The sequence below is a fragment of the Dama dama genome, chromosome 31 (assembly GCF_033118175.1).
Source record: "Dama dama isolate Ldn47 chromosome 31, ASM3311817v1, whole genome shotgun sequence".
Classification (NCBI taxonomy): Eukaryota; Metazoa; Chordata; class Mammalia; order Artiodactyla; family Cervidae; genus Dama; species Dama dama.
In genome coordinates, this window is record NC_083711.1 from 13,175,429 (window position 1) to 13,305,353 (window position 129,925).

The 129,925-nt window shown below is 41.9% G+C and overlaps 1 protein-coding gene and 1 non-coding gene across 5 annotated transcripts; one reads left to right on the top strand and one right to left on the bottom strand.

Moving 5' to 3' along the window:
• The first annotated feature begins 15,838 nt into the window (after positions 1-15,838).
• Positions 15,839-15,945, top strand: LOC133050242 (U6 spliceosomal RNA). The gene has a single exon (XR_009691559.1). It is a non-coding gene; the product is annotated as a U6 spliceosomal RNA (small nuclear RNA).
• A 7,529-nt stretch (positions 15,946-23,474) lies between these two features.
• On the bottom strand, positions 23,475-108,666 carry MAP3K7CL (MAP3K7 C-terminal like). 4 transcript variants are annotated; one of them, XM_061134365.1, is made up of 7 exons: positions 108,541-108,665; positions 71,503-74,532; positions 70,907-70,960; positions 69,333-69,441; positions 53,125-53,186; positions 41,257-41,372; positions 23,475-24,542 (listed from the first exon to the last, which is right to left on the bottom strand). In XM_061134365.1, exons 3-7 carry the CDS (start codon positions 70,940-70,942, stop codon positions 24,362-24,364), a joined length of 504 nt encoding a protein of 167 aa, XP_060990348.1. In that variant the 5' UTR covers positions 70,943-70,960; positions 71,503-74,532; positions 108,541-108,665; the 3' UTR covers positions 23,475-24,361. The 4 variants fall into 4 exon arrangements, with proteins under 4 accessions (XP_060990348.1, XP_060990349.1, XP_060990347.1 ...); XM_061134366.1 differs by lacking the exon at positions 108,541-108,665 and having other exon boundaries at positions 71,503-72,252; positions 74,383-74,532; XM_061134364.1 differs by lacking the exons at positions 70,907-70,960; positions 71,503-74,532 and having other exon boundaries at positions 108,541-108,666.
• Between the last annotated feature and the right edge of the window lie 21,259 nt (positions 108,667-129,925).

Genomic DNA, 129,925 nt, shown 5'->3' on the forward strand with positions numbered 1-129,925 from the left:
TCTCATTTTCTCTACCCACTACCCCTGATAACCGCCATTCCCTGATTCCATGAGTTTGATTTTTTTTTAGATTCCACATTTAAGGGAGATAATACAGTATTTCAAGGCCCATCCATGTTGTCACAGATGGCGACATTTCCTGCCTTCTCTGGCTAAAGAATACTATATACAAAGGAAATATATGGTATTTATAGCTTCTTTGTCCACTCATCAGTAGACAAACGCTTGTTTCCTTACCTTGGCTGTTGTGAATAATGCTACAGTGACCATGGGAGTGTAGATATGTCTTCAAGATCCTGATTTCATTTCCTTTGACTATATTATGAGAAGTGGGATAGATGGGTCATAAGACGGATCTATTTTTAGTTTTGAGGAACTGCCATCCTGTTTCCATAGTAACTGCACCAGTTTACACTCCCCCCGGCAGGGCACAGGGGTCCCCTTTTCTCCACATCCTTACTAACATTTTTCTGTCATGTCTTTTGATACCAGCCATTCTAACATGTGTGAAGTGATACCATGGTGGTTTTGAGTTGTATTTCCTTGATGATTCGTGATGTTGAGCATCTTTTCATGTACCTGATGGCCATTTGTTTATCTTCTTTGGAAAAATATCTATTTGATTCCTTTGCCCATTTTTTTTAATCAGAATTTTTCTTTTTTCTTTTTTTTTTTTTTTTGCTATTGAGTTGTACGAGTTTCTTACATATTTTGGATATTGACCCCTTATCAGATATATGGTTTCTGCATATTCTAGCCTATTTCATAGGTTACCTTTTTATTTTGCTGAATATGTCCCTGTTAAACAAACTGTCTTCCCCACAAAAACAATACTGCACGTACTTCAGCCACTTGGCCACAGGATGTGCATAAGTGAGCCAATCCAGGAGTCCTCCTGACAACCTTAGAGGGAAACTACACTCCCACATGGAAATAATCAATTTAGTAAATGTTTAGATCAAATCCATTCTTCTGTTCTTCGACCAAAGTTTCTGTTTTTTTTTTTTTTAATGTCTGTCCTTCCTTCTGTTTATAAGCAAACTGATGTTGCATTTTTAGACAAAACTCCTGATTATGTGTCCTGAAACCTGTAACCTGGGACCTTGGCCAGAGAGAGCAACATGAGGAAGATGGAACAGGGGTTTTCCTGAGGGTGTGTCAATAGTAATGACTCAAGCTACTTCCTCATTCTAACCCTTTCCATCGATAGGGTGGAGAAAGTCCAGTCCGTCCTGGGGGAAGTCATCTTTATTTAGAGGGTGCTCTTCCTATGTGTGCTAGTTACTCAGCTGTGTCCAACTTTTTGTGGGGCTTCTCCAGGCAAGAATACTGGAGTCGGTTGCCATGCCCTCCTCCAGGGGATCCTCCCAACCCAGGGATCGAACCCAGGTCTCCCATGTTGCAGGCAGATTCTATACCATCTGAGCCACCAGGGAAGCCCTTTTTGCTTTCCTTGTACCACAATGCAAAGCAGGGAAATTGAAATGAAGGGCAAGATAGAGTTTAAGACAACGTGAGTGACCTGTAAAATAGAGGTGACATATACTAAAATTAATTCCTCAGTGTATGCAAAAGAGAAAGGCAAATTCAGCATATTTCTTTTTGTGTGTGTAGTCAAGTACTAAGTGACTCTTGAGTCACGCAAAGCCTGTAAAGAGAAAAGAGACAAAGAAAAAAGAAGAGGAAGGAATGCAAAGAAGAAGATAAGTGTGAACATAAATTACCTTTCCAATGTGGGCGGTCCAGATAGTATCTCAGTTCCCCAAACAATGCTTGTTTTGTAATTTCATTGCATTACTCATTCAAATGTTTTCTCTCGGGATGGCTCAAAGTCCGCGGTTCCAGACCTGAAATCTGTCTGTTAAGGTAAAGCACTCACATCCTTTCTAGGATTCTCCACTCATAAAAAGAGGAATAATTGAGGTTTTCATACCTTGAGAGATTTCTCAAAGCACTGCACAGATATTAAACATCAGCTATTATACAGTGCTATCCATTGCTTAAAACTGAGGAGGAAGAAGCCAAGTTGTTGAAGCCAGAGCCAGAAAAGGACTGCTGTTTGGTTTGCTGAGCTGTACTGCCTTTGAAATAAAATAATTCAGATCATTCGATGAAACGTGTTTGCTGAAATTTTTTTCTTCTTTACTAAAAAGAAAGACAGAGTAAGGAAGGCATGAATTGCTATTCCATAAAACAAGTATAATTTTACCTACTGAATGTGGTGTTATAAAAATTAAATTTTAAAAGTTATAGGTAAAACAGCTTAAGAAAATTAGAAATAAAACACAGTGCTGGTACATGTTTCAGTAAGACTTGGCTGTCATAGCTTTACCTTTATTGTTCTTATTCACTGGTTACTATTATAGAGGTGGATCTGTGAGTGGCAGAGGGCCTGCGGGGGCCAGGTAACTGATCCAAATCATGCATCGTGCTTATGCTGAAACTCATGAACCATGTACAGAAACTAGAATGATATTTCAGCTTGCATTTGAAAGTATCACTAGCTGATACCGGATCTTCAGAAGAATACTTATTTTCGCTTTATTATCCGAAACGAATTTCAGAGCCAAATGCTGCGTGAACCTTTGTTGCTGCTGCTTAGTCGCTCCGTCGTGTGTGACTCTTTGTGACCCCATGGACTGTAGCCCTCCAGGCTCCACTGTCCGTGGGGATTCTCCAGGCAACAACACTGGACCAGGTAGCCATGCCCTCTTTCAGGAGAATCTTTCCAACCCAGGGATGGAACCCAGGTCTCCCACATTGCAGGCAGATTCTTTACTGTCTGAGCCACCTGAGAAGTCCTATGTGAATCTTGAATCCCCATTAATTAACTTTATTCACTAGCTATTTCTGAATCTTGAATTATTTATAAATACAAAGATGTCAGATGCACCAAAAGCACTTTTTAAAGAAAAAAATACATGAGAAAAAAAGTGTTAAACATTTTGAAATTTACTAAGTGTCCTGTCCAGCTCATCCATCTGGGTTATCTGTGCCTTTGTTTTCCACTAACTGGGCTATTTCAGATCTTTCTAGATACAGAAGTTAACTTAGAGAAAAGTGATTGCAATGCAAATAATTCCTGTCCCTAAAAATGCAAACTGCACTCCTGTGAGTATTAACCAGTTTTACCAGTTTTGCATCTATTTATAAATTCACTTCACATTTTTTATCCAACTATAAATGTGTACTTCGCTTTTGAACTGGTTGAAGAATCTATTGGTCTCTCGTTAATTCCTGAGTTAAAATATTTGATACATGTTCATTTTATATTTTAGGAAAGTCATAACTTTATCATCATTGAAAATGTATCCTTTAATAAGTATAAACTTCAAATTTATATGACTTCCTGAGGACACATCCAAACAAGTTATCTTCCTTGCAAATTTTCTAGCCAAGGCCAGAGCTGTCTTCTTATTATGGTTTCTGAACAGTTATTATTAGAAGATCTGTCTGTCAAATATGGCTGTGTAAGTTCACGAAGTAGAGAGCAGTGCTCTGGGCATTTTTGAATAGCTTCTTCTACACCCCCCCAAAAAAATTTGCAAAGCTTCTAAGGCAACATACAAAAAGTTTAACCAAAATGAGTTAAGATTTGTTGAAAGGACTTCCTGGAGAGAGGATGTGGAACCCAGATTTAAGTTGAAACAGTAATATTAGCCCATCTCCCAAGAGTATATTCAAGACCAACATTCTGATACTTTAAATGAAAATTTAATTAATGTCTTGAGATAAAAACAAAATTGAAAAGCATTTTGTTTTCAAGTTTTATTACTACAGTTGTATTTTTTTTTAATATAAGAATAAGACTGTTCAGACATTCTCCAGGGAATAGGTTGCTAAAATACCAGATCTTTCTTTTTACTTATTTCAATCCTACATAATTACAGAATTGAATATTTTACAACTATAATATAATTCCAGTTATGTAAGTAAAATTTTATATAATTGAAATAATTTAGTCAATTCAACTATATAACTATTCATGTAGGTTGTAGAATTGTAAAGACATTTAAAACATTTCTATGTGAAAGTATAGTGTTTCTAACAAAATTGGTACCAAACTATAATCATAAAAGTAGCTGAAGATTATAAATAATGACCATTTAATGACTATGACTAATGATACTAGTGGGTGTTTCACAGAAAAAGGGAACAAGTATGAGAATTTAAGTGTGTGTCATCAGTGTGGTGCACTTAATAGAAGATTACAGAAACATAATGAGAGGTTTTTAGAGTGAACTTCCATATCTGTTTTTAAAATTATTAATGCTTTTTTAACTTGTGAGTATTCTTCATACATTTCCTGTTATTAATCTTATTAGGAGGTGAAATAATTCTGTCCATCACTACTCAAGCATCACTTCCCCTGCAAAATGACCCTTGATGTCTACAAGACAGAATTAGATGCTCTCTCCTTTCTGTTCCCACACTGATTATGCCACAAGTGTTCAGTAATTGTTTATATATGAGTCTCTAAGAGTGATAGAGGGCTTCCCTGGTGACTCAGATGGTAAGGAATCTGCCTGAAATGTGGGATGCCTGGGTCTGATTCCTGGATGGGGAACATTTCCTGGAGAAGAGAATGGCTACCCACTCCAGTAACCATGCATGAAGAATTCCATGGATAGATGAGCCTGGTGGGCTACAACTCCCATCAAAGAGTTGGACATGACTGGGTGGTTAACACTCTAAGTGTGATATAATGAAAACAATGTAGATGCTGGATTCAAATCAGATTGAATTCTAAAATAATTAATAGCTAGTTGAATGATCGTGGATAAGCAAATTAACCTTATGAACCCTAGCAATATTTGCATGACAACTTGTTATAGTATTGTATGCACTTATAGAGGTATGCATGTGTGCTCATTCAGCCATGTCCAACTCTTGACCATAGAGACCCTGTGGACTATGGCCCACCAGGCTACTCTGTCCATGGGATTTTCCAGGTAAGAGTACTGAAATGGGTTGCCACTTCCTCCTCCAGGGGATCTTCCTGACCCAGGGATTGAACCCACCCCTCTTACATCTCCTGCATCAGCAGGTGGATTCTTTACCACTGAGCCCGCTGAGAAGCCCATGAACTTATATATACAATAGTATTATAGTATTATTGTCAAGATTAAGGGAAATTACATATGTTGTTACCTGGAACATAGTAAGTGCTCAATAAGATTATAAAAATAAGACTTCTTTGGTGGTCCTGCAGTTAAGACTCTATACTTCCAATGCAGGGGGCATGAGTTCAATCCCTGGTCAGGGGAATTCTGCATGTCTCAGGGTAGGGCCAAAACCAAAATTCCCAGAGATTATAGAAGTATTGTATTTCCACCTCTTTCCAACATCAGGAATAAGCTATTTTTGTCTGTTTCATTATATATTTGCCATATAGCATATTACTATATTTACTATATAATGTTGTTACAAATAAATGTTTTAATAAAAAAATTGGAAAAAACTAACATTACAAATGCCATTAAAGTTGTTAGTATTGTTAGTATTTCCCACGTCATTCTTCTTCTTTTGATAAGTCATTATTAGTGTTCACTTCTTCCTCACTAGAAATGCTGTTTTGACACCAGTGTTTGAAAAAACTGCAAATGGTTGAGCAATTCATGACCCTTGCAAAATGCTACTGGTGTTTCTTCTTCATTTTTTACAAAGAGAGACAAATGCCCAACCCTGCTCATCTAGGTGAGGTTGAAACTTTCACCGAGGCCCCATCCTGTCTCTACACAATCTTTGGCCAAGATGAAGGGGGCGGGAGTGCTCAGAGGAGTGAGACTTTGACTCATGTGGAGTCACCCAACCCTCCTCAACCATCTAGCTGGGTTTCTCACACTCCTCACACTGGTGAAACCAGACTCCAGCCTGTTCTGAACAGCCCCTGTCTTTTCCCCTGAGATGTCTCTGTGGGAACTCATTCCTCCACATTTTGGCTCACATCTTTGGCAATTCAACTCAGTTGGTATCTTTTCTAGAAAATCTTTCCTGGATTATCTCTCTTTCTCAAATATACTCCCTTGCATTCCCCCCATAAAAATATAAAAATAATCCCTTATAGGCTACATTCCTTTCTCATAAAGTGGATAAAATACATGAGGTCCAGTCAAATCTTAATGTTAATCAACAACAACTTTTAATGGTGTTGCTAAGTCCTGTCTGACTCTCTGCAACCCCGTGGACCATAGTCCTCCAGGTTCCTCTGCCCATGAAATTTTTCAGGCAGGAATACTGGAGTGGGTTGCCATCTCTCCCTCCTCCAGGGGATCTTCCCAACCCAGGAATGGAACCCACGTCTCCTGCATTATTGGCAGGTGGATTCTTTCCCACTGAGCCACCAGGGAAGCCCAACAATATAGTATGTCCCAAATGTTTCATGAGACTTATACATATTACTGGTTATCTTGAATTCAAATTTAAATGGGCATTCTCTATATTTATTTAGTAAACTGAGCACCTCTAATCTCCTCTCTTGCTCTGTCGTACCATATTATGTAACTTGTTTTACACCATGAGTCACAGGTGTTATCCAGGCTGCAGGCTCTCAAAGGCCAGGAATGGTGTCCAATTCCTCTGTTTCACCACCACTTCTACCTCACCTTTCTTGATGCTTCACACCAAACAGTGTCTTAAATGCCAGTGAGAGAGCAGGGGTAGAGTCTTCATTCAACCTTTCATTCCTTCCTCCAGCTATCAAAACTCTATTAAATACCCACCAGGTGCCAAGCCCTAAAAAACATTCTGGAGATACAACTTGCAATGAGACACAGCTACTGTCCTCAAGGAGCTCCCAGCTCATTCAGAAAAACGGGCAGTTCAGGATGCTATTTCTATCAGTATGATAAGTTTTAAGAGAGGATAAGATAAGAAGGCAAAGGATGGCACCAAACCCAGTCTCCAGGGATCCAAGGGGACATTTGAGCAGAAATATTGTATCAGTGAGGTGGAGACCTAATCATTAATAAGAGTTCAGCAGGGAATAGCAGAGAGAGAAGGCTCCCCAGGCAGAGACAGCACCATGAACAAAAATTTAAAGTAACAATGAATATGGCAGTAATGTCTAATTAATTAATCAAACCTTCCTCTTAGTTCAAGCCTTCTCTGACTCATGGATGCCACTGTATCTTGAGGCCTCAAACCTCTTGACAGCTTCTCTCAAAGAATTCAATGATGACAGCTCTTCCTTCTCTCTCACCTCATCGCCTCTCTTCTCGTTTCTTTTCTCCTTGTAGTCTAAGCATCTGCGGCTGTTGTATCCACAGGTTGTTCAGCTCTGTGCTCTGTGATGACCTAGACAGGTGGAATGGGGGAGGTGGTAGGGAGGCTCACACGAGAGCAGATATATGTACACACATGGCTGATTCATGATGTTGTACAGCAGAAATCAACACAAAGTAAAGCAATTATATTCCAATTAAAAAATAATTTAAAAAAAAAGAAGGTAGAACCAATCTGTGATGACCTAGAGGGTGGGATGAGACGGGGTGGGAGGGAGGCTCAATAGGGAGGGGATATATGTATACATATAGCTGATTCACGTTGTTGTAAAGTAGAAACCAACACCGCATCAGGAAGCAATTATCCTCCAATTAAAATTAAATTTTAAAAATGTTAATACATTTGAAAAAAAAAGAAAGAAACAACATAGAACCAAAAGTGACCACCTGTCTTGGATTCCTGACCTTCCTTCTGTCAGCCTCACTCTCTGCTCCATCAAAGATCTTCTTATTTTTCCCTCTGCTTACTCCTTCCAATTCTTGTTACCCCCCGGAGACTGATGCCTCTAGCCATCGCTACTTTCTAGTCCTCTTTGGGTGATTCCACTCACTCCTCATTCTCTCCTTCCTACATAACCTAACCATACTCCACACAGTAGTGGCAAGACAACTGTAGGGTTCCAACCTTTAAAAGTGCAATCACAGGGGAAAAGAAAATCACATCCCTGGTAAGAGGGATAAAAAGTAAAGGAGGAAGTTCTCAAGTGAAACCCTTATAAATAAAACTGCTTCTCCACAATTCCTATTTGGACTAACCAACCATTCTTAGTCATTTCCACAGCCCAAGCTTGCAGCACAAAGCAAGCATTCAGTAAACTGTTGATGCAAGAATTTACCTTTTTCTAATTTTCTCATTGACCTTGTTCTAATTAAATCTCCAGTTGTGGCAAGTGGTAGAATTGAATAAATATGATAAACAGTAGCCAGCTCTCTGTACTAAGTGTGAAGCTAGGAATTTGAATATAGAGCTTGTGATGACAGGGTATTTGTGATGGTTAACTTCTTGTGCCAACTTGACTGAGTCACAGGAAGCCCTGATAGTTGGTGAATCATTATTCTGGGTGCATCTGTTGGGGGTGTTTGGGGGTGAGGGTAGTAACATTTAAACTGACAGGGCTTCCCTGGTGGCTCAGTGGTAAAGAATCTGCCTGCCAATGCAGGAGACATGGATTCAATCCCTGATCCAAGAAGCTCTCTTGTGCTGTAGAGTAACTAAGCCCGTGCTCCACAGCTACTGAGCCTGTGCTCTGGAGACCAGGAGCTGCAACTACAGAGCTCATGGGTTATAAGTACTGAAGCACATGCACCCTAGAGCCCATGCTCCACAACAAGAGGAGCCGTGGCAACAAGAAGCCCAAGCAATGAGAAGCCCATGTCCGGCAACCAGAGAGTATTTGCTGCTCACCACAACTAGAGAAAAGCCCACACAGCAACGAAGATCCAGCACAGTCAAAAATAATAAGTAAACAAGTAAAATTACTTTTTTAAAGGGTAATAAGTAAACTCGTAGACTTAGTAAAGCAGATTGCTCTCCCTAAGTTGGTGGGCCATACTCAATCAGCTGAAAGCATGAACAGAACAAAAAGGCTGACTCTCCACCCAAGTAAGAGATTCTTCCTGCCTGAAAGTTATCACATTAGGACAGCAGCTCCTCCTAGGTCTCAAATGTGCTGGCCTTGGACAGTAACAACACCACTGGCTGTCCTGGTTCTCAGACCTTCAGACTCAGACTGGAATATACACTATCAACTCTCCCAGTCTACAGTTTACAGATATACCATGAAGATATTGTAATTTCCTGCCTTCATAATTGCATGAGTATATACACCGTTTCTCTGGAGAGCCCTAACACAGTAGCATAGGAAATAAGACAATCAGAAGCTACTTTGATTATAATACCTGCCTCTAATTTGCCTCATAAATTTTTCATGATCCAGGTATGTTGCATCTCCCCAGGTAATTAACTCACTCTTCATTACATGTGAATGATTTGATTCTTATAGGCCATTTTTCCATATTAAATATCAAGGGCCTTTGAAGAATAGTCTTAGTTTATTTGGTAGGATTCAATCCCCTACAAACAGCACCGTGTATGTTCACTACTTGTGTATCCATGATGATAAAGCTACCTAAGGTTCCACATCGTGTTAGGATCAGAAGATAGGGAAATGTCTGTGAGCTCTGATATTCAGGAATAAATGGGGAAAAAAAGCTAGGTTAAATCCAATTAATGCTTTCTTATCAGGCATGTCCCATAATATTATACAAAAGTAAAGATTTCAGAAGTAAGAGCAGAGGCAAGGATATGGGATGAGGGTATGAAGTGAGAGTTTGGTGGGGACTTCAAGGACTAAAGGACGCTGAAGTGCTGAACATACAATGCTAGTCAGGGCCAGCATCATAGATGTGCCACCTGTTCAGATGCCCAGAAGGGCCCTACACGTTGGTGCTCCATAGTCACCATCTTGAGACTCTTAACAATTTCTGAAACAAGAGCCCCCAAATTTTCATTTTGCACTTGGCCTCGCAAATTATACAACTGGTCCTGATGCTAAACAAATTTTTCTTTCAGTTTGGTAACCAGTTAATTAAAACTACATGTTTATTCAACTTTCCACCTACTGATTATTCTAATGGTCTTATGTTAGGATCCAAGAATAACAGCAAACCAAACTGAGATCCCATCCTCCCATATTCTTCCCACAGATGGAAAGAACAGGAGGCAAGAGATGACCTTGAGCAACAACCACCAGGCGCTACATACAACTGATCCTTGTGCAGAGCTTGAGAAGAGTTGCAAGCTAATTAGCTGTGCTCCTAAGAACTTGAATAACCACTTCTAAAATCAAGGACTAGACCTCTAATAATTGGATGACACTATGGTGTAATGGTGGTTCCTCACCAGTGAAATGGCTTGAAAATTCCCAATCTACAAACAGTAAAATAATTTGGCACCATTGTCAAAACCTTCCTTTGACATCCCTCACTCTTGACAAACTTTACTTGGTGTAAGGAAGAAAAAAACCTGCCTACAATCTGTGAGTGTATTACTTGCTGTAACTAACACTGATTTCCATTTCAAGCATTAAGACAGACAAATATCTTATAAATATTTCCAGGTTTTATAAACACACACATTCATATAAACACCAATGTGCACCAAAGTTTTCCATCTGTAGAAGTATTTGTATCTTGGACTCTGTGGGAGAAGGCGAGGGTGGGATATTTCGAGAGAACAGCATCGAAACATGTATATTATCTATGGTGAAACAGATCACCAGCCCAGGTTGGGTGCATGAGACAAGTGCTCGGGCCTGGTGCACTGGGAAGACCCAGAGGGATCGGGTAGAGAGGGAGGTGGGAGGGGGGATCGGGATGGGGAATACGTGTAACTCCATGGCTGATTCATGTCAATGTATGACAAAACCCACTACAATATTGTAAAGTAATTAGCCTCCAACTAATAAAAATAAATGAAAAAAAATTTTTTAAAAAGAGAAGTATTTGTATCTAACATGTTCTGGATAGAGGTTAAAAGTGAAGGAATCTGTGGAGAAGGAAATGGCAACCCACTGCAGTATTCTTGCCTGGAAAAGCCCATGGACAGAGGAGCCTGGCAGGCTGCAGTGCATGGGGTTACAAGACTGAGCATGCATGCATGGGGGTGGAGGGAGATGGGTTGGTAGCAATAAACTGGTAGAACAACAACAACAAAAAAAAGTGAAGGCATCTGGATATGATTAATATCTTCCTAAAATTCTCATCTGGCAGGACATCTGTCTTCCAATTTGATAAATGGAGAACTTGACCCGCTGATTTGGCAACACTCTTGATCATTTCCGCAAATAAAAAAGACCACGCCAACATCACTGCTTACTCACAATTGCCCTGAACAGTCTGAGTTTGCCTCCTGCAGCAGGGTATCCTACTTTCACCCCACGTGTTTCACCCCATATACTTCTCTCCTTCAGTGGTAAGTTCCAGGCAATAACATCATATTAGTCAAGAGTTTGCAGAAAACAGAGCAATAGAGGCATAGAGAGAGCTTTATTATAAAAAATTGCCTCATGTGATTATGGAGGCTGATAAGTCCCAAGATCTGTCATGTACAAGCTGATGACTCAGGAAAGCTAGGGGTGTAGGTCCTTTCTGAAAGTCAGCAGGCTTGAGACTCAGAAAGAGCCAACATTTCTCTTCTACTCTAAAAGCAGGAAAAACTGATGTCCCAGCTCAGGGCAGGCAGGCAGCAGGACTTTTCATAGAAAGGTCAGACTTTGTGCTCCACGCAGGCCTTCAACTGACTGAGGGGCCCACTCACATTAGGGAGGGCAATCTGCTTTATTCCGTCTTCCTATTTAAATGCAAATCTCATGCAAAAGCACTCTCACAGACTTATCCAGGGTAATGTTTGGCAAAATATCTGGGCACCCTGTGGCCCAGTCAAGTGGACACATAAAATCAGCCATCTCGGGAATGTCACTGGAAGCATCCATGGCAGTTCCCAGGATAATCAGCTCTCTCCTAGACCACACCCCTTCTGTCCCTTTCTCCTCCAGCTGCCACTATCTCAGACTGTGAAGACAAGGGACATCCCTAAATAATGGCAGAAAAAAATTGAGGCTCTAAAGATTTTATTGGGCTTCCCCGGTGGCTCAGCAGGTAAATAATCTATCTGCAATACAGGAAACACAGAAGACCCAGGTTTACCCCTGTTTCAGGAAGATCCTCTGGAGGAGGGAATGGCAACCCAGTCCAGCATTCTTGCCTGGAAAATCCCATGGACAGAGGACCCTGGCAGTCTACCATCCATGGGGTCACAAAGAGTCAGACACAACTTAGAGACTCAACTACAACAACCAAATCTAAACTGCATTTCAGTGGAAATTCATGGTCACTGTGGAACCAAAGGATATTAAGCTGTTATCTGTTCACTGCAATTTCTTAAAAATATTTATTTATTAGGTTGCAGCAGGTTAGTTGGGGCATGCAAACTCTTATCTGTAGCATGTGGGATCTACTTCCTTGACCAAGGATTGAACCCAGGCCCTCTGCATTGGGAGTGCAGAGTTCTAGCCACTGGGCCAACAGGGAAGTCCCTGCTGTGATGGTTTTTAAATAAAGTGAGAAAATACTATTATTGGTGTCACAATGCATGTTAGTATTAAATGCTAGGAGAAATTCTAAAGCTGCAAAAACTCTTTAATTTAGCTCAGTGCTTCTCAAACTTGTATGACTGTGAATCAATGCTTTGGTTTTTTTTTTTTTCCTGGTTCTGTTTCTTATAAATACTTTACATTTCAAACACTGGTGTTGCAAGAGCATGTTTTCAGAAGTTCTATACCACTTTCTACTTTCTTTGCACTGAACATGCTGCAGTGAAGGACAAGTTTGGGGGCAAGCGGCAGGGGACGGCAGATTATGTAGCTACACTTACAATGTCTTCACCACCATACCCCCTAATTAGGATTGCTAGTATTATCCAATAAAAATACAGGATTCCCAATGAAAAATTGAGCTTCAGATGAACTGCAAAAAAGGATTTTCTGTGTGAGTCTGTCCCGGGTAACGCTTGCCTGGAGAAGAGAATGGTTCACCACTCCAGCGTTCTGGCCTGGACAATTCCATTCCAGGGACTGAGAAGCCTGGTGGACTCACTGATGTTTGGGACATACTTACACTAAAAATCTATTTATTGTTTATCTGATTTCTGAAATCCAGCTTAACTGGACATCTTGTATTTTGTCTGGCAACCCTACTCCTAATCTGTCTCTGGGGAGGAGGAGCTTCTGGTCCTCTTGGTTTGTATTTGCAGACATCTAAAGGGGGTTTATGATATGGGCTTCCCTGGTGGCTCAGATGGTTAAGAATCTGCCTACCACGTGGGAGACCTGGGTTCAATCCCTGGGTCGGAAAGATCCCCTGGAGAAGGGAATGGCAACCCACTCCAGTATGCTTGCCTGGAGAATCCAGTATGCTCTGGTATGCTCCCCATGGAATTGTAGCCCACCTGGACAGAGGAGACTGGAGGGCTACAGTCCATGGGGTCACAGAGTCAAACACGACTGAGCAACTAACAATTTCACTTTCATGATATGACAAGGAAAGAACACAGGAGTCAAATCTGAAACCTCTGTCCCCAGGTTTGGAAATAGTCCACCGGTGAAGTTCTCTTCTGGAGGCCCCTTTTGGGTGTTCCTTACAATACCCAGTGAGACTGAGATTTAGGGCAGATGAAGATGCCCTGCCTGAATTTCAACCTCAAATTCAAACCTAGATTTTCAGATAGTCTTGCTTTGGGGGGTTTTGCACCAACAATAACGAGATTCCTTTTCAATTTCTGGGCCAGCAAGCTACAGATCAATGAATGCTACTCAGTAGGCTTAACATAAGCTATTGCTAGCCCTACCACTATTGTTCTTTTAGCACCTTACATATCTGTATTGATAACATTGCAATGGTTGTATAACTGTTTGGGGGTCGGGGGCTGTGTATACAAAGGCCATCAACACTCATCTCTCCTTTATAGAGAAAAGGAAAATTTGCACACAGACCACAATGACCCCATGGTAAGTGTTGGGTTTTTTTTTTTTTCCTGCCTGGGGTCTGAGATCTGTGTTCGCTGTGTTCACCGCGTTCATTTCCAGAAATCATAAAACCCCCAAATTTGGTTGACAGGCCAGATGTTCTAAGAATACTTAGGGCCGGGCACAATAACAAGTTCAATTTTCAAATTGTTTTCAATTAAAAAAAAAAATGAAAACACCCCAACTTACCCATGGTCAATTTCTTGCTCTTTTTCTCAGCTATTTTTAAATAACCAAATCACCATAGTCTCTATGGCACTCTGGAGATTGCAGGGTTTGTGAGTCATATCCTTATTTACTGGAATGATGGGGAAAGTCAGCCACTTCAGCATTTACTCCATTTTTGAGAAGTGAGCAGGCAATTAAGAAGCTGGGGGTGGTGGGGTGGAGAGCTGTTTTCATACATAATTTTACCTCTTCCAACTATTTCTCGATCTTTGGCTTTTCAAGGCTCAAACCTTGAGAGAACAGCCACTGCCCAGACATGTCCAGAGACAGATAAAATAGATCAGTGTAGCAGATGGCAGACGAAATTCTTCCTCGTTTGGCTGTGGAAAAATTTGATTCCTTCTAGAAAAATGAACCTATTCACAGGGCAGGGATACAAACAGAGACATAGAAAATGGACTTATAGAAACAGCAGGGGATGAAGAAAATGAACAAATTGGGAGATAGGGATTAGCATATATACACGACCATGTGTAAAATAGATGGCTTGTGGGAAGCTGCCATATAGCACAGGGAGCTCAGCCCAGTGCTCTGTGATGACCTAGGGGGTGGGATGGGAAGAGGAGCGCGGCGGGAGGAGGAGGGAATATATGTATATGTGGAGCTGTACATATATACCTCTATATGTATAGCTATATGTGTATATATGTAAAGCTATACATATATTCCTCTCAAGGAGGAGGGAATATATATATATATATATTCCAGCAGAAACCAACACAACATTGTGGACCAATTGTTCTCCAATTAAAAAACAAATTTTAAACAATTAATGAAATGAAACGTGATTCCTCCTGTGTTCCCACTGGCTCAGTCCTTCTGCTCAGAATTTCTTGTCTTAAACTTCTTAGTCCAAAAGAATGAGAAGGTTTTAAAAGACAAACTCTTTGGGGAAAACTTTTGTTTTCCAGCTTGTGTGACTCAGGCCATCACCTCACGGGCGTTATCTATGCTTGTAAAAGCTGCTGCTTTTTATCAACCTGCCCCAGAGCAATCTGAGAAACATGCAAATATGAGGACTCTTCAGGAACGTGCTCAAAGTTTCAGGGAGCAAATGGAAGTGGATATGATTTTAACATTAGAACTTCAAACTCACTTGAATATAAAACACTTTTCTTTCAGGGAGTATTTGCTTCTAACCATGGGAAATAATTGGAGAAGGAAATGGCAACCTACTCCAGTATTCTTGCCTGGAGAATACCATGGACAGAGGAGCCTGACGGGCTACAGTCCATGGGATCACAAGAGTTGGACATGACTTAGTGACTAAACCACCACCATAGGAAATAATGTATTCCCAGTAAATTAAAATATAGAATGTAAGAACTGGAAGGATGTTCAAAGAAGCTGAAGGTTAAGGCTGTCAGCTTTGTGGGTGATTTCATCTCTGCCCTGCGGACATTTCACACATGTGTGACTCGATCTACACATCCACTTTTTATCATTATCATCCTTTAAAAATAACATGGGGGGAGGGCGGGATAAACTGGGAGAGGAGCGTTGACTTGTATACACTGCCGTGTATAAAACACACAGCTAGTGGGAGGCTGCAGTGTAGCGCAAGGAGCTCAGCCCAGTGGTCTGTGATGACCCAGGGGGGTGGGATTAGGGGGAAGAGGTCAGAAACGCAACAGGGAGCAGATATCTGTGTATATACGGCTGATTCACTTTGGTGAACAGCAGAAGTTAACATAATATCGTAAAGCAATTATACTTCAGTTAAAAAAATAATAAGTAAAAATAGTGCTCGCTTCGGCAGCACGTATACTAAAATTGGAACGATACAGAGAAGATGAGCATGGCCCCTGCACAAGGATGACACGCAAATTCGTGAAACGCTCCATATTTTTGAATATACAATGGAAAAAAGACAACCTCTTTAACAAGTGGTGCTGGGAAAACTGGTCAACCACTTGTAAAGGAATGAAACTAGAACACTTTCTAACACCATACACAAAAATAAATGGATTAAAGATCTAAATGTAAGACCAGAAACTATAAAACTCCTAGAGGAGAACATAGGCAAAACACTCTCCGACATAAATCACAGCAAGATCCTCTATGACCCACCTCCCAGAATATTGGAAATAAAAGCAAAAATAAACAAATGGGACCTAATGAAACTTAAAAGCTTTTGCACAACAAAGGAAACTATAAGCAAGGTGAAAAGGCAGCCTTCAGAATGGGAGAAAATAATAGCAAATAAAGCAACAGACAAAGGATTAATCTCAAAAATATACAAGCAGCTCCTGCAGCTCAATTCCAGAAAAATAAATGACCCAATCAAAAAATGGGCCAAAGATCTAAACAGACATTTCTCCAAAGAAGACATACAGATGGCTAACAAACACATGAAAAGATGCTCAGCATCACTCATTATCAGAGAAATGCAAATCAAAACCACAATGAGGTACCATTACACACCAGTCAGAATGGCTGCTACCCAAAAGTCTACAAGCAATAAATGCTGGAGAGGGTGTGGAGAAAAGGGAACCCTCTTACACTGTTGGTGGGAATGCAAACTAGTACAGCCGCTATGGAGAACAGTGTGGAGATTCCTTAAAAAACTGGAAATAGAACTGCCATATGACCCAGCAATCCCACTTTTGGGCATACACACTGAGGAAACCAGATCTGAAGGAGACACGTGCACCCCATTGTTCATCACAGCACTGTTTATAATTGCCAGGACATGGAAGCAACCTAGATGCCCATCAGCAGACGAATGGATAAGAAAGCTATGGTACATATACACAATGGAATATTACTCAGCCATTAAAAAGAATTCATTTGAATCAGTTCTAATGAGATGGATGAAACTGGAGCCCATTATACAGAGTGAAGTAAGCCAGAAAAATAAACACCAATACAGTATACTAATGCATATATATGGAATTTAGGAAGATGGTAGTGATAACCCTATATGCAAGACAGAAAAAGAGACACAGATGTATAGAACAGACTTTTGGACTCTATGGGAGAAGGCGAGGGTGGGATGTTTCGAGAGAACAGCATCGAAACATGTATATTATCAAGGGTGAAACAGATCACCAGCCCAGGTTGGATGCATGAGACAAGTGCTCGGGGCTGGTGCACTGGGAAGACCCAGAGGGATGGGACGGGGAGGGAGGTGGGAGGGGGGTTCAGGATGGGGAATACATGTAAATCCATGGCTGATTCATGTCAATGTATGGCAAAAACCACTACAATATTGTAAAGTAATTAGCCTCCAACTAATAAAAATAATTGGGAAAAAATAAAAAATAATAATAATAAGTAAAAATAAAACAGGTGGAAAAAATTGTCTCCAAAGTTGTAATTGCTTAAGATTTCCTAGTGGCTAAGTCGGTGAAGAATCTGCTTGTGATGTGGGAGACCCGTGTTTGATCCCTGGGTTGGAAGATCTCCCCTGGGGAAGGAAATGGCAACCCACTCCAGTATTCTTGCTTGGAGAATTCCATGGACAGAGGATCCTGGTGGGTTACAGTCCATGGGGTCACAAAGAGTCGGACGTGACTAAGCGAATAACATACTCACAACTTATATTCTTTTATCAGGTCTGAGTTTGGCAACTTTGAAATATGGGTGAAAGTGTTGAAATATGAAATAAGCGCACGCTCCCCCCCAAAAAAACAGGTAGATCACAAAAATCTTTGTGAAAAAGCAGGATTTTGAATGTCATTCAATTATATTTGTTAATGGTGACAATGGAAGTAGACCTTCTCCTGTTCTAAGCCAGGCCACCTGATATGATTAAGGGTTTACTAACTCAAGAAGGAGAAAAATGTTCTCTGAAATGACTTCTCAAGTTAAAGGTAACCCTATACAAATAATCCTATCACCTGTTTAGCTAGCTAAATCTGTATAGTATAAATGACTCTTTAAAGTATAGCACTCTAAGCAGCTTAAAATGAATTAACAAAGAAAATTCTTAAAACATGTTTCCCTAGAAGATAGTGTGTTAACATGTTACCCCTGTGATTTAAAGTCTTCATCATTTCCTTCTGTTTTTAGGATTTTAGCCAAAATTCTTAATGTGAACGTCAAGGTCCTGCCTTATTCTGCAACATCATCTCATCCCATATTCTGTATACTTCCTCATGCTCAGCTACACAGGCCTCCATGCAAGTCTTTGAACATGCCAGAGGGCTTTGCACGTGTTTCACTCCATCTGGACTCCTTCCTCTTCCTGCTTTCTTTGCCTCTCCAGCTCTTACTCATCCACCAGATCTTAGCTCAGTAGTCACCACCTTAAGGAAAGCATCCCAGACTCCTATCTCAGTTAGATTCTTTTTCTTACATGAACTCATGTGTACGTGGTTTCTAAGCTGCTTCAGTAACAGCCAACTCTTCTGTGACCCTATGGACCATAGCCTGCCAATCTCCTCTGTCCATGGGATTCTCCAGGCAAGAATACTGGAGTGGGTTGCCATGTCTTCCTCCAGGGGATCTTCCCAACCCAAGGATCAAACCCAGGTCTCATGTCCCATGCTCTGTCAGGCAGGTTCTTTACCACTAGTGCCATCTGAGAAGCCCATATGAACTCATAGACTATATATTTTTTTCTGGTTGGCACTTACCTCATTTATTTGCTACATTTTTTATCTATTGCTGCATCACAAATCACTCCAAAACCCCATTGCTTAAAACAACATTTATCATCTCCAAGATCCTGAGACTCAGAAACAGGAGCAGCTTGGCGGCTGATTCTGGCTCAGAGTCTCTCACGAGGCTGCAGGCAAGAGGTCAGCCAGGCTGCTGCCATTTGCAGGCTCGCCAGGAACTGGAGGACCTGCTTCCGTGTGGCCTGTTTCTTTTCATATGTGCCTCGCCTTGGGCTTCCCGAGTCTCTTCAGAACCGGGCAGCCGGCCTGCCTAGAGCTCCCGCGCACGACAGAGCAGATGAGAAGGAAGCCCTGTGTCTTCATGACCTCTGCGTAGGGGACACATACGGCCACTTCTGCTTTATTCTCTTTGTTAGAAACAAGTCGTTATGTCCACCCCACATTCAGTTCAGTCGCTCAGTCGTGTCCAGTTCTTTGTGACCCCATGGACTACAGCACGCCAGGCCTCCCTGTCCATCACCAACACCCAGAGTTTACTCAAACTCATGTCCACTGAGTTGGTGATGCCATCCAACCATCTCATCCTCTGTCATCCCCTTCTCTTCCTGCCTTCAATCTTTCCCAGTGCCAAGGTCTTTTCTAGTGAGTCAGTTCTTCGTATCAGGTGGCCGAAGTATTGGAGTTTCAGCTTCAGCATCAGTCCTTCCAATGAATATTCAGGACTGATTTCCTTTAGGATGGACTGGTTGGATCTCCTTGCTGTCCACACTCAATGGGAGGACAATTAGGTTCTACCTAGTGATGGAATTTGGGGATAGATTTAAGACTACCCAGGGTAAGTATTTTGGGGGCTTCCTAGGTGGCACTAGAGGTAAAGAACCCACCTGCCAAGGCAGGAGACGCAGATTCAATCCCTGGGTTGGCAACCCACTCCAGCATTCTTTTCTGGAGAATCCCTTGGAATGGATAGAGGAGCCTCTCAGGTGCTACCATCCATGGGGTCACAAAGAGTCAGATGCGACAGAAGCGACGTAGGGCACACGCACGCATGGGTAGGTATTTAAGTAAACGGTTTCCTCTCTAACTAGACTAAGGGTTCCTTGAGTACTGGTCTCACGTTTCTGCAGTTCACTGTGTATCTCTGGCACTTTCCAGAATGCCTGGCAAAGTACAAGAATTCAGTGAAAGAGAGAAGGAAAGGAGGAAAGAAAGGGAGAGAAAAAGAAAGAAGGAAGGAAAAGGGAAGGGAAGGAGTGAAGGAAGGAATGGAGAGAGGGAGGGAAGAAGTCAGTTTTCATTTGAATCCCTGCCCTGGTGAACACTGAACACTGTACGAATCCTGGGGCCTTAGATCTGACTTTGGAGAATGGGGATAATTACAGCTACCTCTCCGGCTGTTCTGAGAAGTAAAATAATACAGCCAATGTGATGAATCTGGATTGTCCGGCATGGAAGGGGCTCATCAAACGTCACTTCTCTTCACCTTCAGCGACACGTGCCATCCATCCCAAGGCACGTGGCTTCTCCTTCTCACTACGTCTGTCCCAACACTACTAATCTGTGCTCCATCCCTGCTGTGGCCACCACACACCCCTTGCTATTGACCTCCTAACAATTCCTTGTGTCTCTAGTTCCACGCAGTCTGTGCCCCGCAACCCTATTCATTATCTTCAAGTCCGGCCCTGATCATTCACTCCTTTTTCGAAGGGTTTATTTTGTCCAAACCCTCCCACAAACAGGGCCCAGTGGATCTTCCCAACTTCATGCCTCACCAGCGCCCTAGATACACCCTCTGGGAAGGCTACCGCTCCGCAAAGGGTGGAAGGCTGGCATTGAGTCGTTCACTTTTGGGTCCTATTGTGGCTACTCTGCCTTGCACTTGGTAAATAAATAGTAAACTTCTGTGGAACTGAATTCCAGATCTCTCTCAGTTCCTTGTTTGTGCCGAGTTAATAATACATCCCAGCTCAGGCGCCAGAGTGACAGAGACACCAACAGTGATGAGTAGAGATTGGACTTTCAGTCACCTGTAACCACATTCTCCTCATGTCTCTACACTAACCAGACGGCTCACAAACAGCAAATTCTTCAGCAATTACAGAGCATAATGTGGGTTACATTTTTCTCACATTCAAGTACCTTCATTTTAATATTAACAGAACCTCTGTGCTCATTTTTAATGCTCTATAAACCTTTCATTACTGCTAATCACAAGAACATTGCAAATATATTTGAAGAGAGAAAATTCTTAAGTGATTCTGTGTTACATAGATGATAAGCAATGTAAATAAGATTGGGGAGGGAATTGTCAAATGAATGAAAAGATGAACATGACAATGAGAAATTTCGCCTTTAGATTTCCCTTGCAATGCTACAGAAGTAGACAGTGCTTGCATATTTTTTCCTGAATTTTATCTGTCTCTATTTACGGCTGTGCTGGGTCTTCGTCGCTGCCCGTGGGCTTTCTTTAGTTGCAGTGAGCAGGGGTACTCTCTGGTTGCGGTGCGTGGGCTTCTCACTGAGGGGGCTTCTCTTACCGCAGAGCACAGGCTCCAGAGTCTGTGGGCTCGGTAGTGGTGGCTCATGGGCTCGAGGACTCACGCAGGCTCGGTAGTTAGGACGCACTGGCCTAGTTGCCCCGTGGCGTGTGGAATCTTCCCGGACCAGGGGTCAGACCTGTGTCCCCTGCACTGGCAGGCGGATTCTTAACCACTGGACCACCAGAGAAATCTTTTTTCCATGTTTTTAAAGAATAAAATCTGCTTAAAACTCACACTCCTATGGTGAATCACTGCGTTGTACACCTGAAACTAATATGACACTGTTAAAAATCAACTATACTTCAATTTAAAAAATCAAAAACACATACACACAAACCTAGAGAGATGCTGGCTTTTGAGTCATGAATAGGTATCTTTTGGGAACACAGTAAAATTTCAGGCTGAGACTGATCTGAAAACCATTTAGGTATGCAGAGATATGAAAACTATTTACTTACTGTCTCCCACATAATAACAAGTGTGTTCAAGTATTTTGACCTTGCAAGATTATTTCCATTCTAGTAGAATGGAGAGATTTTGGAACTTTATTTCCCTGCTCCCCCCTCCCCCCTGCCATTTTCTATAAGGTTCCATGACTGCTTGAATTCCATAAATATGTGTAACCTTCTTCAGGTGGGCAGTGAACAAAAACTAATCCTTGTATATAAAGATCAGTAACTTACCATTGATCCATTCCATTAACCTTAGAAACATATAAATTTAGTGAACAAATCCTCCTCTGTATGAGTATTTATGTCTTGAGGTTACTGCAAAAAGAAGATTCTAACAGGATAATAGGGACTTTCATCTTTGGTTAAATGTTTGTTTTTTTGTTGTTGTTTCGTTTTGCTTTTTCTATCTTTGGCATTTTATTTTTGTTGTTATTTTAATTGGGGCATAGCTCCCTTACAATGTGGGTTGCTGCTGCACAACGAAGCAGATCAGCCATATGTATACACACATCCCCTCCTTCTTGGACCTCCCTCCCACCCTCCCCCCATCTCACCCATTTAGGTCATCACAGAGCCCCAAGCTGAGCACTCTGCACTCTACAAAGCAGTTTAAGGGTGAATAGGCTCACATAACATTTCAAATTGAGATCCATCAAAAAGCTTCATCTTACAAATGAGAAGACTGAGGGTGAGGATGCTAAGACCTTATGAAAACACACCACATGACAAGAAACCCATGGCCCTGCATCACATTTCCCCTTGCATTGTGCCCGACTGTCCAGTGATTACTCTGAGGTACATCAACCTCGGGGCCACTGGCACATTGAAAGTCTAAGTCAAAGTCAAAGTCGCTCAGCCAAGTCTGACTCTTTGTGATCCCTTGGACGATATAGCCCACGGAATTCTCCAAGCCAGAATGGGTGGGTAGCCTTTCCCTTCTCCAGGGGATTTTCCCAACCCAGAGATTGAACCCAGGTCTCCCACATTGCGGGTGGATTCTTTACCAGCTGAGCCACAAGGGAAGCCCAAGAATACTGGAGTGGGTAGCCTTTCCCTTCTCCAGTGGATCTTCCCAACCCAGGGATTGAACCAGGGTCTCCTGCATTGCAGGTGGATTCTTTACCAACTGAGCTATAAGGGAAGCTCAAGTGAAAGTCGCTCAGTCATGTCTGACTCTTTGTGACCTCATGAACTATATGGTCCATGGAATTCTCCAGGCCAGAATACTGGAGTGGGTAGCCTTTCCCTTCTCCAGGGGATCTTCCCAACCCAGGGACTGAACCCAGGTCTCCCTCACTGCAGGTGGATTCTTTACCGCTTGAGCCATAAAGGAAGCCTGGGCCAAACAATTCTTCATTGTTGTGATGTTGTCCTGTGCATGGCGGGATGTCCAGCAGCATCCCTGGCCTCTCCTCTCTAAATGCAAGTAGCACCCCCATCCTAGGCAAGACAACAACTAGAATTTTCTGAATGTCCCTTGAGGGCATCAACCCCAGTTAATAACAACTGGTCTACCCCAGGCCATCTTAGGGCTTTAATCAACTATTCTGCTTTATGTTTTCTGGGCAAATACTTTAAGACATTAATGCATCATTCCAGGAATAGAGCTCTAAATTATTTATTTGAGAAACCACAATCTTACCAAGAAAAGAGACTTCGCTGCTTTTTTGGCACTTCCAAATACAACTAAGAGCAAATTCTGACTAGGGTTAGCTTATGCCAACTTTTAGCATAAATTAAGGTTAAGAAAGAAACAAAATACAGACTGGAGAGTTTTGATCCATGTTTAATGAAAAAGAAATTACAAGAATAGAAATGGACATAAAACAAAGAGATCAATTTGGGGAAATATTGTGATAGATAGAACAGGGGAAAATCATTTTAATCCTGAATTTACTCATGTATTCTTCTTAGTTATCACTGACCCAAAACAGAGGGGTAGTTAGAATTTTATTGATGTTTACATGAGAACTCACCAAAGTAATGTCCAAACAATACCTTTCCATTTCCCCCAGAACACACACAAGCAAAGGCAGAAATGTTTACCAGGAGGTAATGTGGCGTGAAGAAAATGCACCTTTATCAGTTTTTTATTACAACAGCAAGTTAGCACTACAAATGTGGGCTGACACAGACATACCTGCTGCTAATATTTTCATAAGAAAGCTTTTATGATATGCAACCATGCATTCTTAGTGCAATCAATCATGGAGGGATTAAACCTAACTGGTGAACATAAATATATGCAGTGAAGTATCTGACAGTTCACATTGGAGCACAGTTGAAATGTTAAAGACATGAAATTTAAAAATACACCAATGTAAAACCGCAGTGGGCGTCTTACTAGGCTATTTCATGGCCGAATTCTGCTTGTGATTCTTAGTAGAAACAGTCAATGTTCTCTGTCATTTTCTACCCGGATATATACAGTATGATCATATCTTGCTAAATAAGGAAAAAAATGTTTTGAAACGAATTCTGATCTCTAAAAACATTCGGTAAAGGTTTGCTCTCATTATCTTATTTAAAAGAAAATAGCCCTTCTGTCCAACTAGATTGGCAAGCATGCAACTCATTAGTGTAGACCTTGGCCGTGTGTGTAATAAGGAGAAGCGACAGATTTTACTAGCTACCCCTTGAAAACAAAAAATATCTTGGTCAGTGCTCAGCAGTCACCAACCTCTTATGCTCACATTGAATCATGTCAGGTTAGGACGAGCCCTGTCTCTTCTGATACTGTATTCTGAGTTTCTCCAGTTGTTCTACACACTGGGACTGTGCCAGCTTCAGCGTCCGATTCTCCTCCGTCAGGGCCTCGAATTCCCGAGCCAGCTGAGCGGCATCCAGCTTCTCCTTCTCTGCCTGATCCAGCTTGGCAATGAGCTCCTTTCTGAAGATGCACGGGGCAGGTGAGGCAGAAGCACAAAACGTAATGAAACAAATTAAATTACACAGCAACAGCATACTGGAAGCCAAATATGTCATTCCGCTCTGCTAAATCGGACCCATTTCTGCTTCTCCAATGACTTACTTTCATTTTTCCAGCTTCACAAATGTTAGCTCCCTTTATTTTATTCTAGCACCTCTATTAGGTATATCCAAAATACTTAAAATACGCTTCCATAAAGCTCAATAAGTCCATCAACAGTCAGAAAGGTGATCCTTTAAAGAGTTCAACAAACTGTAAATGTTACCACTATTTTGGAGAGAAAAAAGCAGCAAATTTTGTTTACAACTTAAGATGCTATTGTCTTAAAGGTAGGGGGACTATAGTTTGTCCCTTATCAATTAATAAGTTTTGTCCTCCAAGTTCAGATATTACTTCTCTTGTTTTCTGAGTTTAACAAACCTTGACTAAGTTTCTTTGAACTAAGAAATTCCAGTTGCTTCCTGCAGGTTTTATTTTCCATGTCTTTCTCTAGTCCTTATGTATATCTTGTCACTCTAACTACAAAATGATGTGCCTACATTTGGTAGGAGTTTGACTCGAGAATTCAGGAAGCTGGCTAAGGTTATTGGAGGCAGCCTGTAGTGATAATGCCTTAAACAAAATCAGTTTTCAATAAATATTTGCAAGTAGTTCATTGATATAAGTACACATAATAAAGAGCTAAAGATTTGGAGTCCATCTTTAGATTTAATAAATTGGGGGTGGGGGACACACGACCCCATGGACTGTAGCCTGCCAGGCTCTTCCCTCCATGAGATTTCCTAGGTAAGAATCCTGGAGTGGGTTGCCATTTCCTATTGCAGGGGATCTTCCCAATCCAGAGACTGAGCCCGCATCTCTTGCATCTCTGGCATTGGCAGGCAGATTCTTTACCACTAGAACCACCTGTGAAGCCATTAATAAACATGACAACCCAAAACAGGTCCACTCCACTTACATGTGTCAGTTAATCCTAAACTAGATTTAACTGAATTCTCCTTTACCTCCACATAAGGGTATGTTGTATTTCTTCCTCCTCTGTAGGAAAAAGTGCAGAGACCTGGAAGACCACTTGAACCAGATCAAACTTGACATTTCTAGTAATGAGGCCAGCAGATGTTGCACGAATCACAAGAGACCCCACATCTTTTCTTTGGTGTGTGCCTGCTCTGCTAAGTCACAAAGGCTGACTCTCTGTGACTCTGTGGACTGCAGCCCTGCAGGCTCCTCTGTCCATGGGATTCTCCAAACAAGAATCCTGGAGTGGGTTATCACGGTCCTCCAGGGGATCTTCCCCACACAGGGACTGAACCCATGTCTCATGTTTCCCACGTTAGCAAGCAGATTCTTTACTACCACTAGTGCCACCTGGGTATTCCTTCTAAAACATGCAAATACCAGACAACCTCAAACTGAGGGAAATGCTAAAAAGAATAGCTAGCCTGTACTCTTCAAAATGTTAAAAACAATTGTTTCACATTTTAAAACACTAAAGAGAAATGACAACAAAATCAATATGCAATTCTGGACTGGAAAAAAAAAAAAAAAAAGCTGTGAAGGACATTATTGGGAAAGTGATGTAATTTCTTGTTGGCTGTTGTTTAGTTGCTAAGTCATGTCCAACTTTTTGTGAACCAAGGACTGTATCCCACCAGACTTCTCTGTCCATGGGATTTCCCAGGCAAGAATTCTAGAGTGGGTAGCCATTTCCTTCTCCAGGGGATCTTACAGATCCAAGAATCAAACCCATGTCTCCTGCATTTGTATATGGGTTCTTTACAGCTAAGCCACTAGGGGATGCAGTTTAAATACAGGCTATGAATTAGATAACAGTATGTGTCAATGCTAAATTTCTTAATTTTAATTATTGTACTGAGGTCAAGTGACAGAAAGTCCTTGTCCTCAGAAAACATCACTGAAGTATTTAAGACAATGGAGCTTGATAGAGATATAGACACTGAAATTGACATACACATATATATCTGTATATATGCATGTGATATAGAGAGATACATATTCTGCCTCTCTCAGAGAGAAAGAACCCCACTAGTGTGCAGCTTTTGGGAGAGGGAGAATAAACCACAACTGGGGAAATTTTTAATAATTAGTGAATGCAATAAAGGAAATATGAGGGTTCTTCATACCATTTTTGCCACTTTTCCATAAATTTGAAACTATCAAAATAAACAGTTGCCTTAGAAAAAGGGCCAAAAGCAAATAAGAATTGAAGTTCTAGTATTTTCTTCATGCATTCAATGGACTACCTTGTATACCCAATTTGGTGACCACTGAGTAGTGATCATGTATGGATGTGAGAGCTGGACTGTGAAGAAAGCTGAGTGCAGAAGAATCGATGCTTTTGAACTGTGGTATTGGAGAAGACTACTGAGAGTCCCTTGGACTGCAAGGAGATCCAACCAGTCCATCCTAAAGGAGATCAGTCCTGGGTGTTCATTGGAAGGACTGATGCTGAAGCTGAAACTCCAATACTTTGGCCACCTTATGCGAAGAGCTGACTCACTGGAAAAGACCCTGATGCTGGGAGGGATGGGGGCAGGAGGAGAAGGGGACGACAGAGGATGAGATGGCTGGATGACATCACCGACTCGATGGGCATGAGTCTGAGTAAACTCTGGGAGTTGGTGATGGACAGGAAGGCCTGGCGTGCTGCGATTCATGGGGTCGCAAAGAGTCAGACATGACTGAGTGACTAAACTGAACTAAACTGAACTGACTGAGCAAAATCAGCCATTGGAAAGAAACAGCCCAACAGGGACAAAGGGAAGATAACCTGGAACACTGATATGCATATACACAAAGTTCCTTTGGGCTCTAATTGATCTTTGAATCTTCCATGGTGTTTAGAATACAAAAGCTCCCAAAGACAAATTAGAAGTTTGGGATTAACATAAACACACTACCATATACAAAATAGATAAATAACAAGGACCTACTGTGTAGCATGGGGAACTATACTCAAATCTGAAAAGAATCTGAAAAAGAATTTATATGTTTATATATACATAACTGAGTAATTTTTCTGTACACCTGAAACTAAGATAACATTGCAAATTAACTATGCTTAAATGGTTTAAAATGGTTTTTAAAACTGGTTTGAAAAAAGAATATAGGGAATTCCCCAGCAATCCAATGATTAGGACTTCACATTTCTACTGCAGGAGGCATGGGCTTGATCCCTGATCAGGTTCAGTGTGACCAAAAGGGGGGGGGGGGGAATATAAAGTCTGCAAAAAATACTTGTTGATTAAATATAATTGGAGAGTAAGGTACCTCAGGGTCAACACATGTTTTAAAGATAAAGAAATAGAAACTCAAAGTACTAAATCTAATTGGGAAAAGTCACACACCTATTAAGAAATAGCTGTGAATCAAACCTATCCTTCTGATTCACAGTTTAAGGTTCTCGCCTCTAAACTTAGCTTAAGCAATAAACGTTAATCATTAAATGTTATTTAATTATGGGCTTACGGGCTTCGCATTGACTCAACAGCAAAGAATCCACCTGCAATGCAGGAGATGTGGGTCTGATCCCCGAATTGGGAAGATACCCTGAAGGAGGGCATGGCAACCCACTCCAGTATTTCTGCCTGGAGAATCCCATGAACAGAGGAGCTTGGCAGGCTACAGTCCATAGGGTCACAAGGAGTCAGACACAACTGAAGTGACAGCATACACACACAGTTTCTTATGTAACTATCTTAAAGAAATTGATCATAAAACTTATGTAAGTAAAAAGAGACATGCCTCCAAATCCCTCACCCATCAGATCATCTATTCCTGTTCTTTTCATCTCTTCAAATTAACTGTGTCACACAAACAGTAGCTACTTTCCAGTTTCCATGTCTGATCTTGTTTAAAACTCGTGAGGACATCCATTACCAGTTTTAACTGGCAGGGAAAATAAATCACAAAATCACAGATTTTACAAGTAAAAGGAATGGTCATGATAGTCTAATCCAATCTTCTTGCATCGGAGAAAGTCAATAATAATTTATTCCTTACTGGAATCAAGAAGACTCAATTGATAGGTTTCTAAATTAGTTTCATGTATTTGATAAGCAATTCTACATCTATTTAATGAATACTGTCAAAATGTTTATTGCCTCCTGTCCAAGACCCATTTATAAAGACAAATTGATGCTCATCCATTGTGCTATGCTGTGCTTAGTCGCTCAGTCATGTCTGACTCTTTGCAACCCCGTGGACTGTAGCCCGCCAGGTTCCTCTGTCCATGGGGATTCTGCCGGCAAGAATACTGGAGTGGTTGCCATGCCTTCCGCCAGGGGATCTTCTCAACCCAGGGATTGAACCCAGGTTTCCCGTTTATATAGACAAATTGATATTCATCCATTAGCAATTCATAATTAAATCCTGGCACATCAAGCTACAAACACAATCTTATAAATAGATGATCTGAAGAACAAGTCAATACATATGACTGACTAGAGTATTCATCCATTAGCAATTCATAATTAAATCCCGGCACATCAAGCTACAAACACAATCTTATAAATAGATGATCTGAAGAACAAGTCAATACATATGACTGACTAGATAGGGTCTTGCTTTGATTTCTTATTTATCATTTCTATCATTCCCTTCAAAAGAGTTTTGATAAAGGTGCAGAAGAACATCATTACAGGAATCTTATTTCTGATGTCAAGAACCTATAACAGTTTTCCACATGATGTTCCTCAACAGTGAAAAGGTCATAACCTTGGCTGCACCAGAGATGATCTGTTGTCCCCATCCTAAGCTTCATGCCTGGCAAAGGTTTTATTTGCTAAAACAAATAGGAAAAGGGGAAATCCTAGTGAGTTGGTAGAAAGAACTTGAAGACTTTCTGCAAAGTAATTCCAAAATGAAGGATATTCTTTATGTTGTAGGAGGTTAGAAATAGATTCATCATTAGGACAAATATTTCTCTGTTTCTATGAAGACCACTACTAAGGCTCTTTGAACTTTCAAAGCTGACTAAAGATTTTTATTTGGAAAAGAAAAATCCTAGGCAGGTTAGCCCCTAGGAGCCAAAGTATTATAAATAATAAAGTAATAAAATGCTATCTCCATCACGGGGAGACGTTTAGTTTAAATAAAGATTTAGACTGCAGTTAGTGATTCTCGAAAGATCTGTGCTCTGTTGTTGTTTAGTCTGTAAGTCCGGTTGGACTCTTTTCAATCCCATGGACTGTAGCACACCAGGCGCCTCCGTCCATGGGATTCTCCAAGCAAGAATACTGGAGTGGGTTGCCATTTCCTTCTCCAAGGGGGTCTTCCTGACCCAGGGATTGATCCCACATCTCCTGCAGCTCCTGCATTTGCAGGAGGATTCTTTAAAGGCCCAAATCATTATGACTGGGGCACCAATGGAAAGTGTAACCTCGTAGTCTGATGAAATCTGGTAGAGTGGGATCTCACATAAATCTCAGTCCTAAAATGAAAGAATCCCCTTGACCACACCTCCGCCTCTTGGAGCAAAGTGAAGACTCAAGACACTTCTTTGGCCCTTCCACTCATTCATTCAACACATATTTGTTGAAATCCTGTTGCAAACCAAGCCCTACCCTCCATTCTTTTTTTTTTTGTCCTCCATTCTTGATTGCCTAGTTAGTCTCAGGAAGTGTATCTCCCCCATTAGAAAATGAACTCAATAAAAAAAAAAAAAGAAAAGAAAATGAACTCAAATCCTATAACTTACACAAAAACCATCTTATCTATACTAGACATCTTAGGAAAGAGGGTCGAATTTCGCTCCCTCATTACTACATACCCTGCAAACACTTGTGGAGAAATATCTTCATTCACTGTTTCTTTATAACCCTGAAAACCCACTTTCTGAGGGCTATGTAAATATTTCAGAAAAATATGCTGGGAATGAAAAAAAGCGAGGTTTGGTTTTCAGTGTTTGCTAATCGTGGTACTGTGGAAAGAAAACTCTTCCCTGAAGTGAAGCAAGTAAAACACGTAAAATTGAAAACCTCCACCCTCTGGCCCTTCCCTGCCGCTCACCCTCTTTGTCCCCAGTCTGTGAGCGTCTCCCCAGAACACTGGTTAAAAACCTCTGAGCTCCAAAATGTAACACAGGACTATCCCAAAGAAATAAATGTTTCTGGTGAAATAGAAAAACCTTTTGCTGCTGGAAATTTCAAAGCAAATTAAATACCATAACTAAAATCAAATCAAAATAGGGCTGTTTCTAAACTGACTTTACAAACTGCTTATGCTCCATTTTCCTCCATCCTGATATATTCCCCTCAGCAAGATATTGCTCCCTCAAGCATCATTTTAAATACTTTAAAAAGACATGAAGGGACTTCCTTTGAGATCCAGCAGTTAAGACACTGTACTTCCAATGCAAGGGATGTAGGTTTGATCCCTGGTTGGGGAACTGAGATCCCACATGCCATGCAGAGCAGCAAAAAAAAAGACAAGAAGCACAGATCAGATGTTAATTGTGTTAATTAATTCCCCCTGTAAAAACCCTTTTCTAATGTTTTGCCATTAAAATTATATATCCTTTTTTTAATCTCAATAATAAAAAGACAGCTCAATATAAAAATGGGCAAAGGATCCAAATGGACATTTCTCCAAGACGTCATAGAAATGTCACAAAGCACATGAAAAGATGTTCAACATTTTTAGCTATCAGGGAAGTGTAAATCAAAAACCACAAAGAAAAATCATTTTATAGCCACTAGCATGACTATAATCAAAAAGACATAATAAGTGTTGGCAAAGATGTGGAGAAATTGGATCATTCATACATTTCTAATGGGAATATAAAATGGTGTGGCCATTTCAGAAACAGTCTGGCAGCCCCTCGGAAGGTTATGGGGTTTCCCTTGTGGCTCAGCTGGTAAAGAATCCTCCTGAAGTGCAGGAGACCTAGGTTCGATCCCTGGGTTGGGAAGATCCCCTGGAGAAGGGAAAGGCTACCTACTCCAGTATTCTGGCCTGGAGAATTCCACGGACTGTATCGTCCAAGGGGCCGCAAAGAGGAGGACTCAACTAAGTGACTTTCACTTCAGAAGGTTACACATGGGGCTACCACAGGACCCAGCAATCCTACTCCTAGTAAAAGTGAACCGAAAAGATACATCCCCTCAAACACTTCTACATTAATGTTTGCAGCAGCATTATTCATAATAGCCAGAAGTGCAAAGAATCCAAAGGTCCATCAACTGACAAATGGATAAACGAACGTGGTATAACCATGCAGTGGAACATTATTTGACAATAAAAAGAAATGAAGCACAGTTGTATCTCATTTGATTGCACTTTGCTTTATTGTGCTTCACAGATACTCTTTGTTTTTGTTTTTTTTTTAACATTTGCTCATTTTGTGTCTCTGTATTACATTTTGGAAATTCTCAAAATATTTCAAGCTTTTTCATTATTACTGTATTTGTAAAGGTAACCTGTGATCCATGATCTTTGATGTTATTATGTAAAAAGAGCACGATTTTCTGAAGTTCGCATTTATTAGCAATAAAGTGTTTTTATATTAAGATATGTACTTTTGGGGGCTTCCCTGGTGGCTCAGCAGTAAAGAATCCACCAGCAGTGGAGAAGCTGCAAGAGATGCGGGTTCAGTGTCTGGATCAGGACGATCTCCTGGAGGAGGGAACAGCAACCCACTCCAGGATTCCTGCCTGGAGAGTCCCACGGACAAAGGAAACTGGCAGGCTATAGTCCATAGGGTCGCAAAGAGTCAGACATGACTGAAGCAACTTAGCATTCACGCATATACATTTTTAGACATAACACTGCTACACATTCAGTAGATTACATGCTATACTTAACAGATTAATAGTATAAACATGAAAGTGAAGCGAAAGGGAAAGTTGCTCAGTTGTGTCCAACTCTTTGAGATCCCATGGACTATACAGTGCATGGAATTCTCCAGGCCAGAATACTGGAGTAGGTAGCCTTTCCCTTCCCCAGGGGATCTTCCCACCCCAGGGATCGAACCCAGGTCTCCCACATTGCAGGCAGTTTCTTTCATAATCACTGGGAAACCAAAGAATTTGTGTGACTCTGTGGTGCAATATTCACTTTATTGCCATGGTCTAAAACCAAACTTGCAATACCTCCAAGGTCTCCCTGCCCTGACACATGCCACAACACAGATGGACTTCAAAAATATTACACTGAGAGAAGCCAGTCACAAAAGACCACATACCGCATGACTCCATTTCTCTGAAATATCCAGAAGAGGCAAACACACAGAGACAGAAGGTAGATGAGTGGTTGCCCGTGGCTGGCAGGAGGAAGGGGAATGCAGACTGACTATCTGGTGCATCAGGGTTGTTCTGAGGTGATAAAAATGTTCTAAAATTGTGATGATGGTCACACAACTCTGAGTCTACCAAAAATTCCTGAATCGTTTCTTTTGTTACATAACATTTTTCAACCCAACTTTTCTAAGAGTTTACCTCTTTTTCTGATATTCTAAGTCGATCTTCCCACCACCACCACCCTAGCCACACCCCATAGCATGTGGGATCTTAGTTCCCCGCCCAGGGATCTAACCCTCACCATCCCCTCCCCACATTGAGTGGAAGCTCAGAGTCTTAACCACTGAACCTCCAGGGAAGCCCCTCTAAGCCAAACTTTTAAACACTACAGCACCTAACACAAGTTTTCATACATAGAGCAACAAGTGGTTTCTCCTCTGAATGAGATAAAACACAAAGCAAACTTTACTAATTACAAATTTAATGGTAGAACTAATTATAGTTTAAATATACCTTTTCTTTTTTTTTTTTTTTGCTGTGTCGCATGACTTGCAGGATCTTAATTTCTCAACAGGGATTGAACCCAGGCCCCCTGAAGTGGAAGGGCAGAGTCCTAACCACTGGACTAAAAAGGAATTCCCAGAAACAGTTTTAAGACATGTAAACAATTCAGTGATAAATTTCAAATGTCATAAAATATCTGTGGGAGATTTGGGCTGACATATATACCTTACTATATGTAAAAATAGATAACTAATAAGGATCTACTGTATACACAGTATACTACTACACAGACTTCTCAATAAGTCTGTAATGACCTATACAGGAAAGAATCTAAAAAAGAGTGAATATATATATGTGTGTGTGTGTGTGTGTGTGTATAAATATATATATGAATATGCTCAAAATTCTCCAAGCCAGGCTTCAGCAATACATGAACCGAGAACTTCCAGATGTTCAAGCTGGTTTTAGAAAAGGCAGAGGAACCAAAGATCAAATTGCCAATATCTACTGGATCATCAAAAAAGCAAGAGAGTTCCAGAAAAACATCTATTTCTGCTTTATTGACTATGCCAAAGCCTTCAACTGTGTGGATCACAATAAACTGTGGAAAATTCTAAAAGAGATGGGAATACCAGACCACCTGACCTGCCTCTTGAGAAGTCTGTATGCAGGTCAGGAAGCAACAGTTAGAACTGGACATGGAACAACAGACTGGTTCCAAATAGGAAAAGGAGTATGTCAAGGCTGTATATTGTCACCCTGCTTATTTAACTATATGCAGAGTACATCATGAGAAACGCAGGGCTGGAAGAAGCACAAACTGGAATCAAGATTGCTGGGAGAAATATCAATGACCTCAGATATGCAGGTGACACCACCCTTATGGCAGAGAATGAAGAGGAACTAAAAAGCCTCTTGGTGAAAGTGAAAGAGGAGAGTGAAAAAGTTGGCTTAAAGCTCCACATTCAGAAAACTAAGATCATGGCATCTGGTCCCATCACTTCATGGCAAATAGATGGGGAAACAGTGGAAACAGTGTCAGACTTTATTTTTTGGGCTCCAAAATCACTGCAGATGGTGATTGCAGCCATGAAATTAAACGACGCTTACTCCTTGGAAGGAAAGTTGTGACCAACCTAGATAGCATATTAGCAAGCAGAGACATTACTTTGCCAACAAAGGTCCGTCTGGTCAAGGCTATGGTTTTTCCAGTGGTCATGTATGGATGTGAGAGTTGGACTGTGAAGAAAGCTGAGTGCCAAAGAATTGATGCTTTTGAACTGTGGTGTTGAGGAAGACTCTTGAGAGTCCCTTGGACTGCAAGGAGATCGAACCAGTCCATCCTGAAGGAGATCAGTCCTGGGTGTTCATTGGAAGGACTGATGCTGAAGCTGAAACTCCAGTACTTTGGCCACCTCATGGGAAGAGTTGACTCATTGGAAAAGACCCTGATGCTGGGAGGGATTGGGGCAGGAGGAGAAGGGGACGACAGAGGATGAGATGGCTGGATGGCATCACCGATTCGATGGGCATGAGTTTGAGTAAACTCCGGGAGTTGGTGATGGACAGGGAGGCCTGGCGTGCTGCAATTCATGGGGTCACAAAGAGTCGGACATGACTGAGCGACTGAACTGAATTGATACATATATGTATATCTATTGTAACTCAACTGTACCACAGTAAAAAGACTTTTTTTTAATGCTAAAATAGATAAAAATGAAATCCTAAAAAAAAAAAAATAAAATCCTAAAAAATGTTCAATTAACCCACAGGATGGCAAGGAAAAAAACAAAGGAAATGGCAAGAAAAAAAAAAAAAAACAGAGGAAACAAAAAGAAAACAATAACAAAATAACCAACTCAAGTTTACAGCCCAAGAAAAAAAAATAAAATATCTCTTTTCTGTGAGTTTCCATTACATACACAAAATTTATATGTGTTCTATAAATATGTTCATAATATTTATTGAAAAAAGTATGTATAGCTTTTATGTTACTATATTTGTACTTATATAAATATATTTATTCACATACAAAAGGGTTAGGAAAAAAACAGGCAAAAATGATAGGAGTTTTGCAAAGATGTCAGAATTATTGGTAAATTTTTAAAGCTTTCAGTAAGATTGTCATTTTTTTTTCAACTGAGAAGAGAAAATTTTCCAATGAAAGTAAGAAGAAGCTGTTTGTATATCACTGGTCAATAAACCAGAAACTATTCTTTAAATTAAGTTCACCGTATTGTGAGTTTGTAATCTTAGAAAATGTTTGATTCTCTTTATCCATCCAACAGACAAGTTTTAAAATAATAAACACTCAATTCTTCTCTCCCCTCTGTGAAGTCTCTCAAACTAGATCCAGGGAGACCCCCTCTGGAGATGAGAGTGAAGTTCAGTTTAACCTGTGCCCACATGGCTCCAACATTTAAAAACTCTCTTAAAATACCTGGGTTGACATGTATAGGGCTCCTTTCAGTGTGGTATACTAAACACAGTGACTGTCCTTTTTCTTTAACGTTTTATTTTGTACTGGTGTAAGGCCAGTTAACAATGTTGTATAGTTTCAGTGAACAGCAAAGGGACTCATTCATATATATCCATTCTCTGGATGTATATATATCAGTCATATATATATACATGTATATCCATTCTCTGCCAAACTCCCCCGGCTGCCACATAATACTGAGCAGAGATCCCTGTGCTATACAGTAGGTCCTTGCTGATTATCCATTTTAAATATAGCAGTGTGTACATATCCAACCCAAACTCCCTCACTAACCCTTCCCCCATCCTTCCCCCCAGCAACTATAAGCTCCTTCTCAAAGTCTGAGTCCATGGCTATTCTTAGGAGGAATTTTGGGAAGTTTTACAAGCATGTCTTCATGGCATAAGTTTGCTATCATTTTATCTTGCTTTGTAAGTCATCTTGTGTAGATTTTTCTTCTGTGCAAGATTATAAATTCTGTGAAAGTGAGGACAGTGTAGGACACATCTTAGATATTTGCTATGTATAGACGGGTTAGATAAAATGGAATAAAGTCTTTTGCAAGACACAACAAATAAATAAAGTGTTTAAAAATTAAAATAGAACACCTGGATTAACATCTCTCTGTGTGTCTACCTTATGCTAGCCGATCACCAGAAGCAACGTAATCAGTCACATTTTATTAAATAATAGGGAAGAAATTCTCAGCCAAATGATTGAAAAATGAAGAGGTGGTTTGTTTCAGTCAAATCCATTTGGTCCACTCTATTTTGACTAAGTATCAACAACCTCAGATATGCAGATGATGCTACTCTAATGGCAGAGAGTAAAGAGGAACTAAAGAGCCTCTTTTTTTTTTTTTTTCTTTAAAGAGCCTCTTGATGAGGGTGAAACAGGAGAGTGAAAAAGCTGGCTTAAAATTCAACAATCCAAAAACTAAGATCATCCAGCTCCATCACTTCATGGCAAAGGGAAGAGGGAAAAGTGGAAATAATGACAGATTTTATTTTCTCAGGCTCCAAAAATCACTGTGGACAGTGACTGCAGCCACAAAATTAAAAGACGACTGCTCCTTGGAAGAAAAGCTATGACAAACCTAGACAGTGTATTAAAAAGCAGAGATATCACTTTGCTGACAAAGGTCCATCTAGTCAAAGCTATGCTTTTTCCAATAGTCATGTATGGATATGAGAGTTGGACCATAAAAAAGGCTGAACACCAAAGAATTGATGTTTTTGAATTGTGGTGCTGGAGAATATTCTTGAGAGTCTCTTGGACTGCAAGGAGATCAAGCCAGTCAATCCTAAAGGAAATCAGAGTATTCATTGGAAGGACTGATGCTGAAGCTGAAGCTCCAATTCTTTGGCCACCTGATGTGAAGAGCCAACTCACTGGAAAAGACCCTGAAGCTGGGGAAACTGACGGCAGGAGGAGAAGGGGATGACAGAGGATGGGATGGTTGATTAGCATCACCAAATCAATGGACGTGAGTTTGACCAAACTCCAGGAGACAGTGAAGGACAAGGAAGCCTGGCATGCTGCCGTCCATCGGGTCACAAAGAGTCGGACACAACTTAGCCACTGAACGACAATCTTGCCTAAACAAAAAGACCATTCAGGAAAATATCTGTTCCAAAATGAATTTCTACTTCAGTAAAGTGTTAAAAAAAAGAAAAAGAAAAACATGATCCACACAAAGCCTTTGTAGGACCAAACTCATTTTTTTACAAATATAAAATATAACCATACTTCCAATTTTAACAATTTATCTTAGCAATTCTTTACTTCTGATACTGACTCCATATTTTAAATACAGACCGTACAAATTATAAATTAAAAACGCCAACATGGCGGATATAATGATCTCCTATAATCGGCTACTGTAAATCACCCCAACTCATATTTTATCCTATGCTCAGCTCCTGATTCAGTGACTGGGATACATAGAGAGGTTAAAGGGTATCGAGCCCTGCAGGGAACTAGACAGAGTCAGAAAGACAGGACATACAGTTCAGTGATAGTGATAGTCGCTCAGTCGTGTCTGACTCTGTGACCCATGGAGTGTAGCCTGTAGACTGTAGGCTCCTCTGTCCATGGGGATTTCTCGGGCAAGAATGCTGGAGTGGGTTGCCATTTCCTTCTCCAGGGGATCTTCATGATCCAGGGATCAAACTCACATCTCCTGCATTGCAAGCAGATTCTTTACCATCTGACCCCAGTCAGTGAGTAACTACTGATAACACTACCCTACAAAAAGTGCCCAAAGAATCATTCCAGTAAGTTTTTCTCCACCCAGGAAAAGTGCTGATCACGGTGGGATGGTTGGGGAAGGATACAGGCTAAGTTCTTTTCAAGGGTAGCATTTGGACAGATGAAGAGGAAGGAGGGAGACTCTAGACTAAGAGCCTGGTTTGAGCAGGGCACAGAGGCAGGGAAAGTGAAACGGCGAGAATGAGCTAAAACATTCTGCAGAGGTACCACGGCCATACTGAGGCAGATCTCACAATCTAGGCGGAGAACTTCATGTCCTTTTCTAGCAACGTGAAACCACAGGCAGGGAAAACCGTTAGAATATTACACTGACCAAGATTTGAAGTAACAAGTCCCGATCTCAAATGGCAGAAATGGAAATGAATAAAAAGGACTTTGAGAGACTTTGCCAAAAAGAAAGGAAAAAAATAATCAAAGAATCTGGCCTTTGTCTAAAATCTAGTGAATTACTTAGGGAGGAAAAAAAAAAGGACAATATCATGGTTTCAAGAAAACTCCAAACCCTTCCAAATAGGTTTGAAGAGAGGAAGTAAGATGAGCTTTGCAGAAACAGCAAGAATATGTTTCAATAAGAGAGTGATGAATCACTCTCATATTGTTGTCCTATTGTATTTTTTGATGCAGTATACAAAAATATACACTTATAAAACATATAATTTAGTGGGAAAATCTTGTATTGACACCCCCCAAAAAAAGCTACACATGGGGCTAATTTAAATAACACTATACCTTCAGTCTAAAGTATTTACATATAAATACATAATTTACCTGGGACTTTTTTCCCTATCACAACACCATAGTTCACACACACATATACACCAACTGGAAGATACATTTATAAGCCACTGATAACACAAGTCCTCCTTTAACTTCATCACTGGTTACAATATTAATAGGCATCTTCAATTCCTTTATGACACTTCTTGAAGGACTCAGATTGTATGTAAATGTACAGTCAAAGCATTCCAACCAATTTGTGAAAACTCTTAGACCAAAAAGAAAGTCTCAGACATACAAAGGAAAAGTTGTGTTTCTCATCTCATGAGCATCTTTCAATGCCCTACAGCCAAAAGTCCAGGTATGACTTTATGTTCGAAGGAAAGTAAGGAAGTAAGAAGATATTTGTAACATGCCAACTGGTCTTAGAGTAAATGACGTCCGACCCTAAAACCAGTGTGGCTCCCCACCATATTATCCTGTCCAACTACCATCTGGGGAGTCTTCAAAGGGTCCCGAGAGCTTCATAAATCTCTCAAAATATGTTTCCCTTAGAGTCATTTAAAAATTATGCTTTATATAAGTATAAATATAAATATGTTGTGATACCATGTATCACTCCAGTAAGAAGAAGAGAAGCAGAAACTTAAAGACTCACAATATGTTTGGATTATCTGTCACTCATATCCACATGCTATGTACTGTGCTTCAGGAAAATGATGGTGAGAAACACCTGACTATCCCCCCTTTTTAGGACACTTACCACTTAGCAGGAGATGTAAATATTCATTCAAAGATCTCCCTAATAAATGTGTAAGTATGGAGAAGGAAATGGCAACCCACTCCAGTACTCTTGCCTGGAGAATCCCATGGATGGAGGAGCCTGGTGGGCTACAGTCCACGTGGTCGCAAAGAGTCGGATGGATATGACTGAGTGACTTCACTTTCACTTTCACTTTCAACCCACAGCTGAGAAGACTTTCAGCTCTTGTGTTTGCTATTGATTGTTTTCTTGAGTTCTCAAAGACCTGTGACCATATTTTTTTTAAGTTGCCTGTTTTCTAATTGCATCACTTTACACACTGTTGTCTAATAATATGTGGTATTTAGAATGCCTTCTTAATTATTTTGAGCAGCCATTGCCTGTATCTTCTTAGCACCTCCTTGGTTTTCTTATATGAACTCATCTGACGGGGAAATGCAGTTTTTTGTTTGCCCTCTGCATACTGGACCGTCTGAGTCAGTGTTCTAACTAATCCCTGATGGTCTCTGAGCTACTGTTCTACCAGACTCAGTAGTTATGTGCTTCAGGAATTTTTCGGTAGAATTGGTCCTATTAGGAGACTCTTGGTGTCACCTTTGTTATCTTAAAAGCTGGTCCCTTCGCTGAGGCTCTTAATTTTTTGAAAACCTGATTCTATTTCAGCTGAAAATTGGCAAGGCTATTTAAAAAATTGAGGGAAGCCATTGAAGAAATTGAAAAGTAATCGCAAACAACTTTGGGTAGTTGTGACTTTCAGTTCTGTATCAGTTGAATTTTTGTGCTCTTTTCCCTGTGTACGTGATGGTTCTATTTTTCTCCAATAAAACATTTTATTTAAAAAAAAAATGTATAAGTATACACTGACCAAAGCTATGAAGAAAAGGTGTCTGATGCTTTGAAAGGATGAAAGAATGGGGATCACTGAGTTGATATCGGCAGAATTTACTGCAATCGAGAAAATGGATACATGTATGGCTGAATCCCTTTGCTGTCCACCTGAAACTCTCACAACATTGTTAATCGGCCATACTCCAATACAAAACAAAAGGTTTAATATAAAATAAGGAGGAGAATCCAGAAGCATAAAGTTATGAGTAGGTAAGGTGAGAATGCTTTAATTAGTAAACTGCCTAACTCCCTACAGCAGAACTTTAATGATAATAGAAGCTGTCAAAATAAAAAAAAAAAAAAGAACAGAAAACTTACTGGAGTACTGAGCTATAAAATGCAGTTAATCAACTAATACATTTACCTTATCCCAAGGAGCCATCCCAGTGGCTCCTTTACCTGAGGTGGGCATGCCAGCATTAATTAAAATCCACCCTAAGACAAAGTGCCAGGGCCTCTGAAGCACATTCACAGGGAACATCACATGGTTCTAGGTGGTATTTTGGCATCTTTAATTTCCTGAGTTAAAGAATGCTCATTAAAAAGTTAAGTTTTGAGTAGGACACGCTCCCCTGGTTCCTCTCGCCACTCTCTTTCATCTAGTACAGTTCCACTTGTATCACTCCTAGAATGACAGAGGAAGGCACGGAGCACCTGAACCACAGAAAGTTCTCCTGCCCACCCGTCTCCTCTCCTCTCGCCCCCACGCTCAGCCTGTCCTCCCCTACCATCCACAGTCCATGAGCAGCGGTCAGCGGTCAGGGATGCGGGTCCCTGGGGGGGCACAGTACTTACTTTCTTTCCTCCAGCAGGGCGATCTCCTTTTTTACCTCGCGGTATTCCTCTGCTATCTGACAGTGCTGCTTGTACACCTGCATGGATTCCACGGAGTCATGACAAGGTGGCAGAGGCTTCACAAAAAAATAAGAAGAAATCAGTCCATTTCCTTGTAGCAGAATAAATTACCAACCATCGTGCTATCCTGATGATCTTCAGAGGGAGAGGTTTAGCAGGAGAATGGCATTGTCAATCCACACTGGACAGGGACTGGCTGATTCTATCGGACTACAAATGGAGAAGTGGCCCGATGCCTCCCACCTCCATGCATCTTCCAGTGTTATTCCAGGGCACCCTCAGGCCCAGGCCAGAGCCAAGACCCATGACAGGTCAGTGACCTGCCATGCACTGAAAGATAAGTCCCCTATAATTCCAAGAATCTTAAACTCTGCTTTAGAGAATATTTCGGTTGTCTGTTCAATCACCCCTTGATTTCTATTCCTGATGCCCAGAGGCATAAATGCAACTTGTAGAGAGGGGGAGCCCTACAAGAAAGGAATCCAATAAACTTACTTACAAAAAAATAGAGTCACAGAAATAGAAAAGAAACCTATGGTTACCAGGGGAGAATAGGGGGGATGAATAAATTGTGAGATTGGGATTAACGTACACACATCACTATACATAAAATAACAACTAATAAGGGCTTACTGTATAGCACAGGAAACACTATTCAGTAGTCTGTAAGGACTTTGTGGGAAAAGAATCTTAAAAAAATAAGACGCATGTGTATAACTGATTCACTTTGTTGTACACTTGAAACTAACACAATATTGTACATTAACTATACTCCAAGAAAAAAAAAAAAAGAAAGGAATCCAAACTGAAGAAATGATGCTGGCCTGGAAATAATGCTTGCAAGAATTAACAAACCATATGAAAGACCAAATCCCAAATAAAACAACGCTTACAACATGTGCAGGCAAAGAGAACAAGGATTCCTGTCTGTGCATTTCTCCCATCCTTGAGGGGTAAAATGGCCAGCACACAAGTTGTTCTAACCACAACATGCTGACTTCTTTCTAGAATTTATTTTTAAAGAACTGGCTTTCCCTCAGTTCGCAATTCTAAGTTCTAATTAGCAGCATGATATTAAAAACATTACTTTGAGAAAAACTAGTTAATATTCTTTTAAAGAGGCTTGTAATCACCCTTTTCAATTATTTATAGAAAAATGTTGCAAAATATCTGAGAAAGTGTTAGTCGCTCAGTTGTGTCTGATTCTTTTGCGACCCCAAGGACTCTAGCCTGCCAGGCTCCTCTGTCCTTGAGATTCTCCAGGCAAGAATACTGGAGTGAGTTGCCATTCCCTTCTCCAGGGATATTCCCAACCCAGTAATCGAACCCGGGTCTTCCGCATTCTCTACCATCTGAGGCACCAGGGAAGCCGTATATCTGAGAAAGATGACTTAATTGTTATACAGGCTCTTCTGTCTAAACTTCTCTTCACAGTATTCTTAAATATGTAAGCTATGTGTCTGACTAGGTTACAATCTCACTAATTTTATATTAGTAAATGAGAAATAATGAATTCCTTACTACTTGTGCCTCATTATATTCTTCAAGGACACTGATTTCTTTGGGTGTCATATTTAGCAGTCTCACGCAAGATATCAAAAAAAATTTGAGAAAGTTCTACAAAATTCTATAAAATCTGACTGATAAGATCACCCTTCCTATTTGTCATGAAGCCTTCTGAATAGAGATCTTCTAAAGGAAATAAAATTCAAACCAGATGTGGATGAAATTAACCTTTATGTGGAACATCTGTTGTGTTCTAATCTATGGAAGTTCATCCAATAATTCTATTATGTAGTATCTTTCCCCACTGCCCCATGAACACATTCACAGCATAAACCCAGGCTGTTGGAATCATTATGCTTTTTTATAGTGAAATAAATTGCAAAGTAGTGCCCAGGAGTATTACAGTACAACTCACTCCAGGAGATAAAGCCATCGCCAAAGGCATTCAGAACTCCTGGCTCCTCTAGTCCTAGAAATCACCACCCCTTATCAATTTTCACCTGCTGCACTGGCAAATGACCAGATGTAAGAGTAAGGATAATGAAAGCAATTTACTCTGGGTACCCTTGCCAAGTTGTTATTAAATCACCTGTGCCCTGTTAAAGGATTTGCCTACTGGAAAGCCCTAAGATTCAACGCATCCTATTTCCTGCCCTTATGAACACTCATAAACTATATTCAGCTCAGCCCATAAGCTGCCACATGGGGGTACCTGCACCATGAATTCAGCGTAGCAACCTATGAGACAGCCAGAAAATTCTAGGACTCCATGCTTGCATGCCGAAGAGGATACAGATGCAAGGAAAGGAAGAAATGGCCTTCGCTGCTATAGTTTAAAAGGAACACTGAAAATTACAGACAATAATTTTCTTAAGAGGTGAGAGGCCTGTTTTCCCCCTTGGCGTGCCAACACGAAATGCTTTTTTTTAAAAGGGGCAAGGTTTTCATGACTTCTTTTTTTATTGGCATTGTTTTTCTAAAAGCTTTTTTTATATTAATTTATTTTTTAACTTTGTGGCTGCATTGCCTGGCATGTAGAATCTTAGTTCCCTGACCAGGGATCAAAAGTGTGCCCCCTGCATTGGAAGCAAGGAGTCTCAACTATTGGGCCACCAGAAAAGTCCCTAGATTCATTTTTAAATTGTTCAAATATAAGTGTCTACTTGCTTTCTCATAACCTTAAGGAAAAAACCCAGCTAAGTCAGAACCAGGTAATCCATTGTACATTCTAAATGATTTTCTTCTATGTGAACCATTTAAAAAGTCTTTATTGAGTTTGTTGTGAGATTGCTTCTGTTTTATGTTTTGGTTTTTTGGCCACTAGGCATGTGGGATCTAGTTCCCTGACCAGGGATTGAATTTGCATCCCCTTACACTGGAAGGCGAAGTATTAACCACCAGGCCACCAGGGAAGTCCCTGTTGGCACTTTTTAACTGTGGGAAATTTGAAGATGTTTTTATGTACTGGTAGCGTGATCATTGCTAAAGGGACATGAGGAAAGGGAGCATTTCAAGATATATTCAATATCCTCACATGCTCTCAGCAGGCTGACCATGCTATATATATCACAATATTTTCAAGACTGCCCACAATTAAGAAGTTTTTCTCAACTTTTTAAAAAGGCAAAAATACTTAGTGTTCGGTGTTTCAGGGAGTAAAATGAGGCCAGGGTCACTTCAGTCTCCTGCCCCCTAAGAGCTCTGTCTTCACCCAGCCTGACTTGTAATTCAGCACCAATACACATTCTTCCAATTTGCATGAAAGCATTGAAGAGCAAAATAGATTTTTTTTTTTTTTAAGCAAGGCAAGAAGTGATATTGCACAACCACCGCAATATTGTAAAATTGTCTTTTTAGTTGCCGGGGGCTGGTGGAGGCAAGTGCGAGTGAATGAGGAATTATTGGTTAATGGGAACAGAGTTTCAGTTTTGCAAGATGCAAATGTTCTGATGATTGATTGCACAATAATACAAATATACTTAACACTACTGAACTGTACCCTTAAAACTGATTAAGATGATAATATTTATGTTATGAGATTTTACCACAAGTTTTTAAAAAGTTAATGGAAAAAAAAATAAAGTATCGTTAGATCCTTCTGCTGGCCCCAGCCCATCTTCTAAGCATCGCTTGCAGGATTCCCCACCTGAGACTCACTTTGTTCACACCCTATCTTTCTCTCCTTCCCAAATTTCTCCCCAGGGAATTAAAATTTCCCAGCCCTTTATAACTTGAAACTGTGTGCCTCTAACCCACATGTTGCTGGGCAAACTGGAAGTGTCCTCCGGCCAGCAGGACCCACTGCCTCTGGAAAGGCATTTAACATCATTGGTCACTCACCCCAGTTCAGGAAACTAATCCAAGAGTTTTCTAAGCACATATTGTTCTCATCCCAGCAGGAATTTACCTGATATAAAAAATAGAACTACAGAGTAATGGGATGTGTGGTCTGGCATGACGGAGCCCACTCTCACTGTTTCATGATGTAATGTGGGTTTGTGTGTGTGTGTCAAACCGTAAGGTCTTCACCAAAAGTGAGAGTCTCTCTTCACTTCTTATAAGCCCTCAAAATAGAGGACAATATTTAACCAACAGAGTTCACTGAATAAAGTGTTCGCCTGAGGAAATAGACTCCTAAAATTCAAGCACAGGAATCAGGTTTCCAATTTTAAAAAAGCTACTAGTAGGCTTACGTCATGTGACATTTAAAACATTGGCACTCATGAATTAATCAGTCACACGTTGATTTAAGATACTATTTAGCATGTGCTCACACTAAAAAAAAAAAAACTAAAATATAATGTAAAAGAATGCCTGTAGTAACCAGATGAAAAATAGCTATTAATTTCTTGGAATAATAATTAACACATTTAAAAAAATTTTTAAGTATAGTTGATTTATAGCATTGTGTTAGTTTCAGATGTATATAGCAAAGTGATTTGGTTATATAAGTGTACATATATATATATATATATATATATATATATGTATTCTTTTTCAGATTCTTTTCCATTATAGGTTATTACAACATATTGAATATGTTTCTCTGTGCTATACAGTAAATTCTCATTTACCTATAACACTTTTATTTTTTATTTCAATTCTCTTTGCTTGATTTTGACTATTCTCCGTCAAGAGATTTTCACACTTATATTCCCGTGCTAGGAGTGAACAAGCGATAAGTAAAGTCCATGTTGACAGTGAATTTCTTTTCGCTTCATGAAGAGAAATTTTCCTTTCTCCACAGTTACCCTAAATTCTCCCTTGGTTTGGATGCATTTATTGCACGTTCTTATTTAAAGAATGAAATATTGAATTTCAAAGAAAAGGAAGCCAAAGTTGCCCTATTTGAGTTAGGGACTTTGGGAAGGTCACATACACACTGTTATATTCAAAATGGATAACCAACAAGTACTTATTGTAGAGCACAGGGAACTCTGCTCAATGTTATGTGCCAGCCTGGATGAGAGGAAAGTTTGGGGGAGAATGGATACATGTGTATGTACGGCTGAGTCCCTTCGTTGTTCATCTGAAACTATCACAACACTGTCAATCAGTAATACCCCAATATAAAATAAAAGATTTACAATTTGAAAAAAAAAATCCCACGTATACAATCATTTGCAAAAAAGAAAAAATTTAAAAAAGAAAAGAAACTGAAAGCATAAAAGTATGCTTCAGGCCCTAGAGCACAAACTCTGCAAAACTGCAGAAACAACTTTTCCGATACACTCAGTATGTGGTATCTGGTCTATTCACAACACAGGCGGTTCTAAGAAGGTTAAATTAAGATCTTCCCTTGACAGTGTCTCAAGCCAACGTTGAAACACACTTTCCCAAGACACAGATTGGGGTTTGGATGAAGTCAGAGCCCAGGAGAAGGCACTTCCTCCTCACCCCCATCCCCTCCCTCATCCTGCCGCTGCCTAAGGATAGAGTTTGCAAGGGCTTTAAATTACACAGCAGTGTGAGTGAACCAGTACGATCTCTGGTATCCACCCCAATCATCAGGACCAATTTAACAAGATGAAGTAAGAGAGAAACCACAGGCTCCTATTCCAAGAATGCTGGCTTGAGCCACACCATCCCATCCATCGTTTTATAGCTAGCGCCTCCCGAAATGGACTCTGTCCTCTGGAAAGAGCCCCGTGGGAACGGACCAAGCCAAGCATCTCTCCGCAAGGGGCAAAGCCAGCTTAAGCATTTCCGTTTTCTGCTTGGCTTCTTCAAATACTACTGGCCCCATCCACTTAAAAAACGTAAGAATTTAATTTTCCTCTCCCAGCTTCCCACACAGAAGATATATTTAGAGAACTAAATATTCTACAGTTGCTGAGCAGACTTCTTATTTATTCCTTGATTCTCGGTGTTATCTTTATTTTGGGGGTAGCATGGGGGGAGTCTGGTTTAAATTTGTGTCTCATTTCAATGTCCCCAAATGAACAAGTGTAATGTGTTAAAACTAAATGGAAAACCACAGTCAGGACTAACTGCCATATTTGAAAACTCTTTTATCTCAGAATTGTAAATATTTTTCTTAATATTTTAAGAATTGACATTTCCATAGTATCTACATCATGGTCAAAGTCATCACTAAATAATAATTATACTGCCTATCTTATACATTATATAATATATTATATCATTTGTATATTATATTAAACACACAAAATTTTATATAATATTGCTATACATATATAATTTTATATTACACATATATAAAATTGTATTTATGTATAATATGACATTATATTATATATATAATATGGGAATGAAGGGTCTTTAAGTCAATTCTATCAACATAAGCATTTATTAAAGGGACAGATAAGTTGAGTGTCCCAAATGTTTCTAAGAATGCATATCCCAAAAACTGGACTGCTCAAAAAATAATAATAATTTAAAAAAATAAAATAATAATTACAATAATATCATTGTAAAGCTCCAAGTTATCTATATATGTTTTCTGTGTAGTCACAGCAGCCAAGAAAAAACAAGTTGTAATATACTTTTTAATACATGTGTGAGAGAGGAAATGGCAGAACTTTTTTTAGTGTTTTATCTGGATGTTCAAGAGCAGTGTAGTAGAATCCTGGAATGCTCACCCTCCATTTTATACCATCTTTGTTTCCCAGACAGCAAGTGATACACTGATGCAAGACCTAAAAGAAGTTTCAGGAGAGACTGCTAGGATAACAAGACACTAGAGTATACAACCAAGGCTAAGAAATTGGTTATTTGTGGAGGTGACATCAGTTTCTGGACTTACCGAACTCTGCCTGAGAAAAGAGCAAGTTCAATGTGTACCGCAGACACCTGTTACTGTCTTCTCAGATTAGATGGGAGGACTTTAGAAGGGATTGAAGCTATTGCTCAATTTGGTTTGGAAAAAAAAAAAAAAAAGTCATTGTTTTCCAAATATCTTAAAGAAGAGGGCATCTCCATTCCTAACTCAAAAATCCAAAGAGATGCTTCTCTCATTTCATTTTACACATATAAAGATACTAGTACTTCAATAGTTCATTCAATAAACAATTTGACTAAAGCAGGAAATTAACATTAATTGAGCAATTATTTTGCCAAGCACTGTGCTATATCTATTCCTCATCTCATTTAATTTGCACAATGATATGAGACATTGTCTCTACTTCGCAGTCAAAAAAGTGAGGTTTGGGACTTCCCTGGCAGTCCAGTAGTTAACACCTTGGGGCTTCCAATGCAGGGAGTGTGGGTTCAATCCCTGGTTAGGGAACTAAGATCCCACATGTCCCATGGCATGGCCAAAAAAAGAGAAAGAAACTGAAAAAAAAGTGAGGTTTACAGAAAGGAAATAACATGTCCCAAATTACAAAACTAGTAGATGGGGAGCTATGATCCAAATTCAGGTCAGCCTGACGCCACTGTGCATATCCTAATCTCTGTCACTCCCCTTACCAAGTTTATTACAATCTAGTTGTTGGCATGTCCTCCACCTGATTATTAGAGCATAATCTTCCCAGGGTAATAAAGATCACAAAGCTTAGCTTTGGATCTTCCATAGGTCAAACTACAATCTCCAAAACATAACCATGTGGTTAAATTTTACTAATAAGACAAATTTGGTTCTGACCAGACCCTGGGACTGTTAAAGGACTGTGCCATCCTTCAGAAAAGAGAGGGAGGTCAGTCACGACCTCTTCTTCAAATAAAAGGAAACAGAGGCCTAAAGAAAAGTCCTGTTTTTCATTCATTCTTACAAGTGGATACAGAGTTGAACCTCCTTTCTTTTGACAGTATGGTTTAAACTAGCTCTGCCTAAACACTGCCCCTAATGGACATGAAGAATTTAGAAACGAAGTTCCAGGAAAGGAATCCACACAAAATAGAACGAACCTGCCATCTGCCACTGGGCTGAGGCCTATATAGAGTTGCTCATTTTAACACCTACCTTACCCCCAAGGTCTCTTGCCCAACATTTCGCATTAATAGAGACATCAAGAGAAATGTTTGTCACTGCTATTCTTGCCCAAGGCTTTTTTTGGCTTCTGTGAAAATAGAAGCACCATGAATTACATGCTCAAACATGTCCAGATTCTTGGCAAAGCAACTGAAAAATCTTGGGGGTCAAATTGGTGGTAGAGTAACTACCAAATACTTTAGAGCTGCATTTTATAAACCATGAAAGAGTGTGTAATGGACATCCGAAAGTCAGAACAGATTTTACAAGCCTGTCCTATAACCACAGTATAGCAACCTCACAAATCAAACATTCTCCACATATCAACGTAATTTAAGCAGCCCATAGGTTCTGCCACAGTTGAAAAGAAAAAAATGTTACCTAGATTCAGAATTAGATAACAGCAAATTTATGTAGACCAAAATTTGACTCACATGTTTCATCCTTAAAGCGGAGACATAATAGCTTGCACAAATGTTGCAAGGATCAAATGAGATAATTTGTGGGGAAACACCCCTTGGCCAAGTAACACTCAATGTGCCTGGGTGGGATTTAAATGTGAGGGTATGCAGAGAGTAGGGCTAGCAATCATCACCTAGGATCAATTATTTTTCATATTTATAAGGCTCTAGGGCTTCTCTGGTGGCTCAGATAATAAAGAATCTGCCTTCAGTACAGAAGGCCTGGGTTAGATCGCTAGGTTGGGAAGATCCCCTGAAGACGGGAAATGCTACCCGCTTCAGTGTTGTTGCCTGGAGAATTCCATGGACAGAGGAGCCCGGCAGTTTACAGTCCGTAGCGTCACAAAGAGTCAGAAACTTTAACTTACACTTTTTTGGAGATAAGTAAGAATCAGTTCATCCTCAAGCAAACGGTTACAACCACAAAGCACTTCATATACCTCTGTAACCTAACTTTTATTCTTCTATAGAGGATTATGATGGTCAGTAAAATTCCAAGAGCTATTATTATGCGATGAAAGCACAAGGAACTGACTGTAAAGACAGCCTGCCCCACAGAATCGATGGTTCCTTTCATACATAAAGCATTTTTATTGCTTTCAATATAGAGACTTTCTGCTGCAGAGTGGCTTAAATTTATATGCTTATGCTAAGCATGGAAATAAGAATCTGCTTTTAGATATAGCTTTGTGTTATCTTTCCCCTCTCAATCCCTACCTTCTTATATTTTAGTCACTCATACCCTAGAGTGTACAATAAAGGTTACAGACAACAGTCTTTGAGGCAAACCTAACCAAATGGCTTGACTAATGGTAAATGTTTATAACAAACTGAATCAGATCCTTCACCCACAAAACAAGCCCTCACATCAATGCTTTCAGCTGTACTGCTGGGAATGTTCTTAGTCATGAAGTGGTAAAACAATACTATAAGGACTTCCCTGATGGTCCAGTGGTTAAGACTTTGCCTTCCAATGCAGGTCATGTGGGTTTGACCCCTGGTCAGGGAGCTAAGATCTTGCGTGCCTCATGGCCAAAGAAACAAAATATAAAACAGAAGCAATATTATAATAAATACAGTAAAGACTTTTAAAATGTTCCACATCAAAAACTCTTTAAAAAAAAGAAAAATAGTGCTATATTTTAGGGTGGGAAAGTTGGGGGTATCATAGCCCCTGAAGCAGAAATCAGCCTCCCAACTGACTAATTCATTAAGGCTCAATGAAGATGAAATAGTCTCACTGGATTAAATAACTAAATAGACTTAATTTCTAATACATGTCAATGGGATTAAAGCTATAAAATTCAAATGCATCTTGCAATACTTTAACAGAAGAATTATCTGGATAACTTCCAGAGGTGCTATGAATCCTGTGAAGAATGATCCACGAGTCAGGGAAGACCATTAATGTTCCCAAAGGAAAAAAAATTGTCAATACAAAAAAGTAGAATTCACGATCCACACTATTGATGGGTGAATAAGAATCTGAACACACATTCACTTTTATTTTCAAAACATGTTAACTCCTTAATTTCAGCTGTCTCCTATGATAATAAAATAGCTTTGAGGTAACAGTAAAATAAAGGAGAAAAGTTGTGACTGGGGAAAAAAATAGAGTTATTATTTTGCAATTCCAACTACACCATGAGTAGCACATACATAGGCCTCCGGAAGGACAGAGCCTAAGCAAGGGAGGTTGTATGTCATGTGAGCAAGCCAGACTGGAAAGCAGAGGAACGGCTGAGTTGTCCTCCACGATGAGAAGAGAGGTTGGGGGTGTGGTTATATCTCAGGAATCAGGAAAGCTGGGATGAAGACCCCACATGGGGACGGGAGAGGAAGGAGGTACCATAGGTCACAGCTGCAGAAGACATTTTAGAGGAGAATGGGGCTGTCTTTTGACAGCTGTGTGGTCATAACCTCCCACCTCCTGGGCCACCTTCAGTAATCTCCACATCACTGATGTGGCTCTGTTGGCAGGCTTCCTATCGGAGGGCTGGGATGATGCCCAGGACTGTGCAGAGACGAGGTAAGGGCTCCTCCAGGAGGTCTGATCACACCTGATGTTCACCCATGTTGGGTCAGCACTTGTTGGGACAGCACCATGTCTAGTCAACATATACCAACGTTGGGTACATTTTCAGGGGACCACCCCAGCAGTGGAGCACCACTCTTCAGACCCAACCTAGGTGCTTCCAGATGACAAAAAAAGGACCCTATCTCGGGTTGCACAGGGCTCATTCTTGGTTCTTCCCACCTCTGTCAAGGGCTGTTCCGGTCCAGGAGTCCCAAATTCAAAAGATAATAGGATACCAGGCACATCTACACGTGGGAAAACTACCCAGTATAAGTCACGAAGAAACATCAGCTGGGAACTAACTGGAGGTGGTAGACCCCCTCCCCCCGTGAAAGATTTCAGAATTGGTATTTAGAGAAAAAAAGTGGTGACTAAACAAATATCTGTAATGGGATTCAAGACCCCTACTAGACTGGTCTAAATGTGACTGCAAAGTGAAGTACTCAAGAGAACATCTGACCCAAGGCCAGTATCCAGTATTTTCAGCAGAACCTCTTCCTAAAGTCATCTTTCTGAAATCATTATACATCATCTGAAGAAAATTAATGTGTCATAAATTAGCTCCTTCCAAATAATTCTGCTGTATTAAAACAGGATATCTTTGATAGATCATTCATAAATTATGCATACAAAATATCAGGGTGGCCAAAAAGTTCATTAGGGTTTTCCCTAAGTACATATTCAGAAGATTTAACTTAAAATAATTACATTCTATTAAGAATTCTCAGAGAACTGGGGAGGGGATAAGAGTGGAGTAGAGAAAGGAAGATTATTCTGAATCTTGCCACACATGGCAAGTCTCCCTTGTAGTTTATCACTAAATCACCAACCCACCATGGGCCAAAACTGCAGTGGCCCAGAAACATCCACAGGCAAGGAGAGCAGGGACCAGACCATCCCCACGCTCCAAAACTCCTTCAAAGGAGGAGCTTGCTATAACAACTTAGGGGGTGGGAAAGGGTGGGAGGTGGGAGGGAGGTTCGCGAGGGAGGGGACATATGTATACCTATGGCTAACTCATGCTGATATATGGCAGAAATGAAACCAACATTGTAAAGCAATTATCCTTCAGTTCAAATAAATAATTTTTTTTTAATGTAGGAACTTGTTTATACCCTGAGTTCTTAATATTCTTATGTGGTAGCCAGATAAACAGACAGGGACATTACCTGAGAGTTCATGACCATGGAGTCCTAGAAATTAAGACCTTGATGATGTGAAATCTCCACTCTGTCTACAGATCAGTCTTTCCCAATTAGATGACTTTTCCATTCACTGTATTTTATGAAACTAAGGAGGAAAAGTGCAAGACTCTATAGAAAAACGCTTACCTGTAGTTGCTGCTCTAATTCTGGAAAAGCCAGAGGAATGGCATCTTCCGGTGGTGTATCATCTAAAACATGAAAATAAAAATTCTTCACCATGAGAGCCCTTTCTCTGGGGAGAGTTGTCCTGCTGTTGCCATCTTTGGACCTGTATACATCAGTTAGGGACAGAAAGAATGCAGAAGGCAATTTTGCTCATTTTTGGTACCCTGTGCTCTCTCTGTCCCAAAATTTTGCAAGCAGAATCGTCAAATGCTCAGTCTGGTAGCTCCCCGGTGAAGAAACACTGCTTGTCTTTCAATACTCTGACGTTAGCCAAAACCAAAAAATATGATATGCAGGAAAGTGCTTTATTTAACAAGGTGATAATGAGGTGACCAGGACAACCTCAATAGAACAGAAGAACGTGTGAGTGAAAAAGAGAAGTGTTACTTCTGCCCTGAAAGACTCCAAGGGCGGCCAGCTTTGATGGGTTTGCCCTCTGCCCTTACCACAAACCACCACTGCCAGGCAGGTGACCAGAGCTCCGTCGTCTAGGTTACAGGCGGCCACCCAATCAGGGCGTTTCTTCTCAGAGCAGCAATGCCAACCTGACGTCCAACCCACTGCCCTGATGCAGGAGAGCCCGCAGCTCTGTCCTCAGCTGCCCTCCCTGGCTGGCAGCAATAGCAGGTGTTGGGACCTCCCCAGTGGCCCCGTGCTGAGAATCCACCTCCCAACGCAGGGGACGTGGGTTCAAACCCTGGTCAAGGAATTAAGACCCCACATGCCAACGGGGACAACTAAGCCCATGACACAACGAGAAAGCCCACGTTTCTCTAGCACAACTAGAGAAAGCCCAAGCGCCCCAAGGAAAACTCAGTAGAGCCAAAAACATTAAAATAGGCGGGTGCTGCTGGATCAAAAGAGGCGGTCCACAGAAGCATCAGAGGAAACCTGAGAGGTTTACCCCAATCTCTTCAAGAATCTGCTGCTGCTATCCTTGCCATAGCAATAAGGCTGACCTCCTTAGACAAAAAGACTATGGGAATTGTACTAAGGCAATCACTGGGCAAGAGGACAGGTTTTCTACAGCAGAATTTCTGAAAGAATTCATGCCAGTTGCATTCACACGGTAAGAAAGGCTGTGCATATAGTCAGAAGAAAGTGCTTCTCAAGAACAATATGATCTTGAAATAGAGCATTTTGACCCTCACTAGGAAGTTTAAGAGAGTTATGGGATCTAGAGTAGTGAGTAGCTGCTGGTGTTCATTCTATTATTCTGTACAGATAAAGACAGAACTATGTGGGACTTCCCTGGCAGTCCAGTGGCTAAGACTCCAAGCTTCCAATGCAGGGGCTGCAGGTTCAATTCCTTGTCAGAGAACTAAGATCCCACAAGCCTCAAGGTGTGGACAAAAATAATTAATACATAAAATATAAACGAACAAAAAATGAGAAAATTCTGAACAGAAAAATATATTTTTTAAAAAAGATAGAAGGGTAGTGGTTCCAGTTGAGCCTTAACAAAGCAATTTTAGCATTAATGAAGACTGTCTTTAAAGATTTTTTTTTTTTAAAGAACATACTTCTGACCTTTAGCCATGGTACAAAAGGACAGCCCTCTCATCAGCAGAACCTCTGTATCTCTGGCCCTGTGGGTCCACTCACCATTCATTTCCAGTCCTCTTCCTGCTGACAACACCTAACCCAGGTATGACTATGAGAATAAGATGAAATACAGGCTAAACGAATAACTGAAAAGCCAAAACTATTTTAAATTATAAGAAAGAAAGATCCTGGGTTTTTTTTATGTTCTCACTACCATAACAAAATTCATTTATAAAAACTGTTGAATTTCTATTTGAAACTCGAGAAGGGATATGGTCCATACACAATGCAGAAGGCAGCATCCTCTATCCACTTGTTGACAACACAATCCAAATAAAATGCAGTAGACAAAGAGTGTGGGCTTCCCACGTAGCTCAGCTGGTAAAGAATCCAGCTGGATACTTGGGTTTGATCCCTGGGTTGGGAGGATCCTCTGGAGAAGGGAAAGGGAAAGGCTACTCACTCTAGTATTCTGGCCAGGAGAATTCCATGGACTGTGTAGTCCAAGGCGTCGCAAAGAGTCAGACGCAAAGAGTGACTTTCACTTTCTTTCAGACAAAGAGTTCCGAGTTTCTGAGGGATTACATTTCTTCCAAGGCACCAAAGATTATCACCAGAAAGATAATTCAAACAAGGACAGGATTCATCCCTGCCAAATGCCTCAAGAGCATCTGGTACATTTTAGCCAAGGGTAGTATAAACAACAACAGAAGTGTAACAATACCCCCACTTAACAGTGGCCTCAGACAATAATAGTGCGGTCCCAACGGTGAATTCATCTGCGCCTGTACCTACCAGACAATGCCCCCAGGTCCACTGACGCTATACAGCTTCAGAGAGCAAGTACAAATGGGGGGGACCTTCTTCCCAAGACCCTCGCTGCAGGCTGGAGGGCCGTCTCACCATGAAATGAGGACAGTCAGCCCCCTGGTCCTTGGAATGGACTCTTCCTACTCAGAAGTGACAACTTCTGCCCAATATTTTGTGACTTTTTCAATCCATCTCATCACTTGCAAAGAATTGAAAAAAACAGGATTTTTTTTTAAAAAAATAGTCCTTGTTTCTATTGACTCTTTGGAGGTAGCCTTTATTATAAAACCTATCGTTTGTAAAACAGATTTTGGTTTAAGGTGCATTTAAATTTACTCCAGTAAAGCATTCATAACTCAAAGAGGAAAGTGTTAGTCAGTCAGTCATGTTCGGCTGTTTGCGATCCCACGGACTGTAGCCCGCCAGGCTCCTCTGTCCATGGGATTCTCCAGGCAAGAATACTGGAGTGGGTTGCCATTCCCTTCTCCAGGGGATCTTCCCAACCCAGGGAGCGAACCCGGGTCTCCTGCACCGCAAGCAGATTCTTTACTCTCTGAGCCACCAGGGAAGCCCCGCACAGAGATTAAACATCAGCAAGAACCCAAATCATGACTATTTCGGCTCATTGAGCTCAAGGCCAGCAACATTGTTTGGCATGGGTAAATGGGAACCAAAGTATTCTTCTTTGGCACCCCAACTAATAGTCATAGATGAGCAGGCACTTGTTAGGAGGAAAAACCACTCCTATGACGTACTAGGGCAGACAGTACATTCTAGAATTCTAAAAGACAACCCAGGAATGGAACTCAAGGCTTCCTGGGACTTAATCCACCTTGCCCCTGTGAAGTCACGCTCCTTCCTGCTTAACTATAAAAAGGGGAGAGGGGAATTATTCATCTTTATTACTATCGTAAATAGCAAATATCTGGTGTGACTCAGGATTAATAAAGCCCATTATAAAAATCTTTCATTATTGATACACCATATATGATAGAAGCACATATATGGAACCAAGTTGACAATTTTGCAGACAAGAAAAGGCTTAAGATTGAGTCCTAGAGTTGGGGGAAAAAAAAAAAGTCTGATTGATTGACATAGAAATAAACACATAAAAAATATTTTAGAAAATAAAGGCAAGATTTTTGTTAAGGAATGGATCAGGCTGGATTAATCCAAGCAGGAAATGACAGCAGAAACAAGAAAAGCAAAGACAGATGTAAGGAATTGACCGTGTTTGAAAGCCAGTCCTGTATTTCATTGCCTGATGCCATCTGGTTTAGCTGGCATCCCTGCCAGCCAGAAATTTCAGGGCTTGCAAAGCTGCTTACAAAGCTGCTCCAAGTTGATGTGTGGTGTGTTTACTTTTAAACAGTGGCTGCCTTCTCTGACTGGTTTTAAAAATAGGCAAATATTCTAAAAGCAGAATAATGAATCACTGGATCGGGCCAAAATGAAAGAAGAAAAATGACTCAGGCAGACTAGCAGCACAGCTGTTCCACAAACATTTGGCCAAATCATTGTAAAACATTTTGACAGTGATATCAGATCGGAGTTCCTAAGTGCAGTTAGGTTTGTTTTGACAATTCCAGAAGCACAAAGTAGAGTGTACAGTAGCTATGTAAGACACCCCGTTGGCAAATTTGGCTTTTGTTAAAAAAAAAAAAAATAAAGGAGAGTAGCTGCTAGATATGTTTATAATGTGATAAAAATCAGAATGCAAGTACATCTTCTAAAATGTATTTATTTACCAAATATTTATTGAGTACCTATTACATTCAAGGCAGGGACTGAGCTTCTCTGCTCAACTGGTACATCACTTTATCACATTTTTAATGCACTGAGAAAATAATTCATAGGCTTCCTCTTCAAAATGGCACTATGGGCTTGATGGATCGAGCTAAATGTATCCCCAGGAATTTATAAAAGGATGAAAGATAAAGGAAAGAATGAAAGAGGCATTTTTTTTTTTTAATAAACAGATGTTCACTGCCTGTTTTGCAAACACAATGTGACTAAGTCAATGGTACTTAAGATAGAACTTTCTGATTGGTATCCCAACCATTATGACATACCATAGTACATTTTATGATGGGCTTGTCTAAGCATCTATTTAGCAGCTGTTGGATTGCTTCGGTGGTTATTCTGTTTCAGATTTCCTTAAATTGTCTGCTCTGGGTTTCTCCATGAATGGGATAAGCAAGACCCATTGGGCCTGTAACCCAAATCCTCGCTGATATTTAGTAATTAGAGTTATGTGGCCAGAGCTCTCAGAGAATGCTGCAGCTGGAAGGGACTGGGCAATCATCTGGTCCCAGATTCTCAGAGCAGAGCTGGAGACAAAGGGCCCCAAGAAGGGAAAGGAGTCTCATAAGTGGCGTCACCCCGCCCAGGGCTCCTCTCCTCTGCCCTGCGCTTCTCCACCTTCTGCTCCGCAGTTTCCCATACATTTGTACTTCATGAGCCAGGAACACATTCCCCAAAACACTGGGAATCATGCCCTCGTGTGTGTGTTGTCTGTGTATCACTCAGCTGTGTCTGACTCTGTGACCCCATGGACTGTAGCCCACCAGGCTCCTCTGGGGACCTTCCCAACCCAGGGATGAAACCCAGGCCTCCTCATTGTAGGCAGGTTCCTTATCATCTGAGCCACCATGGAAGCCCCATGACAACAATAACATTGGATAAATTGAGCTTTATAGACACACATAATCATACACACACACTATGTTCTTATTTCCTTTGTTTAACATCAGTTAGGAAAACTTCATCAAAACCAAACCATGTCTATGAACCAGTGTTTGAGAACAACTGCTCTAGACAACATCTTGACTGGATTCTGGAGTCAACCATCTCCCCCTACCCCCCAACCCCTGTGTCCTCAATCCTACATACAACTAAGTCTATGTAGGCTTCCAAACTCTAAATCCTTGGTAAAACAAGTATAGCTTTCCACCCAGAGAAGATGACATCAGGAGAGGAAGAAGTCACGTTCAGAGAACATTCCCAAGCCTCACTCCACTCCCCAACCAAGAAGCTGAGAGACAGCTGGCATAGAATCCATTCAATGAGTCTACCCGTCCGGCAGTCAGAGCCGGCTTCCTGGGAATGCACCCGCACAATCGCGATTGCCCTTTGCCCAGGCGGTTCACACTTGGCTTAATGATCTGGGTACGCTGTCTTGAAATTCTTAGTAATTTTTGAACAAAGAGCCCCAGAATTTTTGCACTGTGCCTCCACAAATTGTTGTCCTGCCTACAGGACAACCCCTGGTGCTGGTGCCCAGGAGACTGTGTTTCAAGATATACCAGGGGCAAGTTGATACTAGAGAGGCAAGAGTTTGGGTGGTAGCCACAATGCAGAGGCTCATCCAAAACCTTTCCTGATTACTGTTTGCCTGTGAAGACTCCTAACCACTAAGGACACGGGTCAGGGCCACTTGGTATGATAGACAGACCTGCATTTGAATCTCGAGTTGGCCACTCTTTATGTGGTGAGAGTGGACGATCAACATCTCTTGGAGAGTCAGTTTTCTCCTCTGCAAAATGGGTGTGACATTCTCTGTCTCAGAAATTTATTAGTAAAGGAATTTATATGTCAATCGTTTAGCCTAAAGCCTAGCACCGAGGAAATAATCAGTAGTAATAATGAATGCTTAATATAATCACGTTTACTTTCCATCTTTTCACCATAAACTCAGCCAAAGTTGTAACGGTAGAGAAGGGGTATGTGTGTGTGTGTGTGTGTGTGTGTGTGTGTGCTGGCATGTGTGAGTATATGTATAATGGTAGGGATTAAGGGTATTATCTTCATCATCTGAATAATCCAAAGAGAACAGATAAGATCAAGATCACTGACTCTAATTACTGAATTAGAGTAATTCAGTACTCTATGTAATTTAACTCACCCTATTCCAATCCCAAAGAAAAGCAATGCCAAAGAATGCCCAAACTACCACACCATTGCATTCATCTCACACACTAGTAAGGTAATGCTCAAAATTTTCCAAGCCAGGATTCAGCAAAACATGAACCGTGAACTTACAGATGTTCAAGCTGGTTTTAGAAAAGACAAAGGAACCAGAGATCAAATTGCCAACATCCACTGGATCATCGAAAAAGCAAGAGTTCCAGAAAAAACATCTATTTCTGCTTTATTGACTATGCCAAAGCCTTGACTGTGTGGATCACAATAAACTGTGGAAAATTCTCAGAAGTGGGGATACCAGACCACCTGACCTGCCTCTTGAGAAACCTTTATGCATGTCAGGAAGCAACAGTTAGAACTGGATGGAACAACAGACTGGTTCCAAATAGGAAAAGGACGTCAAGGCTGTATATTATCACCCTGCTAATTTAACTTATATGCAGAGTACATCATGAGAAATGCTGGGCTGGAGGAAGCACAAGCTGGAATCAAGATTGCCAGGAGAAATATCAATAACCTCAGATATGCAGATGACACCACCCTTATGGCAGAAAGCAAAGAACTAAAGAGCCTCTTGATGAAAGAGGAAAGTGAAAAAGTTGGCTTAAAGCTCAACATTCAGAAAACTAAGATCATGGCATCTGGTCCCATCACCTCATGGGAAATAGATGGGGAAACAGTGGAAACATTGTCAGAATTTATTTTGGGGGGCTCCAAAATCACTGCAGATGGTGATTGCAGCCATGAAATTAAAAGACACCTACTCCTTGGAAAGAAAGTTATGGCCAACCCAAATAGCATATTAAAAAGCAGAGACATTACTTTGCCAACAAAGGTCCATCTAGTCAAGGCTATGGTTTTTCTAGTGGTCATGTATGGATGTGAGAGTTGGACTGTGAAGATAGCTGAGGGCAGAAGAATTGATGCTTTTGAACTGTGGTGTTGGAGAAGACTCTTGAGAGTCCCTTGGACTGCAAGGAGATCCAACCAGTCCATCCTAAAGGAGATCAGTCCTGGGTGTTCATTGGAAGGACTGATGCTGAAGCTGAAACTTCAATGCTTTGGCCACCTCATTCGAAGAGTTGACTCATTGGAAAAGACCCTGATGCTGGGAGGGATTGGGGGCAGGAGGAAAAGAGGACGACAGAGGATGAGATGGCTGGATGGCATCACCGACTCAATGGACATGAGCTTGAGTAAACTCCGGGAGTTGGTGATGGACAGGGAGGCCTGGCGTGCTGCGATTGATGGGGTCGCAAAGAGTCGGGCACGACTGAACGACTGAACTGAACTGAACTGAACTGATGCCAAGTTAAAGATTTCCCTGTTGTGGCCATAACTTCAGGTCTTTAAGGTTTAATCTCTTCCTTCAAATCTGAATTTTAAAAGGGTTTCTCTTTACTTCCATATCAAAGCAAACATTATATAAAATAATGTTTAAAAAAATTTTTAACTTGGACATGAAAAGTCTTTTGAGTACTTTCATTTGAAAGCTAAATAAAGATTCACATTATTTTTAGAAATAAATAAATGACATAGGGCGGCCAACTCACATTACTAATACATCAAGAACCTATTTTAAGATTTATAGATACCGTGGTTCTTGTTAGAGCATCATATCATTTTGAAACACTTCATCCTTTTTTAAAACATTGTTTTCTACCTGTTAAACATTAGAGATGAGACTGCTTTAATACACATTGAATTTTCAGGGCCCATAAAATTAGGACTAGAGATATGGATATGGACAAAGGTATGATACCTTTGTATCATATTGGTATGATATTGGTATGATACCTAGTAGGTTGTCAATTAGTAAAAATCACCATGTTACCTTAACCAGTACCTAAAACTATCAGGCAAACAAGATCATATATCAAATAGACTGAGTGATATTTCTCTGCATGGAGAGACCTGATTAAGTTTAAACACAGATTTTATGTTTCTATGAAACACTCATCTAGTCACTATTATTGTAGCTATCATTTTGTGAAGCTTATTTATTTATCCTTCTGTAAGAATTTTTGGACTTATTTAACTTAGAAACGGGCTTCCCTGGTGGCTCAGACAGTAAAGCTTCTGTCTGCAATGCTGGAGACCCAGGTTCGATCCCTGGGTCGGGAAGATCCCCTGGAGAAGGAAATGGCAACCCACTCCAGTACTCTTGCCTGAAAAATCCCATGGACAGAGGAGCCTGGTGGGCTACAGTCAGTGGGGTCATAAGGAGTCAGACACAACTGAGCGACGTGACTTTCACTTTCAGCTTAGAAACATAGTCACTCACTCAGAAACATGTGTTTCAAGAGCCCTTTGGAAATATATTTATTTCTCAGCACACCACTAAATAAAATTTACCTCTCCCTTTCTTCTTTCCCACTCTATGAAAATGTATCAGAACTAACTTTCCTTCATCATTTCCCAGGACCACTAGGGAAGACATTTGCTGACAGGAACATTCATTCTTTTATTACCCGGATCCCTTCTTTACTTGTTTGTGCTCAGTCGTGTCTGACTCTTTGTGACCCCATGGACTATTAACCAGCTAGGTTCCTCTGTCCATAGAATTTTCCAGCCAAGAATACCAGAGCGGTTTGCCATTTCCTCCTCCAGGGGATCTTCCCAACCCAGGGATTGAACCCTCGTCTCTTGCGTCTCCTACACGGGCAGGCAAATTCTTCACCACTGTGCCACCTGACCCTACCTCTAAATGGGTAATAAAGTAAATTAACCCCAAGGGCCTGGCTTTGACTCCCTTCCCATTATTTATATCAGCTGCTTGATTAGAGTGTCTGTGTGCTAAGTCGTGTCAGTCATGTCCAACTCTTTGAGACCCCATGAACTGTAGCCCGCTAGGCTCCTCTGTCCATGGGATTCTCCAGGCAAGAATATGGGAGTGGGTTGCCATGATCTCCTGCAGGGGGTCTTCCCGACCCAGGGATCAAACACGTGTCTCTTCTGTCTGCTGCATTAGCAGGTGATTTCTTTACCACTAGCGCCTCCACAAGTTATTTAACCTTCCTTAGCCAACATTTCCACTTCTGTAAAATGGGTATAATAACATCTTTTCAGTAGAGTTGTCACTTGGACTAAATTGATGAGGTAGTACAAGCAAAAGCACCCAGGAACTCCATAAGCATTCATTTCCATTCTGATCTTTCCTTTACCGTCTTCAGCCACAGATTCCAACCAATAAATCAAGCTGTATCTCAAAACCTCTTCCCCTGGTATCAGAAGAATGAACTCCAAGGGGTTATAGATATGGTATTATAGATTTTATAGTATTTATTAAGTTCTACTAGGGTTCTCTACTCTGTGCTCTATAGATCAGGGATCCCCAACACCTGGGATCTAAAGCGTCATGATCTGAGGTGGAACTAATATAATAATAAGAGAAATAAAGTGCACAATAAATGTAATGTGCATGAATCACCCCAAAACCTACCCCTCCTTCCATAGAAATATCGTCTTCCACGAAACGGTCCCTGGTGCCAAAGAGCTTGTGGACTACTGCCGTAAAGGATATAAATACAGGAGATCATGCCCCCGCTTCTAAGAGCTTGAGTGGTTTTCAGCTGATTGTTGTCCGTTCATGCAGAGATGAACTCAAAGTAAGGTCAGAAGTGGGACAGAATGTGACTCAGGAAAATGCCCACGTCCTCAAATGCCACCCTTACCAAGCTGGCTGGTAGAATTCCCGTGGGAACCTGATCCTTAGGCTTCCTACTGATTCCCCCATGGATACGCACAAACACACCGAGAGAGATAAAAGGGTCAGTCTTGACATTTACTTATTGCTTAGCGTGAATGAGGTTTTCCAGAGTCTTTCCTGAAAACAAGGATTGAAATGTGAAGGGAAGGGAGTACGGAAGCTTTGGGACCCTGCGGAGGAAGACAGAAACACCACCAAAAGGTTCCACAGGTAGAAAAAGTCAAAGGAAGGAAACAGTGGCAAGAGGTACTTCACCTGTATCAGTTTTGCTGAGAGCTAGCTTTGCAGGCGTGAATCTTGCTTCCAAAGAGACATTCATATAATATGCAGTTAAACTGGAGTCAAGGATAGTTGTTTCAGCTACTCCACCTAATTCCCACTGCCATACAAAACACCCGATTGTGGGGAAAAAACAGTTTACATAAACAGTGAGTCTTGATTTTTTTAACTAAATGTCTTCTAATGAAATCATGCCCAGATTTTTTTTAAAAAATGTTGAAAGCTATGAGCTTGGGCTTATATCTCTGACTCTAAATAGTAAGTATCTCTGACTATAATAATAAGAAAAAATTTTTTTAAAGCCAAGGCCTAGATTTTTTCAACAGTGTGCCAGATTTTGGCTCCACTGAAGATAAGGAAAATTCTCAAGTAATTAACATCAAATCCTCAAGTCCATTAGACTCTAAATTCTAATTGGAGAAGGGCCAGGTTATTCTCCCTAATAACCTAAGAGATGTGATCCATATTTCTCTTCTGCACATTTTCTGTTGAGGAAAACTGACTCCGTGAAAGTCCCTATTTAGAAAGTCAACTCTCGGAATTCGAAGTTTGGAGGCAATACAAGTTATATTATTGGTTTATTAAAGACAAGCATTGCTGGGAATTTCCTTGTAGTCCATTGGTTAGGACTCCAAGCTTTCACTGTACAAGATCAAGGTTTGATCCCTGGTCTGGGAACTGAGATTCCTAGATCCTACAAAGCCACATAGCACAGTCAAATAAATAAATTAAAATTAAATTTTTTAAAGATTTTTTTTTTGATGTGGACCATTTTTAAAGTCTTTATTGAATTTGTTGCAGTATTGCTTCTGTTTAATGACTTAGGTTTTTTGGCTCAGAGCCATGTCAGATCTTAGCTCCCTGACCAGGTATTAAACCCGCACCTCCTGCATTGGAAGACAAAGTCTTAACCACTAGACTGCCAGGGACGTTCCAATAAAATATATTCTTTAAAAAAACAGAAACAAAGAAAGGCAAGCCTTGCTGCCTCTGAGAGTTACGGTTAGCTAAATGTTACTTAATAAAGCATTCTAATGTTAGGCTAGAAATGGTGATTGTATTTTAAAAGGTATTTATTTTTTCCCCTAAAAACGCACTTCCTTTATTTAACTCCTTGGAGGTCCATAGTCTTTTTGGAGACTTGTGGCTCACTTTGCTATCAATGATCAGTTCCCCATCTCCCAGGCCAGTCTGTCACCAAGCCTTTCCAACCCTTCCTTCAAAATGTACTCTGAATTCAGTCATCCCATCCCATTCTCTAATCCAGGCTTTCACCACTTTATCTGTGTGCCATGATAAGAAGCCTCTTCCATTCTCTCATATCCTCACATTCCAGGCTATTTCAACTGAACACTTACCATTTTCATCATATTACTCCCTTGCTCAAGAATTCTTGACACTCTGCTGCTTCTGATCAAAACAAATTCTTTCATTGCACTCTGAAGATTGACTTGGTAATGCTAATTTACTGCTATCTAAAACAAAGTGAGCGGCTGAACTGAACTGCAATCAAACTTTCTACACAAGACCCCAGCAAAACGCCCAGCTCAGAGAGGGGCTTAGTAAATGTCAGGTTACTCTTCCACAGTTCAGACCTCTGCTCCAGTTGAAGAGAGTTTAAGAATTTCCTAAAAATAAAATAAAATAAAATAAAATAAAAAAAAGAATTTCCTGAACAAATTGTGCTCTTCCTGACTTAGGTTTTGCTCATGATTTCTGTCTGAAGGAGAAAAGAAGAATTGTTAAAAGATGTGTTGTTATTGTTGTTTAGTCACTAAGTCATGTCCGACTCTTTGCACCCCCCTGGACTATAGCCTACTAGACTCCTCTGCCCCTGGGATTCTCCTAGGGAAGAACCTGGAGTGGGTTGCCATTTCCTTCTCCAGGGGATCTTCCCCACTCAGGGATCAAATCCACATCTTCTGCATTGCAGGCGCATTCTTTACTGCTAAGCCACCAGGGAAGCCCCAGAAGATGTGTAGCTTCCTTTTTTAACACCTGGTTTCCAGAAATGGTATCTTTCCTACACTCTCTTTCTATACCCTACCTGCCTTCAAGCCCAGGATGATTATCACATCACACAGCTGTACCGATCTGCTCTGGGTGACAGATTTTTCCCCAAATCTCTCTGCCTTTTAAAACCCATAGGAGGATCTCATTGTACTTCTCTGTTGCAGAGCCCACCAGACTTTGACAGAGAGCTAGAAATACAGAAACTAAGTAAAACTCAGCTAATTAATAAGATCAGAGGCAGAGACACCCACAGTCCACCAAGTGGATAACGAGTTGCTAAATAGTTGCAGCTCATTCATCCTATAAACCCTACCTTGACAAGAGGCAGAAGTGTGAGATGTAGGGGAAACACAAAGTTGCCTCGTGGTTTACACTTTGCTTAATACTCCAGAATCAGTCATCACAAACACAGGGGCTAGTTTAGTCCTCAGTTCATGTCAAGCATGATGCTAAATGCTTTATCTATATTATTGTTATTATTTTAGTCACTAAATTGTGCCCGACTCTTTGCAACCCCATGGACTGTAGCCCACCAGGCTCCTCTGTCCAGGGAGATTTCCCAGGCAAGAATACAGGAGTAGGTTGTCATTTCCTTCACCAAGGGATCTTCCCCACCCAGGGATCAAACCCACATCTCCTGCACTGAAGGCGTATTCTTTACCGCTGAGCCACCTGGGAAGCCCTCTTTATCTATATAGTGTTATTTAATTCTTCCAATAACTCTATGAGTTATTACTAGACACATATGGCAAACTGAAGTTCAGAAAAGTTGAGTGATTTACACAAGATCACACAAACCATGATGGAAATGAATCTGGAAACGACCCCTCACTCTTTCCAAAGCCCTAGGCCCTTAACTTTTACACTAAATTGTCTCAGAAAAATATGAAGCAAAATAAAAGATGACTAGAGGAATAAGCACTGAATTAGGCTCATGAGATATGAACAAGTCAACATTCACAGACAAAGATGTCTCCTTTTCTTGTGGACTCTCCTTACTCCCTACAATAAATTCAAAAATATGGAATTACTTTTTAAAAGTTTACTTGGTTGTCTCACTTATTATAAATAAGATGTTTTCCTTTGTTTCCCCCCACATGTATGGTCTATAGAACACATGCACTGGAATTCAAAAGGCATGCACAGTGCATGAGTCTCACTTGTGACTCCACACACTCCTCACTCAAGAATTCAGAGGGAGTGCCCCAAGTGTCTGCAAAGCATCTTTCTGTACACTTGTAACTGCAGGTGCCTAGGGAAATACAGATTGTTGGACTTCAGTCGGAACTTACTGCAGTAGGAGTAGGGCCATGGGACATACATTTTTGATGAGTGCTCTCAGATGATTATTTTAAGAAAGATGGAGAAACAGGGAACTCTAGCTCCTGCCTTGGATTCTCTAGTTAGGTGCCTTTTCTAGAGCTATGGGAATGCATTGATCCTTTTTAAAATTTAATTTTAGAAGGTTGTTCATAAAACTTCATGAGCATCCTTCTGTAGGGGTAAGAGGCAGGAATTAAGTGAAATAAATGACAACCCTTATTGGAAGGTTCCATATCAAAAAAAAAAACCCATCAATTTCAGAAGTGGACATTCTTGGGACATTTGAAAGAGACTGGAACAAACCAATCAAAATTGACTGATGAAAAGTATGCAGGAATTCTCAGTGCTCAAAAGATGGTGGTAAATTAATTACAAGTTGTACACCTTGTACTTCAAGGAAGAATCTATTCATGCAACCCAGAGAGCAAGGGTCCCCTCTCCTTGGCTCTTTTCTGTACATAAATTAAATTTTGTTAAAATGAAAATGAGGGAAAATTTATTTGCGTCATTCCAAATTATGACATAATCATACTATTTAGAACAAACAAGCTTTACATACTACATTTTCTCTGTAACTCTGTTGATTATAACAGGACTTGTCTTGCTCATGTGGAACACAAACACAAGGAAGAAAATTGTACATTTTCTTTCTCCCTGGAGTTTGGGTTTACATGTGTCTGTCTTGAGAGCCAGCCAGTCAAGCACTTGGTATTCCTCAAAATCTTGCATTTATGAAATGCATAAAAACAGAAGGAGCTTTTCTTTTTTTTGTTTGGTTTTTCTTTTTGTTTTCTTTTTAACAAGAGACTCTCTTCTTTAGAGCAGTTTTAGGTTTATAGATAAATTGAGTAGAAAGTACAGAGAGTTCTTACAGACTCTTTCTCCCTACACCTGTAGTTTTCTTTTTCTTCTTAGAGATGCAGCTTGGAATAATGGAGAGGGTTTAAACAGTCCAGTCCAGGGATGTGAGTTTAAATCATAACTGTTATTTATAAACAGTGTGGTCTCTGGACTTCAATCTTTTTCTCTGCAAATTAAGAATACTAATAGGTACATAAGCATGGTTATTCCAAAGATCAGAAATAGTATAAATGAAAGTCTAATGAAAAGACAAATGCAATTGATAGTCATTGTCATGTCTAAGCTGGGATGGGTTGATTCGCCAGTTGGGAGGATTTCCCTTCACCATTGTCTTTCAGGGCAACATTGAGTGGGAATACAGCATAACAGCAGCCACGGGAGAAGTGTCAGCAGAGTAGGTGATAAAGAATCAAGGCTTCATCTCTTTCACCTCTAGAATGAATCCGCCCCTGGGGGCTGCACAGTCCAGGCACCCCAGGGTAATTGTCACCCCCATAATCAAGCAGTCTAGTAAAGTCTGATGGAGGAGGAAATGGCAACCCACTCCAGTATCCTTGCCTGGAAAACTCCACGGACAGAGGAGCCTGGTGGGCTGCAGTCCATGGGGTCGCAAAGAGTCAGATACGCCTGAGCGACTGCGCACACATAGTCAAGTCTGAATGGGCTGTGTAATGTCAGACATCAGAGCCCAGATCCTTACTCTGGATTACTTTGTCCCCTTTCAATCGTTACTTTGTAAAGTGCTCCTTCCTCCAGGAGCACCCTCAGAAAGAAGGAAGGAAGGAAGAAAAGGAGGGAAGGAAAGAATCAATTCTCAGAAGATCTAAGGTTTAAATGATCATGTGGTTTAAGGCGTATGATTATGTGACTGTAACGGATGACATTAGACTACGAGCAAAAGCTGATGCCAGTGGAAGAAACCCAAGCCTTCCCTTCCTCACGGCTGTGACCTCACACCACCTGGGGTCCCCTGTCGAGGGAGGTGCAACTGAATATGCGTGTTAAGAGGTCACTGAAGGAAGCCATGACACAGGGCTCTAAGGATGGCAGCCTCACCTCAGACCGAACTATTTCAAGAGGTTCCGCCTCACCTGTCCCATTCATCACTCCCGCCGGAGTCTGTTTATTTAGCCGGACGTGTGGGAGCGCCACGAGAAACCAGCATTTGGAACTGGGTTTCAGGAAATGCTGCTGGAACCAGGACAGTGATATTTTTATCTTACCTAGCCAACTGCCAGCTCTTAGTACACGTTTCCTCATGCAGTTTGAACAATGACATAATTTGCTCTCCTTAGAAATTGTTATAGCTCCATGAATTTTATAATAAGAGAAAGCGAAAACGGAGAAAGTGAAAAAGAAATGCGCTCGAACCACCCAAGGTTTGGAGGTGGACACATCACCAGAGGGATTTCTGGAAGCCACACTTCAACAAGGCGTGAAAAAAAAAAAAAAAAATCACATTCCCCATCACTGAGTCATACCAGACATGCTCTTTCTTAGGTCATGCAGCATGCAAGATCTTAGTTCCCTGACCAAGGATCGAACCCATGGCCCCTGCACAGCGGGTGCATAGTCCTAACCACTGGACCGCCAGGGAACTCCCCAGGCATGCATTTTTAAATACGCTTCGTGGAAAAGATGATGGTAAGAAGACAGAAGGAGGGGTGGTGGTAGGGGGGGCGCTTTTCCTCAGAGCAGAGCGTACCTGCGGCATTGTCGAGGCTGAAGGCGATGCGTACTGGCTTATCTGCAGGTACCCTGGCTGTGCTGATCATGTGGGCACCTGAGCCTTGGCCTTCCTCTGGGTCTTCCAGCTGCAAGGACAAGAGAGACCCATGGTCACTTTATCCAACATCGTCCCAAGAGCCCTTTGGAAATTAGAAAAGAAAATTAGTAAACAATGTTTTCTTATTTTAAAGCTTTTTCTAGCTCCTAGCTTCCTTTCCCTGCACCTACTGCATTTAAAATTCTTTTTCTGGCTTATAAAAAAAAAATTTGCTTTGGAAATACATCTAGAATGAGATTTACAGGATGGAGCAAAATCTCCACCCACCTCACTTTTTTTAATATCCCCTACACTGACCCGTCCAGCCCTGGCCCTTTGAGGTCTTACATAGTGCTTTATTTTTGAGGGGGATAAAGAATCTTAATAAGGCATCAGACAGCTCTTCACAGAAGCCTAAACTGGATCTGAATTATTGATCTCGGAGTGGTAACAAATGAGTATCGTATCATGGATTTATTTCAATGACTACTTAATTATTTCAATACCAAAGACTACTTAAAGACATCCCCCCTTATATTATGAATAGTATGTGCTTTAAATATCTGATTAACTACCTATAAGTCTATCAAACATTTCTAAAGTAGATATGATAAAAGCAAAAGACAACATACAATATAAGCAAAAGACAAATCCTAAAACATCCTATGCATACTCCACCCCACCTACTAAATTATCATTGAATTAATAAACTAAGATAGAAATGAATGGAAAAACATACTATAGATAAGATGGGTTGGGGTGGGTGAAAATATACGACTATTTCTTTGTTAAAATAAGAGAATTTAGCCCAAATACATTTTAACAAGGATATTTGATTGTTTTTATTCAATGGAACTAGGAAAAGATGTTATTATAAATACACGATATCCTTGTCATTTAAACCCATATATTTAACGTCTCTATTTTTAATCAAGCATCCCCCTAAGCCCTCTATTTTCCTTCTCATGGAGACAGCAAACCAAAAACTCCAAATGCTATTTTAAGGAAAATGTTTCTAAAAATGGCAAAATACAAATCATCTGTTTACCCATCCTTAGTGAGATTCTGGGAACTGCTGTAGTAGGGCCTTTTCTCACAGCAAGGTTCCTGATTCTTTCCCACAACATTTCTCTATCTAAAAATAGTGTTCTAGAAAACCAAATTTTGTTTTTACAATTATTTATAGATTCAAAGCAAATGCATATATAGATATATGTATATTTAGACATACATACATATGGAATCATCTTACCCAGTACATGAAAAGAGAACAAGCTTATATTAAACACCTAGTATAGCTTTGGAGAAAAACCAGCAACTGTTTATCACCCAGTTAGAATCATAGTTGGCCCATTCATTTAACACTCCAAGTAGCAATGAACCGTAAAGCACTCCAAGTCATGTCAATCTAAGTTAGAAAAAAGTATTAACATGAAACATTCGACTCAAGAAAAGGGTAATATAAAATCACTGTTACTTGACTCAAAATTTGCTTTATCTTAGCTCTGACATACATTTGTGTGTAGTCTCGTCTGGTTAGAATCAACCATCTCGTTAGCCACCTGTTCCTAGGGAATAGAACAGACTGTCTCAAATTAAACAAAACAAACAATAAAAATCCCCTTAAAGTTGCAGCCAAAAGAAAAAGTCTTATCATCACACCCTGTACCATCACCAAACCATTTTATCGGAACATCTGAGGGTGAAAAGCTTCACTCCTCCTTTGGCTAAATCTCCCAGTGCTTTCCTGCACCAAGGCATAAACCACAAGGGGTGGAAATGTGCCTCCGGGGGTTTTGTAGATGGATCCCTGGCAGGGTTTCCAGCCCAGGGGTGGGGGGTGGGGGGGGGGGGATGAAATTGATCAACACAGCTAACGAGAGCCCCTCCCCTCCACACCGGAGAACATCTGTCTGCCTCCCAAAGGATGGCGGGCGGCAACGTTGGGTGGATCTGGAGTTCCACACGCTGTCAGCCCCTGCACCCACTTGCCTCTTCATCACACCGCCTGGGGGAACCGGGCTGATTCCTCCTCGGGGCGGTAGCAGAGCTTTGGTGAAGTTGTTGGTGCTCTGAGCGTTTGGCTGGCCTTTCGCACCTGTCGCCTTACCTCACTCAGCCGAGTGTCTGGACTCGAGTAATCCAGGGCCAGCCGCTGCCTTGGCCGGTCGCTGCCTTTGTGGAGGAGAGGGCTGGAGGCAGGGCGGGCCGCACCTGCCGCATAGCAGCGTGACACTCTGAGCAGCAGGGACAGCTGGGAGGGCGGCTCGCTGCTACCTGCCGTCCCCCAGACCCCGGCGTCCCGCGGGGCCCCCCCCTGGGCCGCTTCCCTCCGCGACCCCTCTCTCCTTTCCCTGCCTCTCCCGCAGCCAGGATGTTGTCATGCTTCTAGAAAAAGCAAGCGCAAAAGAAAAACCCTCCTCCTGTCAAGAGGCATTGATAAACAGCAAGTTGCGGAGCGTCCAAATGTTTTAATTCATTAGTCCTGGCAAACCTAAAATACAAACAGACTTGCTTCACAAGACAGGAATGTCTTCAGCGTGACCCAATCCGTGTCTGTGTCTATTCCAGCAAGCGGGCCGGGAGAGCATGACTGCAGTCAGCAAAAATGTTTCGGCCGCTCCAATCGGCTCCCCGCGACCCGGCCAACTTGGACCGGCCACCGGCCGACTCGGAGGAGATGATAGAGCGATGATTCCGCGGAAGAACGTGAGGGCTGCGGCGGAGCTGCTGTTGGGCTTGATGACTTGATCCCATCTACGATGCAACTGACCGCGCGACGAGAGTCGACGGTAAACAGGCCGGGAGAGTTCAAACTGTCCTAACTTTTTACCAGCCATCAACCTGGAGGTCACAAGCACTTCAGAAGAATTGGATGTTGGAGTTTAAATAATGAAAGATAAACAAATATTAGGAGGATGCACCAAAACAAATATTGTATATGAACACGTATATATGGAATCTAGAAAGATGGTACTGATGAACCAATTTGCAGAGCAGCAATAGAGGTGAAGACACAGTGGGGGAAGGAGAGGATGGGACAAATTGAGAGAGGAACGTGGAAACATTTCATTACCATATGCAAAATAGAGAGCCAGTGGGAATGTGCTATATAACACAAAAAGCTCAACCTGGGCTCTGGGACAACCTAGAGGGGTGGGATGGGTGGGAGGAAGGTTCAAGAGGAAGGGGGCACATGTATTCCTGTGGCTGATTCATGCTGATGTATGGCAGAAACCAACATAACGGTGTGAAGCAATTACCCTCCAATTGAAAATAAATAAGAGAGAATGTACAAACTGGGAGAAAAATCTTTGCAAAATACATGCTAGGTAAAGGACAGATATCCAACTCAGCAACGGGAAAACAATCAAGTGGGCAAAAGCTCTGAATAGACATCTCACAAACAGAGATATACAGACAGCAAATAATCATGAAAAGATGCTGAATACCACATGTCATTAGGAAATTGCAAATTAAAGCAAAATGAGATACCCTATTAGATATGCTATTAGAATGGCCAGAATCCAAAAACAATGACAACACCAAATACTGGCAAGGGTGAAAAATGGTGTGGCCACTTTGGAAGACAAAGTTTGGTTTGGTAGTTTTCTACAAAACTGAACATATTCTTAGCATATGATCCAGCAGTCACACTCCTTGGTATTTACCCAAAGGAAGTGAAAACTCGTGTCCACACAAACACTTACACACAGGTGTTTACAGCAGCTTCATTCATGATTGCCAAAACTTGGAGGCAAACAGCACATCCTTTCATAGGTGAATAGCTAACAAACTGTTGTGTATCCGCACAATGAAATATCAGTCAGTGATAAAAAGAAATAAGTTATCAAGCCACAAAAAGACATGGAGGAAGCTTAAGGGTGTATTTTTAAGTGAGAGAGGCCAATCTGAAAAGACTACATACTGTATGATTCCAACTATATGACATTCTGGAAAAGGCACAATTATGGAGACAATACAAAGACCAGTAGTCACCAGGTGTTTGGGGAGCGGGGACGAGGGGTGGAGAGGGTGAGGGGGATAAATAGATGGGACGTGATGTTTTTAGGGCAGTGAGACTATTCTGTGTGACACTCTAATGATAGATTTATGTCATTATACACTTGTCCCAACCCATAAAATGTACACCACCAACAGTTACAAACGACAGACTTTGGTTAATAATAATGTGTCTATATGGACTCATCAATTGTAACAAATGTACCATACTAATGCAAGATGTTAAGAACTGGGGAAATTAGGGGAGGAGAAATGGAGGGAGGAGATAGATGGGAGTTGCATGATTTTCACTCATTTTTCCCTGTAAACTTTAAAGTGCTCAAAAAAATGCTAAATAAATAAGTAAAAGGCTATAGCAAGTTTCCTCGCTCTAATGAATAAAAGGCTAACTTGTTATGCTACATACAGTGTGTGTGTGTGTGTGTTTGTGTGTATGCTCAATTGTCTGACTTTTTGTGACCCCATGGATTGTAGCTCACCGGGTTCCTCTGTCCATGAGATTTCCCAGGTAAGGATACTGGGGTGGATTGTCATTTCCTCCTCCAGGGGGATCTTCCCGACCCATAAATCACACCCACATCTCCTGCACTGGCAGGCAGCTTCTTTACCACTGTGCCACCTGGGAAGCCCATAAACAGTAATAAGGGGTATAGATTCAAACGATTAAAAGCATTCATATATATGCCTATTTGCATTTCTAATGGCAAATCTTTCCAGAAATTTTATGTTTGATGTTATTTTACAGTTAATAACATCATGTATCTATTGCATTAAAATTTATCAAAGAGTCTTATCCAAAAGTAGAGAAGGCAATGGCAAGCCACTCCAGTACTCTTGCCTAGAAAATCCCATGGGCAGAGGAGCCTGGTGGGCTGCAGTCCATGGGGTCACTACGAGTCGGACACAACTGAGCGACTTGACTTTCACTTTTCACTTTCATGCATTGGAGAAGGAAATGGCAACCCACTTCAGTGTTCTTGCCTGGAGAATCCCAAGGACGGGGGAGCCTGGTGGGCTGCCATCTGTGGGGTCGCACAGAGTTGGACATGACTGAAGTGACTTAGCAGCAGCAGCAACAGCTTATCCAAAGAGGTTCATCTTCATCTTCCCAATAATCCTGTGAAATAAACATGGTCGATACTGTCATCTCTGTGTAATGGATGAGCACACCGAGACTCAGACGATTAAGTAACAGGTTCAAGGAGAAATGATCATCATGGAATAATGACCCAGGAAAGATTCGGGTTTTCTCATTTGGGGGCTTCCCTGGTAAAGAATCTGACTGCAATGCAGCAGACCTGGATTCGATCCCTGGGTTCACGCTATTTCCGCTGTACCAGGAGGCACTCTGTATGGAAGATCAGATTGGGTAGTTTTGTAAACAGAGCCTGACTCTCGAATGTCCTTGGTGGTCCACTGGTGAAGTAACCACCTGCCAATGCTGGGGACACATATTCGATCCCTGGTCCTGGAAGATCCCACAGGTTGCAAGGCAGCTAAGCGGGGACACATATTCGATCCCTGGTCCTGGAAGATCCCACAGGTTGCAAGGCAGCTAAGTTTGTGCATCACAACCGCTGAGCCAGAGATCAAGGCCTGTGGGCCACAACTACTGAGCCCGTGCACCTCGAGGCTGGAATGAAAGAAGCCACCTCACCGCGAAGCCCACACACTGAAACAAGAGTCGCTGCCGCTCACCTCAACTAGAGAAAGCCCATGAGCAGCAACCAGCACAGCCAAAAACAAACAGCAAATAACAATGCCTGACTCTCAATTTTGGGTCTGAAGGAGGATACCCTTCTTCATGGTCTAGCATCTAGGTTCCCCGACACCATCTTTATCGTGACACCTAAGTTCAACCTCAAGGAAACTGAAGTTTGTGGATCCTGTGTGTGCTGATGAGGAAGTGGGTACCAATTCTGCCCTTGCTCCCAAATAAGCTCCCGGGTGTGCTTCAGGAAAAACTGGTGGCGGCAAGGATGTGGCCAAGGGAATCAGTAACTGGAGGCATCTGGAGTCCAGTGAAACTGACCCTTCAGGAAGGAAGGACCCAGAAGGAAGTAGCATCTTCTTCCTCTGCCCTGAGCATCAAAGCCCTTGGCGAGCCAACCAGAGAAAGAAAAGGCAGTTATTAGACTAGACACAACAGAATCATCGCCTCTCATGGTGTTGTCAAAAACACCTGACAGATGTAGGCTTTTATACAGAGAATTCTCCAGCATCTTTACAGCAGTCCTGGGGACCACCCATGGTGTGGGCTGCTGTGTCCCGCTGCATTCTCCTGACATTAGCAGCGGTGTGATGAGCCCAGTGGGTAAAAAAATGCAAAGCAAAAGACGTCATTAAAAGACGATGGCAACCACAATAGAGGAAAGAAAAGACTACGTCTCAATATTCTAAATGTGCTCTGTCCAAGCCCAATCACACAAATTCAAGGCTTTAAATAATCATATTCACCAGTTCTTCTGTTCCCATGGGAGCACTGGTGTATTTCTTGGCTCTCTATCTAAACACTTCCAAGAGGGTAACAAATCTGAAACCCAAGTGAAATCCCTTCCCACAACTGTAACCCAAAATAACCACATGGTATTTTAAGAATTCAATAGAATTATACTAATTCAATCCAGAAAGGATAGGGTGTGTACCTCAAAATATTAACAGATTAGCAGTATGTCTCTGGCTAGGAGCAACATGTAAAATTTTTATTTTCTGCTTTTCAGCGGTAAATGGATTTTTATTGTTACATGGAAAGTTATTTTTTTAAGGTTTTCTGTGTATTTACTTTTTGGTTGGGCTGGGTCTCCGTTGCTGTTGAGGGCTTTCTCCAGTTGCAGCGAGCGGGTGTGTTAGTGAGTGTGGTGCACGGGCTTCTCATTGCAGTGGCTTCTCTTGTTACGGAGACCAGGCTCTAGGCACATGGGCTCAGTAGTTGTGGCACATGAACTGAGTTGCCCCAAGGCATGTGGGATCCTCCCGGGCCAGGGATCGAGGACCAGGGATCAAAACCGTATCCCCTGCGTTGGCAGGTGGATTCTTACCCACTGTACCACCAGGAAAGTCCTGCAAAGTTATTTTTAATGGAAATCAAGGAGATTTTCAAATAACGAACCCTTGATGTGCTTCCGAATTATGGTCTATAATACACACGGCAGCTCATGGTACAGACTGTTGTCACAGTTAACGCGATTTCAATTTCTTGATACAATTCAATAGGCATCTTGGGAAGACTTGGTACGTACCAGGCTAGTATTTCCCAAACTTCCTCATTTTGGGTTCATGCCTTTTAAAAATACCCATTCCCATGACTCTGCCATGGCTAGGATAGGTCTACGGTTTTATAAATTTAAACATTAAACATTTTTTAAAAATTTAAAAATTAAACAGAAATTTTAAAAAATTCTGTGCAGCATTTAGAGAATGATTTAAAAGACATTTTTATCAATACTTTAAAGTTAGCTCTCCACTGCTATCTGATATATGCAGCCTATAATCTCCAAAAAAAGAAAGGTTTCATGATAGTGAAGTAATTAGTCTTCCCTTAAAACCATCAGTCAGCAATTTTTTCTGTAAAGGATCAGATAATAAATGTCTCACACTGAATGAACTATTATGATCTCTGCCACAAATACTCAGCTCTGTCATGGGGCACAGAAGCAGCGACAGACAAGAGGTACTTGGGACTTGCCTGGTGGTGCAGTGGGTGGGAGCCCACGTGCCAATGCAGGGGTTCAATCCTTGGTCCGGGAAAAATCCGCATGCCAAGGAGCTGCTAGGCCTGTGCCCCGCAACTACTGGACCTATGCACCTGGAACCCATGCTCGGCAACAAGAGAAGCCACTGCATTGAGAAGCCTGCACACCGCAACTAGAGAAAGCTTGCATGCAGCATCGAAGACCCAGCAGAGCCAAAAATAAATAATCCTATTCTTAAAAAAGACCCATTTGAATGGAGGGCCTCCAACTTTATTGACAAGAGCAGGAAACAAATGGACATATCTGGGTTCCAATAAAACTTTATTTACAAAAACAGAGAGCAGCCTAGCTTTGTCCCACAGCCACAGTTTACTTTCCAGTTGGCCCTAGTGGTGAAGAACCCGCCTACCAACGCAGGAGACATAAAGACGCAGGCTCGATTCCTGGGTCAGGAAGATCCCCAGAAGGAGGGCGCGGCAACCCACTCCAGTATTTTGTCTCGAGAATCCCATGGACAGGGGAACCTGGTGGGAGACAGTTCCTGGGGTCACAAAGAGTCGGACACATTGAGCACGCCGGATGTAGTTTACCAGCTCCTGCCTCATCTCACCACAATCTGAAGCTCCAGGAGACATAGCTCCCCCAGAGTGGCGGGAGCAGCCTCCTTGGAGAAAATTACCTTCTCTTTTTCTGCCATTCTCAGTTGCCTCTCTTCATCCCTCCCAACTCCATCCCCACAAAAAATTCTTGCATGTCAGACTTTTCTTCCATCAATCACACAAAAGCCCCCAAGTTCCTTCTGAACCCTGATGTTCTATAATATAAAGCACTGGTACATCTGCTTGAAGCAAACACAAGGGAATAAATACTTAAGTAAGCAAGAAAGTACAAGGATTTTAGCAGGCTGCTTTGAGCTAATGAATGCAAATCTGTTACAAGATGCACCACAAAAAAGCTATAAATGGGACTTCCTGATGGTCCTGTGGCTAAGACTCCACACTCCCAACGCAGGGGGCCGGGGGTTTGATCACTAGTCAGGGAACTAGATTCTGCGTGCCGCAACTAAATGCCCAGCAGAACCAGATAAAGAAATAAATATTAAAAAAAAAAAAAAAAACCTGCATAGGACTCCCCTGGTGATACAATGGATAAGAATCCACCTATCGATGCGGCCCACGCCAAAGCCAGCCAGGATATGAAGAGTAGTACCCTGTCGCACCAGGCCTTCTGCCTGCCTCATCCAACGCTCAGGACATCATGGGCCGGTTTCTTCACCTTATACCCAACGCAGCTGAGGCCGTAGAGGCAGAGGGGCTTGCCGCAAGTCACACAGCCAGTCAATCTGGGATGGAATCAGGACTGACCCCAGATTGGGCAACAATTCTTTAATGAAGTTGCACGGTTTCTCCGCAGGTAGGTACAAGCTCAGGGTGGGAGGATCTATACGAAAACAGCTAGAGCCGCAAAACTTCTCCAGGGCTTTCCTGGTGGTCCAGTGGTCAAGAATCTGCCTGCTGATGCAGGGGGATGCGGGGTCCATCCCTGATCAGGGAAGATCCCACATTCCTTGGAGCAACTAAGCTCCTGTGTCACAACTACCGAGCCCTCCCTCTTGCGCGGTGCTCTGCACCAAGAGAAGTCACTGCAATGAGAAGCCCGCGCACCACAATTGCAGAGTAGCCCCCCTCTTGCTGCAACTACAGAAAGCCCAAGCAACAACAAGACCCAGCACAGCCAAAAATAAATAAATCATATATACATATACATAAAAAAAAAAAAATCCACCTACTAATGCAGGTTCGATCCCTGGTCCAGGAAGACTCCGCGTGCCACAGGGCCACTAAGCCCGAGCTCTAGAACCCACGTGCCACAGCTACTGGGCCATCTCCTGCAACTACTGAAGCCCATGCTCCTGGAGCCTGCGCTTCTCCACAAGAGAAGGCACCACAATGAGAAGCCCTCGCATCCCAACAAAGAGCAGTGCCCATTCGTCACAACTAGAGAAAGCCCACTGAGCAACAAAGACCCAGCATGACCATTAATTAATTAAAAAAAAAAAAGCTGTATAGATTTGTTACCAAGTCCAAGCTCTTCACCCCATGACAGGCCAATGAATTGGAGTTGAGGTGTTGGGGCAAGGAATAGAAGAGGGCAGATAAATGTCTCAAAACAACCCTCTTATTGGGGTCTGGAGGCCAGTTTCTTTTACAGATCAGAGATGGGGGAGGTGAAAAAACAAAGTAAAAAGCCCATTCATCTTGCAAGTACCTCCTAGAATGGCAAGCCTCAGGCAGAGGATGTGTTAATTTCTTTCTTCCTGCCATCCACAGGCGTACAGGATTCTGAACAAAGGCGTTTTAGTTGAACAGTTGGGCAGAGGGAGAGGACTCTCTTGCCAGGCCATTATATATGATTATAATGACAAAAGCTACGGAAGTTCACTTCAGTTCAGTTGCTCAGTTGGGTCTGACTCTTTGCAACCCCATGGACTGCAGCACACCAGGCCTCCCTGTCCATCACCAACACCCGGAGCTTGCTCAAACTCACATCCATCGAGTCGGTGATGCCATCCGACCATCTCATCCTCTATCGTCCCCTTCTCCTCCTGCCTTCAATCCTCCCCAGCATCAGGGTCTTTGCCAATGAGTCAGCTCTTCACATCAGGTGCCCAAAATATTGGAGTTTCAGCCTCAGCATCAGTCCTTCCAATGAACACCCAGGACTGATCTCCTTTAGAATGGACTGGTTGGACCTCCTTGCAATCCAAGGGACTCTCAAGACTCTTCTCCAACAATACAGTTCAAAAGCATCAATTCTTCGGTGTTATGCCCGCTGTCCGAATCCCCCAGCAGGAAAAGAGAAGACCTCCATGACAATGCAACACGCAAAGGAAGGGAAATTTATTGCAGACTCGAGCCAGGGCCCCTGCTGCAACCAACGCAGTGGTGCAAAGTCAGAGAGCCCCGAGCCCCAGTTTCCACGCACACTTATAGGGTGCTCGATTTCAAACATAAGCAGTGGGTAGTGGGCGCAAGCGGATTGGTTACATGTTTGCAAAGCAATTTTATTGGTACAAACTTTCGCCTGTGCGGGACTTTCCAGGGGACCTTCCCGGAGGTTTATTGGGTGCGTACTGATTAGCTCGTCTCTGGTGGCCTGTTGAGGGCAGATAATTACCCTACCCTCGGGAGAAACTGAAACTTAGGCCTACTCTTAGTTTAGGGAGCCTGTCATGGTGCTAGTCTTGACAGTCTCACATTCGGCACTCAGCTTTCTTTATAGTACAACTCTCACATCCATACATGGCTACTGGAAACCATAGCTTTGACTAGACGGACCTTTGTTGGTAAATAATGCCTATGGAAAGCAAGCCAAAAAGAAAACAAACAAACAAAAAAAACCCAAACAGTTCCAACAAGGAGTCAGAATTGGCTTTTCCCTGCGACAGATTCAGGAGGTTAGAGTCTTCGCTTGGTTCACAGCACTGAGAGTGGAGGGGTGCGGAAGCACCCTGCCGGCTTGTGTGCGCCCTGAGTCCCCTGTGTCCTGTGAGTCCCGTGTGTGCCGTGAGTCCCGTGTGTCCTGTGAGTCCCGTGTGCGCCGTGAGTCCTGTGTGTCCTGTGAGTCCCGTGTGTGCCGTGAGTCCCGTGTATCCTGTGAGTCCCGTGTGCGCCGTTGTGCGCCGTGAGTCCCGTGTATCCTGTGAGTCCCGTGTGCGCCGTTAGTCCCGTGTGTCCTGTGAGTCCCGTGTGCGCCGTGAGCCCCGTGAGTCCTGTGAGTCCCGTGTGCGCCGTGAGTCCCGTGTGTCCTGTGAGTCCCGTGTGCGCCGTGAGTCCCGTGTATCCTGTGAGTCCCGTGTGCGCCGTTAGTCCCGTGTATCCTGTGAGTCCCGTGTGCGCCGTTAGTCCCGTGTGTGCCGTGAGTCCCGTGTGCTCTGTGAGCCCCGTGTGCGCCGTGAGTCCCGTGTGCGCCGTGAGTCCCGTGTGCTCTGTGAGTCCCGTGTGCGCCGTGAGCCCCGTGTGCGCCGTGAGTCCCGTGTGCTCCGTGAGCCCCGTGTGCGCCGTGAGTCCCGTGTGCGCCGTGAGTCCCGTGTGCTCTGTGAGTCCCGTGTGTCCTGTGAGTCCCGTGTGCGCCGTGAGCCCCGTGAGTCCTGTGAGTCCCGTGTGCGCCGTGAGCCCCGTGTGCGCCGTGAGTCCCGTGTGCTCTGTGAGTCCCGTGTGCGCCGTGAGTCCCGTGTGCTCTGTGAGTCCCGTGTGCTCTGTGAGTCCCGTGTGCGCCGTGAGTCCCGTGTGCGCCGTGAGTCCCGTGTGCTCTGTGAGTCCCGTGTGTCCTGTGAGTCCCGTGTGCGCCGTGAGTCCCGTGTGCGCCGTGAGTCCCGTGTGCGCCGTGAGTCCCGTGTGCTCTGTGAGTCCCGTGTGTCCTGTGAGTCCCGTGTGCGCCGTGAGCCCCGTGTACGCCGTGAGTCCCATGTGTCCTGTGAGTCCCGTGTGCGCCGTGAGCCCCGTGTGCGCCGTGAGTCCCGTGTATCCTGTGAGCCCCGTGTGCGCCGTGTGTCCCGTGTGCGCTGTGAGTCCTGTGTGTCCTGTGAGTCCCGTGTGCGCCGTGAGCCCCGTGTGCGCCGTGAGCCCCGTGTGCGCTGTGAGTCCCGTGTGTCCTGTGAGTCCCGTGTGCTCTGTGAGCCCCGTGTGCGCCGTGTGTCCCGTGTGCGCTGTGAGTCCCGTGTGTCCTGTGAGTCCCGTGTGCGCCGTGAGTCCCGTGTGCGCCGTGAGTCCCGTGTGCGCCGTGAGTCCCGTGTGCTCCGTGAGCCCCGTGTGCGCCGTGAGTCCCGTGTGCGCCGTGAGTCCCGTGTGCTCTGTGAGTCCCGTGTGTCCTGTGAGTCCCGTGTGCTCTGTGAGCCCCGTGTGCACCGTGTGTCCCCTGTGCGCTGTGAGTCCCGTGTGTCCTGTGAGTCCCGTGTGCGCCGTGAGTCCCGTGTGCGCCGTGAGTCCCGTGTGCTCCGTGAGTCCCGTGTGCACTGTGAGAGGGTCTCACACAGTTGCTGTTTTGCGTGGTCCTTTCCTCTGCTCCTGACCCTGGTCAAACCTCGGCTAGGATTTCCCTCGGTCTCAAAGGAGCTTGTTACCCTTACTTGCAGTGATGTTGCCATTCCTTCCCAAACCTGCTTGTCTGGGTAATATAGCGAAAGATCACAGAGTGAAGATGGGAGCCCCAAAGCAAGAACGAGGTGGCCCTCCTCCAAGAACTTCTGATCGTACACTGTCACAGTTTTTTATTTTAAAGGTGACTGGGAGCCACTTGCCTCGCCCAAGTTCCCAGCACGGTTAAGATAGCAGAATGACCAACTCTCTATCATTTTTATATCATATAACTCAAGAGAGGCATTAGAATTAGAGGCACTAAACCACTCAAAAGTGTTCTGTTTCCTGGGCTTGGTTTTTTTCTCACTGAAAGGGACAGAACACCATGCAGTGTTTTTTTCTCTCTTCTTTGATTGGAGGATAATTGCTTTGCAATGCTGTGTTGCCTTCTGCGGTACAGCAAAGTGAATCCGCTCTAAGTGTGCGTATATCCCCTCCCGCTGGAGCCTCCTTCCCACTACTCTGCTCAAGAGCCAGGCTTCCCAGGTCACCAACCTCGATCTCTCTCTTGCTGATGTGGGACTTTCATAAAGTTAGTTAACAAATCTGTGCCTCAATTTTCCCAAGTATGGGGAATAGTTACACTGCCTATCTTATCGGTGATTTTGGTGATTAAAAGATGATATAAGGAAAGTAATTATAACAATGCTGGAAAGATAATAAGCACTATATGAGTTGAAATTATGATTTCAAGGGGGCAAAATATAGGGAAAACCAATAGCACTGGAAGACATAGAGATCTAAGTTTGAATTATGACTCTGCCTTCAGAAAGCTGTGCAAGTCAAGACCAGACACTTTTGAGACCTCAGTGTTTTTACCTATACCAGTGGTCTGCAAAGTTTTGCCTTAAAGGGCCAGAGAGTAAATATTTTAGGCTTAGGAAGCCCTGCAGTCTCTGTGGCATTTACTGTGGACCCTCTATATCCATGCGTGGATTCGACCTCTGTGGGGCTGCTTGAAGCCACAGATGTATAATCTGGAGATACAGAACTTGTGGATACAGATACACTGTACTACACTATTTCATATAGGGACTAAAGCATCCATGGATTTGGCCATGGGGTTTGCTGAAACCAATCCACTACTGAGGAATGACTGTGCCCATCTGTCATTTCTCTTGTGGAAAGCAGCAATAGACAGATATAAATACATCAGTTCAGTTCAGTTCAGTCACTCAGTTGTGTCCGACTCCTTGCGACCCCATGAACAGTAGCATGCTAGGCCTCCCTGTCCACCACCAATTCCCAGAGTCCACCCAAACCCATGTCCACTGAGTCGGTGATGCCATCCAACCATCTCACCTCTGTCGTCCCCTTCGCTTCCTGCCTTCAATCTTTCCCAGCATCAGGGTCTCTTCAAATGAGTCAACTCTTCGCATGAGGTGGCCAAAGTTTTGGAGTTTCAGCTTCAGCATCAGTCCTTCCAATGAACACCCAGGACTGATCTCCTTTAGGATGACTGGTTGGATCTCCTTGCAGTCCAAGGTACTCTCAAGAAACTTCTCCAACACCACAGTTCAAAAGCATTGATTTTTTTGGCGCTTAGTTTTCTTCACAGTCCAACTCTCACATCCATACATGACCACTGGAAAAACCATAGCCTTGACCAGACGGACCTTTGTTGGCAAAGTAATGTCTCTGCTTGCTAATATGCTCTCTAGGTTAGTCATCACTTTCCTTCCAAGGAGTAAGCATCTTTTAATTTCATGGCTGCAATCACCATCTGCAGTGATTTTGGAGCCCAAAAAAAATAAAGTCTGACACTGTTTCCACTGTTTCCCCATCTATTTGCCATGAAGTGATGGGAACAGATGCCATGATCTTAGTTTTCTGAATGTTGAGCTTTAAGCCAACTTTTCCACTCTCCTCTTTCATTTTCACCAAGAGGCTTTTTAGTTCCTCTTCACTCTCTGCCATAAGGGTGGTGTCATCTGCATATCTGAGGTTATTGATATTTCTCCTGGCAATCTTGATTCCAGCTTGTGCTTCTTCCAGCCCAGCATTTCTCATGATGTACTCTGCATAGAAGTTAAATAAGCAGGGTGATAATATACAGCCTTGACATACTCCTTTTCCTATTTGGAACCAGTCTGTTGTTCCATGTCCAGTTCTAACTGTTGCTTCCTGACCTGCATACAGGTTTCTCAAGAGGCAGGTCAGGTGGTCTGGTATTCCCATCTCTTTCAGAATTTTCCACAGTTCATTGTGTTCCACACAGTCAAAGGCCTTGGCATAGTCAATAAGGCAGAAATAGATGTTTTTCTGGAACTCTCTTGCTTTTTTGATGATCCAGCAGATATTGGCAATTTGATCTCTGGTTCCTCTGCCTTTTCTAAAACCAGCTTGAACATCTGGAAGTTCACGGTTCACGTATTGCTGCAGCCTGGCTTGGAGAATTTTGAGCATTACTTTACTAGTGTGTGAGATGAGTGCAACTGTGTGGTAGTTTGAGCATTCTTTGGGATTGTCTTTCTTTGGAACTGGAATGAAAACTGACCTTTTCCAGTCCTGTGACCATTGCTGTGTTTTCCAAATTTGCTGACATATTGAGTGCAGCACTTTCACAGCATCATCTTTCAGGATTTGAAATAGCTCAACTGGAATTTCATCACCTCCACTAACTTTCTTCATAGTGATGCTTCCTAAGGCCCACTTGACTTCACATTCCAGGATGTCTGGCTCTAGGTGAGTGTGTGATCACACCATCATCATTATCTGGGTCGTGAAGATCTTTTTTTTTTTTTTATTAGTTGGAGGCTAATTACTTTACAATATTGTAGTGGTTTTTGTCATACATTGACATGAATCAGCCATGGATTTACAAACATTCCCCATCCTGATCCCCCCTCCCACCTCTCTCTCCACCTGATTCCTCTGAGTCTTCCCAGTGCACCAGGCCCAAGCACTTGTCTCATGCATCCAGCCTGGGTTGGTGATCTGTTTCACCCTAGATAATATACATGTTTCGATGCTGTTCTCTCGAAACATCCCACCCTCGCCTTCTCCCACAGAGTCCAAAATTCTGTTCTGTACAGTTCTTCTTTGTATTCTTGCCACCTCTTCTTAATAGCTTCTGCTTCTGTTAGGTCCCTACCATTTCTGTCCTTTATTGAGAACCATCTTTGCATGAAATGTTCCCTTGGTATCTCTAATTTTCTTAAAGAGATCTCTAGTTTTTCCCATTCTATTGTTTTCCTCCATTTCTTTGCATTGATCGCTGAGGAAGGCTTTCTTATCTGTCCTTGCTATTCTTTGAAACTCTGCATTTAAATGGGAATATCTTTCCTTTTCTCCTTGGCTTTTCACTTCTCTTCTTTTCACAGCTATTTGTAAGGCCTCCTCAGACAGCCATTTTGCTTTTTTGCATCTCTTTTTCTTGGGGATGGTCTTGATTCCTGTCTCCTGTACAATGTCATGGATGCCAGTAAAACTTTATTTACAAAAATAGTAAAAACAGGCTCATCTGTGTTCCATTAAAGGTGTATTTATAGACACTGAAATTAGAATTTCATACAACTTCCAAATGTCACCAAATATTATTCTCTTATTAATGTTTGTTAATGATTTAAAATTTAAAAAATATTGTTAGCTCATGGACCACACCAAAACAGGTAGTGGGACAGATATGAACCAAGGTCCTTAGTTTTCACACTATTAACCTATAGAATTAGCCAACAAGCAAGCAAAGGAAAAGTTAAGGTTTCCCAAATTGGAATAATATAGTGTACGTGTGTGGGGGGCGGGGTGGGGGTGGGGGGGTATATTGTTTCGCCTTCCAACCTCATATAGAATTTGAACCTCATATAAAATTGTATATTATAAGCTTATAATATAAAGCCATTCAAGTTACAATATATAAGCTTATATGTTGTAAGTTTATAACATAAAACCACTCAAATTCTATATGAGGTGGCTCAGACAGTAAAGAATCTGCCTGCAACTCAGGAGACCCAGGTTCAATCCCTGGGTCAGGAAGATCTGCTGGAGAAGGGAATGCCTACCCACTGCATTATTCTTGCCTGCATAAAAGAGCCTAATGGGCTATAGTCACGAAGAGTCGGACACAACTGAGTGACTAACATGTCACACTTCACACGTATTATTTATAATTGCCTAGGTTTGATTTGGGCTTCCCTGATGACTCAGTGGTCAAGAATCCACTGGCCAATGCAGAATACACGGATTCGATCCCTGTGTTGGGAAGATCCCTGTAGAAGGAAATGGCAACCCACTCCAGTATTCTTGTCTGGGAAATCCCATGAACAGAGGAGCCTGGTGGGTTACCGTCCATGGGGTCCCAAGACAGTTGGCACGACGTAGCGTTTAAACAATGGATTTGACTTACATGTTCCCATTTCTAAAATAATTAAGACATCAGGCTCTTGGAGAGAGAATGAAATTTCCTTTAATATTCTTGACTATGAGAAGTCATGTTGATCTTGTATTTCAACATTCGCATCTTTTCTAAGAACACAATCTGGAAGGATTGCTGAGACAAAATTTTAAAACTTGTTACTATAGTGCAGATAGATTTAGTTTATCATTTTCATGTTATCTTAAAGAAAACAAAAAGTTATTGTCTATAAAATTCCCCAGCAGGCAAGACCACTCCCCTCGTTTACACAACCAGAGAGTATTCTCATGCCAAAGAACCACCACAGCAATAACAGCACCATCAAACATCTGAACAACATTCAAACTCCAGTTTTCTCACAAATTTCTTATATTATATTTTAGCTTATTGTTTATTTTTAATCAAGACCCAAACAAGTTTCCAATATAGAATTGATTGCTACTTTTATTGCATTTAAAAAAATCTATAGGAACCACTGCCAACTAATTTTTGGCAGTTTATTTGTTTTAGAAACCATAGTTTCCCACAACTGTACCCCCATCATGTTATTTATCATGTTTCTCTGTCTTCTAGATTACTTATAAATCGACAAAGAGTTCGAGAAACTTGATCAGGTTCAAACTTGATTTCGTTTTTTGAAGGACTACTTCATAGGCAATGAATATGTGTGTTTTCTATTCTTAAAAGAAAACACATTCTCCAATATTAACTTAGATGGTTTTGATAACAATGTTACTTAAGGACAGCCTAAAACTGTGTGCAAGCTTCTTAACGAACTCTTTATATAGTTTTAGAGTTGTAAAAGTTTATAAAGCTCTTATAAAACTAGGTTTACAAATTGAATACAAATAAAGTACCAAAGTTAAACTACAATTTGACTGCATTAATTTAACATGACAGATTGCTTTCCTGAGAAGAAGCAAAGGCACACAGCTTGAACATAGGATTCCTCATTCTCTGGTACTGGTCCGTTAGGGTCCTTCCTGTCCACATTGCCACATGCAGGACACTTGATTTGTTGTGGGACTTTCCCCTCTGTGGCCTGCTTTGAAACTCATGTTTGAGTGGTGTCCATGACACCCTTGGCCTTAGTGAAGTATTTGAGAAAAATGCTGAACATCTGGCATCTACAAATGTTCATCTCCTTTTTTTGTTCTAACCGCAACTGCTTCTTTTGCACCCTATTAACCCATGAACACAAGTCTGTTAAAATTTAAAGGCCTAAAGAAATGTATCCTGAGTGGCTTTCAGACATTTCTCAAATGAGCTTCAATTTTAAGGTCACAACTTCACTAAAATTATCAAGGAAACTCATTGAACTGTTTCTAAAAACCCCAAACACTGAGCTGCAAGATCCATTAAATACAGTGCCTTTCTGCCCTTTGAGTGTATGTCTTCACTTTGAGAGCCTTCTAGGCGGGAGAAGAACAAAGGCCAGGCAAACCTCCCATGTGAATGAGAGGAAAGGGAAAAGAAGTTTTAGATCTAAATTAGCCTTCTTTTCATTGTGTTAGGTAGTTAGAATAGGGAAAAAGGGTCCAAAATGGCGGTGGCTAAAAGACCTGGAAGGGAAAGCCCGCGAAAATAGAACAAAGGAAGGTCCGAGGACCGGAGTGAGAACCTCAGGTAAAACAAACAACACTCCTGGCCAGCCCAATTTACATAAGACAGGCCCATATAAGACAGAGAAACATATAAAAAGAGGAGCCAAAGCCCTCTTCCCTCCTTTTGCTCCCTCTCTCTCCCCCGTGCAATGGGGTGCTCTTCTCTTCGCTTCTTTGGATCGACGTGCCCTCATGCCTCGAAGATGGATTTTCCTGCTATTATCTAAATAAATAGAGCTGTAACACTGAGCTGTAACACTGATTTATTTAAGAGCTATAACACGGTCCATTCGAGACCTGAGAGCTATAACACGGTCTGTCCTCAGAGCTGTGACCCGCCAAGGGGCTTTAATGTCTGTCACTCCAAATTTTTGTTGTGACGAGACAAAGAGCCGAGGAACATACACTCGCGTGACAATTGCAAGAGTCAAAAACTAATGCAATGTTGACTTGGGTACAAAGAGTATTTATGAGCTCACATCACTAGGAAATCCGGAAGGCTTTTTATTTCAGAAATGGATTTATCCAAAAGCACAAAGACATCAGGTTATTTTTGTGAGGCTGCGCCATGACAGGCAGCCTAGATTAAGAGTAGGCCTGGTTTTCCAGGGTAACATGATTATCAGGCCACCTGGAGCCAGCCAATCAATATGCGCCCAGTAAGGAAAAGGGAACCTATCAGGGGAAAGCTGAAAAGCCCGCGAACGCCCAAGTTTGAAAAAAAGCCCGCGAAGGTTTGAGCCAATAAGATTACTTAGCAAACATGTAACCAATCCGCTTAAGCCAGCTACCAACTGCTTATACACACCTTATAAATTGGGTAGCAGCTCGGGCTCAGCGCTTTTCTGACCCTGCACCACTGCGTTGGTTGCGGCAGTAAGCCCTGACTCGAGCCAGCAGTAAACTTCCCTTTTTTGCGAGTTGCATTGTCTTGGAAGCCTTCTCTCTTCCCGCTCGGGGATTCGGACATCAGGCATAACAATTTTCAGTGTATTGTTAAGACTTCTGTCCTTTACCATCCAATGTCCCCTCTGTCACACTTCCACACTTGCGTGGAAATGGAGAAGTTGTGAGAATTTGGCTAAATGGAAGTTGCGTTGGGACTGTACATTTACCCTCCATATATTTATGTGGCTCTCTGTCTCAGTATAAAGTGTGCTGCTGGTCAAGCTAGTGTAGAAATCACTTCCAAGATAACCCCACTGTGCCAACCCATACAGGATGGCAGTTCACAGATGTAGGGCCATCAGTCAGCAGATGGTACGAATGTGCTCTAGAGGGCATTTGTGATTTTGTAGCCCTTATTTCCAACAGCACTTTATGAACTTCAAAAGCTACTAATTAAGATCCATTCATGTATATGCGTGGATGGATCCCTTCAGTGTTCATCTGAAACTATCACAACATTGTTCATCGGCTACATGCTGTGTTACACTTAGTCACTCAGTCGTGTCTGACTCTTAAGTGACCCCATAGACTGTAGCCCACCAGGCTCCTCCGTCCATGAGGATTCTCCAGGCAAGGATACTGGAGTGGGTCGCCATGCCCTTCTCCAGGGGATCTTCCCAACCCAGGGATCAAACCCAGGTCTCCCACATTATAGGCGGATTCTTTACTGTCTGAGCCACCATCGGCTATACCTCAATACAAATTTCAATTGTTAAAAAGATCCATAGCTCTATTTCTAAAGAAACTTCCAGGTAAAAATGGTAGCTTCAACATTTTTCTGTTTTCAAAATCCTTCTACTAAAATAATAAACTTCTGCTGTTGTACTTTTTGTTTGTTTGGGGTTTTGTTGTGCTTTTGGGTATAAATTCACAAGGAAGTGGAGAATGGGAAAGAAGACAACAGAAACAAAACTTTGTGAGCTGGAAAGCAGTTGGGAGAGTGGTAAGAGAGGGTTATTAATAGTAGCCCTGAGAGGGCTGAATGAAATTACAAGCAGGGAAGGCTGAGTATCAAAGCAGTTTACACTCCTCAGAAAATGAGAAAAAAAAATGAATCAGTTGTCAGAAAGGTTTTTGTAGTTCTCACAAATATCACTGGAGATTGCCAGGAAGTGGAGCTAGTCTTCAATATGGCCAGGAGGAAGCTTGAGCCCTGCAGGGTTGTTTTGTTTGTTTGGCTTTTTTGGTGAGGAACCTTACAGAACTCTGTGATTCTTTAATGTAAGTCAAAGTCCATGTAGAAGTGAGATAGCAATTAGAATGTTGAAAGATCCTTTTGTTGACTCACTCTTGCCTAGAGGATAACTTTCAGTGCTCCATCTTGGTGTCAATTTTGTACTTTTACAGATCTCTGCTGTCACCTCATCTGTATAATCATTCTACCCTTGGTATTCCCAAAGCTCTTTGGTCATTTGCACGTAAATCACTTGGCTACATGCAGTGCTGCTTCCAGCTCTTCACCGGTTGACTCACTTCGCCTCTTTGAGTAACTCCCTTTGGTTATAGGGAAACAATAGAGTTTACCCAAGGGCACAGTCACTTTGGGGTTACACTATTCCTGAATAATATCACAAAGACCAATCGCTTAAGAAGTTGCAGCAATCACCTAAAGGAGAAGCTGTTGGTAGGTAAACATTTTATCGTTGAGGTGGTGGTGTTTAATTCATCAAATCACCAACTCAGACTTTAATTCATCAAATCACCAACTCAGAATTTGCATTTGGATTATCAGTTTAGACATACTCCATGTTTTCCGAGGCAGGATCAAAAGTAAAGTGACAGCAAAATGCAGGAGTGGGGAGTATGATGCGGTTTAGCAATTCACCTCTTTGTGGAAAAAGTCACTAACACATGGATAGAAGAAAGAGGAATCTAGTTCCATAAATTTTATCAAACTGTTTTAGTAACCTTTTCATCTCCATTCTGCCTTTATCTCACTTAGCCACATTGAGATTGCCACTTCACATCTCTGAACAACAGTTTCTCATCCATAAGGGGAGATTTAAAATTGATGCTCTAATGTTCCTTACAATTATAAAATTTTTTTCATTTTAGGGAATGGAACAACCCCTAATTGAAAAAAGAATTATCCTCAGAATTCGTTCCCTAGTTTTGATTCAGTAAAGAATCAACTGGGGTGTAATGAACCAAAAATATATTTACAGCAATTGTCAAGAAAAGAACAGAAGGGAGATAATCCCTGCTCCTTTTCCTGTTGTAGCCAGTTACCAACACCACCCCCAATTTCACTGCCAGACTCCCTGAGTCATCAGATATGTCACGCCCGAGCAAAATCCATTCAGTCCTTGATTATACTGTGAACCCTGAGGACGTCCAGAAAAGTGACAAGGAAGAGATCATGTTTGGTTCATCAAAACATTTTACAAATTAAGCCATCACATCCTAAAATAGTGTATTAGAATCACCCAGCAGGACTTCTTCCTGAAAGCATGCAAATGCACCCTCCTTGTTTAGAAGTGGAGTGTCAATTACTTGTGCAGATACAAAAATGACTAATAGCTAAGGCCTAATAAGACACCTGTCAATTTCCCTTTTTTTAGCTTAGCTGCTTTCAATTCATGAGAGTTGCTCAACACAGACAACATTTTGCTGACAGTTCTGAATGTGCCTGAGCAGTGATAGCATTCAGACCAAAACGGAGCTTTCAGCTATTTCCATCCCCTTCTTAAAAATACATTTTAAGAATTACAGTATTAACCACAAATGAATGGCTGCCCAGCCTCTCAAATGAGATACAGAAATAGCATTGTCAAGCCCATCAGAGAAGGAGCAGCTTCCCATCATTGCTGCAGCTAAAGGAGAATGAAGATTTCCTAGAAGAGTCTACAAATAGAAATTGACATTTTCCTGGAACAGACAAATCCCAGTGAAGGACAGGAGATTATCTCCTTTTGAGATTGGAGAATATGTTAAATATAAGAAATCTATCGATAATTAGGACAGAGTTCACAAGTGCTTTTGTGTATGAAAGGAGAGCTTGCTTTATTAACCAATGGAAAACCTGTCCCAAGGTTACCATGACCGAGATAAGAATCAAAGTGATACTTCATGGGTTGTCAAATTAACCCAAACAATTCAAATTGGACAAGTCTGTACTTCAGGGCCCTTCCTGGCCTGAGTTCCAGGAAAATGGCAGAAAAACACTCCTGAACAGGAAAAAAAGTGTATTGCTTTAAAAAGTCGTCTGGACTAAAAAAAAAAAAAAAAGTCCTCTGGACTAACTATAGCTAATTCATACTTTGAGTGGTAAAATTATTTATATATTCAAAATCTTAAAGAATTCTCTTCAGAGCCTAATTAGCATGCTTTTAGAATTCTCCTTCCACATTTAGATTCTGAAACTCACAATGAAGAACGACATTCCCTTTTTACCAAGAAAAAGTAAATGAAGATGAATCAGAATATCAACTGTATAGTATTTTGTACTCTGTTTAGGTTTTTTATTAACTAAGATTTTAAGAAAATTTTATCTGCCATTGATCTGAGATGTTTTAACAATTTTCTTTAAGGGCACATTAAGAATAAAAAATAGAATAATTTTAACTAAGACTTTCAAGTTGTGTCTACAAGTGAGAAAGAAGAATTGGGATCCATGTAATTATAGTACTAATGTTAGAACTAGGAGATTTCTTTTGGCTCACCTAAATTATCCCCTGGCTAACCCCATGAGAAAACTCATGTGTAATTTATATTTATATCTACATTTATCTTTTTCTTAATTGGGGTAGAGTTGCTTTACAATGTTCTGTTAGTTTCTGCTGTGTAGCAGAGGGAGTCAGCTACACATATACACGATTCTCCTCTTTTTCAGATTTCCTTCCCCCTTAGGTTACCACAAAGCATTGAACAGAGTTCCCCGCCGTGCACCGTAGCTTCTCATTAATTATCCATTTTATACATAGCGGTGTGTATACGTCAATCCCAGTCTCCCAATATCTCCTTAAAATACTTTATACTCACAAGTTTCACTCATATCTTGAGAGCAAGATTCCAACATCATTTCCTTGACACTTCTAAATTCTTATGGTTTAATAAGGTAAGAATCCCATGTCTTGTCCAATGACAAAGTTGGCATATCTTGAGGTCTATTCTAGAGTTTTACAGCACTTTAAATAAAGAGAACAAGTAAATGAAATAAAAGTCATGAGCTACATATTGTCACTGCCTATCACTGTGCAGGGAACATAAAAATCATTAAAAAATAGAGTGAATGAATCTCACTGGAGAAAGCATGGAGTATATTATTAATAAATAAATTAGGCAGGGACCCATAGGACATGGTGGTGAAGGAAATGGCACCCACTCCAGGATTCTGGCCTGGGAAATCCCATGGACAGAGGAGCCTGGCTGGCGACAGTCCGTGGGGTGGTAAAGAATCAGACACGAATGGGCACAGCCGCCCTACACAGCACAGACCCAGACTGAGCCTCACTTACCTCCAGCTCACTGTTTCCTGAGCTGTGAGTAAGCTCTTCAGTTCCCAATTCACCCACTGCCATTTTTAGATTTAAATAACATTTACAGAGGTTGCATATGTGCCTGACACTGCTTTAAGGACTTTAAATGCAATACTTCATTTAATCCTCACAACTATGCTAGGAGCAGGGCCAGCTTCCTGGGCAGCGACCCTGGCTTCATGCTCAGAAGGACCCCACGCGTGGTTTAATGCTCTGCTCCCACCATCTAGAAACTGGGCCCAGCATTCTCATAACATCAGAATTTGAACAAGGAGCACTACAGATTATGAAACCGATCCTGGCTAGGTGATTAAGTCTATTCTCACTCCCATTTTACAGGTGCAGAAACTGAGGCAAAGAGAGGTTAAGTAACTTGCCCAAAGTCAAAACACTAGTCATTCCTGGAGCCAGGAGTCACACCCTACATGCCTCTGCAGCCACAGGGGAGATGCTGGAAGCCATTACGATCAGTTCCCAGCTAGCTCTACAATTCCAGCTAAGGTCGTTTACTAAAAGGAGTGTTGATTTCACTCTCTCCTCCCTCAATCAATGCTTTTTATAGATGCAGAATTGCAGTGGATAAAGAAAAAGAGATGTTGTATTCACAAACAAGCCTAATTTGAAAACAGAACTGCTTAGCTAAATGAAAGGTGAGAGGGTTTTAAATGGCCATGGCAGGGGCTTAGCTATTTAAATGACAAGCTAAACAGGATACCTTTGGGGCTATTTCAAGCTCTGATCCCCAAATTAGAGCTTTTAGGAGTGGGATCCAGAGCCCTTACATGGGGAAGACCAACTTAGCTGGGAATGGCGAGGCCACAGCATGGGCGGGTCAGATCAAAGGAAACACTCTGCACTGCCTTTTATAGATGTGAAAACAGCCCAACGGCCCTGTTGGCCAATGGGTGAACATAAATAAAAGGCTTGCATCAGCTAAGGATCAAATACTAAAGAAAAGAGTCAAGATTTCCTGAGGGCCCGGAGTCAAAGGTCAGGTCCCCCGTTGCGAGAAGCATCTTGCCGCCTTTGGCTTTCAGAGTTCCTGCCTGACCCTTCCCATCTCTGTCTTCTATCTAAGGGAACCGTGGGTGTTTTGCTTTGACAAAAATCTATGAGCTCAAGGGGATGGACTGCAGACATTCCTTGTGAGTCCAGGGCCAGAGCCATATCATGTAGACTCTGAGACTTATCATCATTATCATCGTATTTGCTGTTTAGTTTTCTGTCTGCATTCTGCTTTTCACTTTGTAAAATCAGAATAAAAATCATTTGTTTCATTAATTGTAAAACTATCTCCCAAATATAGATCAGTTAAGTTTAAAAAAAAACGCTACTCAGAGAATTCAGTGGTGGTTCAGTGGTTAAAGGGCTTCTCTGATGGCTCAGTGGGTAAAGAATCAGCCTGCAATGCAGGAGACACAGAAGACACAGGTTCGATCCCTGGATCGGGAAGATCCCCTGGAGGAGGAAATGGCAGCCTGTGCCAGTATTCTTGCCTGGAGAATCCCAGGGACAGAGGAGCTTACAGTTAAAAGGGTGGAAAAGAGTCAGACACCAAAGAGTCAGACACAACAGAGCAACTAAGTGCAGCACAGCCAGCAGTTAAGACGCCACGTGTCACTGCGGGGAGCGTGGGTCTGAGCCCTGCTCAGGGAACTAAGTGAAGAGGAGAGTGAAAAAGCTGGCCTAAAACTCACCATTCCGAAAATGAAAATCATGGCATCCAATCCTATCACTTCATGGGAAACAGTGGAAACAGTGACAGACTTTATTTTTCGGGCAGCTCCAAAATCACTGCAGATGGTGACTGCAGCCATGAAATTAAAAGACACTTGCTCCCTGGAAGAAAAGCTATGACCAACCTAGACAGCATATTAAAAAGCCAGAGACATTACTTTGCCAACAAAGGTCTGTCTAGTCAAAGCTATGGTTTTTCCAGTGGTCACGAATGGTTGTGAGGAAATCAATTCAGTTCAGTCCAGTCGCTCAGTCATGTCCGACTTTTTGCGACCCCATTAACCACCTCATGCCAGGCCTCCCTGTCCATCACCAACTCCCAGAGTCCACCCAAACCCATGTCCATTGTGTCAGTGATGCCATTCAACCATCTCATCCTCTGTCATCCCCTTATCCTCCCGCCCTCAATCTCTCCCAGTATCAGAGTCTTTTCCAATGAGTCAAATCTTTGCTTGAGGTGGCCAAAGTATTGGAGTTTAGGTTCAGCATCAGTCCTTCCAATTAACACCCAGGATTGATCTCCTTTAGGATGGACTGGTTGGATCTCCTTGCAGTCCAAGGGACTCTCAAGAGTCTTCTCCAACACCACAGTTCAAAAGCATCAATTCTTTAGCACTCAGCTTTCTTTATAGTCCAACTCTCACATCCATACATGACCACTAGAAAAACCATAGCTTTGACTAGATGGACCTTTGTTGACAAAGTAATGTCTCTGCTTTGTAATATGCTGTTTAGGTTGGCCATAACTTTCCTTCCAAGGAGTAGGTAGGTGTCTTTTGATTTCATGGCTGCAATCACCATCTGCAGTGATTTTGGAGCCCCCCCCCAAAATAAAGTCTGACACTGTTTCCACTGTTTCCCCATCTATTTGCCATGAATTGATGGGACCAGATGCCATGATCTTAGTTTTCTGAATGTTGAGCTTTAAGCCAACTTTTTCACTCTCCTCTTTCCCTTTCATCAAGAGGCTCTTTAGTTCTTCTTCACTTTCTGCCATAAGGGTGCTGTCATCTGCATATCTGAGGTTATTGATATTTCTCCTGGCAGTCTTGATTCCAGCTTGTGCTTCCTCCAGCCCAGAGTTTCTCATGATGTACTCTGCATAGAAGTTAAATAAGCAGGGTGACAATATACAGCCTTGACGTATTCCTTTTCCTAATTGGAACCAGTCTATTGTTCCATGTCCAGTTCTACCTGTTGCTTCCTGACCTGCATACAGGTTTCTCAAGAGGCAGGTCAAGTGGTCTGGTATTCCCACCTCTTTCAGAATTTTCCACAGTTCATTGTGATCCACACAGTCAAAGGCCTTAGCATAGTCAATAAAGCAGAATAGATGTTTTTCTGGAACTCTCTTGCTTTTTCGATGATCCAGTGGATGTTGGCAATTTGATCTCTGGTTCCTCTGCCTTTTCTAAAACCAGCTTGAACATCTGGAAGTTCACAGTTCATGTATTGCTGCAGCCTGGCTTGGAGAATTTTGAGCACTACTTTCCTAGCGTGTGAGATGAGTGCAATTGTGTGGTAGTTTGAGCATTCTCTGGGATTGCCTTTCTTTGGTATTGGCCCCTTGATATTCATTGGAAGGACTGATGCTGAAGCTGAAACTCCAATACTTTGGCCACCTGATTTGAAGAACTGACTCATTGGAAAAGACCCTGATGCTTGGAAAGATTGAAGGTTGGAGGAGAAGGGGACGACAGGATGAGATGGTTGGATGGCATCACTGACTCAATGGACATGAGTCTGAGCAAGCTCCAGGAGTTGGTGATAGACAGGGAAGCCTGGCATGGCAAAAAGAGTCGGACACAACTGAACAACTGAACTGAACTGAACTGATTCTCTGATAAACCTGCATTTGTTGTTGCTGTTGTTGTTGTTCAGTTGCTCAGTTGTGTCCAACTCTTTACAACTCCAAGGACTGAAACACGCTAGGCTTCCTTGTCTTTCACTATAAACCTGCATATTATTTTCTAATTGGATTTGGTAAAGCCAACGGGATCACAGAGTTCTTAGATTTTTACTGTTTTCTGCTTAATCGATATAGGTCTCTATGACTTTTAAGATTTAGTTAGTTAACCAACAACAGTCTCCTTTAGGAGGTCTCCCAACCTATCTCCCTGCTTAGAACTGTAAGGGACCAAGTAAGGGTTCCAAAGAGTCTTTCCCATCCTCAAGTCCATTCTGCCTTTGTCTTCTGTGAGACACACTGTCCCTCCAATCTGGCCCCGAATTCCTTTTAGTGGCATCACTGCTCTGTGTGCAACCAAAAGTCAGAAACCCTGACCCTCAGAAAGCAGTGCTGAAGATGCACCTTGAAGACTATGGCTGGGAGCAGACAAGCATGAGACAATGGTGTCTGACCTTGATCCCCGAACCCAGGAACCTTCTGTAACCACACAGTTCACTATCTACATTAACATCGCTCTACTATTCCAGGAAACTTGGAAGACGAAGTTGCAAGTAACTTAAGCGTTTCTGGAAACTTCTCAAAAACAAAAAGTCATTTATCCAAGCATTGGACCACTCACTCACCAGACCTCATCAGAGCAAATACCACCTTCTCAGAACAACATTTCCATTAACCAATTTATCAGATGAGTGTGTATGCTTCCTGACTGGCCTAACAACTCTCTTTATGTCTCCCAACTACTATATTACAAACTTTCCCCAAGCCCAATCAACCCTTGCCATATTGAAAGACCCACCTTACTCCAGACCCCCTAAATATCCCACCCACCTGCACCACCTCACTGCCAGGAAGTTTATATATGTATGTGTATATATATATACACATATGTATACATGAAGTATAGCTATACACATATATATCTTAATAATATATATGTAAATGAAAAAAGACTTAATATCTAATAATGTGTATAAAAGTATTAATAAGTTAACATTTACTCAACTATAAAAGAAGTGCTGTTTTAAGTTCTGGTCATTCAGTAACTAAACATTCACGAAATCCCTTATGAGAATAATACTAATATTAACCCCACTTCACCAAGGAGGAAACTGAAGCGCAAACTGATTAGATTTATTTAACTTGTGACTTTCGTCACAGTCACAAGACAAGGAAGGGGCAGAGCCCATATTCAAACCCACATGGTCTGGCTCCAGATCTCATGTTCTTTAAACACAACCCTGAATTTTTCTCATAATGGCACTCTTGAAGAAAAAATATACCGCAAGAAGAAATTCTAACAAGAGTACAGAATCAAAAATTCTCCACTATCTCACCCCAAAGCAGTGGAGTTGAGAATGAAAGCTGGGAGGTGGGGAGGATTTGGAGTAAAAGTTTCAAAGGTCTCATTTGCTGGGAGGCAAGGTGGAAGGAAGAGTAAAGGTATTCTGGGGGAGTCAGCTAATCAAGGTGGGAGGGATGATGGCAAAGTATAAAGAGCATCTTGATAAGGGAAATAAATGGTATCTTGTTTCCAACAGAGGTAGAGAAATACATTATATAGCCATGAGGACCAAAAAGAGAAGATACAGTGGAAAAGTATAGAAATTATGAAAAAGAAAGAATGAATACCAGACCTACCAAGTAAAGGAAAAAGAACAAAAAGAAGTCAAAAATAAATTAAAGAATATAAAATCAAATGTGGAATAAATTGAAATGCATTGATCATTAAGGGCTCCCCGGCGGTACTAGTGGTAAAGAGCCTATCTGCCAATGCAGGAGACGTGAGAGACCCGGGTTCGATCCCTGGGTGAGGAAGATCCCCTGGAGGAGGGCATGGCAACCCACTCCAGTATTCTTGCCTGGAGAATCCCATGCACAGAGGAGCCTGGTGGGCTACAGTCCATGGGGTTGCAGAGTCAGACACAACTGAAGCAACTATGCATGCACACACGATCATTAATCTACAAAGCAGAGATGGTCAGATAGGGTTAAAAAAAGAAATCAGAGCTGCATACTAATTACGAGAAAGTCACATAACACCAAGAGATAAGAAAGGTTTGTCTCTGTAAGGATAGAGGATTGAATTTCATTTCAGTTCTTCCAAAACTACCACAAAAGATTTTTTTAATGAATGAGCACAGAACCTTGAGGAGATGAAGGCTTGGAGAAGAGACGGTGCAGGGTTTGGGTTTGGCAGTATCCAGATGTGAGAATGACAGGTGGCTTAGTTCACAGAGGTTGTCAGCCATCAGCAAGGAAGATCAAGGACCAACTTGGTACAATGCAGAATCCCCCAAAGACTCAGGAGATGGTGGCAGCAGATAGCTCTGGAAGTGGGAGCAAAGTAAGAAACTAAACTAATGAGTTCATGGACTTCCCTGGTGGTCCAGAGCCTGAGAACCCCCACTCCCAGTGCAGGGGGGCTGAGTTCAATCCCGGTTCAGGGAACTAGATCCCACGTGCCACAACTAAGAGTTGCAACTAAGATCTGCAACTAAAGATCCCGCCTGCCACAACTAAGACCTGGCACCACCAGATAGATAACTTTTTAAAGAATGATTAAAAATTAAATAAGGAGGATGTGCTGAGATCTGCTTGCGTGCATACTCGGTCAGATCTGATTGTTTGTGATCCCATCAACTACATAAGGGTCCCGCCAGGCTCTGCTGTCCACAGAATTTTCCAAGCAAGAATCCTGAAGCAGGTTGCCATTTCATCCTCCAGGGGATTTACCCAACCCAGGGTAATATTGAATCTGCATCTCCTGCCTTGGCAGGCAGATTCTTTACCAATGAGCCACATGGGAAGCCTGTTGAAATCTGCTTGAGATACAAGCAAGTCTTTAAGTCCCTTTTCCACTCCGCACTCCTACCCTCACCTAGGGGAAGAGCCGGGCTTTGTTCCCTGGAGAAGGGGGAAGAGAAACTGTGTGGGTGCACCAGCTGGAAACAGGGGGGATTCAGTGAAAGTGCAGTGATCCTGGCCTTCCCAACCTCCACAAGGCTGATGAGTCTTGCTCTTCAGACTGGCAGGAGATTGGGAGATTCTTCTCAGGGGAACCTCACAGGCCCAGGAAGACAGAGCAAAAGATACTGATATCAGGAGGAGGAGGCGCGCCCAACAAATTCCACAGCCTCATCACCTCCAGTCCATCACCCCATCCGTGCACGCTGACATTCCTCAGGATTTCAGCTCCTCACTAGGAAGGATTAACAGGCACCCAAGGAACATCTCTAACATAGAAATAAAGACCAAAGAAAGTATCTTGGAAGACACAGAGACTGCTGAGAATGGAAAAATTACTTAAGATATATATACACACACACATATATATTTTACACATTGTAGTGTAGTCAATGCTACTCTCTCAGTCCATCCCACTCTTTCCTTCCCCTACCATGTCTACAAGTGCGTTCTCTATGTCTGCATCTCTATTCCTGCCCTGCAGATAGGCTCATCAGCACCATTCTTCTACATTCCATATACACGCTTTGATATATGATATCTGTTTTTCTGTTTCTGACTTACTTAACTCTGTATGACAGCTCTAGGTTCATCCACAATACCACAACTGACTCCATTTCATTCCTTTTTTATGGCTGAGTAATATTCCATTTCCTGAGAAACCTGTATGCACGTCAAGAAGCAACAGTTAGAACCAGACATGGAACAACAAACTGGTTCCAAATTGGGACAGGTGTATGTCAAGGCTATATACTGTCACCCTGTTTATTTAACTTACATGCAGAGTACACCATGCGAAATGCCAGGCTGGATGAAGCACAAGCTGGAATCAAGACTGCTGGGAGAAATATCAATAACCTCAGATATGCAGATGACACCACCCTTATGGCTGAAAGCAAAGAGGAACTGAAGAGCCTCTTGATGAAAGTGAAAGAGGAGAGTGAAAAAACTGGCTGAAAACTCAATGTTCAAAAAACAAAAATTATGGCATCTGGTCACATCACTTCATGGCAAATAGACGGGGAAACAATGGAAACAGTGAAAGACTTTATTTTCTTGGGCTCCAAAATCACTGAAGATTGTGAATGCAGCCATGAAATTAGAAGACCCTTGCTCCTTGGAAGAAAAGCTATGACAAACTGAGACAGCGTATTAAAAAGCAGAGACATTACTTTGCCAGCAAAGGTGCATCTAGTCAAAGCTATGGTTTCTCCAGTGGTCATGTATGGATGTGAGAGCTGGACCATGAAGAAAGCTGAGTGCTGAATAATTGATGCTTTTGAACTGTGGTGTTGGAGAAGAATCTTGAGAGTCCCTTGGACTGCAAGGAGATCAAATCAGTCAGTCTTAAAGGAAATTAGTTCTGAATATTCATTGGACTGATGCTGAAGCTGAAGCTCCAAAACTTTGGTCACCTGATGAGAAGGACTGACTCACTGGAAAAGACCCTGATGCTGGGAAAGATTGACGGTGGGAGTAGAAGGGGTCAACAGAGGATGAGATGGTTGGATGGCATCACCCACTCAGTGGACATGCATTTGAGCAAGCTCCGGGAGTTGGTGATGGACAGGGAAGCCTGGCATGCTGCAGTCCATGGGGTCGCAAAGAGTCGGATGTGACTCAGTGACTGAAGAGCAACAACAACAAGTATTCCATTGTGTACATGCACCACATCTTTCTCCATTCATCTATAAGACAGACAGCTAGCAGGAAGCTGCTGTATCACAGAGGGAGCCCAGCTTGGTGCTCCGTGGCCACCTAGAGGGGTGGGATGGGGTGGGTGGGATAGGGTGGGTGGGAGGGAGGCCCGTGAGAGAGGGAAGATATGCATGCATATAGTTGATTCATGTTGTTGTGCAGCAGAGACTAACACAACATTGTAAAGCAGTTGTCCTCCAATTAAAAACTTCAAAATATGTATACACATTCAGATTATATGTAGAGAGAGAATATTCTATATATACATATTTGGATTTAAAAGAAGATATTGCACCCATGAAACAAAATGGACAGTATAAAGAAAAGAAACATTCAGAGAAGGAAAATTTCTTTCAAAATGAAGAACATGAAAGTAGAAATGGAACAACTCAGTAGAAAGGGTAGAATAGAAAATTATTTACCAGCAGATAGAGCACAGAGATGGAAATGGAAAGTGGGCCTGTGGGAAGATGAGAAAATCCAAGAACTAGTCCCACTGATTTTGAATAAAGGAGTGAAAGTGAAGGTGAAAAAGTAGAAAATGTAACTCAAAGTTAATGACGTTAGCTAAAATTTGTAATTAATATAGGTGATTAACATATATAATTGGTGAGATATATAAACATATGTTCATATAATGGATGTGCTTTTTAGTGAAGGGATAGATTCCTTTTGTGTTTAAAATGTCTTGTTCTAAGATGTAACGGAAAACAGTAACAGGAAAAAAAATGTGAATGGGTACAGGTAGGAGAAGGTTTGAAGAAAAGTAAAAATATGCTCAAATCTACTGAGTGTCAAAGAAATGCAAATTAAATACACAATATAATATCACTTTATACATCATTGGACAGATAACCTTTTAAAACAGATAACATCTCTTGTTAGCAGGGTTATGAGGAAAACACACAGCTTTGTGTTGCTAGATTAATGTCTTCCTGGAGAGCAATATGACAATATCAATTAAAATTTAAATTCTTCCACGTTTTGCCCAGAAATTTCACTCCTGGGAGTCTACACTTTAAAGCTGAAAGCTGCAGTGCAGAGGACTTATGTGCAAGATAGTTTACTGAAGCACAGAACATAATGGCAAAAATAGAAACAAAGCAACTGTCCATCAGTGGTGGAGTAGTTGATTTAATCATATTGTTTTCATATGAGAGAATGGCCTACAACCATTCAAATCAATCCAAGCCATAGAAACTGTCTTGGAGGGATTAGTATGTGGAGCTGCTGAGTGAAAAGAAGCATGATGCAAAAAAAGCATGATTTCTTTGTATAAAATATTTACCTAGAGATATATGGGCTTCTACATGTATATATTTGAGTGGATGCTGTGAGGTTGGAAGAAAATGTTGAAGGACATTTTTGTTAACATGGATTGGGAGGAGAAGTGCATAATATGGGGACATGAGAGAGGAAGAGAGGTGAAAGAAAACAAAAAAGAAAAGAAATTCTCTTAAAAATGGAGGCAAGATTTGAGCACTTTACCCTGATGGCTCAGATGGTAGAGAATCTGCCTGCAATGTGGGAGACCCAGGTTAGATCCCTGGGTGGGGAAGATCCCCTGGAGAAAGGAATGGCAACCCTCTCCAGTATTCTTGCCTGGAGATTCTCAGGGACAGGGGAGCCTGGTGGGCTACAATCCATACGATGGGAAAGACTCAGACACAACTGAAACGACTTAGGATGCATGCACTGTTGTTTTGATATTGAGCTTCATGAGCTGTTTGCATATTTTGGAGATTAATCAGTTGCTTCACTTGCAGATATTTTCTTCCATTCTGAGAGTTGTCTTTTCATCTTGTTTATGGGAGGGAGGTCCCGGAGGGAGGGGTTTTATGTGTATACATATAGCTGACTCATTTCATTGCACAGCATAAACTAACACAACATTGTAAAGCAATTATATTCCAATTAAAAAAAAGAATGTCAGCCTTGTTTGTTACTGTTTGTTGTTTTTGTCACTAAGTTGTGTTCAATTCTTTTGCATCCCCATGGATTGTATAGCCCACCAGTGTCCTCTGTCCATAGGATTTCCCAGGCATGACTAATGGAGCGGGTAGCCTTTTCCTTCTCCAGGGGATCTTCCCGATCCAGGGATCCGAACCCAAAATTCCTGCATTAGCAGGCAGATTCTCTACCACTGAGCCACTCAGGGAAGCCCATCAACCTCATAGGAATATACAAAATAGCAGCACAGGAACACAATTTTGCAATGAAGAATAGGAAATTCATGGACTCTTGAGCTACTCTTCTAGAATTAGAAAATGGTTTGGGCCCAGTCTACAGTGAATTCAGATTCAACTTGAACTTTGGTACTCAAAGTATTTTTGTATATCTCATTTTAACTAATTTATATGCCATTTGAGTCCATTTAACACTGCACTATTATTTCAGACTGTTTCGTTCAACCTCCAAAACATTCTATAGTTTATTCTACTGGGGCAGTAAGATAAATAAACACAACCACTGTTGCTGGTGTTTTATAGTTTACAAAATGTCTTCTTACTCTTCCTCTCATTGACACTGGGCCTATGAAATGGCACGGATAAAGCTAGGATGATCATTGTTATGCTAATTTGACAAGTGGGAACATTGAGGCCCAGAGAGGAAAGTGGCTTGCCCAAGCATACCCAGGTGTTGAAAGGTGGACTGCATTCACATTGAGGTCTTCTAAGATTACATGCAGTATTGGTGTAAGTATTGGCTTCCCAGGTGACTCAGTGGTAAAGAATCCGCCTGCCAATGCAGGAGACGTGGGTTCAGTCCCTGGGTCGGAAAGCTCCCCTGGAGGAGAAAATGGCACCGCACTCAGGATTCTTGCCTGGGAAAGGCCATGGCCAGAGGAGCCTGGCGGGCTAGCACACACAGTTCTCAGTGCTCCATGTGTTCTTCTGTCTCTGTATGTGATGTTTATCCCCACAGCTTGGGATCTCTCCCCAAACTCCACTCCTCCTCCAGGTAAACAATTCCAAGCTCCTTCCTCAAGGATGCAACTTGAATGTCCTTCAGGTCATTAATCAGATTTCACTGGCATTTTACAGGTTTACAGCTATGACTCAACAGAGGAATGGGAAACTCCTCCCCCGAGCCAAAGACCTCATCCTTATCATCTCAGCTTTCAGCTCAGAGCACAAGGAGCTCTATGGATTGCACCAGGATCAGCAAGAAGGGCAACACCTCATCTTGGGAAGATTAATAATCAGCAAGGTGTGGGGGAGGGGTGGAAGAGAAAGGATAAACTACCCAGGACTGAGAAGAATCAGAAAGAAAAACCTCCCTTAGGCCTGCTTCCAGAGGTGGGGTCCTAGAGACAGAAAGCAAAAGATCAGGATTGGCCCAGAGGCTAATGAGCAGCTGCTGTTCTGCTGTTCAATCCCTAAGTCGTGTCCGACTCTTTGCAACCCCATGGACTGCAGCACACCAGGATTCCCTGTCCTTCACTATCTCTTGGAGTTTTCTCAAACTCCTGTCCACTGAGTCGGTGATGCCATCCAACCATCTCTTCCTCTGTCACCCGCTTCTCCTCCTGCCTTCTATCTTTCCCAGAATCAGGGTCTTTTCCAATGAGTTGGCTCTTGGCATCCGGTGGCCAAAGTATTGGAACTTCATCTTCAGCATCAGTCCTTCCAATGAATATTCAGGGTTGATTTTCTTTAGGATTGACTGTTTTGATCTCCTGACAGTCCAAGGGACTCTCAAGAGTCTCCTCCAGCACCACAGCACATGTGTGCTAAGTAGCTTCAGTCATGTCGGACTCTGTCCATGGGATTCTCCAAGTAAGAATACTGGAGTGGGTTGCCATGCTCTCCTCCAGGGGATCTTCCTGACCCAAGGATTGAACCTGCATCTCCTGTGTCTCCTGCATTGGCAGGTGGGTTCTTTACCACTAGCACCACCTGGGAAACCCAATCAGCAGTGGGATCCCACCAATTGGAGTTTGAGGGTGCTAAGTCGCTTCAGTCGTGTCCAACTCTTTGCGACCCTGTGGACTGTAGCCCGCCAGGCTCCAGAATACTGGAGTGGGTTGCCATGCCCTCCTCCAGGGGATCTGAGATCTGGGTAGAAGTCAAATGGCTACAGCTGAGCTGCTTCCCTTCTCGGAGAGGGTGTTTCTCACATGAGAAATCCTACCTGGGGCTCTCCAGGCCCCTGTGTGTGTTCCTTCAACAGGACCCAGAGTCTGATTAAGGAGAGTTGCTTATTCACAAAAATGATTGAATAACTACTGAGTATGACTGAATAACCATGAGCATGAATGAATAGCTATTCAGTCACAAAAATGATTGAATAACTATTGAATAACTACTGATCGGGGTAAATTTAGGCCCATGCGCCCCCAGAGGATGGCCTAGTGAGCCGCCAAGGCATGAAAGACTGCAGGAAGGGACTTCCTTGCTGGCCCAGTGATTAAGAACCCACCATGCAATGCAGGGGACGTGGATTCCACCCCTAATCAGGAAACTAAAACGCCACATACCCGCTCAGCAACTAAACTCACGTGCCACAGCTAGAGAATCCGGGCCGCAATGAAGAAGCTGTGTGCTGCAGCTGAGACCTGTCCCAGTCAAAAGAAATAAATAAACATTGGAAGAAAAAAGGACTGCAGGAAGGATATCATTTAGGAGACGGTAGAGACAGAAAGAGAACCTCCACCTCGGTTAATGAAGATTAGTCCGCGTTCGTAAGCACTCGTCCTCTGGGGGTGACGCTTCCTGGACGGCTGTAACTAGAGATGGTCACACACGGATTCTGTCGTGTGGGCAGGTCAACAAATACGCAACCCTTTCCTGTGAGTGAGTGCAAATACTACCAGCCCAGGACAGCGTCAAGGTTCTAATCCAGACAAGCTCTCTGTTTGAGCAATGGAGGTTCTAAAATGAGCGGTATGTGGGTAAGGCCGCCCGGCACAGCGCGGACAGCAAGGCTCGCGTCCCCGTGGAGGATTCGCTTCCGGTTCAGTCCTTCCGCCGCTGGAAATGCAACGACTGCTCTGCGCTTCCGGCCTTACACGGGGTCGGCAATGTGAATACATTTAAAGACGTCGAAGGGGTCTTTCTCCTAGTTTAAATGTAAACCACAGCTCTGCTGGGAGGAGGCCTGGAGAATGTTTCTGAATGTTTCCTCTCAGAAGGAAACTTGAGGGGAAAAAAAGTTGTTTTTTGTTTTTTTTTAATTGAGATGTAATTCACATATAACATTAGTTTCAGGTATACAACATGATTTGCTATTTATATATGTTTGAAATGGTTACCACAGGACGTCTAGTTAACATCTATCACCACGCATAGTTACACTTTTTTGTGTGTGATGAGAAATTTTAAGGTCCACTCTTTAGCAACTTTCCAATTCAAGTACACAACACAGTGATTATATATATATATAGTCACTATGCTGAACATCACATCCCCAGGACTTATTCCTTTTGTGGCTGGAAGTTTGTACCTTAGACTCCCTTCACACATTTCAGCCACCTTTCTCCTTCTGCCTCTGGCAACCACCAGTCTGTTCAGGTGTTTCTTGGCTTGATTGTTTGTTTTTCAGATTCCACAGAAAAGTGCGATCAAACAGCATTTGTCTTCCTCAGACATTTCATTCAGCATAGTGCACTCAGGGTCCATTCATGCATCAAAAATGGCAAGATTTCCTTTTTTGCTGTTGTCACACTGGGAGGCATGTGGGATCTTACTTCCCTGACCAGGATCAAACCTGCGCCCCCTGCAGTGGGAGCATGGAATCTTAACCTCTGGACCGCCAGAGGTGTCTCCAACATTTCTTCATTTTGTGGCTGAATAATATTCCATTGTATACATCAGTTTCTTTATCCATTTACCCATCAGGGGACACTTAGGTTATTTCCATGTCTTGACTATTGTAAATAATGCTGCAAAGAATGTGGGGACACAGATATCTTTTTGAATTAGTGTTCTCTTTTCTTTCTAATAAATACTCAGAAGTGGAATTATCTGTTGTTTTTAAAGAATCGTTCGACTTTATGCTGACACTCACCCGCTGAATAGCGTGGCCTTAAAAGATACAGAACCTGAGACTGGCTGGCAGGAAAATGTACATCAAGAAGGAAAAAAAAAAATGTGTAAACTGCATTCTGGCACGAGTTTGTGCTGATGGGAACTCTCAACATAAACTGGTGCTGCTGCATGGCCAGAGGGTTAGAAACCTGGGAAGGTTGAGAACCTATGTAATACAGAGGAATTTAGCAAAGGGGCCTACGAGAGACGTGCAGAAATATCCTCTTTACCTTGATTTTATCTTGTGACCCCTGGATCTCAGGGTCACTTACTAGGAAAACAAGCAAGAGATGCCTTATGCAGGAGAAAAGAGTCACGGAGCTGTTCTGAGTTAAAATCCAACCCAAGACATGAAGTTCAAGACCACTGAAGCTTAGGAATCTCCATTGTTAAAAGTAATTGATGCAGACAACTTCCCGTACACCCCAGTCTGCCATTCAGAGGATAAAAGGGGGGTGAGGTCTATTTCGTAGAAGAAAACCAAGAACCTTCTACTCTGACCAGCTGCTCTGTGGCAGTCTCTTCACGGAGATCCCCCAGCAACAACAAAGATAATAAAAGTTTTAAGACTTACCTTTGCTGAGGTGTGCGTACTCTGAACACAGTAATGTGACAGACAGAACATGTTGTCCTGTGCAGACAAAGGGGTGGCAGGGTTTCAAAGAGAAAGTCCATGATCGACAGTGTGATGGCTGTGGTTCTATACTGAGATGTTGTTTTACTTTATTATGCTTCCTTATCGTTTTTACTGGCTTTCTATGTGTGTCCTATTTTTACTCTCTCAAGCTCTTTTTGTATGCCTTCAAAAACTCTTGTATTTTAACTATGACTCAAGCCCCAAAAGGGCATCCGTGGTGACTCAGCAGTAAAGAATCCACCTGCAATGCAGGAGACGCAGAAGACAATCCCTGTGTTGCGAAGATCCCCTGGGGGAAGACATGGCAACCCACTGCAGTATTTTTGCCTGGAGAATCCCATGGACAGAGGAGTCTGGCGGGCTAGGGTTCATGGGGTTGCAACTGAAGTGACAAAACACAGCAAGCCCAAAAATGTGGGGAGCCACTGCTTTAAACTCTAGGATAACGTCAGGGAGGGAACCCTTTCAGGATAAGCTGTGTCAGAACTCACTCAACTCTGATCAAGAGAGTGCTGTCCTCAACTAAGGATGCAAAGTCCAGATAAATAAACAGATAGGGCAGATAAAGATACAGAGTCCCTCTTTTCCTCAAAAGCAAGAAGCCCAATAACCAATTTCCTTTAGGGTTTAACAATGTTTGGCAAGTCAGTCTCAGAAGCGTGTGGACTTTGCCGTCTGATCATTCACTCATTTCTTCACCAGCTTTGTCACTTGCTAGGTAAACACAGTAGTTGCAGTGCTCGGACTCAGTTACTCCAAGGCTTATGGGATCCTAGTTCCCTCACCTGGTATCAAACACACATTCCCTGCATTGCAAGGTAGATTCTCAACCACTGGGCCACCAGGGGAGTCCCTCCCTCATGTATTATTATGAAGATTAAAGAAGATAATTTACTTAAAAGAACAGCACAGAGTGGTGCAAATAGTAGGAATTCAATAAATGTTCGATTTTCTTCTTTTGCAGTCGTTTGTTTTTTTTTACGAAATTTACATTTGATCTATTTTTTAAAAACCGCCCCAGCTGCCCTATGGGGACCATATATGAATGGAATGAATGGAAACTTTTAAGAAAATTAACTGTGCATTAGTTTTTTAAAACACCATCTTTGTAGAGTAGGGGGACAAAAAGAAGCAAATGTAGAAAAATATGGGAAACTATTGAAAATGTGTCCATTTCCCCAGTACCCCTCGACTCCTCCATCCTGCAACACAAAATTAGTGCAGCTCATGTTTTCATCAAAATTCCGCTGTAACTCAAAAAGCAATATGGCTGGAAGTCTCCTGGTCCCTACATAGGAGTGTAGTTTCTATAGATATTAAACAAAATCTCCAAATTAAATTTGCCTTTATATATTCTTTTAAAATATAGAAACGAGGTGAGTTCAGGAGGCTACTTCAATTGTACAGATGAGAGATAATAATGATTTGGACTCAGCAGAAAAGAAAAGGAGAGTGTAGATCTGGGAGTGTGTTTTCAAGGTACAGTTGGCAGAATTTACTCTGGGCATGAGAAGAGAGAAAAATCCCTTTTAAAATTTGTCTTTAGTTTATTTCATCCTGAAGAAAGGGGACCTGACCCTTCAATGGTATCTCGATTAGCTTTGTCTGGTAGAACTTTCAGTGATGACGGGAACGTTCCGTATAGGTGTTGTCCAATGTGTTAGATAGTAGCCACATGTGTCTATTAAGCACATGAAGTGTGAGCGGGGTGACTAGGAACTGAATTTTTAATTTTATTTAATATAACAATTTAAATTTGTGTATTAATAGCTACCATATCAGACGGCGCAAATCTAGATAACAGACCCACCTAGATGTTTTTCCTCTATCATCCTTTCAAGTTTTCATTCAGTCGCTCAGTCGTGTCTGACTCTCCAACCCCATGAATCGCAGCACGCCAGGCCTCCCTGTCCATCACCAACTCCCGGAGCATGCTCAAACTCATGCCCATTGAGTCGGTGATGCCATCCAACCATCTCATCCTCTGTTATCCCCTTCTCCTCCTGCCCTCAATCTTTCCCAGAGTCAGGGTCTTTTGGCTACAAAGTTGTTTCTTTGCATCAGGTGGCCAAACTATTGGAGCTTCAGCTTTATCATCAGTCCTTACAATGAAAATTCAGGGTTGATTTCCTTAGTTACACAGACACAAATTTGAAGAAACTACAATTTGCTTTCACATACATTTTTATGACTTTATCTAATCTTAACTGCTTGCCTAGTTTCTGCTGACTCAGCTAAGAGCCTGAAAAAAAAAAGATAAAGGCTCTTCTGCTTCCATTAATCCCGATGTGATGGCATTAATGGGTAGTCCATTTTGACCAGTTGTAAACATTGTATAAATTATATCTTTGCATGTTTTAATTAAGTTGGAATATTGCTGTTCTGCCTAATTCATGTGAAATCAATTGCTGTGGTAACTTATATAGCATGTGCTTGACCATCATGTCTATAGGAGAAATGATAAATTTCAAAAGGACTCAGAAGAAAGACTATGACCTAAACACTAGTAATAAATCTGACTCTCTTCCAACCTAAGGACTGGAGATGTCATCAAACCACAGGTATTTAGCAGACATCTCAAGGTCAGCATAAGGGGAATTGCAGGGCTGATATTAAAGGTGAAAATAAACTAAATAAACTTTAATTTTGTTCTAGCTCCTATTTTGTGTGTGATTGTAATATTTTCAATTCATTTGGCAATCATTATTTTTTCTTTTCTTCCTATCTTTTCTCATTATCCTTAGGTGAGCTCCAAATAACTGCTGGTTACCACAGAGTCCACATACATCTCAACAATGTATTCAAAATCAAACCTTTCATCTAAGCTGTCTTTAGGGAAAAGATTGAGGTCTTATTGTTGCAGGCATGCCCCCTTCATATTCCGACTAGGTACTTGAAATGAATATCTTTTGGTTCTGTCTGTTCAGCCTCCCTGTGCCCCTTTTTTTTTCTGATAAAAGCAACTCTTTTCTCATTTAGGTAATATCCCTTCCCCTACCTGTGAGTTTGGTGGGACAGCCAATCATGGTAATCCTCTGATTGCCTCAGGTATAATCATAGGCTAGAGTGGCATTAATTCTTGATGCAATCAGCATTCTCATCTGAGATTTTATACATATTCTAGAAGAAAGGAGACCTCATTTCCTTTGTAGTAGCTGCACTGGGATCTGTACATCTTGAGATGTCTCTAATCATGCCCTGCCATTTCCCATCCATGTGAGGGACATGCCTCTGAAATGGAGGAGAGAAAGACCAGAACTCAGGGCTTCCCAGGTGACTCAGTGGTAAAGAATCCACCTGAGGAGAAGGAGACGAGGTTTCGATCCCTGGGTGGGGAAGATCCCTTGGAGGAGGGCCCAGCAACCCACTCCAGACGCAGACCTGATGATCTCATTTCATTCGCCTTGAGACCAGCTCCACTCACGGACTTCCACCAGCCAACAATCTCCCTTGTATACTTCAGCTCTAGAAGATGGGACCTTCCCTGGTGGCTCAGATGATAAAGAATCTGCCTGCAATGCAGGATATGTGGGTTCAGTCCCTGGGTTGGGAAGATCCCCTGGAGAAGGGAATGGCTACCCACTCCAGCATTCTTGCCTGGAGAATTCCATGGACAGAGGAATCTGTCCAGCTGCAGTCCATGGGGCCACAGAGTCAGACACAAGTGAGTGACTTTCACTTTTACTGGAAGTTGGGCTGCTACCACCTGTAACCAGATGTGTCCTAAAAATAGCACCTAACCAGCCTCACAAGGATCCACACTCTCCTTTCTCCATCCTCCAGCCATACTCAAACATTCTTCCTGGTTACTATTCTTTTTCACTGCTGGGCCTTTGGGCATATCCTCCTTCTGCCTGGAGCCCTAGCCTGCAAATCTCACCATGAATATTACGTTCTTACGGAGGTCCTCCCTGACTTTCAGATCAAGGGAATTCACCTGCTATGAGCTCCACCAGTAACTGGTGCTTCCTCTGTCATAACACTCACCTAACTTTACTATTATTTCCTCTCTGATGTTTGTTTTCACCACTGGACTCCAAGTTTTATGAGGCCAAGGACTATATCCTTTGTTCACTGATATATTCCCCAGAACCTAGCCTAATTTGGAGCCGAGAGTAGGCATCTAATGCACAATTGTTACGAACAAATAAGCGAATGGTGTTTTCTCTTATAGTTTCTCATTTGACGTCAAAGACAAATCTTTAAGTGTTGTCAGAGCATAGTATATGCTTTTTTTTTTAGATTCACCATTTCTTTGTTTGCCTAATTTTATTGAAATATAATTGACATGCAAAATTGTATTAGTTTAAAGTATACAACATGATGATTTGATGTATCTATGTGAAATACTCACAATAATTAGTTTAGTTAACATCCATCACCTCACACGGTTACAAATCTGCTTTCTTTAAGAATTTTTTAAGATACTTAAAAAAAATACTTATTTTTAATTGGGAGATAATTGCTTTACAATATTGTCTCGGTTTCTGCCATGCATCAACATGAATCAGTCATCGGTATACATGTGTCCCCCACCTCTTGATCCCCCCTCCCCCCTCCCACCCATTCCCACCCCTCTAGGCTGTCACAGAGCATGGGGCTTGCGCTCGCCGCATCGTATGGCAAATTCCCACTGGCTGTCTGTGTTACAATGCTACTCTCCCAGTTCGTCCCACCCTCTCCTCCCCGCCATCCCCACAAGTCCCTTCACTCTGTCTGCGTTTCCATCGCTGCCCTGTACATAGGTTCATCAGTACCATCTTTCTATATTCCATAAATGCATTAATATACAGTATTTGTTTCTCTCTTTCTGACTTTCTTCACTCTGTATAATAGGCTCTAGTTTCATCTACCTCATTAGAATGGACTCAAATGCATTCTTTTTATGGCTCAGTAACATTCCATTGTATGCATGTACCACAGCTTCTTTATCCATTCATCTGTAGATGGACATCTACTTTTCTTCCATGCCCTAGTCATTGTACATAGTGCTACAATGAATATTGGGGTACATGTGTCTTTTTCAGTTATGAGTTCCTTGGGATATATGCCCAGTAGTGGGATTGCTGGGTCATATGGTAGCTTTATTCCTAGTTTTTTTAAGAATATCCATGCTGCTCTCCATATGGCTATATCAGTACATTAAGAATTTTTAAGATCTATTTCCTTAGAGACTTTCAGATATATAATAGTATCATTAACTATATTCATCATGCTCTATGTTACCTCCCAAGAACTTCTTCTCTTAGAACTGAGGGTTTGTACCTTCTGACTGCTCCATCATTTCTTTGTAAAAATGCCCCCTGTCTAGAGATCCTCCTTCTTCAGAATCTGTATCCTTTCCTGAGAAACCCAGGACTGTGACCTTCACCTGTAATGGGCCATGTGCATAGTAACTGGGCGAAGTGTAGTATGTGTTTTCATCCCCACTTTTTAACCAACAGAATCAGGCTGGCAGACATGAGCTTCTCTAAGAGCCCACAGTTCATAATGCCAATTACTAATCTGGAACTATGATATTTCAACTCCTGATTCAGCTTACATCTCACCCTAAACACCTGCTTCCAAAAATATGCTTCTTTACTAAAAGTTATAAACTCCTCAGATAAACCCTGGGTTGAGCACCACTGTTTTATTTTAATTCACCTCATTTTTTCAATCTTAGAAACAGCTGACACCACTGACGGGTATCACTTTAACTGTTTTGTGGGTCTCTGTATATTTATTCTAATTCTCTTAATGAAATCGTTACTTCCATGAAACATTAGTCTTGCCACTTAAAGTGTGGTCCCTGGACCAGCAGGATTGACATCATCACAGAGTTTTGAAGAAATGAAGAATCTCCAACTCCACCTCAGTTCAGTTCAGTTCAGTTGCTCATGGACTGCAGCACATCAGGACTCCCTGTCCATCACCAACTCCCAGAGTTTACTCAAACTCATGTCCATTGAATCAGTGATGCCATCCAACATCTCATCCTCTGTCGTTCTCGTCTCCTCCTGCCCTCAATCTTTCCCAGCACCAGGGTCTTTTCAAATAAGTCAGCTCTTTGCATCAGGTGGCCAAAGTATTGGAGTTTCAGCTTCAACATCAGTCCTTCCAATGAACATTCAGGACTGATCCAAGTCTCTATCATGGCATAGAAACAATCACATCTATACGTATACATGCATCCATGCGTTCACAGATGGGTGATAACATGTCATAAACTAAGGTTTGAATGAAAGTGAAACAGGAGAGTGAAAAAACTGGTTTGATACTCAACATTCAGAAAACTAAGGTCATGGAATCCAGTCCCATCACTTCATGGCAAATAGATGGGGAAACAATGGAAACAGTGAGACACTTTATTTTGGGACACAGTGATTTTGAGACACCAAAATCACTGCAGATGGTGACTGCAGCCATGAAATTACAAGATGCTTGCTTCTTGGAAGAAAAGCTTTGACCAACCTAGACAGCATATTAAAAAGCAGAGACATTACTTTGCCAAAAAAACTCCATCTAGTCAAAGGCTACTGGTTTTTCCAGTAGTCATGTATGGATGAGAATTGAGTGAGAGTTGGACTGTAAAGAAAGTTGAGCGCTGAAGAATTGATGCTTTTGAGCTGTGGTGTTGGAGAAGACTCTTGAGAGTCCCTTGAACTGCAAGGAGATCCAATCAGTCCATCCTAAAGGAAATCAGTCCTGAATATTCATTGGAAGGACTGATGCTGAAGCTGAAGCTCCAGTACTTTGGTCACCTGAAGCGAAGAACTGACTCATTTGAAAAGACCCTGATGCTGGGAAAGATTGAAGGTGGGAGGAGAAAGGGATGACAGGGGATGAGATGGTTGGATAACATCACCAATTCAATGGACATGAGTTTGAGTAAGCTCCGGGAGTTGGTGATGGACAGGGAAGCCTGGTGTGTTGCAGTCCATGGGGTCACAAAGAGTCAGACATGACTGAGCAACTGAATTGAACTGAAGGTTTGAATAATTCATGCTGTACAAAGCTCTTTCATATGTGTCATTTGCTGTTCACATTAATCCTACAAGGAAGGTAACTATCATCATTCTCATATACCTGGTATACCTGGTAAGGTAACTGAAATTCATAGAGGTTACTCAATGTGCTCAAGGTCACAGCTGCTAAGTGGCACAGCCAAAACTTAAACCCATATCCTCCCTTTTCATAGATAAAGAAAATTATCTTTTTAAGCAGGTGATGGAGGGGATGTGTCTAGCCTTGAACAGTATCATTGTTCTTGGAACAAATTCAAGATTAGCTGAAGAGTTATCACAGTAGGAATACTTCAACATTCTGTTTAATATGAAAAATGTGTCATACATCTAAGATTAGAGGAAGCCTATTTACAGATGTTGGCATGAGCTATTACTTGGAAATAAAAGCTTTCTGGGCATTATCATGAGCCTTAGGCAAGATGTCGGGGAGATTTGTACTCAAATCAGAGAAGGGAAAAATAGCATGATTAACAAATTCAAGAATAGTCTTTCTCCTCTAGACCACAGCCCCCAACGGGGAAATGAATGCCTATCAGAGGATGCTCAGAAGCCGAGCGAGCCATCGACCTGCCGTGACCCAGGTCCTCACAGCATGAAGTGCTGAATGGCCAGCATCAGGCTCCCAGGAAGCAGGGTGCAGAAAGACTGCAACGCCCACAACTTCCAGAGAGAAGACGCAATCGTCCTGCAGAGGTGAGCTGGGGATTTCCATGGCACAGTAATAGACTTTGGCTTCTGAGGGAGCATCCCATCGCCAGCAGCCAGCCCGCTGACCTTTGGACGGTCCTCCGACATGGCCAAACTTGTCACCGAGCATAAAACTGAAGTGCTAAATAAAGAACAAGGCCAAATGAAAGTCACCATGAGACAAATGACCTCAAACAAACCTTCTGATGTCAGTTCTGTTTCATCCTGACAAGAATTTGAAACCTCTTGCCTCCTTTTGAGAGAGGATGGCTAATGGTCCTATAGACTGGGGTCTAACTCTGGAGATAATTTAATCCGAGGAAAGAGCACTGGGCTTGGAGTCAGAAAGCCTGGGTTCCAGACCTGAATAGTCAAAGGAGAAATGGCTCAGTCTCCCTCAGCCTCAGGTTTGGGTTCTTGAGTATGTGTATGTGTATGCTTCCTATAAAACAGAGAAAACTCATTATAGGAACTCTAGGATTACTTCCATTTGTAGAATTCTACTCTTTACCAGCATCCTAACATGTTAGTCACTCGGTCGAGTCTGGCTGTTTGCAACTCCATGGACTATAACCCACCAAGCTCCTCTGTCCTTAGAATACTCCAGGCAAGAACACTGGAGCGGGTAGCCATTCCCTTCTCCAGGGGATCTTCCCCACCCAGGGATCGAATCCAGGTCTTCCACACTGCAGGCAGATTCTTTACCGTCTGAGCCACGTGGGAAGCCCTACCAACAACCTAAACTTGCAGTTAATATGCTCACAACTTGGGAAATACCAAGCACAAAGTTAAAGAAGCTGGGATCTTGAGTCCTGCAGACCCAGCATGAAATCCCTTCTCTGCTATGTCCTGGCTGGTACGTGGGATGACTCCCTAACCCCTCCTTTCCTTAGTCTCCTCGTCCTTAAAAGAGAAGTAATAATATCAATAATAGCAACTAACCCAACGGGCTATTGTGACAATTAAATGAATCATCCAGATAAATAATATGCACAAAGTCCTTGGTATATGGGGGCTTCCCAGGTGGCTCTGTGGTAAAGAATCCACCTACCAATGCAGGAGAGGTGAGTTCGATCCCTGAGTCGGGAAGATCCGCTGGAGTAGAAAACGGCTGCCCACTCCAGTGTTCTTGCCTGGAAAATCCCATGGACAGAAGAGCCTGGTGGGCTACAGTCCATGAAGTCACAAAGAGTCTGACACAACTGAGTGACTGAGCAGGCACATCCTGGTTTATAGGTAATCTACCACAGATTGTAGTTACGTATTTGCAAACAGACACTCAGAAAATAAACACTGAAGGTTTTGAGTCAAATCTACACCTCTGATTGTGATAGAATTAGAGCCGCTTAAAAAATGACAGGCTAGGAAATATTATTTACTTTCTATTTAAAGACCTCAGAATGGGTAAATGACAGTCACTCAAAACAATGCAAGTCATTTGTCATGTTTCCTTCGTGATCCAAAGTAGCAGATAATTAGACGTAAAGAGACCCAGCAGACATAGCATCATTTTGTAATATACTGTTTCCTCCTAGCTTTGTTAGGGATGGGGAAATGATGAAAGAAAGAGGGAAGGTATAGAGCTGGACTGTCCAATACAGTAACCAGTGATCACATGTGACTACTGAGCAGTTAAAAGCGATAGGTCAAGTTGAATTGTGCCATAAGTGTAAAATAACACACTGGATTTAAAAGACTCAGTACCAAAAAATAATAAAAAATGTCTTAGTAATATTTTCCTACTGTGGTTTAGTCGCTAAGTCGTGTCCGACTCTTTCGACCCCATGCACTGTAGCCTACCAGACTCCTCCAACCGTGGGATTTTCCAGGCAAGATTACTGAAGTGGGTTGCCATTTCCTTCTCCAGGGGATCTTCCTAACCCTTGAACCAAATTCAGGTCTTCTCTGTTCAAGGTGGCTTCCTGCATTGGAGGAGAATTCTTTACTGACTGAACTACAAGGGAAGCCCCCTTTTTATAATAGCTACACATTAAAATGATAAAAACTGGATTTTTGTTGTTGTCTAGTTGCTAAGTCAGGAGAAGGCAATGGCACCCCACTCCAGTACTCTTGCCTGGAAAATCCCATGGACAGAGGAGCCTGGTAGGCTGCAGTCCACGGGGTAACGAAGAGTCGGACATGACTGAGCGACTTCACTTTCACTTTTCACTTTTATGCATTGGAGAAGGAAATGGCAACCCACTCCAGTGTTCTTGCCTGGAGAATCCCAGGGATGGGGTCGCACAGAGTCGGATATGACTGAAGTGACTTAGCAGCAGCAGCAGCAGCAGTTGCTAAGTCATGTTTGACTCCTTTGTGACCCCATGGTCATAAAGCTCCTTCTGTCCATGGGATTTCCCAGGCAAGAACACTGGAATGGTTTGCCATTTCCCTCTCCAGGGGATCAACCCAGAGATTGAACCCATCTCCTGCATTGGCAGGCAGATTCTTTACCTCTAAGCCACCAAGGAAGCCCTAAAACTGGATACATTGGAATAAATAAAATATATTTTAAAATTAATTTCACCTGTTTCATTTTACTTGTCTAGTGTGACTATGAAAACCTTTTTAAATTACGCGTGCAGACTGCACTATATCTCTATTGGACAGTACTGGCATAGGAAGACGGGAAGAATACACACACACCGGTTGAGGAACAGAGAGCTCCCAGGATGCAGCAAATTGAAAGATCATTCGTTTACGAGGGAGGAACAGATTTGATAATCCTAGCCCCACTGAAGAACAGAAACCATCAAGATTAGATTTTTCTATTAGCAAAAAAGCTAAAAGAGACTGCACTTCCTATGCGTTTTATATATTCCATCTTGTAACATTTGGAAGAGGAAAGAAAAGAGGACAGTTTTTGGTCTTATAAAGCAACACCTCACTTTTTGGTTAAGTCGTCATCGAAAGACTTAAATTAGGGAAACAGCACCCTCTGCTGGCTACTCAGTAACGTTTTAAGAAAAACAGGCACAGAGTCTAAATAACAATGAATGAGTTACATTTCACATTATTGCCTTACAACTTTCACCATGGATTCAGTGATGATGGAAATTAGGGCAAGGGAACAGGTTTAATAATGTGAAAGCTATTTTTAGGTCATGTCAACTCTTTCTTTTCTTCCCTCCGGCTTTTTCTTCCTTCCTTCCTTCCTTCCATCCTTCCCTCCACCCTTCCTTCCATCTTTTTTTTATCTTTCACCCTTTGAATAGCTCAGAAACACCCTTTTTATAAATCCTACGTAAAGACAGAAAGCACAAGGTGAGATTCAACTTTAGAGATCTATGCTGCTCGTTTCAGTACGATTTCTTTATGAGGTTCACCTCATTTGTGTATCTAAGACCAACCTAGCAGATGAGGTCAAGAACTTTTAAGACCACAAACATTCAGCAGCTAGAAAATTAATGGTGTCAAGTACAGAAGGATAAGCAGCTGTCGACTTAGGAAAGGGTTATCTTCCCAGAGGCAGTTGATATGTTGGTTGTTTAGAATTAGACGTCTTTTCTCATTTGTTCCTGGACCAGCTTGCAACCATACAAATATGCATTAACCTAAAATGGATCTGAGACAGACTACTAACAATACAATTATTTCTACTCTATCAAAATAATATGTAACTGTATTTTTATAGGAAAAGACCCCATAATACTTCCAACTTGGAATCTCAGGAGCCCACCTCATTTTCCCAAACGAGAATAAGCAGCCTTCCTCAACTTCTTCATTTAGGGAGAAGAGGTTTCTCTGGGATATCCAGGCTCAGTACTCCCAGCACCAGTATCTTGTTAGTTCTCTCTGTTGCAAAAAAAGAAAAAGGTAACTGACTCACTGGGACAGTCAGTCACATCCCAAGATTCCAAACTAAAGAAAAGGGGAACAAAGGAAAGTTCCCGTCATAATGAGATCAGAGAAAGCAGGGTCACAAAAGGTGGCCTGGCCCTGCCTTCTTCAACACACATATGCGCGCGCGCACACACACACACACACACACACACACACACACACACGCACACACGCACGCACTTTCCCTTGGGTCACCAAAACTCCTTTCCTAAATTGATCAATTGTAGCCTAAGATTGCCTGTAATGATAGTAGTAACTGGGCTTCAGTAGCCTCAAGAAATACAGCGTTAGTGTTATGGAATACATTTCCTATTAGCATTTTTATTATTTGCAGCATAATTTATCTTAAAACCAATTTCATTCCTTTTAGCCTATCAAATAAAACTAATGTGCTTAAATTAAACTTTGTAGGATGTGAAATAACTCAAGAAGAGCTTATGAGAAGAGTTTACAAGAACACAGAAATTGTATTTATCCCTTACACATAATTCAAAACATGATGAAAGTATAATGCAAGTCTGCAAATTTGTGTGCTTTTTGTGAAAAATGGATTACATATTTTAAAATAAACACTTGCAGGAGAGCATAACAAAAAGTGATAGTATTTATTTGATATGTATGCTTATGCTTAACTTTCTTAATCAAGCGTATTTAGAACAGCCTGAATTGTGTGTCTATTTAAACTTCACTTTTCATAGCTAAACTGCTAAAAAGAATAAAAGCATCTATCTTGATCAAAACTATTAGAACAAAATTGAAATATTTTTCCCACTTTGCTCTCTCTTGAGTGCATAGTCTTGAAATTCAGCACTTTTTGAGAAATATGGGCACTATTTAATGCATACTGGTTCAATAAAATGGTTCAATAGAGTGGTTCAATAAGCTAAGAAATTAACTCAGTTAGTAGATTAAACACAACCGGAATCCCTCTCCTGGGCATCTCAGTTTAGGCTTCAGCTCTTACCTCTGCATGAGTCCAGGTTTTCTGTAAAGAAATCTCTTAATTAGTGTCTTAAAGCAGGGTGGTTTTAAAAAACTGGCTTTGGAATTTAGCCTGAATAAATACTGCCAAGACTTTAAGAGCTGTGTGGCATAAAACAGATAATTCAACCTCTCTGCGCTTTGGCTTCCTGATCCAAAATTTGGAGTTCATTCATTGATTGAATACCTACCTACCATGTGCTCAACACTGTTCTAAGATCTGGAAATATAATAATAAAAAACATGTTTGGTCCAAATCCTCAGGAAGATTACATTACATGAAGCTGAAACTGAAGCTCCAGTACTTTGGCCACATGATGCAAAGAACTGACTCATTGGAAAAGACCCTGTTGCTGGGAAAGATTGAGGGTGGGAGAAGAGGACGACAGAGGATGAGATGGTCGGATGGTATCACCAACTTGATGGACATGAGTTTGAGCAAGCTCAGGAGTTGGTGATGGACAGGGAGGCCTGGTGTGCTGCAGTCCATGGGGTCGCAAAGAGTCGGACACAACTGAGCAACTGATCAGCAACAATTCTCATATTACATTGTTGGAGACAGTTTTAATGAATTAACACAATTTCAGGGAATTTCAGGGAATATTAGATGTCATGATGAAAATAAAACAGTGTGATGTGAAAGAGGTATTGAGTAGATGCTTCAGATGGAGTTGTCAAAGAAACTTTCCTGGGAGGTGAGATTTAATCCGGGACCTGAACGTCAAGAGGCGCCATCCATGCTGCGGTCTAAATAAGCCATCCAGGCAGAGGGAAGAGCTGGGGGAAAGGTGGGAGTGAGCTTACATGTCCCAAGAACAGAACAGAGCCCTGTGTGACTGTGGCAGAGTGAGTGAAAAGCAAGCAGGACACAGACTTCCCTGGTGGGCTGGTGGTTAAGACTCCGCCCTGCCAATGTAGGGGGTGTGTGTTTGATCCCTGGTTAGGGAACTAGGATCCCCCACGCTGCATGGGAGGCCAAAAATTTGAATGAATGAATAAATAAGTGATACATTTAAAAGCAGAGCAGGACAAGCAGCAGATAGGGTCTAGATCATGCTGAGCCTTCGAGGCCCTGTAATAGAGCTTCGTTTTTATTTAATGTGAAGGCATTAGAGGCTTTCCATTAGGCTGGCTATGATGATTAAATGAGATAACAGATGTGAAGGGCTCAGTACCAGGAAGACATGGCCCAGAGTAAACACTCAACAAGAGGTGAGAACATCACCCTTAAACCCAGGCATGTAATATTGGGAGGTCCAAAATGTTCCTTCTTATAAAATTCAGGGTCAAGATTATTGCAGAAAGAACAAGGCCCAACCAGGGGACAGGGCTCAATTGCCAATCACCATAAAGCCAAATTCTCATCACTGTGGGGCATGTTTTACTGTGATATCTTCCTTATCATCATTATCATCAACTAAACTGAAATAAAATCTTAGGCCAGCCCTGTCCACCATTCTTGATTTTTGCCATCTGCCTATGGCAAAGCACCATGATCACTATGAAATGACATATTGTTTCTTCCAGTGCATCTCTGGGTAAATGGATTTCCTGTTTCCCACACCTGCTGAGACTCCTTCCACCTACTTCCCAAAGCAGGTGGGCAGCAAACACTGAGGTGCGAACATGGAGAAGTTCATTTAGGTTGGAACTTACATGGGTGCATCAAGGATTTTTTTTTTCCTGGCCACACTTGATCATCTGTGCATTTCGTTTCTGGGACAGCACCATATAAAGCAATCCTTACTCTGAGGATCATTTCATTTACTAAATCATGGTTTATTTTTTCCTCTGGATATCACATGCTATTTTCAAGTCCATTTTCAAAAGGTCTTAAATGGCTTGGCTCAAAATTGGCTTTGTATTAAGGGAAAGAACCAGTGTCCCAGAGTTTCAATCAGCACCTCGACAAATAGGCGACTGACCTGCCCCGGAGTGCTCGGAGGTTGCCAATGGCAGTAGCTGGCTCAGAGATTTCCAAGGTTCATTTCTCTCTGCTGCTCTTCTACATTTTCCCTACCCTATTTTTGATGAAATACAGGACCACAGTTCTTGGTCTTATGGGAAGAGGTTGGAGGAGGGCACGGTGTAATATCTGCCACTATATCCCATGTAACTGCTGAAGGTTCAGTTATCTGCACTGTCTAGTCGCCTTGCATTAAAAGAATTTAACTACCGGAGTTGTCTTTCACATAGAGTGATAAAGAGTTACAATCTTGCATCAAAGTTGTCACAACATAGCTTCAAAAAACACACTAACCATGCCATTTGTTGTTGCTATTCAGTAGGTAAGTCATGTCTAACTCTTTGCGACCCCGTGGACTGTAGCCTGCCATGCTCCTCTGTCCATGGGACTTCCCAGGCAAGAATACTGGAGTGGGTTGCCATTTCCTCCTCCAGGGCATCTTCCCAACCCAGGGATCTAACCTGTGTCTCCTGCATCTCCTGCATTGGCAGGCGAATTCTTTAACACTGAGCCACCAGGGAAGCCTGACCATGTTATTTCCATTTAATTAATGGATGGAGGAGCCTGGTGGGCTAGAGTCCAGGGGGTCCACAAAGGGTCAGGCACAACTGAGCTACCGAGCGCGCGCACACACACACACACACACACACACTGTTAAATATAACGGCCTTTTGGTTATATATAATATGAGAGAAATGAGGTTGTTTTTACAAATGAATTTTCCAGACAAGTGAAGTTCCCCCATCAAGAACCAAAATCAAAATATGTTTCAAAATTTGCCATTGTTTTTGGCAGAATTTAAATGTATTTCATATAATCAGTGACCACTTAAAGAAATGCAAGAATCATTATTTTCTTTATTTATAGCCAATGTCCACTTTAAAACACTGATACATGTAACGACTTCACTAAACAGCCCCAGTTATGTTTCTCTGGTTCTTCGAGTCTCCTTTAAGTATGTTGGGTCCTCGTCTGTCTGGCTTTTATCTGTCTGACTGTTCTTGGCTTGTGCTTGCTCACCCCCGTTGGCATCTGATCTGTCTGAGAAACCACACGATAAAGCTTCTAGGAATGAGCTGCATTATTTCACAATTCTCAGTCCAAAGGCCCCAGGCAAAGGCCTAAGAGTCATTCCAGATTTCAAGTAAGGAGAAAGTGCATAGGCTTGGAGGCACGTATTTTTCTTACTATTTTTTTTTTCCTTTTTCCTTTGCAATTTTTTGTGAAGTATGAGACTCACCTTGAGATGAGTGATTGCGTGTTTTTACATGTTCTAAACCTTGCCTTGCATTTTCTAATACATACTTGTTTCTAGCCTTTCTAAATATGCTTCCTTATTCATCTCAGGAAGTTAATTTCTGTTGTTAAACTGTTTTCTTAAGTTGTCAAAGACCCCTGGATGATGTCGTAGGGGGACCAAAAATATACATATATTTTGGAAGGGATTTTTGGTAGCCTGTCTCCTCCTTCTTCATCAAGATTCCTGAAGCGATTTAACTTTCACCTCGGCAGTGCAGCTTGGAATAGATTCAGAAGAGTGAATGTCTGTTAAGGAAGAGAAAACAGCTCTGTCAGATAGCAATGAGAAAATGTAGTTGCTCTACCCAACCATTTCATAAATAGACACATAGATCCTTCTTAATTTTATTCCCCTGAGACTAATGACTGATCCTAATGAAAATCCCAGTAGAAATCATTGTAACAAAAATAGCCAAAACATTAAGAATAGGACCAGTGAGAATGATGATGGCCGATAAGCATTTGAAATATCAAGCAACCTTGCTAATCCAGCCACGGAAATAAGTACTAGCTCATGTGCTAAATAACTAAACAAAATTGGGAACTGTTTTACATGAATTAATGAATGTGTGTATCTTAAGAAAAAAATTCTACAATCATCCTTGATTCCCTTTACTATTTTTTTTTTTTTTTTTTTGGCTGCACGCCATGTCATATGGGACCTTAATTACCTGAACAGGGATGGAACCTGAACCTCCTGAAGTGGAAGCAGAGAGTTTTAACCACTGGACCACCAAGGAAATGCCAGTCCCTCATTGTTTTCAATGGAATTAATGTATGGTAATGTAAGAAGGTCTCAAGCTTGTTTTATACTTTGGTTTTGTGTTACTTATAGCGTGGTTGTGTTTCTAGCAAAAATGTCAATTTCTCTCTTTAAATTAGTAAGAAAAGAAAGAAACGAAGAAAGAAAGAAAGAGAAAAGGTCATTCTGCAATAAAGCCTCTAACTCCTTTAATCATCCCTAACCTATCTGTAAACCCATAAACTAGCACTTTAAAAAATACTCAGCTCATACCATAAAGGATTTGATGTGACTTATAAAAATAAATAACATTGATAAAGATTTTTTTTTTAAGTTGAGATGGTCTGGGCAAAATAAGAAAGAAGAAGCAAGAAAACAATAAAACCAACTATTGAATAGTCGACAGAAACGTCACCGTATAGTTGGCAGAGCTGTGCCACACACTGGCTCAAAGTTTCTAGTAATTTAAGAGAAATGAAGAAGTAGTAAGACTCATTGGGGTCATAAGATAAAAAGAATGGTTGAATGATTAATTTTCCCCACAGGTCATATTAAAAGGGCGTCCCAGGTGACTCGGTGGTAAAGAATCCACCTGCCAATGCAGGAGCTGCAGAAGGCACGGGTTCAATCCCTGGATTGCAAAGATCCCCTAGAGGAGGAAATGGCAATCCACTCTAGTATTCTTGCCTGGAAAATCCCATGGACAGAGAAGCCTACAGTCCATAGGGCCAAAAACAGTCAGACGCGACTACAAAATGGATATCGTGTAATGAAATGCTTGACATCCACACAAACAGGCCAAGAATAAAGTTAAGAGGCTGTTATAACTGACTCTTCCTTCACTATTCTTTACTCCTTTGCTACTCTGTGATAACATTAAGGAAAAAAAGCTAACCAACTTTTTGGCCAACCCATATAAGATAATGCAATGCATTTTATCAAACTCAGTTCTCCAAAGAACTAGAATGTTGATGCTCTGGCTTGATCCCAGGGCAAAACTTATTACCTAAATGGAATTTCCCTCAAATGTTAATTTTTTGCAACTAGGCTTTTGATAAGAACTTGATAAAAGATGGTTAAAAGTTATATTCCCAAACTAGAATCCAGGGTGCAGATAGTCTGTAAAAGCTATACAGTAAAAGCTGAGAAAGTTGAGGAACTAACCAAGGCAAACATCTCAATATCTTCAGGAAGTACCAATATTGTGCCTTCTTAAAAGTTCTGCATCTATTTCAAAATATAAATAAATGGAAAAGTAAGACACCAAACTTCTACAGTGCAAAGAAGTACCACACTAATTTTCAGCCTGAATCTTTTCAATGTAGATGTTATCAGCCATTCACTGCAGCTCAAGGGGAAAAAATATCAGTAGTGCACTAAGAGAAAATTTTAATTTAAGCAATGTTGCTGTCCAGTGAATCCTACACAGTAAATTGGTTCCTTTGGTACATTGACTACACACTTGTCCTCAATTTTCATGCTTCCTTTTGTCCTTTGAGGCTGCCCTCCTACACTGACCCTGGGCATGGACTTACTTTGGCCAATGTGATAGTGGCAGATTTGACAAGGCACTTGCCCATATTTGCTTGCTTTCTTGGAACCCTCATTTCCAAGAACACAAATCCAGGTAGCCTATTGGAAAATGAGAACTGTCTCAGTTGAGGACTCCTAACCTATCAGCCCTCAGCCCACCCACTATCACAAACCCAGCAATTGCTTCCATCTGCATTCCATGTAGGAAACAGAAACCACTCTAGGTATCAGAAACAGAAAAGGTTTTCATACAAGGAATCAAATGCTTCAGAAGTCCACCGCGGATGAATGCAGCAGTAAGTTCTCAGGTGGGTCTCCAGGAATAAATCCTAGGTGTCACAGAACTGACCCACCTTGGGAGCCTATATTTCCTGTAGGTCAGAAAGGTGGGAATCAGGACTCACCACCGGACAGCCTGAGATCAAGAACACACCACTGCAGCTGTGACGCAGAAGCAGGAAGCCAGGCTTTTTAGCCTTCGCCATCACCTCAGCTGCCCCTGCACGCAGAGCAACTAGTGGGCCAGTCATGCCAAAACAGCATCGCCTCATGACTCTGGTTGCTGGAAGAACAAAGCAGCGTGAAAGCAGGCTGTCTCCCCACCACCGTCCAACCCTCACACAAGGTCTCTGACTGGGGGGGACTTATTTATATCCCGAACCATAACCTCAAGTTGTGGCTGTTCAGTCACTGAGCCTTCCCTGTCCATCACCATCTCCCAGAGTTTGCTCCAACTCATGTTCTTTGAGTCGGTGATGCCATCCAACCATCTCATCCTCTGTCATCCCCTTCTCCTGCCCTCAATCTTTCCCAGCATCAGGGTCTTTTCCAGTGAGTCAGCTCTTCCCATCAGGTGGCCAAAGTACTGGAGTTTCAGCTTCAGCATCAGTCCTTCCAATGAACACTCAGGACTGATCTCCTTTAGGATGGACTGGTTGGATCTCCTTGCAGTCCAAGGGACTCTCAAGAGTCTTCTCCAACACCACAGTTCAAAAGCATCAATTCTCCAGTGCTCAGCCTTCTTTGTGGTCCAACTCTCACATCTGTATATAACTTCAAGGAGACCTGGACATACAGTTTCCGCTCTCTGGTCTGAGAACCACACCAGTGTGCCAATCTAGCGGAACTAAAGCAGTAACTTCTAATTTTACTGAGAGGGACTGGTAAACATAATTTTAGTTTATCAACAATCCATTCATAACAGCTGAAGGGGAACTTCTCTCTCAAGTCATCTAAGAGATTTCATCAGTCTCTAGAGATCTAAGGCCTCACAAATAGAATTTAAATATATTGTTTCACTCCATTTCGCCTTTCTCATCCCTGTAATCAAACCAGTTCAATTATAGCCATAAATAGTCATGGGACAACTAAGCCAACATTTACAGTTGAGAGGGAAATGATTACTTTCATCCCGTCCACAATCTCCACTTTCAGAATGGTAATAACCAAGAAGCGATTAACTGTGTGTTGTGCTGTATGTCCAACTCTTTGCAATCCCATGGACTGCAACCTGTCAGGTTCCTCTGTCCATCGAATTTTCCAGGTACGAATACTGCAGTGGGTTACCGTTTTCTCCTCCAGGGGATCTTCCCAACCCAGGGATTGTACCCTTGTCTCTTGACTCTTCTGGATTGGCAGGTGGATTCTTTACCACTAGCGCCACCTGGGAAGCCTATAATTAAATATACATTTCTTTTTACTTTGCGTGGATCCAGAAACGCTTTAAGGGAGATGCTAACTACAGCCTAGCTTTGGACAGATTGACTGGACTACTGATGAAAATCTGAATGTCAGGCACATGCAGAGCTCATTTTCACACAAAACAGCTGCAAAGCATTTTTTATACTAAAGTCACAGATGATCCTGGCCCGCTGGTCATCATTAAGGGCACCAGGAAGTCTTGTTTCAGCCTAGGCAGCCATAGAAACTTGTAGTATCCTTGATGAGAATTCAGTCGAAACTGGGGTGGGGGGAGAGTTGTTAGATAGCAATATATTGAATGAACCAGACCCTTTTTCTTGGATGTTTAAGAATGAAACACACAGAAACCCATCTGAGGGGGGTGGGAAAACTAAAAGACAGAGAAAAGGATGCCAGCCAAAGCTAAGATGTAGCAAGAAGAAAAATCAGCTGAAAGAGGTAAAGAGAATAAAATGCCAGCTTGGTAGAAGGCATAGAAACAGAGATAAACTAAGATATGAAATTGGTAACTCTGTACACATGAAGAGTCATCTCGCTCTAAGATATTTGTGCGATTTCTTACTTTTTTGTGATTCTTAACAACCAGCATTTTGTTTCCTTGCAACCTCAGAGAGCCTAACTCATAGATCACTACTCCCAAAACAAAGGGAGTGACCTCTCCAGGTTTACCCCACATGAAAAAGCAGCCTCTAGATGCAAACCAAGTTGGTGACAAATTTACCATTCAGCATGTCCCCATAAAAAGTGGCTCACGGTGACTTGAGGCTTAAGGAATATCTTCATTTGTTCTTTAACAGACCAGATGTTTAAACAGTTCTTCCTGTTATGGGATCCACAGAATAAATTCCCCAAATGACAGAAAGGTGGTCCCACAGCTAAGCAGACAGTGGGTGATCCAATAAGGACAATATATTCATCAAGGCAAATCTCATCTGATTTATCAGCTGAAGTAATGACAAAAATGTTCCTGTGAGCACAGAGAATGCTAAGGACTGTGTCTCCCTGGCCTTCGCAAGCTCCTGAGCAAACCCTCTTGATTGCTTTGTGTTGTTTTCTTGTCTCACAGCATGTAAAGAGATGACTAGAAACCTCATCTCCCAATTCTTTGGTCTTCCCTTCATAAAACGGAGCAGGACGTGATGGGCCTTCCCCTCCCCACCCCTCATGTCCTCAGCCTGCCTTTTGTTTGTGGAAAACTTTAGTCAAACCACAAGTTTAATCAGAGAAATGAGAACATGTGGAAACAGGAAAACAATCAAAGGAGAACAAATACTAATAATACACTCATTAAGCATAGTCAAGGACCTTTAGTTGTTTCTCTAGCGCTGTAGAGAAAATTCTGAGCCGTCTCTTGTGAGCTGTCTTATAGGTTCTGAAACCCCTCCCAGGTGGAGAAGTTAATTACTATGACCAGACTGTAGCCAAGCCCTGGGCTGCCACAACTCCGAGAACTGGCCTCAACACAATGGAAACAAACCTGCCCTAGAACTGAATACTAATTGTACCTAAAACAACCAAGCGGACACTGGTCAGACCACTGATGACCAACTTGAAGATGACGGT

What these genes read in the sequence shown, in the direction of transcription:
- MAP3K7CL (XM_061134364.1), bottom strand. Translation starts at nt 108,591, where the DNA reads ATGTTCTGTCTGTCACATTACTGTGTTCAGAGTACGCACACCTCAGCA. An exon ending in CAGCCTCGACAATGCCGCAG is followed by an intron (nt 53,187 to 69,332) that starts GTACGCTCTGCT and finishes TTCATGTTTTAG; the next exon opens with ATGATACACCACCGGAAGAT. An exon ending in GCCCTGCTGGAGGAAAGAAA is followed by an intron (nt 24,543 to 41,256) that starts GTAAGTACTGTG and finishes GTGCATCTTCAG; the next exon opens with AAAGGAGCTCATTGCCAAGC.